At 37.4% G+C, this 144,179-nt stretch overlaps 4 protein-coding genes across 6 annotated transcripts; all 4 read left to right on the forward strand.

The window, feature by feature from the left end:
* Positions 1–38,594: 38,594 nt before the first annotated feature.
* Positions 38,595–69,418, forward strand: LOC132283975 (uncharacterized). 3 transcript variants are annotated; one of them, XM_059786033.1, is made up of 15 exons: positions 38,595–41,675; positions 41,760–41,888; positions 42,019–42,210; positions 42,321–42,379; positions 42,514–42,820; positions 43,024–43,147; positions 43,233–43,421; positions 48,151–48,270; positions 54,017–54,213; positions 54,330–54,545; positions 54,695–54,970; positions 55,105–55,252; positions 55,345–55,478; positions 68,411–68,497; positions 68,621–69,418. In XM_059786033.1, exons 1-15 carry the CDS (start codon positions 38,988–38,990, stop codon positions 68,705–68,707), a joined length of 4,953 nt encoding a protein of 1,650 aa, XP_059642016.1. In that variant the 5' UTR covers positions 38,595–38,987; the 3' UTR covers positions 68,708–69,418. The 3 variants fall into 3 exon arrangements, with proteins under 3 accessions (XP_059642016.1, XP_059642018.1, XP_059642017.1); XM_059786035.1 differs by having other exon boundaries at positions 48,157–48,270; XM_059786034.1 differs by having other exon boundaries at positions 42,327–42,379.
* Positions 69,419–71,692: 2,274 nt separating this feature from the next.
* On the forward strand, positions 71,693–72,871 carry LOC132285289 (ethylene-responsive transcription factor 5-like). The gene has a single exon (XM_059787459.1). It carries the CDS (start codon positions 71,932–71,934, stop codon positions 72,745–72,747), a length of 816 nt encoding a protein of 271 aa, XP_059643442.1. The 5' UTR covers positions 71,693–71,931; the 3' UTR covers positions 72,748–72,871.
* A 17,482-nt stretch (positions 72,872–90,353) lies between these two features.
* On the forward strand, positions 90,354–91,972 carry LOC132283659 (ethylene-responsive transcription factor 5-like). Its single transcript, XM_059785655.1, has one exon. It carries the CDS (start codon positions 90,554–90,556, stop codon positions 91,364–91,366), a length of 813 nt encoding a protein of 270 aa, XP_059641638.1. The 5' UTR covers positions 90,354–90,553; the 3' UTR covers positions 91,367–91,972.
* Positions 91,973–97,351: 5,379 nt separating this feature from the next.
* LOC132285378 (ethylene-responsive transcription factor 5-like) lies at positions 97,352–98,537 on the forward strand. Its single transcript, XM_059787557.1, has one exon. The coding sequence runs from the start codon at positions 97,470–97,472 to the stop codon at positions 98,283–98,285; it is 816 nt and encodes a 271-aa protein (XP_059643540.1). The 5' UTR covers positions 97,352–97,469; the 3' UTR covers positions 98,286–98,537.
* The last annotated feature ends 45,642 nt before the right edge of the window (positions 98,538–144,179 follow it).

Here is a 144,179-nt window from a genome sequence, read left to right on the forward strand (position 1 = left end):
TTTTTTCAACATATAAACTCATTCTTTGATCTATCATTGGATTACGTAATCAATTGTTTACAATATTCATAGCAAAAAATGCCCTATATAGTGACAGATGCTAAAAAACAAATCCAGAGTAAATTAATTACCGCAGATGTGACGGTGGTAGGGTAAGAAAACAAAAGAGAGAGACTCAACTACTTTACTTTTTTAATACCCATAAATATCAGTGGGGGCAAGAATTAGTAGTAGAGTTTTTTTAAAATTTGAATAGGGGCATTTTTAAAATTTGAATGGGGACATTTTAAAAATCTTAACAAAAATTATAGGTCATAGTGTAAATAAAATAAAAAAAAAACTCATTAGCCTAGTTTGAAATAAGATTAGACATATTTTGAAGGCCCACACTTATGATGCCAATGTGGCATAATGAATGTTGAGATTGACGACATGAGTTAACCTATTCAGCAGGAGTAATTGGAAAGATATGTTTTTTAACTTAGGGTACTCTATTGTAATTGTGGCATAATTTTGTTTTGAAAAATGATTTTGTAAATGTTTGAAGGAATGATTGTTGAATGTAAAAGTGATGTGAAAATATTTATGAATTTTGGAATTATTTTAAAAAAAAAAATTCAAGATTTTGAAAAAATCATAAACAGCTTTTGCAAAATCGTTACAAGTGTCGTCCTTGGTTGATGTTTAATGAACCTAATTGCCATGTTTTGGTGATGTGATTATTAGTATGTAATGTGCTTAAAAATTCCCAATTTTGGGCCCAAAAAGTGTTCCTAATGAATGATTAAAGCTATGCAATAAAACCATCATTGTTCCAACCTGTAACATTGTCAAAATTCAAATTTTGAGATAAAAGTACTTAGGATATGAAAGGGACGTAATGTTGAAAATGGTTTTATTTTGAAAAGGATGTTTTTAGAGACAAAATGGGGCCTTTTTGGAATTTCAACAATACTGTGGAATACAATATAGACATGAGAACGTAATGATGATAATCTATTTTTTTTTGTGATTTTCATAATACTAATGAACCTAGAATTATTATTTATGATTGAAAAACGTGGACTAAATAGTGACACGTTCACAATTTGGACAAAATTCGGATCAAATCCATGGTCAAAAGACCATTTTGGGATGATTAAAACATAATTTTCTTTTTTTTCTTTAAAAATCATTGAAACTTTATAAAAATAGTAAAAAAATTCAAAATTTTGAAATTTGTAATTGTGATCTTTTTTTTTCTTTTTCTTTTTTTATTTATTGTACTGGCGATTTTTCGGTAAAATGACAGTTTAAGAGAGATTTGTAGGGTTTCATGAGACTAAAAAATGAAATTCTATAATTGATGTTTTGCTTTAAAATACCATGAAAACTCTTTGAAAAAACATGATTTTGAATAATATGTAAAATTGATAATTTTGGATTTTATCAGAATTTCGTAGAATAATAATAGTCTCCTAAGATTATGTTTAGACCATGAAACCTAAAATACATGAAACTATGTGATTAAATAACCTAAAACATGCTATACTTTCTACCAAATTCATCGAAATAGTGGTTTAAGTCAGTTTTAACAGAATTTCGGCAAAGTTTCTCCTTAATTTATGCATTTTTTAAGCATATTATATTGATTAATTATGATATTTTACCAAAAACCATAGGCCAAATTGCACTAAACTCCATGAGCTTTCAAAAAGTGACAACTCCCGTGTAATACCCCGTAATTTTAATTTTAAAGAATGTATTTAAATTAATTTTGTGTTAGGTTAATTAATTTTATTTATTTGTGCATACTACATTATTATATTAAGTTCATTTAATTGTGCATGTAAATTAATTGTGTATGTTAAAATAGTAAATTTGTTCATGTAATTATGCATGTATTATTATTAATAATTTTATTTGTTGGTTATGCTTATATTAATCATTATTAGTTAAGTAAAGTATTATATTTGTGTTATATAGTATTATGATGATATAATGTATTATTTTATTAATAATAATAATTATATTAGTTTAATAATAATAATATAATAATAATAATTATAAAAGTTTATTAATAATAATAATAGTTATAATAATAAGAATATTAAATCAATGTAATGATGGAAAATTAAATATTAGGATAGAATTTCATTTACTATGGTAGAATGGTGGATCAAATATCTTGATTAAGATGGCATTGTCTTAAAGCCATATAGGTGGGAATGTTGAAAGTTAATGTTTAAGTTAGATATTTGTATTATATATATTATATAAATTAGTATATATTAGTTAGTTAGTTACAATTTGAAAGAAACTCACGTAAGTAGAAGAGCAAAATTCTAGTGAGCCATTGTAAAAGTGTGGAAAGGAAGAGAGAGAAAGAAAGGAGCTTGGACCGGTGTAGGGAATTTACCCGACTACGCGCAGACCGGCGGATTTATTTTAAATCCAAAAAGGCAAGTTATTATCTACTTTTCCCCTTTGAATCCATAAATTAATTGTTTAGATTATTTAAATAATTATAGAGCTTAGAGATCATGCTAGGAAATTATTAAATTAAATTTTTTTTATTTATTAAAGAAAGGAATTTTAATTATTAAAGGTGGTCAACAATTATTTTATGGCCTATGTAATCAAAATATAGCTAAAAATAATTATTATGGCCTTTGGGATTTTTTTTAGAATTTTTAGGAATTTTCCGGGGCTTTTCTGCAATTTCCGGCGAGCCTCCGGCAAGGATTCCGGCCACCGGCAGTGAAGAAGGTGACCGGAGTGATCCGGTGTGATGCGGCGCATGGTAGGTTAGTGCGCGCGCGCATCCTGGCCATTAGTAGAGTCTGATTGATCCGGTGCATCGCGGTCCATGTTACCGCGGTACACCCGGATCCATAAGCACAGGATTGAGTGATGAGAGGGTGAGCTGATTCAGTGTAGCGCACCCATAGTAGGATGATGCAACCGACCAACCAGCACACGCCGCGTCAGCAAGGTACCCTTAGTGCGCGCGTGGCAGCGCGTGCGCGCGCGTGGAACGCTCCAGACGCGCGTGGGAGCGCGTGCAGGCGCGTGGCTGATGCCAGACGCGCGTGGAGGCGCGTGGGAGAGTGGGGAAGGTTGGGCTGCGCGTGGGGAGGCTCTGGGAGGCGCGTGAGGGCGCGTGTGGGGTCCCTACAGCTGCTGGAAATTACCAGAATACCCCTAGGGCCTGTTTTGTAAATTCCAGAACCTTAAACTTGGATTTTTAGGTACTGTGTTGGTATTTACGGGTTTAACGGGCCACGAAATTATTATTTTAACACCCGTTACTTATTCTTATGACAGATTAATCTTTTCTAAGCATTTATTGGCTCGTTCACAGTACGGATACTAATGTGATTTATTTAACGACATTGTTAAATATAAATAGTGTTATTATCGTATTAAATGGTATCAAACATTACTGTTAAATTAAATAAGGCCATGGTTTTAGTCAGATAAATTATCCATGATATCTTATAGGATGTTTATACTGTTAATTGATATATAAACCATGATTATTATGCTGTGTGCATTTTAGGGAACAAATGGACTGTTTATTATGTCGCATTTATATTGTATGGATGTGTTGCCATATAGAACCATGTGAGCTGGCTAATAAGTTTAGACTCATTTATACCTTATGCATTCGTTGCGATAGACAGATGTGTGGCTGTCGGGGTATGTGGTTTAATATTATTGGCATGTGTTGCCTAATTGACATTCTCGGTATATTTATTAATATTGTTGGCATGTGTTGCCTAATTAATATGCTCAGTATATTCATCAGTACTTTGCGAGGTGTTATCACTGTGTAGTTCGTTATAGTCTGTGTTGTCAGTACCGTGCACCATGTATAATAGCTGATTTCCCGGGTAGGGAAAGGCGACACTTGACCACCTAGTGTGAGTCTAAGTGATCACCGTCTATTCTGGTTGAGGTCATGTTATACATCGGATAGTTCCCGTAGGATGTATACAGATATAGTACTCATCCGATTCATAATGATTAATTTATTTGATTCTCTGATTTGGGTCATAGTAGAGAGGACTTGCTCGTGGGGTTGACCCACCATTGTTGTTATTTCAGGATACGGTCAGTATCCGTTTCAAGGTTGAGGTTAGCAGTGGGGGACCACCATCCGAACTCATCTACTCTTACGATCTAGTGCAGGGTAGAAGTTTTATGTAATACTTCAGTTTCAGTTTTTATTTACTTTTGACGTTGAACTCTCAGGGTTATATTTAGGGATCCTTGACACAGGATTTCCAAGTTGTAATAAAGTACTGTATTAAATAAAGGATGGATGGATGTTGTATTATTTAGTGTTCCTTTCCTGTCTAAATTCTTTTATTATCATCATTTTGTATTCCATGCTTGTATATTGCCAATTGTTTTTGATATCCCTCGTTTTTCGTGTATAAGCCTGATCAACTTATGCGTGGAAAATGTGGGGGTGTTACATCCCGTGTGCTAATTTTGTTACCAAATAACTTCCATATGCTTTCAAAAGTTGCAAAGTGTCCCCTTCTGATGCATTTACTAATTATTTTGACAAAAAATATATTTTGCATAACCATCTTACCCTTTTAATTGAAATTAATTATGGTGTGGACCTATTACCTATTAAAAATAATTTATTTTGGCTTAAACTCGATTTTAATTGGAAACGGGGCATTAAAAATATAAACTTTGGATGAGATTTGGAATAGATTCCGCTAATAATTTTTTGCAGATCTCTAGACGAGCGCGTTTCTCTCCATAAGGAGATGAACGTGGTATATTTACTTTTTCAAATCCGTTTCCGGGTAAATGAGAAATTAGCTCCAAAATGTGGTGTTTTGATAAGCTTAAATAGGTATGCAAAATGTGGGAAGTGTTTGTCCCACATGGAAAAAATGTTGAAACTAATTGAAATTTAAATAAGCCAAATTTGGGCTTGGGCTTGAATCCAATTGTAAAGTCCAATTATTCTTTTTACTAAATAAAATCTTGGATTGGGCCTTTAATTCTGGGCTGGGCTTATTTAAATGGGTGGTTAATTTTTTAATTTAAATTAAAAGTTAGTTTTTTTTTTTTTTTTTTTTTTTTTTTCCAAAGGTTGCAGCTATTTCTAAAGGGTTGCATCTGTTTTTCAAAGAGTTGCATCTGTTTCTAAAGGGTTGCAACTCAAAATCAACAGACATAACTATTCATGTGAACCATTGCAACCTATTGGAGTGGATGTGCCTATTAGTGAACAAACACCATGTGAACCATTGCAACCTATTGGAGTGGATGTGTCTATTGGTGAACAGACACATATAAATGGATGTGTCCAATGATGAAGAGACACACCCAATCCGAAAAGGAACATTAATTAAAACTACTTTTTGGTTTTTTCTAAAGGGTTGCACCCAATCCGAAAAGGCACCTTGTTGCCTATAAATACCCCTATTTGGATCATTTGCAAATCATTCATTTTTCAATTTCTTTTATCTCCCTCTCTAGACTTGAACCCAACCCAAGTGGGTTCAAACCATAGGTTAAGTGGTCCGAACCACTTAGACCCTAATTCAATTTTATCGAGCCATATTAAGATTGGTCCGAACCATTTGGTTCGGATTGCACCCAATTCAGCATTTATATATAGTATATAGATGTATTTTTGAGTCAGAGAGAGTATTACACGGAGGAGGTTCGCCGTATCCACGAGTTTGTAGTGCTGCTACTGGTGGATGTAGACCGTTGTATCCTGGGAGATAGACGTTACTGAGTCCGTTAGCACCATAGCGGTGTGAATCTGTCTTAAGGACATAGTATCCAATACTAGCCTCGGTCCAGGTTCATTCTTTGTATATTATTATTATTTTATTGCTTTATTTTGCATATTTAATTAAATATAGAATTGCATAATTAATTAATGATTTCTTAGCATATTGTTAATTGTTAATTATCACATGACATATTAGTATAAGGTTTGTAATATCTTAAATATCACATGAAGCATATATCTTTCCAACAAATTCTAATTGATCGATGCAAGTTATTGTTAGGAAACTAGTACTATTATAAGTCTATATTAGAAAGTTGTTTTCTTTCCAACTATTATTTATTAATTACTTGGTTTAGGAAATATGTTATTTTTATTTTTCATATATAAGGATACTAATGTAATAGAATTGGGTTTTATGAATGAAAGTTAAGATTTTTGGTGGCAAATCCCAAATTTAAAGGATTATTGGTGGTTGATCTCCAATCAAAAGATCAATTCAGTGTTTCGAACCCAAACATTTGGTATCAAAGTTTTCGATCTAAGACCGCCCAATTTGTTTTTTTCTATTATTAACCTTCATTATATTCGATTCTAGTAGTATTCTCAATATAACAGTCAAGGAACTCAAAGAACAAGTTGCTACCTTTACTACTAAAATGGACGCGATGATGAATGGTAATTAAACTAGGATGGATACAATGATGCATGATAATCAAATAATGTTACGTGATAATCAAGCTAGTGTTAAACTAATTCACGTAGCGTTGCAGGCTCTAGCAGAAAGACAAGCAGCACAACCTATTCATGCTCATCCCCAACGTGATGATCAAATACTCTTGTATGGTGACAACTTTGATAAACCTGTAATGACCCAAACCCAGGGTCCCAATTGCTAACCGAGACTTAAACCGGCCCGGAACCACCCAAGGGTAAAATGGTCATTATGACCTGTACACTGCATTCGAGGTTAATATAAGATCGTAATGGTCATTTCTAAACATTTTGGCTCACTAAAGAATGAGGGAATCAACTCTGTTTTCTTAAAGGTGCATTTAGGGTTACGAGGGTAAATTGGTCTTTTCAGACTATGCAACACATTGGGGACTTTACGACTGTCATTTGGGTCATAACTAGTCACTTAGATTCAATTATAATTGAAAGAAAACAACTTTGTTCTAAGTCATCCGTTTTAGGGCTAAAGAGGGTAAAAACGACCTTTTGGACGATCATACTCATAACTGAACGCGACCATGGTGTTCCATACATCCTAGAGGCCATATAAGACCCACATGGTGAAGCTTGGTCCCATTAAAGGAGGTGAAAAAAAAAAAAAAAAACATTGGCCAAAGATTAATACCGAGTACTCGGACGACACCCACAGCGCCCCATCCCCTTGCGCGAGGCGTAAAGCTTGCCGTGCGAGCAGGGCATGCCAGCCGAGCGCTCGAGCTCCCTAAGAAAATGGGTTCTTGCCCCTTTCTGTCCCTAAAACCTGCTTCCGACCACCCCTTTGGTCATTTTAACCTTAAATGTCCTGTCCCAACTTACAACATGTATGAAATAACCATTCATTAACCTTAAACATCAACATAGACATTATATAATTAATTTCACATCTAAGTCATTCTGAGGACATGACTAATGCAAAAGAACCTTGATTCATCATTTATTCATCAAATTATATCATTTATGGCCTAAATAAATTCGAGTAGCTATTCAATACAAATTTGAGACAAAATAGATACATATATCATTACATTTCTCCAAAAGGTCAAATGTTGCATAATACAAAAGAGACTAAGTGTCTAGTCATCAAAAGAAGGTCCTTAACGTCATCATATATGAGGTTAGGTCATCTATTACTCCTTTCCCGATTCCTGAAAAATGATAATAAAAAGGTGGGCATAACGGCCCAGTAGGTAGTGCCTAAAACGCATTCCTTAATAATTCTGTGAATCACACACAAAGAATGGGGTATAAGAAAGGGGTGATGCATAATTTGGGGAAAATGTGTAAAACGATCACCATCACATAATCTACGTATAACCAATGAAATGCAATGCAATGTCAATGTCCAACCCCATTTCCGAAACTTTTACACAACGCTCTAACCGTCAAACCGTTAATGTAACCCGGCACGGGGTGACTACCCGCCGCCACAAGAGAAGGATTGGTTAACTATCCCTGACCTAAGGTGACTCCTTAGTGTTATTTGGGGCCTAGGTAACTCAACCACACATAGGGCAATCTCCCTATGTTCTCTTTAGGTTTCATTAACTCCACAGACAAAATGCAACTCCTTACCATCCGGTTTTCGCAAACTTTCATTTGAAAAACTCCAATTTTAAAATCAATTGCCTTTTTTTAAGAAAACAACTGTCCTATTACTCCCACAATGCCAATGCATGGATGTTCCTAGGATTCCAACATCATGCCAACATGAAAATTCATACATTAAACTACAATCATACTTACATACTTTGGAAATAATTGATACAACAATTCTCATACAATCAACCTCACAATCATGGCATTTTAGGCATGTAAATCATGAAGCAATGAACACATCAAAATAACGTCACAAAAATCCACATAAAACATGCAATTTAACACATCATAATCATATAGAACATGTATGTCATCAACCACAATTACAACTTTAACTATCATGCTTCATGTCTATAAACCCTAATAGTTAAGAATCAAATTCACAATTACACATGCCATAACACAAATACAAGAGAGATAACTCACTAAAACCATAGGTTGTGGGCTTTAAAAACCCCAACCTTAAGAAGAAGAACAAACCTAGGTTAAACCAAGTATACTTGGCTACCAAAAGGAAACTTATGCACACCAATGAGGAAAAGGAAGTAAGAAGAGCAAGTTTTCCTCTTGGAGCTTCAACAAAGACACACCACCATGAAAGACCCGAAATCTCGAAGTGGACAATAGGGGCTGTTCTTAGTATCAAATAAAAGTTCCCATCATGCACAATATTTTCCCCTTCCATGGCATAGTCAAAATCGTCCAAGAAGGTGCCCCAAAATTGAGTTTAAAGTGTATAAAAATGGTGGAAGAAAGAAGGAAGAAGAAGGAAAAGGTGAAGAGAGAGAGAGAAGGATGCCAAAGTGCAAAAACTTGTCCCTCACCACATGTGTATAATCAATGGTCAACCCCTTTGACTGGTAAAAAGTCCAAAATGCCCCTCTCACGAAATTAAACTCCGATCATGCCCAATTGAAGTAAAAGTCCACATCTACCATCACATATACACCAAATAACATATAAGGCATGTAAATGGGTCTAAGAAAAATACCGAACATACAAAAAAAGGGGATTGGGTCCCAAACGGGAAATGCTTAAATGCACCCAAATGTATTTCTAAGACTTCTAAACTCAAAGGAATAGCCTAAATGACTCTCGTGACCCTTGTGGCACGCAAAACGAGGTACAAAAAATAAAATAACCTGAAAAATAAAAAAATACCGAAAAATGGAAAAATTACGAGATGTCCCACAACCACTTCATCATGATGGTGACAATGGTCAACGATTTGGTCCGATTATTGAAGGTCAAACTCTCCGAATCGATTTTTAAAAATTCAACTGTACTAGTCCTAAAGGGTGGTTATTTCAAGATGAACAAATTTTTTTGGAACTTAATGGTATTTTAGAGGTACAAATGGTTCCAATGGCTATAATGCATCTTCAAGAATATGCTATTCCGTGGTACTGTTGGACTAAATAGTCTTAGGTATTGTAACTTGGTAGCAATTTTCTCGTGCAATATGTACTCGTTTTGGGTCTCAACACATTGATCCTTGTAGTTCACTAGTCAAATTATCTCAGACCGACACTATTTGCGAATTTATTACTGAGTTTGAGCGACTAGTTAATATGGTTCCAATTATGCTTGAGTCGCATCAGGTTAGTATTTTTCTTTATGGACTTTGGGCTGATATGAAGGTTGGTGTTCGTTTGCTTCGTCAGCTGAGTTTAACCAAAGTCTTTGAATTAACACTTTATCGAGAAAATGCAATTGCTGCAACAACAACACGTAATACGATAAGGTTTACTACTCGTTGATGAGCGCTGAAAAGTACGTATTTAAACCCCTTAAGCTTAGTCATTCTAGTACCTTTATCTATCTTATTTTACCGTTTTAGATTGATTTCGTATTATTTTCATTTTCAGGCACTTATCCCGAAAATAAGCTAACTCAGCCAAATAAAAGCAGAAATGAAGCAATTCTGGGATGAATCAAAGAAAGGAGCCAAGTGGAAGCGAAAGGAAGAAAAAAGTGGAATTCAATATCTTCGATCGATCTCAGATCAAAGTTCGATTGATCCAACATGATCGATTTCAGCACTTCAAGATGGATCAGAGCCATGATGACATTTTCAGAGATCTCAAAAGTTCGATCGATCCAACATCATTCTTCGATCGATCGAACTACCTTGTCCTTATCCAAATGATTGATCTTATCTAGTTGTACCACCCTATCAACCACTTTTATCCTTTTCCCAAAAATATTTTTGAAATATCTCAGATTTGTTTTTATCCAAAAAGCGCCACCATTGAGGATCAATCCAACTTTAGTTCGATAGATCTCAGCCATGTTCGATCGATCCAAGTCCAAGGTTCGATTGATCGAACTTCCTCCAGTGCGAAAAAGTTAAATTTCCAGCACACAAAAAGTTGTCCTTTATCCAACCATTGGGGAATATTTGTTGTACGACCCCAACTTATTTTGGGTGTCATTTGACCTACCTATATAAGGATAAGGATTACTTTTTACATCATGTCACATCATATCATATCATACCTTGTAGAACTCTTGGAGAGGAAGCTTAGAGGAGGAGGAGGCTAGCCCTTGAGGGTTGGAGAAGCACTACCATGAGTGGCTAGACATCCTCTTGGGGCTAGAGTTAGCCCCAAGCATGCTTTCTACATCTTGATTTTGTGTATTATTGAGGGATTAGTGTTGTAATACATGTTTTGACACTTTTATATATATAGATCTTATTTATTCAATGATTTATGTGGTTTAATGCTTCCAATTGATCATTTCATTCTATCCATATGTCTATGTATGCTAGAATAGATGTTCATGTGTTTGTCTCTATTTCTTATGTTATTGATGCATGTCTATGTGTATTAATGCCATAAATCTAGAAATTGTCAAAACATTGTGCTTAATGGAATGCTCTTGTAATTTTCTTGATGGTTCATGCTTATTTTTTGATGGATTGTGCCTCTCCCTTAGCTTAATTAGTTTAATTTCATGTCATTAGCTTAATTATAGTGTAGTGGTAGCATAGTTGTTAGATGGGAGGACAATCCATACTTGTTGTTTGATGTTCCATACTTTTGAATGCAAGTAGCATATGTCTCTAACCTTGTGGTGTATTTGGCTTGTGAGCTTAATGAAAAGATTAATGACTTGCTAGATATATTGTGCTTTTCACATACTATTTAGACAATATATATTTAATTGTTAGATATATTGTGTTTTTCACATGTTGCTTAGACAATATATACTTAATTGGTCACCCTTACTAATTGAATCAACCAACACACACACACACACATCAATATTGCAACACACATTTCCCTCATTAGTCACTTGTTAAGGGTGTAGAAAAGTATTGTTTGGTGGTGACCTCTAAACCCCAAGATCTCTCTCTTACTTACTTTTTATTGCATTCAATTATTTAGTTTAATTTACTCTATAGTTTAATCAACAATCCCTTGGGACGATCCCTACTCACCCTAACTATATTTTTAGTGAATGTAGTAGTGGCTTTTATAAATGTAAAACTTGGCCCTCGCCTTAATGCACACACTCTCTAAGCTTATGGCGTAGAGACGTCAAAGCCACCACCAAGTTTTTGGCGCCGTTGCCGAGGATTAGGCAACGTCGTATTTGTGGAATTCATTAGGAATTAGTACTCTTTTGATCGTGTCTTTACTTTGTTTTTATTTTTCTTTTGATTACTTATTGTGTTTGTTCATCTTTGACAAGGAGCATTGAGTTAGGAAGCAAACAAAAGAGCATTCAAGCAAATGAGCTAACCAAGAAAGGAAAAATGCTAAAAATTTTAAAAAATTGCTAAGCTAAGCTAAGCTATAAATTTGGAGTTGAAGTGCTAGGGGACCTTTGTGAGACTTTCTTTACTCAATCCCTTAGTTAAATCGTCGGCTCGCGTGGAGGCTTGTTTTTAAATTCTTAGATAAATCGTGAGCCCGCGTGGAGGCAATTTACTTTTCTTGCATATTGTTTGAGCATGGGAACATTGTATGTGGAGGAAGTTTGTTGATTGTTGAATTGTTGTGAAGGAGAAATGCTTGCTTGTTTTGTTGTGATTTGTGTGTCGTTTGTAGTCTTGTATAGACCTTGTCATATCATTCATTCTAGGCATTCACATGGAAAATCTAGAGGGTAATCTTGGCTACTTAGACCCACGTTTCATGCAAAACCCACCTCTTAATCAACATGGCCCCGGAGTTCAAGCTCCAATTCCTCCAATGGTCCTTCGTGATCATTATAATTTTCATGCATACCATGCACCTACTTGCATTGTGTTGCCTAATTTTGAGGCTAATCAATATGAAATCAAGCCCGAGACCATTCAAATGTGTCCACTCTTTTATGGCTTAGATGAAGAGGAACCATATAGGCATCTTAATGAATTTCTTGAACTATGTTCCACCGTGAGGTACATGGATGTCCCGGAGGAAGTTCTTAAATTACTTTTCTTCCCTTTCACGCTTAAAAATAAAGCAAAGCATTGGTTCAATACTTTAGGGGTAAATTCAATAACATCTTAGGCACAAATGCAAAATGAGTTTTTAAAAAAAATTTACCCCGTAAGTTTGACCAATGTAATGTGTGCTTTAATTAGAGAATTTTCTCAAAGGGAATGAGAGTTGTTGCATAAGGCTTGGGAGAGATTGAATGACTTGCTAAGAAAGTGTCCACATCATGGTATTCCAAAATGGCAAGTTGTCCAATACTTCTATGAAAGCCTATCCGAAATGCAAAAGGACATAGTTGATATCTCGTGTGGAGGTTCGTATTTTGGAAAACATGAAGATGACATTTGGCACCTTTTTGAAAAAATGAGTGAAAACTCTTTGCACAAAATTACATTTCTCGGCTTGATCATGGTTTTAATAAGAAGAAGAAAAGTGTAACAGTGTGTCAAATTGAAAGTTCAAGGGAAATTGTAGCCGAGGTTAAAACTATTTCTCAAAAACTTGATCAATTCTTGTTGAATCAAAAACCGGCTATCAATTCATCTCTTTTTCATCATACAACTCATCTTTATGAGCCTTGCATGACATGTTCAAGTGTTTTGCATACTACTTTCGATTGTCCCCATAGACATGTTGTTAATGAACACTTTGAATAAGTTAATGCTACATTTGCTCACCCTTATTCAAATGCATATGTTCCATTGTGGAATGAAAGCTCAAGCCCTTATCAAGCTAAAATTTTTCAAAGAAAATACATTCCACCTCATAAAAGAAATAGAGGTTCTCAAGGGTTTATTTCTTCTTCTTTCCATCATCAAAGAATAAATGACCTTTCACATCCTCAAATGTGTGATTCCCAAGTTGGCTTTCATTATCCTCAAGCACTTTCTAGTAATTCTACATTTGAAGATAAGGTTTTGATTGCCTTGGGTAGCTTAGAGATAGATACCAACTTGTTGCATTCCCACTCTCAATCTATATCAAAGCTTGAATCCTAAATTGGGACCATAGCTAATACATTGAATGAAAAAGAAATTGGGAAATTACCTAGTCAACCCGAGAGGAATCCAAAAGCCCAATTTTGTGTGGAAGCAAACCCTACATCGGGGTGTTCTTCCCAAGCTCAAGCGCAAGCCATCACCACCTTGAGAAGTGGTAAGCAAGTGGACAATAGGGTTGAACTACCAAAGGAAGATAGTGAATCGGTGCAACCTAAAGTTGTCACACATCCAATTCCCAATTCCACTCCTACTTCCTTGAATGAAAATGTTCCTAACCAGAATTCTCAATCTTCTCTATCATCCTCTCAATTACAAAGTCTTGTGAGCCAAAAGCTCCATTCCCTTATGCTTTAAAAGAAACTTCGCCTTATGGGAGGCAAGAAGGGAAAATACATGACATGATGGAAGTTTTTAAGCAAGTCAACATCAATCTCCCTCTTTTGGATGCCATTAAGCAAATTCCACCTTATACAAAATTCTTGAAAGGTCTTTACACATAAAAAAGGAAGAGCAAGGGACCAAGCCCTAAAAAAGTATTCCTCATAGAGCAAATGATCTCCATTCTTCAACAAAACACTCCACTTAAGTTCAAAGATCCCGGTGCTCCGACTATTTCTTGTGTAATTGGAACCCATGAAATTCGTAGAGCTCTTCTTGACTTAGGTGCAAGTGTTAATTTGATTCCTTACTCCGTATATGTCCAATTAGGGTTGAATGAATTGAAGCCAACCTCGGTGGTGCTTCAAATGGCTGATAGATCCGTCAAAACACCTAGGGGCATGGTTGAGGACATCCTTGTCAAAGTGGATAAATTCTACTTTCCAGTTGATTTTGTAGTTCTTGATACCGAATCGGTTGCTAATCCCACCAACCACATCCTAATCATCTTGGGAAGACCATTCCTTGCCACCGTAAATGCAACAATTAATTGTAGATCCGGGATTATGGACCTTTCTTTTGGCAATATGATGATCAAACTTAATGTTTTCCATGCAAGTAGACATCCCATAGATGAAGATGAGTGTTTCCTTGTTGATGTGTTAGATGAGGTTGTTGAGGAATCGATTCCAATGATGGTAATGAAACAACCAATTGAGGATAGTCTTTCATCTCTTTTATCTGATGATCCTCTTGCTTCTTGTCTTCTTGAAATGTATGGAAATTGTGGATTTGATGATGAAAAATCGATAAATGAAGTAAGCAATCTCATGGAATCTGTTGCAAGCTTAGATTTTCCATCTTGAAAAACTCTAATAGAACTTCTTCCTCCACTCTCTAGCACTCCACCGGTCTCATCTTTAGTTTCTCCACCAACTCTTGAGCTTAAAACTCTACCTTCCAATCTCAAGTATGCATTCTTAGGACCAAAAGAGACTCTTCCGGTTATTATTTCTTCAAGTCTTGAAAAAGACCAAGAAGATACTCCCTTAAGTGTGCTTAAAGAAAATAAGGAAGCCATAGGATGGAGTATGGCGGATCTTAAGGGAATTGACCCTTCTATTTGTATGCATCGCATACTTATAGAAAATGATGCAAAACCTTTTAGGGATGCCCAAAGGAGACTTAATCCAAACATAAAGGAGGTAGTTAAGAAGGAAGTTGTCAAACTCTTAGATGCCGGAATCATTTACCTAATCTCCGATAGCAAATGGGTGAGTCCAACTCAAGTAGTTCCAAAAAATCGGGGATTACCGTGGTTGAGAATGCAAAGGGAGGAAATCTCTAAGCGTACCTCCAATTTATGGCATGTATGCATTGATTACCGCAAATTGAATGTCGCCACTAGAAAGGATCACTTCCTCTTGCCATTCATTGATCAAATTCTAGAGAGATTGGCCGGGCAACAATATTATTGCTTCCTTGATGGCTATTCGGGGTACAATCAAGTAGCCCTTTGACCCATTAGACCAAGAGAAAACCACCTTTACATGTCCATTCGGCATATTTGCTTATAGACGGATGCCTTTTGGTTTGTGCAATGAACCCGCCACATTCCAAAGGTGTATGATGTCAATTTTCTCGGATATGGTGGAAGAGTATCTAGGGGTTTTCATGGATAATTTTTCTGTTTTTGGGTCTTCATTTAAAACATGCCTCAAAAATTTAGATCTAGTGCTTAAGAGATGTCGTGAAACCAACCTTGTACTTAGCTGGGAAAAGAGCTATTTCATGGTTCAAGAGGGTATTGTTTTAGGTCACGTTATCTCAAGGAGAGGAATAGAGGTAGATAAAATAAAGGTTGAGCTTATTTCTGAATTGCCTCCACCTTCAACGGTGAGAGAGGTTCGCTCATTTCTAGGTCATGCTGGCTTTTACCACCGTTTTATCAAAGACTTTAGCAAAATTGTTCGACCCTTGTGCAATCTTCTTGCCAAGGAAACTCCTTTTGTCTTTGACCAAGTATGCTTAGACGCTTTTCATAAATTGCGTGAATTATTATCATCTGCTCCTATCATGCAACCTCCCAATTGGTCATTGCCATTTGAAATTATATGTGATGCTTCTGATTATGCTATGGGAGTAGTTTTGGGACAAAGAATGGGTAAGCTTCCTTATGCCATCTATTATGCAAGTAAAACTTTCTCGGGAGCTCAATTGAATTACTCCACTACCGAGAAAGAATTACTTGCTGTAGTGTATGCTCTTGATAAATTTCGTTCCTATCTCTTAAGGTCCAAGGTTGTTGTTTATTCTGATCATGCCGCCTTGAGACATCTATTAACAAAAAGGGAAACAAAACCTAGGTTAATTAGATGGATTTTGCTTTTTCAAGAATTCGATTTCGAAATCAAGGACAAGAAAGGCACCGAAAAAGTGGTTGCCGATTATCTTTCTAGGTTATCGATAGAGCCTTTCCCTGGTCTACCAATTTGTGACTCTTTTCCGGATGAACAACTCTTTCAAGTTTCTAATGGAAAAATGCCTTGGTTTGCCGACATTGTGAATTATTTGGCAGTAGGCAAGCTACCAACTTTTTGGTCGAATAACGAAAAGAATTGTTTATTTGCCAACATCCGGAATTACTATTGGGAAGACCCTGTCTTGCACCGATATTGTCTGGATCAAATTGTAAGGAGATGCATTCCGGAGAGTGAAATTCCAAGTGTCCTAGTGTTTTGTCACACTCTTGCATGTGGTGGGCATTTTAGTGCAAAGAAGACTGCCTTGAAGGTTCTTTAAAGTGGGGTCTTTTGGCCCACTATTCATAGAGATGCCTACAATTTTTGCAAATCATGTGAGAGATGTCAAAAGATGGGGACAATGTCTAGAAGAGATGTGATGCCCTTGACCAATATACTTGTTGAGATCTTTGATATATGGGGTATTGATTTTATGGGTCCATTTCTTATGTCCTATGGTTTTTAATACATTCTTCTTGCCGTTGATTATATTTCCAAGTAGGTGGAAGCATATGCTACCAAAACAAATGACCACTCCGTGGTCATTCAATTCATTAAATCCAATATCTTTGCTCGTTTTGCTATGCCAAGGGTTATAATAAGTGATGGAGGAAAACATTTTTGCAATCACTTCCTGAGGCATTTATTTCTTAAATACTCCATCACTCATAATGTAGCCACTCCCTACCATCCTCAAACAAGTGGGCAAGTTGAAGTGTCTAACCGGGAAATTAAGCATATTCTTGAGAAAACGGTTAACACCACCCAGAAGGATTGGTCAAGGAAGTTAAATGATGCTTTGTGGGCTTATCGGACGGCATATAGGACTCCCATTGGCATGTCTCATTAGGCTTGTATATGGAAAGCCTTGTCATCTTCTAGTTGAGTTAGAACATAAAGCCTTGTGGGCGGTTAAAAAGCTCAATCTTGACCTTGATAAAGCCGGAGAGAATAGGTTACTTCAATTGAGTGAGTTAGAAGAATTGAGACACAATGCTTGTGATAATGCCAAACTCTATAAAGAAAGAACCAAAGCCTTTCATGATACGCATATTGTGAAAAAGTCTTTGGAACCCGGTCAAAAAGCTTGGCTTTTCAACTCTAGACTGAAACTTTTTCCTTGGAAATTGAGAACCAAATGGGAGGGTCCTTATGAAATTATCTCTGTTGCACCTCATAGGGCGGTTGAAATCAAAAATTTGAAGAAGGGAAACATTTTTAAAGTTAATGGACAGAGGTTGAAACCTTACATAGAGGGTCAAGTCTTTCAAAGACACTTGGAAGCTGCACATCTAGTTGACCTGGTGTATGAAAACATAGAAAATTGCATTAACAAGGGACCAAAAGCTTCTTTTGAACTTAATCCAACAAGTTCTTCAAAGAACCATTTGTTGGGTGGAGTTCAAACCATCTATCACCCCAATAAGGAGGGGATGCATAACAAGATCTTTGATCCAGGCTAAAAAAGCCCAACGTCTTGCTAGAGACGTTAAAAACTAGCAAAACATTTCGTAGGGTGTCAAAACCCTATTCCTCCCTTATTTCTATCTTAAATTTCATTTCTTGCGAAGTCTAACTACTTGTTTTTGGTTCATATGCATTGCTAGGAACTGTGATTAGGATTGCATGCACTTTTATGTTGTGATTGAGCATTTTGCATAAGTTCGATCGATCTCAAATGAGAGTTCGATCGATCGAACTTCCACCTGCATCCAACACTTAGAAAAATTTTGAGCTTGCATCAACCTGCATATTTCAGCGCTCTGTCTCTTCGATCGAAAACATTTCAAGATAGATCTGAAGTTTTTTGATCGATCCAACTTCATCACTCGATCGATCTGCAAGTCCCAACACTTAGCCAAATTTTTGAACCAAAAACCTGCATATTTTTGCTCTCTGTCTGGTCGATTGAGCATTTTGTTTAGATCGACCTCTGTTTTTCAATTCTCTATTTTGACTTTTGTTTGACTTTATTTGACTTTTTAATTTTCAAAAATCCAAAAATATTTATTTTATTTTATTTTATTTCATTTTATTTTTCAAAAAAATACAAAAAAGATTTTCTTTTATTTACTTAATTTTTCAAAAAAAAAAAAAAAAAAAAAAAAAAAGAAGAGAAAGATTTTTACTTTATTTATTTCAAAAATCCAAAAAGATTTTATTTCTTTATTTTATTTTTATTCTTATTTTTCAAAAATCCAAAAATATTTTCTATTTTTCAATTTTAATTTTTAATTTTAGTTTTTAATTTTTCAAAAATTTCAAAAATTCCAAAAACACTTTGAAGAGAGATCATCACAGTTCGATCGATCTGAAACCTCAGTTCGATCAATCGAACTGGATGGGTAAAGTTTTTAAAAAATAGAACCTGAGGGTCTCAAGATCGATTCATTAGATTGATCCAACCCTCCAAACCCTTATCCCTCATTCTCGTCACCACTATGCACCCATCTTCATCATCTTCTCCGGCGAATCTCCGACGAGATCCGGTGGGCGTTGACTTCTCTCTTCTCTCGGATTCCATCACCCCTTTCACATCTCATCCACTTCTCTCATATTTTAGGTGAGATCCGAGATCCACTTTGTGATTTAAGCTTCTATTTTATGTATTCGTACTTTACATGCTAGATCCATGATATTTGTTGATGATATCCTCCATTGATGGAGCTTGAAGCATGTTATATATATGTGTATATAGATTTGTATATATGTGTATATATTTTGAGTTTTGATTCGATTTATGGGAGTATGGGCTTTGTAAAGTGACTAAGATTGAGGAATTGTTGTGTTGATGGGCCCACGACATTATTCGTGTGGCCCCTGTGCTTCCAAAGTCACAGATCTGTGACCTTTCAATTTTCATCTTCGCACAGTTCGATCAATTGAACTTCTATCTCAGATCGATCTTAAGGGATCGATCGAACTCATCTTTTTCAGTTTCTCAGATTGATCGAAGTTTTGAGATCGATCTCACATTTTTTTTGTGATCGATCGAACTTTACATACCTCATACACACACTTCATTCATCATGTATTATGTTCATACTATCTCATATATGCCCACTGCCTGTGATATTCCACATTGGATGTATTTCATACTTACATTATTTAACATGCTTCATATCCTGTCACTTGCATAGATTCATGTCATCTATCTATTTTGTCTATCTCATTTGACATACATGTCTCTATTTTGTGCTTTCAATTCTTTATTCTAGCACTAACTCCCATTGTAAGTTTCATTTTCCTTTTTGTAGGATATGACTAAACAAAAGTATGTTCGGACACAGGAGCCTGCAGAGTCCTCCCAAGCTCAGACTGCCCATTCTTCTGATCCACCTGCATCTGAGGCTGTTGATCAAATAGCTAGACTTGAAGCACAAATACAGGTTTTGGAGGATACCCTACTTGCCATTAGAGCTGACATTGCTTCCTTCCGTGCAGAGATCATGGCTGCACTTGCTGACTTATCCAGGGAAATCTGCGAAGATCGCCCTGCTAGTCCTGCATCCTCCGCCTGAGTCTCCCTGTCTCTCTATCTTTTTATGCTCTATATCTATGTTGCTAGTCTGCTACATTATTATATTTGCAGTCAGTCTATCGGCTTTGATAATTTAATGTATCCAGTACTCTAGTTTCTTTATATATGCTTTTGTTATGGATGTCATGTGTTATATTCTTATATCTATATGTTTGACTCCATCAGGTACATTACAGTGACTTCAGTGAGAGAGTGCTACCCGATTTTCAGGACCACCCTTATACTTCTCTCACTGTTTTATTTCATTTACACTTACATGTCCACTGTGCACTGCTTATCCCTTTTTGTTATCTGATGAATTTATCCGAGTGACCAAATTTCAGGACCACAGTTAATCCCAAGTTTGGGGGGGTTATGCCACCTACTTTGGATACTTCAGTCCCAGCCATTCTTTGCCTTAATTGCATCGGTATACTCTTTCCTTTTGTTCTCTTTGCACATTGAGGACATTGTGTTGTTTAAGTTTGGGGGTAATGGTGTACTTTACAGTGTTAGCTTTAAACTTCAAAATTTTGAGCATGACTTGTGTATTTGAGAGATTTCTATAATTGATCCATATCTATCTATGATTTTAATCTTTTGAGGACTATATTGCTTAAAATTAAAAATTGCTTGACTTGAGAGTCCAATACTCTTTGTATGCCTTGTGGAAGCTATTTAGGAGTAAATTTTTCAAAAGATTGATATCTTACTTGTACTTGTGGTCCACATCATCTTGATTTTGTGATTGTTTTGAGATTCACTTTAGAATTCTACACTAGTACAGACGCACACTAGCATTCATTTGTGGGGTACATGCTTTGTTGATTATTGAATTGGTTATATCCCAATTGGGCTAGTAGTGCATTGAAAGCTTTCATTCTTGAAAAAGGTGGATAACAACCCCTTTTCACTAAGTAGCCGGGATTCTAGCCTCATCAAGAACTGAATTTCTCGCGCTGAAAGGTGGAGAGCCCAAACTCTAGGTTAATAATTCAAAAAAAAAAAAAAGTTGCAAAAGTAATAAAAAAAGTGAGGACTTCTCCCAAAAGGTGAGAAGTGGGAAATGATTAGATGGAGGTTGTTTTGATTTGTAGCCTAGTTGATTTGAGCTTGTAAGTCCGTAGGGGTGTTTGAACACCTAGTGCCCTAAAGTCGTCTGGTTTGGGAGTCATTGACCTAATGCTCGACCTCATGGATTCCTAGAAAGCTTAATAGATCAACACATTGCACCATGCTTCCATCTTTGATCCTATAAAATTAAATTAAATTAAAAAAAAAAAAAACGAGTAAAAAGAATAAGCGCACCTAGATGAATGAAGCTTTAATAAAAGGTTCACTTTTTGTCTTGATGATCGGTACTAAATTTGTGTGCTTGTTTGAGGGTAAGGATGTGATTAATTCTTTAATTGGCTCAGATAGCAACATATTTGATGTCGGTCCACTCGAAAGAATTCTAGAGTTGTTTTGATTTGCATGATCATTTTCTTGATGTGTGGATGACCATATTTGTTTGCTTGATGTTGAGATTTTGGGAGATTGCTTGGAATCGTTTGAAAAATTACATACTTAATGTAGTTTTCTCCTAATGCTTGTTTGCAATATGGGTGCCTCTTTAGAAAGAATGTGCTTAATGTTTGTGGGTATCACTTCTGGAAACCCTCAGGAGACTTCACTCGTCCACTAGGGGTAACCTAGGGGTTTAAAAGGCTTGTTGCATATGCTAAGTGCAATCGTGTTCCCTACGAAAGTGGCGTTATCAATTTATTATTTTCTAGTGCATAGTTGTTTAGTTATTCATTTCATTCCTTTACTTTCTAGTTCATTACTAGGGACTAGCAATATTTAAGTTTGGGGGTGTGATGAACGCTGAAAAGTGTGTATTTAAACCCCTTAACCTTAGGCATTCTAGTACCTTTATCTATCTTACTTTACCGTTTTAGATTGATTTCGTATTATTTCCATTTTCAGGCACTTATCCCAAAAATAAGCTAACTCAGCCAAATAAGAGCAGAAATGAAGTAATTCTGGGATGAATCAAAGAAAGGAGCCAAGTGGAAGCGAAAGGAAGAAAAAAGTGGAATTCAACATCTTCAATCGGTCTCAGATCAAAGTTCGATCAATCCAAAATGATCAATCTCAGCACTTCAAGATGGATCAGAGCGATGATGACATTTTCAAATATCTCAAAAGTTCGATCGATCCAACATCATTCTTCAATCGATCGAACTACCTTGTCCTTATCCAAATGATTGATTTTATCAAATTGTACCACCCTATCAACCACTTTTGTCCTTTTCCCAAAAATATCTTCAAATATCTCAGATTTGTTAAGATCGATCCAACTTCAGTTCAATAGATCTCAGCTATGTTCGATCGATCCAAGTCCAACGTTCGATCGATCGAACTTCCTCCAGTGCGAAAAAGTTAAATTTTTAGCTCACAAAAAGTTTTCCTTTATCCAACCATTGGGGAATATTTGTTGTACGACCCCAGCTTATTTTGGGTGTCATTTGACCTACCTATATAAGGATAAAGATTACTTTTTACATCATATCACATCATATCATATCATACCTTGTAGAACTCTTGGAGAGGAAGCTTAGAGGAGGAGGAGGCTAGAGCCACGATTGGAGACTCTTCATCAACCAAGGAGCAAATCTCTACCATGGAGTTAGCCCTTGAGGGTTGGAGAAGCACTACCATGAGTGGCTAGACATCCTCTTGGGGCTAGAGTTAGCCCCAAGCATGCTTTCTACATCTTGATTTTGTGTATTATTGAGGGATTAGTGTTGTAATACATGTTTTGACACTTTTATATATATAGATCTTGTTTATTCAATGATTTATGTGGTTTAATGCTTCCAATTGATCATTTCATTATATCCATATGTCTATGTAAGCTAAAATAGATGGTCATATGTTTGTCTCTATTTCTTGTGTTATTGATGCATGTCTATGTGTATTAATGCCATAAATCTAGAAATTATCAAAACATTGTGCTTAATGGAATGCTCTTGTAATTTTCTTGATGGTTCATTCTCATTTCTTGATGGATTGTGCCTCTCCCTTAGCTTAATTAGTTTAATTTCATGTCATTAGCTTAATTATAGTGTAGTGGTAGCATAGTTGTTAGATGGGAGGACAATCCGTACTTGTTGTTTGATGTTCCATACTTTTGAATGCAAGTAGCATATGTCTCTAACCTTGTGGTGTATTTGGCTTGTGAGCTTAATGAAAGGATTAATGACTTGCTAGATATATTGTGCTTTTCACATGCTATTTAGACAATATATACTTAATTGTTAGATATATTGTGTTTTTCACATGTTACTTAGACAATATATACTTAATTGTTAGATATATTGTGTTTTTCACATGTTACTTAGACAATATATACTTAATTGGTCACCCTTGCTAATTGAATCAACCAACACACACACACACACACATCAATATTGCAACACACATTTCCCTCATTAGTCACTTGTTAAGGGTGTAGAAAAGTATTGTTTGGTGGTGACCTCTAAACCCCAAGATCTCTCTCTTACTTACTTTTTATTGCATTCAATTATTTAGTTTAATTTGCTCTCTAGTTTAATCAACGAACCAACTATTTGTTTGATCACTCGACCTACTAACCCTAATAGTGATTCAACAACCAAATTCGACTCCAATCCCTTGGGACGATCCCTACTCACCCTAACTATATTTTTAGTGAAGGTAGTAGTGGCTTTTATAAATGTAAAACTTGGCCCTCGCCTTAATGCACACACTCTCTAAGCTTATGGCGTAGAGACGACGAAGCCACCGCCACTCGTCCATCTGATTCACAACCTTTTAACGTAACATTTGTACCTAAGTCTGTTATCAATTTGCCAACTTTAACTCCAAGTGTTAAGCGATTGTCATAGGTAGGAAAGACAAAAAAAAGTCTTAGTTTTAACAGTGTTGAAATATTAAAAACTGGGCATCGGTGTCAAAAACCTAAGTTATCTCTTTTGTAAGGTGAAATTGAGGTCAGAGTTATATAACTTAAAATTGAAGGTGTAGAAGTTAGATTCACTAAATTTTCAACTTCAGAAATTTTATTACATGCTCTTATAGGTTTAACTAGACCTGAAACTATACGCGTCAGTGGCACTCTAAAAAATTGATCGATTACTATCCTCATCTACTTGGGTTCCACCAACAATTTCCTCCATCATTTTATTGCTAAATAGTGTGGTTATTCAATTATTAGGGATATGACTTTATGAGTTATGTTAGTTAATCGTGCATTCTTAAATAGTCTAGGGAAGTATGGGAAAGTATTCTAATGTTCAACTCAACTTACCAGGCTATATTTTCTCCATCGAATTTTTCTTGTTGGATGTCTTTGGATGTTAGGTGGTTTTGGGAGCCCCATGGTTGCTATTGTTGAGCATAATTGCTTGGAATTTGCTAATTTGATCATAAAATTTAAGGTGACTAATCATTAGTTCACCTTGATGGGGAACGGTTCTCCTACTGAAATGATTATGGATAAGGGAGTGGTATATTGTCTATTATGGCGTGAGCGCTAGGGGATAGACTGACTCCCTTTTAGAATGATAGATGATAGGATGACTTTAGGGTTGGTGAACATTGGCTCGACGTGCGGAGAGACTCTTTTATAATTTGGTAAGTAACCTTAATTAATTTTTTGTAGATCGACTCCTTTGTTTGTAACTCATATCTTATAACGGTTCCAATTCTTGGAAACGAGAGGATCCAGCTAACAACAAGCGAGACGAGCCAATATGTTTAGTCCATTATTCTTGTTAGGTCGATAATTGATAAAGGACAGATAACCAACATGTGCAAACTCTAAGACCAACAAGAAATCAAGCAAGCAAAATGGTGTTGTCGTCGCACCAACGTCTAAAGATGTGTAAAATAGTGTGGCCAAGTTTTAAATTTATAAATACCACTACTACCTCTAACTAAAAATATAGTTAGGGTGAGTAGGGATCGTCCCAAGAGATTTTAGGCATGCTTGCAATGGAAACAATGTATAGGGTTAGTAGGTCGAGTGATCAAAAAGTGGTGTGATTGGTTGATTAAATTACAAACTAAACTAAACAAGTTCAATGTAGAATAAACAATTTAAATGAAATTTAGAAAAAACAAGAGAGTGAGGTCTTGGGGTTTAGAGGTCACCACTAAACATTACCATTCTAGACATTCAATGCATAATTGACGAGGGGAAACATGTGTTGCAGTTTGAGAGTGTGTGATTGATTGTTTTAACAAGCATGGATGATCAATTAAGCATATATTGTCTAAGCAACCTAGTGAATAGCACAATACATCAAACTAAGCCATTAATCCTTCCTTTAAGCTCACAATCCAAACACATCACATGGTTAGAGAATAATATTACTTGTATTCATAAGCATTGAACATCAAACAACAAACATGGATTGTCCTCCCATCTAACAACTAAAGCAACTACACTACAACTAAGTTAAGGGCATGAAAATTAAACTAAAGAAACTAAGGGAGAGGCACAATCGATCAAGACATGAGTATGACCATCAAATAAACCACAATAGTATTCTATTAAGCACTATACCTTGACAATCTCTAAATCCATAGCATCAACACACATTGACATGCATCAATAATACAAAAACTAGAAATAAACACATAAATATCTATTCTAGCATACATAAACATATGGATAGAATGAAATGATCAATTGAAAGTATTAAACCACACAAATCATTGAATAAACAAGATTCATATATAAAATAAGTGTCACAGCAAGATTACAACACAAATCCCCTCAAAATACAAAACATTAGAGTCTAGAAGGCATGCTTAGGGCTAACTCTAGCCCCAAGAAGATGTTTAGCCACTCATTGAAGTAGTCATCCAACCCTGAAGGGCTTTCTCCATGGTAGGAATAACCTCATTCTTGATGGAAACCCTAGAAGAATGGAAGAACTCCCAAGAATGTATCTCTAGCCTCTCCTCCTCTCTTTTCTTCCTCTCTAAGAATGTTTCTAAGTATATGAGATGATATTATGAGATCCAAGTTATGTGTAAAAATGGCTCAAAATCCTTATATAGGAGGCTCAAGTGTTACACCCAATGGTCTGGATTCGTGCACTAGGGTCTTTGCAATGATTGCACCATGAGACAACTTTTAATGAGCTGGAACTTTTTTTTTTTTCAGACTTAAGGAGGTTCGATCGATCGAACTATGTTGAGATCGATCGAACTTAGGTGAGATCCATCAAATGTTGCAGAGATCGATCATCCTTGGCGGCGCCTTTTTGAATAAAGACAAATCTCTGAGATATTTTGGGATATTTTGGGAAAGAGACAAAAGTGGTAGGTGGGGTGGTATGTGTGGATAAGATCGAATATTTTCGATCGATTTAAGAGAAGTTGGATCGATCGAACTTTGTGGAATCTTTTAGATAAGGACAAAGGCTTGGATCCATCTTGATGTGTCCAGATCAATGTTGCTTCGATCGATCGAAGTGATATTGAGATCGATCGAACATGCTAATTTTCACACTTTGCTTCATTCTACTTCCACTTTACTCCTTTCTTCCATCCAGCTTAAGTTAGCTTCTTTCATGCTTTTATTTGGTTGAATTAACTTATTTTTGGTATAAGTGCCTGAAAAGGGCAACAACATCAAATTAGTTTAAAACAGAAAAATAAGATAGATAAAGGTCCTAGAATACCTAAACTTAAGGGGTTTAATTGCGCACTTTTCAGCGCTCATCACAAAATGGGCAATAAAAAGACAACTAAGGAAATGAACAACAAGAAAAAATAGAACCTATAATGGATGAATGTTGTAATACCCCTATATTTTATAGGGATTATTTAATGGGATTAATTACTTTTATTTTATTTAAAATGATTTATTTGTTTTAATTTGGTGTTTTTGTTAATTATCATGTTTTAATTAAATTATATTTTGTGATTTTATTTAATGATTTGGCATGTGTTCTTGCTTGATTGGAATGCATTGATTGAGTGTGTTGCTTGGCTATATATGCTTACGTTTGTGTTAATTATTTTGTAATTATTTGATTTTGGTATTTCTTTTATTTATTTATTTAATTTTCAATTAATGGATTAAGGAGGTTTCAGCCAAATGAGGTGGCCTTGTATTTTGGTAGAGGGTTTTAATGGGCCAAGGATTATTATAGTTATGGGTATATGTATATATAGGTATATAAATGTATATATATACACGTATGGTATCGTTATTATGGGATTGATTATTATTATTATTATTATTATTATTATTATTATGTATAATTATTTGTTAGGAGGGTTTATATATATATTACATAATATATATGGTATATTTGAGTAGTTTGATTAGGGTAGGATTAGGAGGTATTTATATATATATATATATATATATATATATATATATATATATATATATATATATATTAATATACAGTGTTGTAGAGGATTTTTAGACGTGAAAATAAAAGAGAGAGAGGTAGCAGCCGAGAAAGAGAAAGAGTATTTGTCGAGAGAGAGAGAAGCAAGGCAGAGGAAGGAAGAAGGAGGCCAAGCAAGGAAGAAAAGGCCAGACCTGTGGAAGACGATGATGATAAGAGAAGAGCCAGAGATGTAGAACTAAAACGAGAAGCTTGCGACGTTGGTTTCTTTTTGAAACCTTCAAGCGAGTTCTTACTCTATTCTTCCTCTAAGAACTCATAAGTTTACACATTGGGTACCAGAATCTTAGAATTGATTTGCATGCTAATTCAGATAGACATAGGGTTAAGAACATGAAACGAATCTGGTTGTGTGTATGTGTTTTTATGTATTTACATGTGATGTGTATGATTAAGGTAAATTGATTGAATCATGTTAGTACATATTTATAATGCGATATGGACGCAAAATTTTGCTATAGACTATCCTATGATTATTTAGGACTGTTATTATATCTATCGGAGGAAAAACGAAAAAATTATAGAGGCTGAAAAGCTGCTACTGCGAGGAAGAAGAAGACCCCTACAAGACTCGATTGATGTCTGGTCTCTACACATTGACCGATTTGGACAACTTGGTCGATCAGTTAGGGTTACACATCGACCGAAACTCCTGATATTACCCTATCTGATTATGTTAAAATTTTATCTAGAATTGGTTTTACCACTCAGTGTTTATTGCCCTATTGTGTACCATACGTATGATATTAGGCCACGCACAACGTGTTAATTAAATATTTTATTCCAAATATTTTATACCATATTTGTTATAACTAAGTTTGGATAATGTTGAATAGATTACGTTTATATTAACGTGTTATTTGTTTTTGGAATTCTGGAATTGGAGATTACCACTTTGAGATAGTATCGTAGTAGTTGGTTGGTTTTATCACTAGGTGAAAATTGAATATTGTGTTATATTGGCTAATTGTGTAATGTACGTGTTATTTACTACCATGAGCATTATTAAATAAATAAATAAATAAATAAAACTAAATCAACTAATAAGTTGCTCATTGTTATTTATCATGTTTATATATGTTATGATATTGATGAAAATCATAGTAGGATGTCTTACTTAATTTATTTATGCTTATATTTTGCATGTGTGCCTATTATATAATTTATTTTGAATTAATATATGATGATGGTAATGGATTGTAAAACCATGTGGGCTGATTAATAAATGCAGTTTTCCTTGTACCTCAACCTTGTTGAGTGGTCTTGGTATGTGGTTAATTAGAGGCATGATTGAGATGTCAAGGCATATAAAGATGACTTATTTAATTAAATGAACGAAATACATACATTGGAAACATGTACAATTTGTTAATATATAGTATGGATAAAAACATACTCTTGGAGGCATGAATGAGTTGTCATTATATTTAAATTGGTAAAAAAGATAATATACGTACTTCTAGGTGTGGATAATGCATAATCTATAGAATAATTGTTATTTCTGTTTAATGTTGGAAACTTTGATAATAGAGTTCTAAGAAAGGATGTTACACTTATTATGATTGTGAGTGTACTATTAAATTGCTATATGTATAACTCTAGGCATAGAGAATTTGCCTTATCAGGTTGTTGTATGTGTATTATTATATATCATCTTATATTAAAGAATAAAACTTTAATAGACTAATTCTTGGTTAGAGATGGATTATTTATCGATTTTCAGAGGCTTTGTAGATGGAACTTGCTCGTGGGTTGACCCACCATTGTTTGTATTTTTCAAGTTCGTAGAAGTTCAAGTCTCAAGGTTGAGGATCTGCAACTTGGAGACTTTGTGTATCATTTACTATTCTTATTTATTTCAAAGTAAGATGTTATTTCATTAATAGACTTTAGTATTATTTCTTTGTAGATTTATCGGATATTAGATTATGGTTTAGAGGTCCTTACTTTACAAGATTTCCGAGTTGTAATTTTGGAGGATATATTTCATTATGAATTTTAACTAGAAGTTCATTAATGAAGGAATTTATTATTTATTAGATTTTCCTTCGGAGTTTTATTTATTCTTAGTTATTCATTTTGTAATTCGTACTTGTTAAATATTAATTGTTTTGATATTCCTTGGTGATTGAGTGTAGACTTGATCAACTCGTGTATCTGAAATCTGGGGGTATCACAAAGGTCTTACTCACTCTTATAGATAGGCTTACTTGTTTTAAATCTTTTTTAGATTGGATTAACTTTGATAAGGGCACTATTCATGCTAGTTATATGTTTCTATAGTTAGCTTCTAATTCTTCACTCCTTCTAGAATAATCATCTACGGTACCAATCGACATTGTTGTGCTATTTTATGAATTTTATGATTTTTTTAGTATACCTTCTACTTTTTCACCTGTCAAATATCATGATCATCAATTCCTTTTATTCTTTGGTCTTCACTGAGGAATGTGCGTCCTTGCTGGTATCCCCACTTTTAAAAGACTGGAATAGAAAAAGTTGTTAAAAAGTTACGGGAGGCATGCCTTCTTTTTTTTACCTCGAGTCCTTGATCATCTTTAATTGTGTTGGTTCTAAAAAATGATGGTTTATGGCGTATGTGTGTTGATTATTGCACGTTCAATAAAGTTACTGTCAATGATCGTTTTCCTATTCATGTGGTAGATGAATTACTTGATGAGTATATGGAACAACCTATTTTTCTAAGTTGGATATTTATTCTGGATATCATCAAACTTGGGTGCATGAAACAAATATACCCAAGACAGTGTTTCATAAACATGAGGGCCATTACGAATTTTTAGTCATGTCATTCGATTTTTTTAATGCTTATGTTGCGTTCTAAAGTTTAGTGAACTATTTCTTTCATTCTTATTTACGCAAATGTGTGTTTATTTTCTTTGATGATATTTTGATGTACGGTGTTTCTGTATCTAACTATCTTCACCACTTATCTATCATTTTTGGTATTCTGCGTACTAATCAGTTGTTTGTGAAGGAATCAAAAAGCTCATTTTCTTAAAGCTCTATTGAGTATCTTAGTCATGTTATTTCAGCTAAGGGTGTGTCGGTTGACAATGACAAAATTACTAATATCGTGGGTGTGTCGGTTGACAATGACAAAATTATTGCTTATTGACGGGTTTCTATGGTTTTTAGGTCTGACTGGTTATTATCTCAAATTTGTTAAAGACCATGACAAAATTAGTGCGCCTTTGACCCAATTGCTGAAGAAAGATTCTTTCATTTAGGCTGAAGCAGCCACTAATGCTTTTTCCAACTTAAAGTTAGCTTTAACCATAACACCAGTGTTGGCGCTTCCTAATTTCTAGTTTTCATCGAGTGTGATACTTCGGGCAATAGTTTAGTTGAAGTTCTCATGTAAGGCGGTTGTCCAATTAATTATTTCAACAAGGCTCTTTCTGGTAAAAAAAAATTGAATCTCTCCATTTATGATAAAGAGATGCTTGTTATTTTTTCTGCAAACCGTAAATGGTATTCTTGTTTATTGGGTCGTCACTTTAAAATGCATATGGATCATCGGAGTTTGAAATATTTTTTCAGAGCAATAGATTTCTTCTATTAAACAACAAAAATTGTTGATTAAGTTATTGGTATATGTACGAGATTGTATATCATCAAGGCGTTGACAACATGGTTATCGATGCTTTATCTCGTGTTTATGAGGTGTCGAGTCTTCTCGTTACTCGTCTCTTATTTTTTCTGGCATTGATAATATTGTTCATAAGTGTCACTTAAATGATTTGATATGTACTATTATCACTAGTTTTCAACACTATTCTTTGCCCAATAAGTACTATTCTTATGCGAATGGAATTCTTCGCTGTAAAGGCCACATTATGGTCGTTCCTTCTTCTCATTGGTGTTCTAAATTATTGCATGAGTTCAATGCCACTTCGAGGGGCAGTCATTCTGGGTTCTTACGCACTTAGAAACATTTACATCACAATTCTTATCGGCCTGGTATGAAACATTTACATCACAATTCTTATCGGCCTGGTATGAAAAGAAAAACCAAGTCTTTTAAAGCTCAATGTAATGTCTGTCAATACAATAAAACTGAAAATTTTTCACCACCTGGGCTTCTTAGCCCTTTGTCGATTCTTGATGATGTGTGGCTTGATTTATCTATAGATTTTATTGAAGGGTTGCCTCATTCGAATCGTAAAACTATAATTTTTGTAGTTATGAATCGTCTCGGTAAATATGCTCACTTTAGTGCTTTTTCTCATTCTTATACTGCCACTACTGTTGATAATATTTTTATAAGGGATATTGTTCATCTACATGGCCTGCCTCATAGAATTGTGAGTGATAGAGATCCCATATTTCTTAGTAATTTTTGGGAAGCCTTCTTCATTATGCAGGGTACGCAATTATGTCAGAGTTTAGCCTATCATCCTGAGATGGATGGCCAGACCGAGGTTATTAATCGCACTTCAGAGTGCTATCGTTGATGTTTTCATGCTCAACAACCTCACAATTGGTCTTATTGGTTGCCTTAAGCTGACTAGTGGTACACCACCACTTATCATTCTACAATTTAAATGATTCCTTTTGAAGCTATGTATAGCCAATCTTCTCCTTCAGTTTTAGCTTATCTTCTAAGTATTACTGTTGTTCATGCTATGGATTTGACATTACGGAATCAAGATCGCACTTTGGAACTTTTAAAGGATCATTTGTAATCTACTTAGACTTGTATGAAAGTTTATGTTGATGCTAATGGCACAAATCGTTGTTTTTAAACGATTGGGTTTTTTTGAGGTTGCAACCCTATCGATAATCCATTGCTGCATCTCAAAATTATTCCAAGTTCTCTTCACGTTTTTATGGGTTTTTCTGCATTATTGCAAAGATTGGTCTTTGTCTCTTATAAGTTGGACCTTCGGGCAGGGTGTTGCATACATCCAGTATTTCATGTCTCTACCTTGAAATTGAATGTGGGCTTCCATGTTACTGTCGAACCTCTCCTACCCTCTCTATTTAACGCAATTTAATGGGTGCCTGAGAAAATTTTGCATTACGAAATCTTCAAGAAGAACAATCACGTTATCACTCGTTGGCTCATTAAGTGGAAAAATTGTTATGTTGAGGAAGATACTTGGGAAGATTATGCAGATTTTTGTGCTCATTATTAAGACTTTTCAACTTGAGGACAAGTCGTGGTTGAAGAGGGTGGAATGTTAGGAAACTAGTACTATTATAAGTCTATTTAGGAAGTTATTTTCTTTATAATTATTACTCTCTATGTCCCAAAAAAAGATGTCCTACTTTTTTATTTGTCTGTCCCAAAATGAATGTCCTGATTCACAATTCAAAATAATATTTTTTTTCTAATATTCCTAATTTACCCTTGTCTTAAATTTCTAAAAACAATTAAAAATTACATGTGGACCCACCATAAAAAGGCCATGAGAGAAACCAACAATGAATTTCCCTCACCAAAACGCAACATACAAAACTAAGAGACCTAAACGAATCCCTAAAACAGCAAAACACAGTCCACACAAGGCATATACATAATATACAAATAAACAGAAAATCAATAACAGATAGAGCAGTGATATCTCACATCTTGAAGGCTTTTGTCCAATTAAACCAATTCCCAAAAAGATTGAGCCAGCTCAAGAAACCCCAGCTCTCGCAAGACACCAATTGCCCACCTCAATCAAAATCTAATCTCATTTCATGTTACTCATCTTTAGTTCAGTAGCCATCATTTTTTTTTTTTCCTTTTTATAGTTGGATGGGTAAGCTTTGAATAAATAAAAAAGAGAATATACAAGAAATCCGAATAAGGACAGGACAAGCCAAGGCTAAACAAGACAACCAAGGCTGTCATAAGAGCACAGAAGTGATCAACCAATAAAACAGACAACAAGAGCAATAACCAATACAAACATCCTAAACTTTAAACTTTTCCATCAACAAGGACCCTATTATCTCCCTCAACTAGCAGATAGTATCGCATACAGCAGAGAGCAGCAAAAACCCTGTAGAAGAAATCATTGCTGTACCAGTAATATAACAATGAAACATTGAACATATCCAAGAGGAATAAGACCAAGAGCAACACTTAGAACCCATGCACCAATTAGAACCCCAAGTACTAGCATCCAAACATCCCAATCCGAACAAGAAAGTGGATGCTAATCCATAATACACCATGATTGTCCCCTTACAAAAGAGCATCCCTGCAAAAATAGTTGATGAAGATCTGCCATTAATTTTTTTCCCTTAACTCATTACCCATCATTTATTTCATTCAAGAAATTGTGCTAAAAAGAACAAAAACCTTATGCCGTCAACATTATAAATTTTTTAAGTATATAGTTGCATATATGGAAATCTTAGTTGCCAATATCAGAAATAAAGTTGAGTTCATTTTTCTGTTTAATACTCCAATGGTTTAATAGTATAAGGTGAAATAGTTGGAGAGAGAAGTCAGACCACAAATAAAACTAAATATAGATGTTCATTGCCATTTACACAGGTGTACAATTGCAGAAGAAGCTTTCATCCACTATGAAACCCATGACATGGATAAAAATACCAATTAGCAAAAACTAAAATAAGCCTACAACACACACAAAAAAAAAAAAAGTCCCCATGGACCTAATTCTAACTATTAGTACCAACTCAAAATACAACAACAGTGATATATGTATGTTGTTCATCCAAAATATAGTAGCGATCTCATTAACATTAGAATTAAACCGAACACTATTTCTCTTTTAACTTTTCCTTGGTTTCAAGTGATTTCATGTAGCAATCTTCATTTTTTACACAAAAACATGTCAAAAACATTAACTTTAAATTTATTCTTTATCAAATTAAAAGTCTAAATAAATAAACATATAAAAGGAAAAAAAAAAAAAAACTCACCTTGTTATCAAAGGAATAATCCCTGTTGAAGATCAAGTTCATAACACAATTGAGAAAGAAGATTATTATCTCTCTCCAATTGATTTTTCTCTATATGTGGCAATTTGTAATTAATTATTTCCCCAATAGACCTTTATTGTTTCAATCATGCATCCTTGCAATGTTAAGAAAACATGATCGAGACTTTTTGTTGGCAATTCATTAAAAGCTTTTTCTACGGCAACAACTAACTCATCAACTGTAGTGGGAGCTTGTTGGTATTGAAGTGATTGAATTGCTCTAAAAAAACTTAAGATCAAGCCCATTCAAATTCGAACTATTTGGAGGTTGAAATGATAACCATTTATCAAACCCATCTTTGGTTGCAGCTTCAAGGAATTCCGCATCCGAGGGATTCCATATGAGGTTTTGCATTGTCTTGTTGAATAAAAATTGTTTCCCTCATACTGAAACTAGGCCATTTAGCTCGAATATCTGGTAAAACTTTCTCAATTAAATATGATCGAATTACACCTTTAGTTACTGACAACATTGGTTTCGTCTCTAACGTTCCAGCTACACGATTCTTGCTACTTCGTTTTGCAGGAACCTTGCATGTAAATGGATAAATTCCAATCTTTCCCGAAAACACTTCATTATGATACGTATCAAATCATGGCCTAGCAACAACAGCTAAAAACATAACATTTGTGATAAACCTTTTGCTTTTACAAGTACGTACGGGTTCATCTTCTTCCGAAAGAAGATATTATTTCTCTGATTTTTTCGACATATAAAGCCACTTTTCATTAATGTGGATACAGTTAAACATATTACAGAAAATTGGCCGATTATGAAGACTACATGGCTCAAGCATTGACAAAGAAAACACAAGCCTTACCTTTTTATTCTGTTCAGATAAATACGGCTTCAAGACATTCGAATTCGGTCTAATAAAACCCTCTTTGATTCTTTTATGGAGTGTTGATTTGGCAACCTGCATAGCAAACAATATAGGTCGAATGTTTCTTCGTTGCCGAAGAGGAATTTCTGATACTTTACTGAAGTTAATTTGTATCAGCTTGCTACTAACTCTCTTTGGCCTTTTATTGGTTACATCTACTACAAACCCATTTGAAAATTCTGACTTTGCCTGCTTCCAAATACGTCGAATGGTTCTTACAGAAACAGAAAAATACTTGCTGTCGCACTTATTGAGCCCCTTTTCAATTTTCCATTTTCACTTCCCTTGAGAAGAACAATAATAATTATTTGACGTTCTTCGTTAGTTAATTCCTTTTTAATTTTACACTGAATAGAGTCTGAATTTGGTAAGGTTTCCATTTTAAATTGGAAAGCTAGGTTGTTTAGAGAGTAAAGAAAGAGAATGGAAAAATGATAACCACGAGGGAAAGAGATAACAGAAGATAAGCATATGGATAATTATAGATAAGCATTGGGAAAGAGTAGCAGGGTATGGATTAGGAGTTCTTCGTTTAAGAGTAATGGGTCAGTTGAATTGAGTTACTTAAAAAATCCTCTTTATTTTGAATTTTTATACAACCGCATTTTTTTTTGAATTTAGTTAAAAATATTTACACAAGTGGCGCCAACATTTAAGAAGTTCCCTGTTAATGAAATTTTTTGTTTTGTTTGAAGTGGTCAAACCTTAGTCAATCCACTAATTGAAGACAAAATTTTAAAGGGTAAATTTGGAATTTCATTTCTTATCACAATAATAAAATGCATTCAAAATTAAAAAGTTATGTTCTCAAAAAGTGACATCCTTTTTGGGATAGAGGGAGTATTTATTTGGTTTAGGAAATATGTTATTTTTATTTTTTATGTATAAGAATTCTAATATAATGAAATTATGTTTTATGAATAAAAGTTAAGATTTTTAGTGGTTAATCCCTAATTCAAAGGATTATCGGTGATCGATCTCAAATCAAAATATCAATTTAGGTTTTAAAACCACTAACATATACACAATTTTGGATTAATTTTGCTCATTCTATTATGAATGCATATGAGTAATTCACATTTTCTTTTTCTTTTTTTCGGTAATTTTTTTTTTTTTTTTTTTGGGTATATTACATTTTCTTTTTCTTTCTCGTTGCAATGTAAAATTTTCATTTGTTAAGCTACATTCCTATAATAGCCTCTGACATCTATGCCATCGTGGTTCGTCGTGATGCATTCCACGATGATGAATGATGCCCATTTTTACTAAGCCTTTTCCTCTTTATTTAGATCTTCTTAGCCAAGCTATATCTAAGACAATAATTTTAGACACCTTGTTAAACCAATTTATGCTTGCAAGAACTCAACCTTAATTCTACTTGATTGATGCCAATTGTCAATTTATCTTTTTGGATTTGATTTTGGCTTTGCTTTTTAAGCTTTCTATTTTACTTTGGTTTCAAGAAATTTGTTGTTTGTGATATGAAAATGTAAATGTATTATATTAACAATTGATAAATGCACCCAATTTAAAATATAGAAAAATAGATAATAGGTTCACACCATAATTAATGTTCATTAGAAGGGGTAAAATGGTAATGCAAAAAATAAATTTTGTCAAAATAATCCATAAATGTGTGAAAGGAGGGCATTCTGCAGCTTTTGAGAGCAAAGGGGAATTATTTGGTGACAAAAATAATACAAGGGGTATTTTGTCACTTTTTGAGAGCACAAGTGGATTTAGTGCATTTAGCAAAAAATCATATTATTAATTAATAAATGCACACACATAAAAAAAATTCTTGAGGGTAAAAATCTTAGAGGGGTTCAAAAAACAATTGGTCAAGTAAGGGTAGTTGCACACGACTTGAATTTCATCACGGAAATGTTAATTTGATGGTTTAAGTACAAAATGTGAAGGTTTGAGAAACTATGGGCAATGTGGGCCCAAAAACCTAAATGTTCAGTTTCTTAACGTTTGGCCAATCAGATGAGCTTGTTAGACATTGATTTATACAATTGGATGATTATGACTCAAACTGGTATTTGAACCTTTTGAATGGGTTCAATAAGGGATTAAGACATTCCAATGTTGTCTGGAATCGAAAATTGGATTCTAAAAACTCTAAAAGAACCTTAATTTGCAATGGATTTCATAATTTAAGAGTGAAAATGATATGGAATGCTAATAAACTATTAAATTGTATTTTTGGGATAGATTTTGAATCATTTGTTAACCAAAATCATAATAATTTACTGGAAACTCGATCAGGAATCGATTTGAGAGTAATTTTCATGATCATATGGTGAAATTGATTTGAAATATGTTGAAGTGATAGATTGAATTAATTGTTATTTCGTCATAATGCCAAAATTATGTTTCACATGTAATTAGGCATTGCAAGGCTTTCATAAAATATTTGTATACCTAATTAAGCCACTATTATGACAAATTGTACTTACCATCATGTTAAGTATTGTTTAGTTTATCCATGATATATCAAAAGGTTAAAAACATTGTTATTCAAAATGCACAAAAAGAAAAATACTTTTAGCAATTTCGAAAGTCATATTGTTATGCTGCTAAAACTAAGTTGTAAACCAAGGTATTTCTAAAAACCAAAAAAAAAGAAAAAAAAATCTAAGTTTCTAAAAATAAAAAAACTCCAAAATAAAATCCACAAATTGTCAAAATCATGAAAAACCTAACATTAGTAAATTTTAAGGGGTAGGTTCATTAAAACCTACACAAAAGACAAAAAAAAATAAATTTAAAGTAGGTAAGTATAATTTATTTAAATTTAAAATTATTTGAAAAAATAAATTTTTTTTTTCAGGTAAATTAAGAAGAGGGAGAATCCGAACATGGACAAATGGGAGCTGGACACACTGCCTCAGTTGATTACTTGGGACCCATTAATATTTCATTTTTGTTTTTTCTTTTTAATTACTTTGATTTTGTAATAAAATAGTCATTTTTAATTAATTTATTTATTATTATCCCTGTAGATACCCCCAACTTGTAAAGAAAACGTCCAAGAAGAGCTTGACTTATTTATCTAGTAAAGATTTGATTTTATGCCACTTCTACCCTCTCGTCAGAGTTCCATTAGAAAGTTTGAATGAGTCTATAGAGAAATATAAGTCAACTATTTATTTCCTTCCCAATTTTACTATTTGGTAATAATAATTTCAAAGATTTATTATAATGTTTGCTTCATTTTCCTTCCTTGAGCAGGGGTAGAAGCCAAATGGACAGTGATGTTAACAAAGAGATAAAAAAAAGAGAAGATAAAAAAGCACATTAAGCATATATTTTAATTGGTGTAAAATTACCTCTCCTAATCCCTCTTCTCATCGAACACAAAAGTTTGGTGTCTCTCTCTCTCTCTAAAACTCCAAGAAGTAAACAGAGGTACATCCCCAACCTCACCCCCCCTTTCTACCTGTGGTTAGGTGTGTCAGAAAGAGAGAGACTGTATACATATACATAGATATATACATACACATATTTATATCACCGCCGATCGTCACCATTACCGGTCTTTCCTACTTTCTCCGATTGATTCAAACTCAAATCGCGCATTTTCTCTCTCCAGAATCCATTCGTTCCTCATTTCTTCATTGGAAGTAAGTCTATCTCTACTCTCTCTCTATATATACGTACTTATATATATATAGATACAAGCATATATATACATATGCATGCGAATTGTGTTGTTAAATTAATAAGCTGATGGGGCATAAGAAGCGAAACGTGACTCCTCGCTCGAAACCACCATCGGCGGCGGCTCCTCCTTCGCCGGTGGTTTCCGGCGGCGGGGATGGCTCCAATGGTGGTGCGAGTTCAGTCGAGACGGAGCAAAACCTAGACTCGAATTCGTCAATTGAACAAGTGCCGCAGAGTAAGATCGAAGTGTCAGTGGTCGAATCGGACGGTTCGTCTTACTCTGCAATCAAGCTGGAATGCGAGCGAGCCCTAACTTCGCTCCGGCGGGGGAACCACACAAAAGCCCTAAGGCTGATGAAGGAGATGTGTCTGCGACACGAGAACTCGGCTCACTCGGCTTTGATTCACCGAGTTCAGGGGACTGTGTGTGTAAAAGTTGCTTCAATCATCGATGATCCAAATGCCAAACAGCGGCATTTGAAGAACGCGATTGAGTCTGCGAAGAAAGCAGTCATGTTGTCGCCGAACTCTATCGAATTTTCGCATTTTTACGCGAATATGTTGTACGAGGCAGCGAATGATGGGAAGGAATACGAGGAGGTGGTGCAAGAGTGCGAACGGGCATTGGCAATTGAAAATCCTGTTGATCCGGCAAAGGAAAGCTTGCAGGATGAGAGCCAGCAGAAGATATTGACGGCCGATGCTCGGATTGGACATGTGCAGAATGAACTTAGGTCACTGATTCAGAAATCGAATATTGCTTCTATTTCAACTTGGATGAAGAATCTTGGGAATGGGGAGGAGAAGTTTAGGTTGATTCCAATAAGGAGGGTTACAGAGGACCCAATGGAGGTCAGATTGGTGCAAACAAGGCGGCCAAATGAGATCAAGAAGGCAACCAAGACGCCTGAAGAACGAAGGAAGGAGATTGAAGTTCGGGTGGCCGCTGCAAGGCTGTTGCAGCAGAAGTCAGAGTCGCCACAATCACAAAATGATGACAATAAGGCTTTAGATTCATTGTCCGGGCCTTCTCAAAGAATCGGTGAGCGAAGGAAGTCGGGAATGAGGAAAAATGCATCTTCGGCTGAGAGAAGGGATTGGGTTCGGTCATATTGGAATTCCATGAGTTTGGACATGAAGAAAGAATTGCTTGAAATTAAGCTTGCAGAACTTAAGGCCCACTTCGGTTTGTCGAAGGATGGTTTGGCGAATGAAGTCCTATCAGAGGCTGTATTGTTTGCTGAAGCTAATAAAACATGGAAGTTCTGGATGTGCTGCCGCTGCAATGAGAAATCTGCTGACTCCGAATCCCACATGCACCATGTTGTCCAGGAGCACATGGGGAACCTCTTGCCAAAATTGCAGTCTGTTTTGCCTCAAAGTATTGACAATGATTGGACTGAGATGCTTCTCAACTGTTCATGGAAACCATTGGATGTCACTGCTGCAGTTGAAATGCTTGAGAACCAATCAAATGTACAAGCTTCCGAGGTTGTTGATGAGTCATACCTGAGGAATGATACAGAGGCATGTAGGGTCTTCGATGCCAGTTATTGCTCTGAAGATGCATGGGATTCATCCCCTCGGAATGGGAAATTCAGGGATAGTTGCAACGTTAACACTGTGGAGAGCATAGATTATAATAAAAATTCTGACACTGAGTGGAGAGAATATGACGGCAGTCAGGGTTGCAAGGCATATTCCCTTTCCGATAATTGGCCATTGTCAGAGGACATTGAGCGTGCAAAGCTCCTTGAAAAAATCCATTCCCTATTCCAGGTTCTTATTAGACATAAGTACCTTGCTGCAAGTCATCTTAGCAAGATACTACATTTTGCAGTGGATGAGCTACAGGGTCTTGCCTCTGGTTCTCAGCTTTTCAACTATGGTTTGGACCAAACACCGGTATGCATATGCTTTTTGGGAGCTCCTGAACTCAAGAAAGTCTCCAAATTCTTGCAGGATATATATAATTCTGGTAGATATTCTGACAAAAGTGGTGTTGTTGATGATTCAAATAGTGGCACTATAGGTGCTGAAGTCACAGAGAAGATAATTCTTAGCGATGATGCATCGGTTCTCCTGTTGGATGAGCATTTCTTGTCAAGCAAACTCACTCCCACCATATGCCATGGCACTGTCACAGATGATGCAGCTGCAGCAACTTCAGCTTATGTTGGCTGTGAAAATGGGGTTATGCTTGACACCGATGCTTTATTGTCCTGGATATTTACAGGTCCCACAAGTGGGGAACAATTGGCAATGTGGACACGAGCTAGGGAAGAGAAAGCACATCAAGGGATGGAAATTCTACAAACGCTTGAGAAGGAATTTTACCACCTAAAGAGCATGTGTGAGAGAAAATGTGAGCTATTGGGCTATGAGGAAGCATTGCAGGCAGTGGAGGATCTCTGTCTTGAAGAAGGGAAGAAAAGGGATCATAACACAGAATTTGTCCGACGAAGTTATGAGTCTGTTTTACGGAAGCGGCGAGAAGAGCTCATCGAAAGTGACAATGATGTTATGTTTATTAGTAATAGGTTTGAGTTGGATGCAATATCAAATGTCCTAAAAGAAGCAGAAAATCTGAATGTAAATCAGTTTGAATTTGAGGAAAGTTACAGTGGTGTGGCTTCTCATCTATGTGACTTAGAATCTGGTGAAGATGATTGGAGAACTAAGGACTATTTGCATCAACTGGACTCTTGCATAGAAGTTGCAATCCGAAGACTGAAAGAACAGTGGTCTATAGAGGTTAGATCGTCTTTTCTATATGATCTTTTTACACAAAATCATGTTGCATCCTTTCCACTTCATCTCACTTGTTCAGTCATGCAGCTCAGCAAAATTGATGCAAAAATCATGCGAAATGTTACTGGGATGCAGCAGTTGGAATCAAGGCTAGAGCTTGTATCTGCCAATGATTATCGGTCAATTGTAGTGCCTCTAGTGAAGTCATTTATGCGGGTTTGATTTTGAACTTTTTGCCCTTTCTACAACGTTCTGAACTGATTGTGGAATTTTTTTTTCTTTCCATTTTTTGACAACCGTTTGTGGTCTTAAATTATCTTTTATTGGTTTTTATTTAATTTTTCAGGCACACTTGGAGGATCTGGCCGAGAAAGATGCCACAGAGAAATCTGATGCTGCAAGAGAAGCATTTTTGGCTGAACTTGCACTTGATTCTAAAAAGGGTGTTGGCGGAGGGAGTGATAGTTCGAGAAATATACAGGAAAAGACAAAGGATAAGAAAAAGAACAAAGAGTACAGAAAAATTAAGGATTCAAAGGTTTGAATTGTGTAGTTGAATACTTTTGTTTTGTTTTTTTTTTTTTTGGTTTCTGTTTTGCTTGGTTGCTGTTACGAAATGAAATATCAGGGACTAATAATTTCTTATAGTTGCAGGCTTCTAGTAATAATGAGCAACATATGCTTCAGCCGGAGACTGCTGAACGGATGTATGTCTCTTTCTCCCACAATGCACATCACATGCACTTTTCCAAGACTTTACTTCCACTATGAATGCATGCGCTCTATGTAGTCCATTTTAGTGTGTGTGTGTTTTTTTTTTTAAATGTTTGTCTTGCTGCAGCTCCTGCCCTTTTCCATATGATGCTGATAATCCCGAGTCCGAAATTGTTGAGAATGGTGATGCTCTACAACAGGAAGAGGAATTTAGACGTAGAATTGAGCTTGAAGCTGAAGAAAGAAAGCTTGAAGAAACTCTAGAGTATCAACGTCGAATAGAAAATGAGGCTAAACAGAAGCACCTAGCTGAGCAACATAAGAGAACTATAACAACAGTTTCTGAAAAGAAGGCAGTTGAACTGCCTGATTATTGCTTAAAGAATAGTGATGATGATCAAGATGTACAAGGGCAATTGAAACATTTTAAGCAGGTAGCATTCCTTGTACTGAGGTTCTCTTTTTTTGCTGGAATGATCTAAAGCTTAGGTGCTGTTCTCAAGTTATATTTCTAGGATAATTAGAATTTTGAATTTAGTATCCTGTTGGCTATCCTGAGAAGAGTGTCATGTTGCTTAAATTTCAAGAAAATATCTTTTGGATATTTAAGGAGACTTACAAACTTGCACTTTTCTAGGAATCTCTGATGCAGAAAAATGGATTCCCGGACATTTTAGATGGTGTGCCTGTGAACACTGCAGATAAAGCTGCACAAAGGACTTGTAGTACTAACAGTCACCATCACACAAAAGTTGCACAAGGTTAGCAGTTATGCCACACGGCTCAAATTTGGATGGTTTATTTCGATTTTTGGAAGCAGTTTCCATAATTTTTTCCCTCGTCCAGGCTTACCTAATGGAGGAATTTCAGAGGATGTTGTTTTGCCTTCTGATCGACGGACAGGAAGGAAAGGTAAACGTCAGAAGAGTTCCACCAAATTGCTCGATGGGAAGTATCAGACAATTGCTTCATCAGAAAAGGAAAATATTGAAGTTGGACAAGTTAGACTTAAGGACAGTCTTCATGGTGATGGCAGTAAGTTCCATAAGATTCCTGCTTTAGATTCATGTTCGCATTATTATTAAAACTGGGTTTGTAATTGGTGTATATTAGTGCTTTAAGTTTTTTTGCAGTTGCAATTGTTGAAACGGGTCTATGTAGTCTTTCAGAATATAACAGTACAATTAAAGTTCTAATAATCTGAGAAGTTTGCATTAGGTTTTAAATCAGAATGGGATAAACAGCAAATCATGCCAAAATCTAACATTAGCAGCATGCCCCACTGCATAAAAAGAGAATTCTCTGCGGCCTTTCATTATACTCTTCCATAAGTGCACTCCATGAGACATCCCAACCTGTCAAACCCCAAGCATCCTGTGAACTTTCATACTTCTTCTCCGCAGCCTCCACCAACCTTCTCAATGAAGCTGCTTTTCATGAGCAGTCCTCCATAATTACTTCCCTAGAGAAGCTTTGATTAAACACCCTTAGCTTCTTATTGGCCAAACAATAAACAAACTTAATTCCATCTCGCAAAGCAGTATTTAAACTACTTCCCTGTAGTAACGAGAGACGTGAATTGCATGGGCGACTTCACAAATTACTCATGTTAAGAATATAATGGGTAACAACAGTGCTATCATTCATATAAACATTAATCTTATTCAATATTTACCCTTTAACTTAACTTTCAATACCTATATTCCAGATAAGTATAGTTTCTCTTTATGCTATTACTATTCCTTAATATTTTATATTTATTTGATACCAAATTAATAACTTTTCCTACAGTACCTAATTGCATCCCAGACAATTTTTTCTTTGCCATTTTGTTAACGGCTATTTATGTGCTATTTATGTCCTACATCAATGTTTATTCCATCTTTACCTTTTACTTGTGCCATTACACTTTTCTCCTCACTTTTAACTCAAAAGATCTTTGATAACTGTTGTAACATAACATTTGTTCTTGAACTTTATTCTTAATACTTATTAGATTTGTAATTACAATTATGTTGTAACCACTAATTCTTTCTTACCCTTAATGTCATGATAATAATGATATTGCCATTGCTTTCTCTCAACAGTAATATTAATTGCTAATAACAACAATGCGATTAGTTTTACGTGCACATATAAATTTATTTCCAAGTTTACCCTTAATTTTCATTAGAAAATAATGATTATGTTGTTGGCTATCTGTTCTGTTTTCCTTATTTTTTGACGAGAATATTTTGTTTATATTCTTACTCTTAATATGATAATATCAATTGATAATATAATGATATTGTCATGACATTGCCAACATATATCTGTTTATTATATGATTGCCCTTAATAGCAATCTAACACATCATTGCCTATAGAAATTGCTTCCATTTGTGTTCTTACTACAGATTGATTATAAGAAATATTCCATTTTTCAATACTGATGCAATGTTAATGCCAACTTTTGGAAAAAGTGGAAACAAATTAAATTAATGTTCTTCATATTTTGGAACATTATTTTCTCATTATTGTGCTGTTAGCCTGTTAACAAAAAAATACTACGTGATCACTTCTCATTAAATATATGTGTTAATATTTTTTAGTTTTAGCAAGTTATTTTGTTTGTTACTGATTCCCTGCATTTTTTTTTTGATAAGTAAAGATTGTATAAAGAAGCGTTCAAAAGGGGAACGCATCCCTCAGAAAATACACAAGGCCTAATAGGGCCTCTAAACTCTCAGAGTCTCCAAAAAATCAACTATCTCCTCCATGGATTTACAATATCTCCCTATAACCCAACAAAAAAGAGTGCTAATAACAGAGAATTTCAACTCAGGAATCTCCTTTCGTTCGAAACCTCCTATTTCTTTCAAGCCATAAACACCACCAAATGCAAAGAGGCGTAACCCTCCAAAAATCACAGACTTGGGCCCCCACCATACAACCTCGCCAAGCCTCAATCAAATTTCTGGGGGATCTGGGCATAACCCACTGAACCCCAAACAATAGATGCCTTTTACTTGTATCAATAGATGTAAGACATCTGACTTGCATCTAAACTCCTGGGGCTAATACTAGAGCTGAAGCTCCAAGTTGATGGATTTAGTTTACTGTTCGTTCCTGTCACTGTTAGATGAGCTATTGGGTTCCTTACAGTTCTAGATGACCGTTTAGTTTTCAAAATGCCCCAATTGGATAATGGGTGTTTGGTGAATTGTTTAGACTGGTGTCTTTATTCCGGAGTAATCCTGTTTAGAGGTAGGGGATCTGCTTCCTCTATTACATTCTTGGGGAGCCAACTATTCTCATTTTTTCCCTTTCTGTTTTTCCTTTTTTTTGTTTTATTTTGTTATATATATATATATGTATATATATATATTTATTTATTTATTTATTTTTTTGTGTTTTTTGTTTACATACGTATGGTAAGTGCAACACAAAGCATGTGAATAAGAAAGAGACAATTTAGGAATTTCGCGTGGATCACACCTTGGACCTTCTTTTAGCTAAAATTGGGCTGAATTGGTTCTGTTTTAGTTTTAGGTATGCTTGCTGCTGGCATGGTTTATTAATATTTTACGAGTTTTCTTGGAGATACTTTTTCAATTTCTAGATTTGCATGAAATGAGATAAATAGTAGTTGTCTATGGGTTTTATTTTGGCCTTGTTTTGGGTTTTTAATTTATAGGACCAGAATGTTCTAACCATTCAAAGTTTGCAATTTCCTGTTTTGGAGTTCTACTCAGTAAATGTTCAAACCCAGTTACCCAGCAGCCTATTAACATAATCTTTCTATTCATTGGATTTGGGTTTTAGAGAATTCAAGATTCTTTGATGTCTGATGCAACCTTATTTAGGGGGTAATTCCTAAGAAATTCTAAATGGAAGTCCAAGATGGTTCTTCTCCTTACTTTAATTACTGTTATGTCACTGTCCATAGTCACAGAACAGCTGTTATATTATCTCCCAAATCCCATTTCCTTAATCAACGCTAACTCTTTCCACTGCATCTGAACCTTAACACCATAAGCCCTTAATTAATTGCTATTCAGAATTTCCGGCAAGATTTCTGTTTTCAGTTCCAGCAACCAATCAGTTATGAAACCAAGCCAGTCATGATCAATTCGTTTTCCCAGATCCTTTCTTCCACCTCGTAAATATGACTCTACAAGCTTTTCCATAGCCTTACCATTCATTAAATCCATTAGAGGCAGCAAATTTCTAAGTTTCTTAAAGCTGCATTGTATCATAACTTCAACACTATATTAGCAATTTGTTCAGCTCTCTGCTGTTTCGCATGTGCAGCCTTTAATCTAAATCCTTCTTGCAGACAAGATGTTATTGAGAAATTCTTTTTTGATAAGTAAGATATTATTGAGAAATTGAACATAATTGTCACCGAATTTTAGGTTGTTTATTTTTAAGGTATTCTTTTTCTCCTTAAGGATTCTCTGCTGGCTTTATTTTATTGTTCTTAGCAAATGATTATGGGTCTCTTGATTGCTCTAGTGAAGTTCTTTTTATGATTGTTGTAAACAAATTGCAGAATGAATTATGTTTTTGTTCATCCTTTTATATTTGGATTGGTGTTCCAACACTCATAATAATCATGTAAGTTTGCTTGAGTTATTCCTATGGCTTAGACAAACCTTTTTGTTAAAAAAATTCAGTGGGTGAACTTTTTTTCAGATCAGTTCCTATTTTTCCAATATATGGCTTTCGGATCTCCATGCAGGCTTTAGGGTTCCTTGATGCATTTTTCCTCTTTGGACTTCAGTTTGATTTTTTGTTAAATCCCTATAGGTTATGGCTGTGATTGAATCTTATATATTTACATGTATATTGCTTTTGGACATAAATAGATGAATCTGCAGTGGGGCAAAGAAGCCTGCTTTTGTAGGTTGAGACATTGTAGCTTCAAATTTGAATGAAAAAAATATCTTGCTAGACAGTTTTTTGACAGTGGTCTGATTTCTTCTCATCCGCTCTAAATTAGTTTTCCCTTGTCAAGTTGATCTTATTCCCAGCAACGACAAGCAGCTGGGTAATTTGCGGAAAATATTGCATCCTTATTTTGACTATGAAGGGGCGCAATCACCTTTTATGGTTATTTCTCTTATGTTGTGTTTAGTATCTTAAAAAAACACCAGGCTCCAGGCCTAGGGAAATGAGGAGGGTTGTGGTAGGTAATGATTAACGGATCATTATGAACATGAGTACTGAAAATATTCAAGGAGTTAACAGAAAATTTGACTCTAAATGAGTTGAGTGGGAGAAAAAAACGATTCATGTGGCAACCTAAGTAGTTGAGATTAAGGCTTTGTTGTGCTTGAGTTGGGACCTGTTTGAAGATATAATCTGTATCACACATATTAGTGATCTCTCAGACTGGTCTCATATATGTCAAGCCTGTCTTCTTCTAGATACATGCTAAAAGTTTTTTTTTTTGGGTTATTTTTACTCCGCATTATAAAACCAATATAATCATGGTTTACTCTGTATTAAATTTTGTTTATTGCCACACAAATTGGATCAGTTGATGATATAATCTGAATCAGAAGCTATCTGGGTTAGAACTTTGTCCTGATTCATTATATCATCAAGAGTTGATCATTACTGGTATCTACTGTCTGAAATGAATGCGATATAGTTTAGCATTTTTAGTAACTGTTACCACTTCATTTTAAGCTTTTAGAGAAGATGTATCTTAATTGCTTCTTTTTGTGGGGTAAGGAACTAATATGATCAAGGTTTACATTTTTTTTTTTTTTTTGGAGAATCAGAGAACCCACATTTCGGAGATGGTGGAACAAAGACACTGAGACAATTACACGTAGAGGAGGATGATGAGGAAAGGTTCCAAGCTGACCTTAAAAAAGCCGTGCGCCAAAGCCTTGGTAAATATCTTTACACCCGTTAATGCATTCTTCAATTTTTTTTAACGACTTCTTTAGGATTTTCTTTAGTTTGTCTATTTCAAATATCTGTAAGACAGCAGTAGCTCTAAAGTAATTATTTTATTTGGATGTCCTTTTATTCTTAATGCTTCAATAAATTAAATTTTTTTTTTCTTTTTCAAATGTTTCTGTATTTTGGGTGTATCTGTTTAAGCAATAAAGTAATACTCTCTCTGTCCCATATTAGTTGTCCAATTTCTTTCTATGGATGTCCCATTCGAATAGTCAAAGCAAAATATATCTATCTTTCCATAATTACCCTTTAAGATTTCAAAAATCTTACAATTTGATAATATACATATTTAAAAATAAAAGGACAGCTTAGTAATTTTAAAGGGGGACAAAGCATTAATTGTATGTCCCCTGAAAACTTATGATACCAAAGATGTACATCTAATATGGGATGGAGGGAGTACTCTGTATTGCTTATCTGTTTTTGGTGTTCTCATGCCCTTTACACGATTTGATTTACACAATTTTGATATTACATATCATGTGCATACATATATATATATATATATATATATTTGAGAGAGATATATTTTTCCTTACTATATAGATATCTACTAGAAAAGGCAATATAAAGGGGATGCAAATAACACATGAAGTATTTAAGAGATAACCACCTCTAAACATACCTATGAAGAAATAACTCCCCTCGTAAGTCGACAAGGAGACAACCTCAAATAAGCTGATAAAACCCGGTGATCACAAGTTGCAAGGCTTCCGTCGACTTTCACTAAGGAACTTCTCTCCCTTGGATGCCCGTTATTCCTCTCCTTCGATATGCACCAAATTAAACACGATGGAGCAACAACCAAAGCCCTTCCTCCTCCTGATGCAACTGCTGCTCTGATGATCTAGCAAATCGACAACGGTCCTCTTAGTTACCCATGCGATCCTAGTGCAGAGGGACCCTCCGCATCTACACTAACGCCACAATATGAGAGGCCAAAAGGAAATAGCTAAAGCTCTCAGCGCTTTTTTTTTTTTTTGACGAATGTAGTATCAATCCGACATGATTTTGACATTTCCTGTAAGATGTCTAGAATTTTAAAAATCTTGATGGTAAATTCTAGGTGAAATTGTCTTCCCTTTGACCTCTGGAAAGCATTGCTTGATGAATATGTTGCATGATTGGAATATTTTGAGATACTTTGTTGTTGCCAACAATGGAAACTGAAACCAAGCACATAGAACTCTGACCTAATGTTTATCACTTGATTGTGAAATAGTAGTTTATAAGTCATTCAAAAAGGGGATCACATCCCAAAAAACTACACATGGACCAAATAGGGCCTCTAACCACTCAACATGTCCACAAAATCCATTGACTCACCCTATTGATTCACAATTTCTCCCACCGAAGCCAAAAAAACTAAGTGCCAAGGATAGAGAACTGAAGCACCCCAATATGAGTTTCCTCTCCCTCGAAGGATATCCTATTTCTTTCTCTCCACGAGGACCACCATAAGCACAAGGGCACAACTCTCCAAGCATCACGAGCCTGAGCTTCAATTGAGCAGCCTCTTCAAGCATTGGACTCCTCGCAAAAAGAGGCATAATTCAATGGACCCTGAATAAACCTAGGAGCATAGCCCAACTGTCTCGAGTCACCGAGCAATGAAGGAGATTATCCACCGACTCCTTATCCCTCTTGCACATATAACACTTATTCACAAGAATCTGCCCCCTCCTCCTCAGGTTGTTCATCGTAAGGATCTGACCTAAAGCGACCATCTAAGCAAAAAAAGCCACCTTCAAGAGGGCCTTCATGCGCCACACAGCCTTCCATGGAAAGAAAGGAACTTAAGCACTCACCGGTCTCTCTGTAGGAGCGCACCCCGAACTGAAACTCCCCTGAAAAGAGGCCACCCATACCCACACATCCGTCCCCATGCCCTCCACCTTCTGACGATAAAGCACCGCCAGAAGATAAAAACTGTCTAATTCATCAATTGTTTCACGAAAGAGGACTCAAATATGATTTACTAGTCTTTTCAGGGGATTTAATTAGATTTTCCTACTTCCTGAAACATTGTTGCAAGACAATAAGGTAGAAGCTTGGGCTGTTAGGCATGGGAATCTGTGTTTGAGCATTAGGATAGCTAGTATGGCAGTAAAGCCGAAGGCTCGGGTTTTGTACCCAGTTACCCCTCCAGCATTTCAAAACGTTGGGGCCTACAGTTATTTATGGCCTCTTCGCCTTTGTTCTTAGAGTTCTGGAGCTAGGACAATCAAATATACATTGGTTAGTTGGGCATCTTTTGAAGAGATTTTGATTATGTAGTTTTTTCATAGAAGAAGTTTTCTGGCTCTCTTTCTTGTTTCCAGTAGCCTGCATTCTGGTTTGGGGCAGCTTACCACCCTACCATCTTGATTGTTTAAGTTTCTGTCTGCCTAAAAGAAAAAAGGGTAAATCTCAGAAATTGATGACCCTTGATTACTGGCGAATTTTTTATTTATGTGGCAAGATATTGGCCCATCCAGACTGGGACAAACACAAGCTAACTCATTAAAGCTGCATTTGAGAAAGAATGGCCATTCTTCCAAGCTGGTTTGGGTGGCATCTTGCGATACCTTTGATTGCTTTCTTAATGGTATTTTTATTTGGCTAAAGATAAGGAAAGAAATGATAAACAATGGCAATGACTCATGATTGGTGGACAAACCTTGTGTTCTATACAATTTGAACAGTACCCAAGCCAGATTGAATCAAACACAATGTTCATCTTAAAAGCTGGATGTGAAAAACTTGGTCAACTGTGTCATCAGTTTAACAGGTTCAACTAAGCACACTATCAATTACATGACAAGGAAATATGCTGGTTTATTTAGTTCATGTTGACTTTGTTGCATGGCGTAATTTGGAGGAAATAATAGTTCAAAGATAATATATATGTGTGTGTATATATATATGTATGCATATATATGTACCCACTAAACAGTTGGTACTCTCCATTGGCAGGTTCAACATTTGTTGATGGCCTTTTATATCTGCATGCATGTGTGTAAGCTTTCACCCTTAGAATTCAATTGTATATACTCGTACCAGTACAGTCAATCCTCTTATGATTGGTAAATAAACAATTTTGTCGTTATATCTTGACAAGAACTATCGACAACCTTAGAAGGAGACGTCACATTGCGGTCAACTGGTGCTACATGTGTAAGAAGTCAGGTGAATCCGTGAACCACCTTCTCCTTCATTGTTCGGTGGCAAGGGATGTTTGGTCTATGTTTTTGGTGGCTTTTGGTCTTCCATGGGTTTTTCCATTTTCCACGGTGGACATGTTAGAGACTTGGAAAGGGTGTATAGTGGAGAGCTGAGTTAGAGATGCTTGGAGGGCTACTCCCCTTTGTATTTGGTGGGGTCTGTGGCGTGAGAGGAATAGAAGATCCTTTGAGGGAAAGGAGTCTCCTATTTGGTCTCTTAAATACATTATTCTATCTTCCTTATTCTTTTGGGTGAATGGGCGGGTTTGTAACTCTATGGATTGTCTTTTGGATTTTGTGGACAGTCTAAAGTTATAGTGTCGTCCTGGATGGCTTTTGTTTCCTTGGGAGCGCTCCCTTTTTGAGCTCCTTTTATGAAATTGGTTGGTCTTATAAAAAAAAAACAAAAAAAAAAAAAAAAAATCTTGACAAGAACTTTGGCTAGGTTGAAACTTACTTGAAACATTTACGAACTTGAATTTCTAGAGTTGAATTCATTACAATACTTTTTCACTAAGAAGCACGGACACGGCGACACGGCAAATCCAAAAAAATTAGGACACGGACACGGACACGGCGACTAGTGTATATATATATATATTTTGAGTGTTACTATTTTTCATCAACCTCACAATGGAAAATATATACAAATCTTAACTCATAACTAATAAACTATAAAAGAACAATGTTCCATACTTACAGCAGTCAGCAAAGAAAGAACAGTTAGCAAAGAATGAATAAATTCCTATTTGATCACAGATTCACAAGTCACATGCAACAGCTGAAATTAAATCAAAGATGAAATCCTATTCATTTATAGGTCAATAAGTCACAGGCTCACACCAGCTGAAATTAAAGCAAGAATAAAGACAACAGAGAAGAAGAAGAAGAAGAAGAAGAAAGAAATTAGGAAAGAAATTAGTGTTTGTGAAAAAAGAAAAACACCACAGAAGAAGAAAGAAAGACGGGTTTGTGAAAAAAAAGAAGAGAAAAAGAGAAAAAGAAAAAGAAGAAGAAGAAGAAGAAAAAAAAAATCTGGGGTTTGTGAAAAATGAAAAAAAATAAAACAAAGGAGAAGAAAGAAACTGGGGTTAGTGAAAAAGGGGGGGAAAAAAAAAGGAGAGAGAGAAGAAAAAGAAAGAATCTGGGGTTTTGAAAAAGAAAAACGAAAGAAAAAAAAAAAAAAAAAAAAAATGGATGAAGAAGAAAGAAAGAATCTGGGTTTGTGAAAAAGGAAAATGAAAACAAAAAAAAAAAAAAATGAAGAAGAAAACAAAGAAACTAGGGTTTCTGAAGAAAAAGAAAGAAAAGAGGAAGGAGGAGGAAGAAAAGAGGAGGAAGAGGAGAGAGAGAGAGAGAGAGAGACTGACCTGGAGGCTGGAAGGAGTAGATTTGATCGACAGCAGGAAGTTGCAGAGCTTCGTCACTTTGAGAGAGCAACCCAGACGTCCTTTGAATCTCATCTTGTAATAGTGTACTGAGTAGCCTTAAATATCTAATTCTTTTGTTTAAAATTGCATATTAACCTTGACAGTTTAAAATTATTATGTTCTGACTACATAAGTAGATAAAAATTATTAAATAACTTCATATATTTATACTTTAACCCAACTTTCTTTCAAAAATTATCTTTTAGACCCCTAAAAATAAGACACGCGTGTCGGACACACACCCCTGGCGTGTCGGACGCGTGTCCGCGGAGTGTCCGTGCCGTGTCCGAAAATTTTAAAAAAATAAAAAATTCCAGACACGTTTTTTGGCATGTCCGACACGTGTCAGGGCGTGTCCGACGCGTGTCCGTGTCTGACACGTGTCGGACACGGATTCTTTGCCTATTTTGGAGTGTCCGTGCTTCCTAGCTTTTTCATTATGTGTCAAAGGGCATAACTGAGTGTATAAAATCAATTCAACTAAACAATGTTTTTTGCCAACTATCATGGTTAAGTAGCATGAATAATTTGGTCGCCATTCAGCTCTATCTAAGGCTGTTACCTCAGTCAGAACACGTGCTATTGCATCTTTCCTTACCATCTCGCTCCTATGCGTTTTAGTCTACTCCTCCTCAAGATTTACACTTAATGTGGAGCACATTACTATTCTTTATTGGTGTAGTTATTGTTCATGGTGATTTTAGTCAGGAGGTTTGGCTTATGCTGGTTGATTGGGCAGAAGCACAAGTGTATTTCATATTTCATATTTGTTGTGTACATGCTTACTATTTGTTTGATAAGTCTATACACGCTTAATATTAATTAACTGGTTTATCAAATGGCAATATGCCTCAACTGCAATCATCTTGTTATATAGTGTGTCCAGCCTGAAGTACAGTTCATGCCAATATGTTCAGTTTGGGTTCAACCCGACCCAAGCTGACTTTGTGCATTTACCAACAACTTGAGCAATGAATCACTTCCATTATTCCTTCAAGTCATAAAATGTACTCTGCCTTTATACTTATTTTGTTTCCCAGACACATTCAATGCACATCAGAAGTTGCCCTTGATCTCAAGTTCGTGGATGCAGCAAAAGATGTCGTCAGAAGTTGATCACTCGAGTATTTCATCTAATGAAGCCACACTTGAAAATTTGAAAGGAGCAGATGCATATGGCACGGGTCTGAAGAATGAAGTTGGTGAATACAATTGTTTCCTAAATGTTATCATACAGGTTTGTTTAAAAATGAGTAATTTTTTCATTTCGTAATTTATTTGAGCCCACTCCAGTTCTTATGTTTATTATTTTAATGCTTTCTTTGTAGCTGAATTTTGTACTTGTCATTTCAGTCCTTATGGCACTTAAGACGGTTTCGAGATGAATTCTTGAGGAGATCGACATCAGAGCATGTCCATGTAGGAGATCCTTGTGTTATCTGTGCACTATATGATATTTTTGCTGCCCTTAGCATGGCATCTACAGACACACGTAGAGAAGCTGTTGCTCCTACTTCTCTGAGAATTGCTTTAAGCAACCTGTACCCTAATAGTAATTTCTTCCAGGAGGTAAGTTCCCAAAAACAGTGTTGGATTCCACTGGCTTTGTTGTAAGTTTAAGTTGAATTTGTATTCTTATCATATGCTCTAAAACCACTTGTTAGTTACCGGATTTTATTAAAATGAAAAATTCTGATTAACATGGCATCAACTGACAGGCTCAGATGAATGATGCTTCTGAAGTATTGGGAGTAATATTTGATTGCCTTCATAAGTCGTTTACTTCTGGTTTGGGTGTTTCTGATACTAAATCAGTAGAAAGCAATTGCAAGGGCTCGTGGGATTGTGCAAACAATGCTTGTATAGCACATTCTCTTTTTGGAATGGATATTTTTGAACGGATGAATTGTTACGACTGTGGTGTGGAGTCCAGACATATGAAATACACTTCTTTCTTTCATAATATCAATGCCAGTGCTCTCCGGACAATGAAGGCATGTCTCGTCGGAAGAAAAAAAAATTATGGTTACTTAACGGTGTATTGATTATGAAGTTAAAGTATTCTGCTTTTGTTATGTTAGCTATTTCATTTTTATCTATTGACCTAGAATTCTTCTTTACTATTTAGGTTATGTGTGCAGAAAGCTCTTTCGATGAGCTTCTAAATCTTGTTGAGATGAATCACCAGCTAGCTTGTGATCCAGAGGCTGGTGGCTGTGGCAAGCTCAACCATATCCATCATATTCTTTCGACTACACCTCATGTTTTCACAGCAGGTGATTGAAGAGTTGTTGAGAGAATTGCACTCTGCTACTTAGTGGCACATTCTGAATGAATTTTTTAATAACACTTGGTTGTCATCTTGCAGTTCTGGGTTGGCAGAATACTTGTGAGAGCGCTGATGACATAGCAGCAACGTTGGCTGCCCTAGCTACTGAGATAGATATTGGTGTCCTTTATCGTGGTCTTGATCCGAAGAGCAGATATTGCTTAGTTTCTGTGGTATGTATATTTAATGACTATAAACATGTGGTTATAATCCATATTCTGGTATTAAAATCCTTAGGCGGTTGTAAGCGGTGGAGACTAAATATGGTTTGTTGTAGGAGTGAGTCATGACACAAAAGCATAAACCAAAAGAAATAGGTGTTAGAAAGAAGATTGATAACTGTCATAATAAAATAAAATCACATTTCCCATAATTTTTCAGTAGATGGCAACCGGTAAGATTTTATTTAGTATCTCCTCTGAAGTGATGGATTGACTGTTTTGGTACTTGCAGCATAAAATAAAACTGCAATGAACAAAGTTCACTACAGGAGAAATCGACCATGAAAAAGAACTCCAGATAGAGAAAAAGAAAGGAATTCTATTATAGATGAAAGACAAAAAGATTATTGTCAATGGCTATAGAAATTAACGACATTGAAGATATTGCAAAAGATACCAATGATACACTGTTAAAAATCACGGTCAGAGAACATCAAAGGAAGAACAGATTTGTCAAAGGCATCCACTAATTCGGAACTTAATTTGAAATCCATATTTCGATCTAGACGTTTTTGGAATGCCTCTGATAACCAACGAATGACAAGTGCTTTTCCTTGCGTAGATCCCATTTCAATGGAACTTGATTTATCGACCTACACTTGCTTTTAGTGCTATATCTAGAGTTACCCCATCCGTTGCTTAATGTAAACTCTCTTATTTGGTGATCATGTTACTTCTCAAAAATCATATTCTTGATCAATGGATGATGAATACATATTTTGATAAGTAAAATATATTCAAAAGACGCTCAAGCGGGGAACGCGCCCATATACAACCAAAGAAAGACAAATGACCTTTAAGCTCTCAAACTGTCCTCAAAATAAACTATATCCTCCATGGATTTACAAGAATACCCTAAAACCAATAAAAATAACATGGTCTAAATAAATGTTTATGACCCAAATAGGAACCTCCTCCTCTTCGAAGGATCTCCTATTTCTCTCCCTCCATAACCCCACCATAAACAAAAGGGCCTGGCTCTCCAAGTGTCTCGAGCGCTACCGCCTTTTATACACCGTTTCCAAGCCTCGAGCATGCTCCTCATAGAATCCGAAATCACCCAGAGCACCAAACATGAAAAAAAACATAGACCATACGTCTCTAGCCATTAGACAATGTAAGCGAAGATGGTCCACTGATTCTGCTTCTCTCTTGCATGTACAAGTCAGACGCCTCTTACGAAGGTTATCAATTGTCAAAATCTTGCCCAAAGCCTCAGTCCAACTAAAAAACGCCACCTTAAGGGTTTCTTTAGTGTGTCAGATAGCCTTCCAAGGGAATGGATTACCCCGAGTCTTCAAACTGGCCGGTAGAAAGACCTAACCTCGAAACTCCCATGACGTATGCCCTTCCTACTCCACTCAACAACCCCCCTTCTTTCCATCTGAATTTCCTAAGTTAGCCTCCCATTATCAAGGTGATAATAGTCGGCTACCAAAAACTGCTTGTTCACCGCAATACGATAAGTCTCGGGAAAGTGCATGCCAACAATCTATTACCATACCAAGCATCCTCCCAAAAGAGAATAGACCTCCCACTCCTTGAACCGAATATGCTTGGAAAATTCATTCAACCCCTTCCGAATGAGCTTCGAACGATGTTACATGGACTCGGGTTCGTGTGTCGGACACGGGTATGTATCCACGTGTCGGACGTGTAAAATCTCCAAACAGAAGGACACTCGGACACGGCTAAATATTCATTTTATTAATTATTTTATTTTATTTTCTAGAGTAGAGAGTAATGTTTTATTCTAATAAAATGTTCAATATAGGCATTAACTCATTTTAAAGTAATAATATAATATAATTGAATGATTGGATATGCTTTTTAAGTACATGTCCAGCCAAAAGTGACGGACATGTATTCCATACCCATGTTCGAGCAATAGGTGTCTGACACGGGTACTTCACTACTTTTGAAGAGTCCATGTAACATAGGCTTCCAAACCCCAACTCTAGCTGGATGATTCACCTCCTCTAAACACCACCCACTATCTTGCACTGAGTGACCTTCCATCAATGGAGGAAGAATACCACCTTTTTTGTTCAAAATATAGATTTGTCAAAGATATGACAACAATAAGACCATTCTGAGTGTGGTTCACTTTTGAGGTATGAGGCAATACCAAGGGGCTTAGATAGCTTGTTGCACGGCTATGGTGAGAAGCATTATCTTGCACAATAGTTCACGGCATTGCTTTTGCCGCATTTATAGTATGGTCTAGTTTTGCATCACAATCCTTTAGCCGTATGACACTGTGCATCATGACCACTACGATTATGGTATGATAAGGAACCATGCCATGGTAGTGCAGTTATGGTGTATCCCTAACCTTGGTGTGATTACGATCAAGTATTTGCACGTGTTATTATCATAGTTTTACAACTGTAATATATACATGCTCCAATTAAATATGAGATAATTCATTAACACTGCACTTTAATGCTCACCTCATAATTCAATTTTGCGTGCCTTATGGTTGTTGAGGTCTGAGATGGTTGTGTCCTAATCCTTGTCCACATTGTGATACTTGGGTTGTCATGGCTTATATATTAGGAGAGAGATAAGGCATAGTTTGAGCTATTTACGCTGTGTCCCCTGGTCCAGTTGGATGGGCATGGTGCACATAACACCTCTAATTGTGCCTCGACCAGAGTGTGCTGCTGGCTGTAATTTTAATTAAATGTCTTTTTCTTCGTTAGGTAATAATTTTAATTGATTGTCATTTGTATATTCTCCTATAAATAGCGTTAATTCTGCTAGGAAAAAACGTTAAAGAAAAGAACATATTTGAAAGGTTCCTCAAGGATTTAAGTAATTGCCTGAATATCCAGTCCCTCCAGGTTCTCCACCTTATTTTTATTCCAATCACGACCAGTCCATGGTTTTATTTGTCAGGTTATGGATCACCTTTAGTTGTTTCTGAACCCACACACGTATTTTGGCAAATCCACCTGTGGGAGGGTGGACTCATGACATGGTGAGAACTGATGAGGTCATTGACAACTTCACCACCACCGAATTGAAGCCAGTCAAACAGTTGATGCCATTACACGTAATGCCTTTGATCATGACATTATTTGAATTAAACAACTGCCTATCAACTAGCCTTCATCCTCTGGGAACCCTATTATCCGAGCACTGCTGGTCACTTATGAAACTTGATTTTTTTTTTTTGGGTAAAAAGTCTCCTCTCTAGACTCCAACAGTTCAGCGAACTCAGGAAACCAATGAAACCCACCTTGAAGCATACCAAAAAACCACTATAAAATAATACAAGATCAATTTGGCCTTGTGACATCTTTGCTGCCACAAACCTACGCTTGTTATCTTGAAAGACCTCACTTGTCGATTATATTCCTTTGCAGGCGCCAAGTTCAAATAACACACATAAATTTAACATCGCGACGACAATGTTATAGTGTTGCCTTTGGCGCCTTTTGTTTCTTTTGGGAGCGCTCCCCTTTTGAGCGCCTTTATTGAAATCTTACTTATCAATAAATAAATAAATAACATCCTGACAGCCGCGGTGTTGCTTCAGTCATGTCCGGAAACCACTAACATAGCTTTATGACGTTAAACCGATTTCATGCTCTTCAGTAAAGCAAAGTTTTCAGTCAAAACTAAGAGATTAAAAGGGTTCCAACAATGCCATTAGATGAATGTTTAAAAAATTTGGGGCCTGTTAATATTGTTTTCTATTATTGTTTCCATCATTGGTTTTCATTTTATGAGGAATGAAAATTTCAAAAAATGGTCACTGTCAGTTCATAGTCATTTTCCATTGGACTTATGTTTTTGAAATGCAAAAATTATTTTAAAACAGTTTTTTTTAAAGGGTTCATATTCACATAGCTTATAAAAATAGTGCTTATGTACTAGCACGACTAGAGAAACGTATGGAAGTGTAGTTTTGTAAACATATGGATGAATTAAAGAATACATGAGAGAAATTATTTATAGGAGCAAACTTTAATGGGCTCGGGAAAAAGATTGTTAATGGTGAACGAGGAGTTGGAGATAGGAATAGTTCTACAAAAGTAATGAACATTTGATAACCTTTAAAGTCAATTAAATATGACTTAGATTCCCCGGTTCCACTTCTGTATAAGGGACGCGTTCCCCTTTTGAACGCCTTTTTATGTTATTATTACTTATAAAAAAAAAAAAAAAAAGACTTATATTGATTTTTTTTTTCGGAAGGTAACTTAGATTGATTTTTTCTGACCAGACAGACTCACTTGCAAATATTTTAAGGTTATTATAGCCGAAAAGAAGAGGTTTTCATAATATTAAATGCATCAAGAGTTAGATTTAAGAATCTTAGTTAAAGATGATGAAATTAGAGAGAGATGGAAATTTTACTTCAAGAAAATTTTGAGTGAAAATCATATGGCAAGCATAGGTTTAGATAAATACGGTAATCTTAGGGAAATTAGTAGGGAAAAATTGTGGAATCAAGGTGTGCGAGGTGTAAAATACATTGGCTAAAATGAAATCAAGAAAAGTTTTAGGGCTTGATCTCATTTTTTTGATGTTTGGGATTTTTTAGTTGATGATGACATTTCTTGGATAACAAAATTGTTCAATAAGATGATATTAACTAAAAGAAAGGCTAATGTGTGGCGTAGAAGTAGTTTAGTACCCTTATATGGAAATGAAGGGGATATTAGAAGTTGTACAAATTATAAATTATCAAAAAAAAAAATTAGAAGTTGTACAAATTATAGTGGTATCTAATTAATGGGTGAAACTGTGAAACTTCAAGAAAGAACAATATTGTAGCATGAAACTACAATGCTGTAGTTTCATAGAAAGAACAATGATTGTTGCGTGAAATTACAATGCCGAACAATCAATTTTTATTTATTCCGAGGAGGTCAATAGTGGAAGCTATTTATCTAATGGGGAGATTAATTGAAAGATATAAAGAGAAGAAGAAAGATTCTTCTGCTTTTTATAATTTTGAAGAAAGCCTATAATAGGGTCCCTAAGGATGTAATATGGTGGATTTGTGTATCAGAAAAGAGTGGCAAATAGATAGATTGTTATGATAACTAACATGTATAATGAAACTATAACTATAGGAGGAATAATTGTAGGAGAAACAAGTGAATTTTTAATACTCTTAAGTTTACATCAAGGTAATAAACAAAAATATATAGGATGTGGCTTTATGGTGTGTGCTATTTGCAAATGATATTGTTTTAATTGATGAAACCAAGCATGGAGGAGTGCTAAATTGGAGGTCTAGGGAGAAGCTCTAGACTCAAGAAGGTTCAAGATAAATAAGAAATACATTATATGTATCGAATGTAACTTTATAACTTGAAATACAAGTGGGAACATGGTGTAGATCGAAGGTCAAGAGATACCAAATAGCAAATCTTTTTGTTACCTAGGTTTGATTATGCACAAAGAGGATTTGGAGCTGACGTTAATAATAGTATCAAAGCATGATTGGTTAAATAGAGGAGTGCTTCTTGTATACCGTTTAATTGGTGCATACCTCTAAAATGGAAAGGCAAAATTTAGTAAATAGCTATTAGGTCAGCCATATTTTATGGGATGAAATGTTGGACGATTAAAGAATAACATATAGATAAATGAGTATGGTGGAAGTGCAGATGTTGGGATAGTTGTGTGGCAAGACAAAAAAAGGGGATAAAACAACAAAACAACTGTTGGATCATTGAGGTAAACCAAATCGGAGATGAACTGAGTAAACTGGTTAAAAGGGTTTGTCCATGTGCACTACAGCCAATAATATTACCGGTTAAGAAATGTTGCATGGTTCTTATTGAGGGTAAGGGGCAGAGTAAAACTAATATGGGGTTGGGTCCGTTGGGATAGTCAATAAAAATACGATAGCAGAAGGTTTAATTGATATTATGTGCAACAAACAAAATTAAAGAAAATGGTAAGATAGACTAGAATCACTTCAATTGTCATTTGGAGCCTTCATTACCCTGTATCAAAAAAAATATCTGATGTTAAATGATGACACTTACTCTGTATCAATTACAACAAATTTATATGCACATATCCCGACAAGACTCTTACATCCACCCATTGCCACCCTCCACCGCCCCATCGACCACTATCTTCATTTTCTGAATCTCATTCTCTTCTCCATCTCCATCAACAACAAATAGCGCCCATTATTTTTCTCTTCTCTATCTCCATCTTTGTTTTCCTTCCTCGTTTTCTGTTCCATTTTCTCTTCTGTATTTCCATCTTTGTTCTCCATCCTCTCTTTCGACTCCCTTTTCTTGTCTCCCTCTCTTAAGTTTTCTCTCACCCAACATCAACTCCTAATCAACCACATTTGTTTTGACGTTCAGTGGTCAAATTGGCTTTGTTTTGATATAGTGCCATTTAAAATTCTCGCCTTTGGAAATCAACCAAATCTTCATCTCTGTTCTGGTGTTCAGTGGACATATAGTGGACATATTTGGTGTACTGTCATTTAAAATACCCAATTATCCATACACTTGCAAGATTCTCCTACAAATTGGTGTTGTGTTGATGTTCGGTGGACAAATTCCTGTCATCAATGTTCCACGCCATATTTGATGTTACTGGTTCTTTGGAGTTCATACCTTTTTCAAATTTTTTTTTTTAATTTTGAATTAAATTTGGATGATTGGGATGGGTTGCATTAGTAGGAAGAATGGAAGATCAGTTTGCGAAGTTGAGATTGGAGCCGTTTGAGGAGAAGAATGACGTGAAGGTGCCGAGTTATAAGGGGGACTGTGAACAGAGATGATTTTGAATTGAGCTTTTAGTCGTTTGGAAGAGATCCATTGAGCAAAATTGTCATCCAAATCAATATCTACAAGCAAAGAGCTGTATTTGAGCTCGAGAGGGATGGCTCCAGAGAGTGTATTGATGTGGAGGTGTAGGCTTTGGAGCTCAGAGATCTCTCTGGGTTGTGTTTTGGAGAGCCCAGTTGATAGGTGGAGAGATGGATCTTTAGAGAGAAAGGTTAGTCCATTGTGGGTAAGAGGTTGCAGGCGAGAGGAGTGCCATTTGTGATGACCCATTACAGTCCTCACAATTGGCAGAGGATTTCCATGAAGATAACATTTTGGGTTCTTTGTGTTACCTTCTAGTGACGGTTGGAATTTTTGCTCCCGAGAAGGTCAACATCTAAAGAAGTAGATAAAGATTGAGTGAGAGTTTGGACAAGTCAGAAACATTACGAATTGAGTTTATAGTGTGTATATACAAAAAGTACAAGTTGGTTTGGATGTTTAGCATGTATATATTGTGTATTTGGTTATTTCATGTTATACTTTAGGTTAAAGAGGCCTTTTCTGTTTATCAAGGGGTAAATAGTTTCACAAGTGGTCATCTGATGGTTCCAATGGCTATTTGATTGGGTGGTGGTAGATCACATGCGCCAAAGCTATAGAAATCTAATGGTATACAAAATATATAAGAAATCACCAGAAGGAAATGACCATGGCACCTGCCAAGAGCTGAACACATATCTAATATGTAGTTGAACTCGCCCCGCCCTGATAATAAATATGAATTACGAATACACCCTTATTATATATATATATATATATATATATATATATATATATATATATAGTTTAAACTTTAGGGTTTCCTCACTCTTCAGCTCTTATCTTCCTCTTCTAGAGAATACTCAAGTAGCCGCTACTCCCTCTCTCACTGGTCACCCCCCTCTCAGCTCGCCGGGAGCCTGCAATGCTGATCAACCTTCATAGCTACATTCCAGTGAAGGTACTATCTCGTTGTCTCTCTCTCGCTCTCTTTGTCTTTATTCTAGGAGAGAACTTTGATGCATCTCTTGCCCTCTCTTTCTATCTTGTTCCGACATTGTCTTTCAGGTCCTTTGAGAACTATCTAGTCTCTCTCTATCTCATCTGGGGCGGTACGGGTCCTGAATACCTTCTCGGGATAGGGATGATATTGTTACAAAAAAACCTGTCTCGGTGTCGGGATGGGGATGTGATGGATGAATTCCTAACGAGGCAGGGTCTGGTTTGGCCAAACCCGTCCCAAAACTGCCTACCTCTTTGCCATCCTTAGGAGCACGAGTGCGACCCAAGAACAAAAGCAAGGCTAAAAGGGCGTTCTATATAATAAGTGTATCCACAAAAGACATTATATCCCCCACTGATTCCGCGCCCAAAAAAAAAAGGTATAAACAATGGAGAACATAAGTGCCGATGTCGGTACCTCAACTCCATCAAAGGACCGTCTGTTCCGGTCACGCCACAGCCCCACCATAAACAAAGGGGCGCCACCCTCCAATCATCTCAGACTTGCATCCTCACTGCACACCCTCTCCAAGCCTCAAGCATGCTGTACGGACCTACGGTGACTGGCATAACCCAACAGACACTAAAAAGGGCAAAACGCATAGCCCAACTATCTTAGGCATTGGGGAAATGCAAGAGAAGATCACTAAATCTTCTTCTATCTTGTACATACTACACTGGTTGACCATAATCTGACACCTCCTCCTCAGATTATCAGCTGTCAAAATCCTCCCAATTACCACTTTCCAACCAAAAAAGACCACCTGGAGCAGTGCCTTGGTGCACCATATTGCCTTCCAAGGGAAAGAAGGCCCACAAATATCCATCATGCTCCTATAAAAAGAACACACCTCAAAAGTCCCATGAATAGACTCCATCCAGTACCGTACATCATGCCCTGCCCCTCATACTTCCTGATGGTACAGAATGGCCAGTAGCTCACCGATGTTGCCCCTCTCCCAATCCTGGAAGGGTCTCACATACTAAATATCCCAAAACAACCTTCCACCATCAAGGCAATTACAATCGGCCACCCACGCCTCATTGTCCACAACTATCCGATGGAGACCAGATAGATGGACGTTAGCAAACGGTCCCCACACCAGACATCCTTCCAGAAGTCGACCCCCTCCTGCTCCACACCCTAAAACAAATGCGTTTGAAGAATTCATCGCACCCTTTAGGATGGCCTTCCAAACACCCACCCCATCCGGCTGTCTGACCTCCAATGAACACCACCCACCCTTGCACTCTCCGTACTTGCTAAGAATGACCCTTCTCCACAACTTGGGTCTATCCATCCCGAACCTCCAAAACCACTTCCCCAGCAAGGGCTTGTTGAACAACTCCAAACTCCTTATGCCCAACTTGCCTAGTTGAATAGGCCTACAAACTTGTGAGGCCTTGGTGGGAGGGGATTATGGTGGCTGGGAACCCGAGCTTTATTCTTCCAAGAAAGCTCAGGGGTTTGAAGAATGAGATCAAAAGGTGGAATAAGGAGGTGTTTGGGAACCTTGAGTGGAGGAAGAATAGGGCTTTTGCGGAGATTGTTGAGATTGATCGTCGGGAGGGTTTGGGTGGCATTGATGAGGGTCAGAGAAGTAGGAGGGCTGCGTGCCAGGCGGAGATTGTTGAGATTGCCGTTTTGGAGGAGATCTCTTGGAGGCAGAAATCTAGAGCCGTATGGCTTAAGGAGGGTGACAAGAATACTAAGTTTTTTCATCGGATTGCCAATGCACATAGGAGAGGCAATCACATTGGGAGGATTACTATTGATGGAGAGGTTATGGTTACGGAGGAGGATGTTTGCAGGGGGATCTTATCTTTTTATTAGGGATTGTTTACGGAGCCATAATCGTCGAGACCTCGGCTTGATGGTCTTCCCTTTGATTCTATTTCTGAGCTTAATAGAGATGGGTTGGAGATTCCGTTGTCTGACGAGGAAGTGGTGAAGTCATTAAGGAGTTGCAATGGGGACAAAGCCCTGGGTCTGGATGGTTTTACTATGAGATTTCTCTTGGAAGGTCTTAGTAATTACAATGGAGACAAATCCTTGGGTCTGTAAGCTTGATGTTGAGAGAGCTTATGATCATGTTGGCTGGAAGTTCCTGTTGTATATGGAGAGAATGGGATTTGGGGATAAATGGAGGAGTTTGATTGAGTTCTACATCTCTTCAACGAGATTCTTGGTGATAGTTAATGGGTCCCCGACGGGTTTCTTCAGTAGCTCGCGAGGTTTGCGTCGGGGGGATCCTTTGTCTCCCTTCTTGTTCATCATTGTTATGGAAGGTCTTAGTAGGTTAATGGGGAGGGCTGTGGAGCTGGGTTTCATAAGGGGATTCAGGGTGGGCAGGGATGCTGCTCATCACTTGGAGATTTCCTACTTATTGTTTGCAGATGATACTTTGGTGTTTTGTGAGGCTAAGGTGTCCTAGCTACTTGAGGTTTGTGTTGATTTGTTTTCAGGCAGTTTCGGGTTTAAAAGTGAATGTGGGTAAGAGTGCTTTGATTCCAGTAGGGGAGGTGCAGGATATTGACGAGTTGGCTTCTGTTCTTGGATGTGGGATCAGTTATTTTCCGATTTCCTATTTGGGGTTACCTTTGGGGGTTTCTTCAAGGACTGTGGGTGCTTGGGATCCTGTGATTGAGAGGGTTGAGAGGAGACTTGCAGGGTGGAAGAAGCAATACTTATCGAAAGGTGGGAAGGTCGGTCTTTTGAAAAGCACGCGCTCAAGTCTTCCAACTTATTTCTTATCCCTCTTCTAGATTCCGTCCTTGGTTGCGGCTTCGATCAAGAGGCTTCAGAGAAACTTCTTATAGGGCGGCTTACGGGATGAGTTTAAGTATCACCTTGTCCGTTGGGAGCAAGTTTGTAGGCCGATTTCGTCCAGAGGTTTAGGGATCAGGAGGTTGGTGACCTTCAACAGGGCTCCTCTTCTTGATAAGTGGCTGTGGAGATTTAATCTTGAGCGCCACAGGCTCTGGAGGAAAGTTTCTTGTGCCGTTTTGGGGAAGAGAGGGGAGTGTGGTGCTCTTGTATGGTGAGGATTCCCGGAGGTGTGGGCGTCTAGAAATCTATTCCGAAATGATGGAATGAGTTTTCCAAACATATCAGATTCAGAGTTCAGGATGGTAGGGATATTCGTTTTTGGGATGACCTTTGGTGTGAAGATTGTACTCTAGCATGTTCATTTCCAAGATTGTTTAGGATTGCTGTTGATAGGCATGCCTCGGTCGCTGACTGCTATCGGCTTGATAGCGGGAGATTGACATGGGATGTGCATTTCTTGAGATCTTTTCAGGATTGGAAGTTGACGACGTTTATGGATTTTTGGAACGTTTATATTTTCTTGAGATTCGTCGCGTAGGTAGGGATTCTCTTGTTTGGGTGCCTTCTTCTCGGGGTAGTTTCGAAGGGAGATCCTTTTTTCGATGTCTTTCGGATTCTGTCAGGGCTACTTTTTCGTGAAAGGCAGTGCGGCGTTCCAAGGTGCCGCTCAATGTGGCGTTCTTTGCTTGGACAGTGGTGTGGGGCAAGATTTTGACGCTTGATAGTTTGAGGAGGCGAAAGCAAATGACAGTTAACTGGTGCTGCACGTGCAAGTGTAATGGAGAGTCGGTTGATCATCTTCTTTTGTACTATCCAGTAGCTTTTGATTGTTGGAACCTTTTGTTGGGTATCTTTGGGGTTTCGTGGGTTATGCCTAGATCTGCAAGAGGACTGATGGACACTTGGAGAGGGTGCTACGTGGGATCACAGGCTCGTGATTATTGGAGGATGGCGCCTTTGTGCTTATGGTGGTGTCTGTGGAGGGAGCGGAAAAATATATCATTTGAAGGAGAGGAATCTTCGATTGTTGTTCTTAAATTTTTCCTTATTAGTTCTCTATGTTGTTGGGGTTCGGGTAGACATTGTTCCTCCCCTAAGGAGACGATTGATTTTTTGAGTTCTTTGGGACCTTAGGGTTCCCTATTCCTCTTTTGTTGTATTCGGGACGCGTTCCCATTTTGAACGCTTTTTATGAATTGTCTTAATTATCAAAAAAAAAAAAAAAAAACCGTGGTATTTGAACGCATCTCCCAAGCCACCCCACAAGAAATTCCACTGCAGCTTCTTGATTCTCCTCATGACGGAGATGTGAACCTGTAAAAGGGAGACGTAATAGGTTGGAAGATTTGAAAGGGTACTCTTCATAAAACTCTCTTTTAAGAAAGATATTGCTTTTTGAATCAGGTAACCTCTTCTCGAACCGCTCCATCACCGGATCCCAAATAGAAACCCTCCTCGAGGATGTCCCCAACGGCAACCCCTTGTCTAATTTTAATTTAACAAAAAGCCACAAGTAAATGGATTTTTTTTGCATTTTTAACAGCACTATTATGGTGGTAAAATAATAGTTGTGCTAAATTTTATTATTCTTCTATTGGTCGAAAGAAAACCATCCTTGTAATTAGGATAACCTCGTTATATTCCTGCTATGTCATTTACTGAACTACATGCACTATATTCTGTTCTTGTCATATTGCATTTCGGAATATACGGAGTATAACATTTCTTTTTCTGTTTGCTAATACGACATAATTGTATTCCTGATCAACTTTATGTGGAGCTTTTGTCAGAACAAAATTAATGACAGTGGTTCCATCAAAATAGTCTAGCTTGTGTTGGCCTTTTTGTTCTATTTGCGCCTTTAACTTGGCCTCGAGTCACTCCTATAAATCAATTTTATACTTGCCTACGAAGCACTTGGCAACTACAACTGTAAACCCTTTCTTTTCACATTTTGTTTTTAGTCAGTTTCACTTCTAATTTCCTGCAGATATATTTACTTCTCTCTTTTTTGTTTTTTTACTTGTAATGTCTCAAGAATGGTAAAAGGCCCTATCCACTAATGGACTAAATGAATGTTTTCTAGTTATACATAGTAAATTTTGGGTCTTTTTACAGAATACAGATGGTTTAAGTACCCGTTGTCTTTTTGTTTGCTACACAAATTCCTGATCTCTGATGCTGAATATTAATGATTAGTTCTTGATATAGGACATGGATATACCTCATTACCTTTTCTTCTGGTCTTTTAGGTTTGCTACTATGGGCAGCATTACCATTGCTTTGCGCATAGTCATGATCATGAACGGTGGGTTATGTACGATGACAAAACTGTCAAGGTAAAGTTCATTTTGTAGTACAAGTTACAGTTAAGTTTTTTTTTTTTTTTTTTTTTTTTTTTTTTTTTTTTTTTTTTTTTTTTTTAAATAAAAATAGTCTTACAATTCATATTTGATGTCCAGGTAATTGGTGGTTGGGATGATGTTCTTACCATGTGTGAGAAAGGGCATTTGCAGCCTCAGGTTCTTTTCTATGAAGCTGTAAACTAGTTAAATTATACAGAATTCATCACATTATTCGATACAATGGGAGGTTCAAGATTAAACTTGGCAGAGTCACTTTCCGATCAGAATGTAGCATTGATGCTTGCGTCCGTAGAGTGCGGGTGAAACTTGCGATGTTCATTCAGAAGGTGATAAAGTTTTGATGTAAAATCCAGAGTTGTGAAATATAATCAAGAGTTAAAGTTATATAGTCAGTAGTCAAGAGTTGCTGTAGGAGAGACTGGTAATTTCAGGAAGAGATACATTTGGTAAAGTTTTTCGTTTTCTGAGATAAGATGATATGGAAGAGCCAAATTATGGGATTTGGTAGTTATTGACCTCAAAAAACTGCATCAGCAGAATCGGGATTCCGGCCATGGGGTTTTTTTTCCTCCAATTTCTTGGATCTTTCCAAATAAAGTGGTTTAGTTGAAGAAGAGCAGTAACCACCACCCGGTTGCCTGGCCATAAAAGAACCGAAGCGTGTGATTGATTACCGGGAGCCTACACCATTGTACACAGGGAATACTAGTTCTATAGATTCACATGCTAGACTGTTTTTCCATTATAAAAGAGGTTCTGTATAGATCAGTCCCCTTGGGTCCTGGTACTGCAACTTATAGCAAGTTCTTCCCCCTCTAGGTAGGTCAAGTGTTGTGAGAACTCTTATATCTTGACAACGTTAAATGAAAGAAATGAAAAGAAACTTTTTTTTTTTTTTTCTCTTTTTTAAGTTTTCTAACATATTATTATTGCTTTTGGAGAATTACTTGATATATATATATATATATTATATTTTTTTAACATTAAATAAAGCTTGTAAAAACTTGATGCCCATAAGTGGTGGGATCAAGTATAGATTGTGAAAGAATTAAAAAAAATAGGTTTGTGTGTAAAATGTTTAGTAGGTACAGAGAAGAATTCAGTGAGTACAGAGAAATTGTGATTTGACGATGCTTGAGATGGTGAATGCATTTAGGTCTTTTTGGATTTGCAGAAATTTGATTTTGCCTATGGCATTTTATTTGCTTTGTCAGATATCATATTGGTTTTGTAAAGGACACCCAAGCCTAAAATGAATCATGTGGACTTCCACATGAATGTATCTATTGATAACTTTCTATTTGTTTTGTTCTTTTGACTTGAGCTCCATACTCCGTATGAATTTACACACACACACACACACACACACACGTACGGGTTATGATCTGTTGCTCATAGATGAGCATGGAATTTATTCACTCCAGTTTGATGACAGTTGGATATATGATTGAAGTCTTAAGTCTGAAAATGGATGGTAGTTATAAAATAATGTTTCCAATCTATATGCATGTTGTTAAACTCCAGAGTGTGTGTTTAGTGATGAATTCTGAGTTGTTTTAAGAGGTCCCCTATAGTTTGACAAGAATAAATAAAAATAAAAACTCAGGCTGTGTTTGGTTGTATAGAATTGGAACATTGGAATTTGAGAAAAATATTTAAGAAAATTGAATCAAATTTTTTTTAAAATTCTACACATTCTAACTCTAATGCTCTAATTCTATGCAGTCAAACACACACCTTTAATACTTTTTTTGGACAGTAAATATTGTGTTTATAATCCTTAAAAACCAAAGCCATGTTTTCTTTTAAGTTGCAACCTTTTAAACTGATGATTTTTCTTTTTTCTTTTTTCTTTATTTTTATTTTTATTTTTATTTTATGAAAAGAAACACACTCAAACGCATTGCCCTTTGAGGGTTTGATATGAAGATCGTTTTGCTTTTTGATAAAGTCTGTAATCTGTTTGGTCTGTTTGTTTATAAATTCTTAAAAGCAAATGGAGGCCAATTTGGCTTTTGGTGCACTCAGAACGTGAAGAGCAATATAATTAGAGCCGAATGTCTCCCAATTCTGCGCACACATGCACTGAAAGCATTATTCAGCTGAATGCATTTGCAAACCGAATTCAAATCTCATTAGTAGAAGCATAGAATCTAATTTTAATCTTCAAAATAAGACAAATGTCCATTTAATATTTCAACATAAGTATTGCTACAAAAAATGGATCAGTTTTTCACTTACCTCTGTAAATAGAGTCCAACAAGAACTCTCGTCAGTTTTTTAAAAGAATACAATTTTCTCCATGTATATAACAATCATTAATTGTCACATCAAGTTAGTTGTGTAGTCGGATAAAAGTAATCGTGAACTATATCATTTTTCTTTCAATATATGCGCATGTGCTCTCTTTTAAACTTTTGTGGTGGACAAATTATACCACTAGTTTCAAAAGTATGAAAACAAGTAATTCTGTAAAAAAAAAAAATTAATAAAAAATAAATAAAAATATAAAAAATTTGTATAATTATAATAAATCTTCCAAAAAAATAGAACAAGTGTAAAAACTATTGAAGTTAGTAATCAAGAAAACAACTACTAATTCATCTTTTAATTTTTAAAAATACTAAATTTTGTCCAATACATATATATGGTTAATATTTACACATGAGGTTTTGAAGATGCATATTGTAAACAACTTTCTTTAACTTTAGTTCATCAATTTATTTTGAAAAATTCTCCATCTTAATGTTTGTATGGATGTTTCTATTTTGTTATTTAATTGACCTTTTAAACATCACTCAATTTTTAAGAAAAGAAAAAAAAAATAAAAAGCACTATTATTCTATTATAATGATTAAACTATTGTAATCAATATATTATTATACTATTATATTATATACAATGTCAAGTTGTTATGGTGAGAAAGTATATAATACGATTATTATTTTATACTATTTTATATCAAACAAACGTTATCCATTATTTAAATCTAGAGGACAGAACGTGACGAATAAAGCTATTAATTTTTGAACACCAACCAACTCTCTGCGATGACCCTTTGACTTCAGATATTCCAATGTAGAGGACGGTTAAAATTGAAGGAATAGGTACTCCTCATCCACAGGTGATCGCAACTTAGGGAGGAACTTTCCTTCTCAAATCCTACGACCACCCTCCGAACTTGCTATTTTGGGGAAGACACAATCCTCTCTCTTTCCCCTTCTCTCTCTATATATTCATTTCCACTCATTCTTCCACTCTCACACCTCTCCCACTTCAAACTTTCTCTCTCTAGATTTCTTCATCTGTTTTCTCTCTCTATACTCCATTTCTAAACAATATAGCTTCAGCTTGCTTACTCTCTACTGTTTCTCTCTCTACATTTGACATCGGAGAGAACTTTGACGATGGGGACTCACCAAGAAATCTCAGCTCTCGAATACATCAGACAACACCTCCTCGGCGAATTATCTCCTGTAGTCGAGAGTTCGAGCTTCGAAGAAGTTAATTCCAGTAATCTATTCGAATTTATCCCCAATTCCACCACTTCCGACCAAATTCAAAATGATTTCTTTGAATTCGAATCAAAACCTCAAATAATCGACCTCACGAGCCCAAAGTCGTTGAATTTGGACTGTCGATCGAATTCTGAGCGGAGATTCAACGACCGCAGGCCTTCGTTGAAGATCGATGTGGCTCCGGTGAAGAAACTTGAAGTTTTGGAATTAGCCGAGTCGACTCAGCCATCGACGCTACCTTTGGATACAGAGGAGGAGAGAGTACACTACAGAGGGGTCCGGCGAAGGCCGTGGGGCAAGTACGCGGCCGAGATCCGAGATCCGAACAAGCGCGGGTCTAGGGTTTGGCTCGGCACATTTGACACCGCCATTGAAGCCGCCAAAGCGTACGACAGAGCTGCATTCAAGCTGCGTGGAAGCAAATCTATTCTCAACTTTCCACTAGAGGTCGGAGGGAAGTCGTATGACACAGTCGCCGCCGTGAACGGCGGCCGGAAAAAAAAGAGAGACGTGGAGGCAGAGGCGGAGCAAAAGCCGTTGAAGAAGGAACGGTTACCGGAATCTGACAATCTTCATCCGTTAACGCCGTCTTCTATTTGGACGGTCTTCTGGGATGAAAATGTCAACGGTAGCCTTACCGTCCCTCTCTTATGGCCGTTATCTCCCCACCCGCCGTTTGGTTATCCTCAGCTTATGGTCATATGAACATCTTAAATATGGAGTGTATAGGCCATAAGATACTGGTTTTAAAAAAAATGGAGATATTATATGTTGATTCAATTTATTTATTTATTTATCATATACGTACTATTAAACTGGGTGATCTCTTGGATATTTTTAAAATATTAATTGTTTAGTGAAGTAAATTTACAGAAACAATCCAATTATGTGGAAGCAAATAAAGAACTTTGGCCATTGCAACATTTTATCACGCATTTCAACAATAAATAAATAATAAAATAAATAAATAAGCCTAATTAGACTGTCGGCAACTCTTTTCTCTCCGTTTATAGGAGCTCTCTTTTTATTTGAGTTTTTCCACTAGTTGGAGGTGTTTGTTCGGGTTCTTATGCTCCGTGTCCTTTGCTTGTTAATCTGTCTTTTCTTGCCTTTGTTCTTTCATCGTTGTCCATCTGGTTTCCCTTGTTTGACGGATTCGTTAGGGGCCAAGCTGTGATCTTTTCAATTTGGGTTGTGGATAGTGCTCTGGTGGTCGTCACTGGTTGTTGAGAAGGTTTGGATCGGCTATTTTTTGGCAGTGATCTGGTGGTTTCTTTGGGGGATACGGAATTTTTGGTGTCGGCGGATGGATAGGCGATTTACATATCGGTCTTGATCCATTTCTTGAACGCGCTCATTGATCTTCGGTATGTCTTATTTTGATAGATATTCTATATCGCGGGTTGTTATTGATAAAAGGGACTCTCATATGTTTGATTTAGTGGTGTATCATCCCTTTGCTTCTTCTTTCTTCCTCGATCTTGATGCGTTTCTTGATCTACATCTTTGGAGGGTTACTTGGTGTTGGAGGTTCATATATGGAGTTTGGAGGTGGCAATCATTTATAATTCCCTTAGGTTTATAATTTGAAGGCACCGGCCTAGGATGTGGGTGGTCTTATATTTTTTTGTTTGCTCCTTCATCATCATCTCTCTTTGTGGTGTGTGTATTGGTTGTCGAGTTGGATATGGGGGCCCTGTAGGCGTTTTCGGTGTCTCCACTGGACTGGTCTGGTCTGATTGTCGATCGGTCACATGGATTTCCGATTTGTTTAGTTGATCTGGTGTTGTTGTGGGAAATTTAGGTTGTCGGTCTCTGTGATCGGCGCTGGTGTTGTCGGTTCGCATAGTATTGACGTCATGGGTGATGCCCGGGGAGTTTCTGGTGGAAGATTTAGGATGGATAGTGGTGAGCCATGGGCACGTGTTTATTTCAAACTATAAACTAATGTCGACAATCGCTATTATGTTGGGTAAGTTAATTTTTGTTACTGTTAGTGTTTATTTGTATACGTGTGTGGTTGGGGTTTATCAGCGTGTGAAGTACGTTTCTTTCTTTGCTCCTAAAGATGGTAAACTCTTCGGAGCTGTGCGTGGTTGGATTTTTCATTGGTGTCAGTTGTCCTTGACTGACTTTGGGCTCTGGTGATGATTATCTTTTCTTGTGAATTGTGCCTTAATATGGTTATATATCATGTGCTCTTTTAGTTCTTTAAGTTTGAGTTATCTTACCATACTTTTCGTTGTTTTCTGTTTTTACGGTGGTGTGTGATTGTGTCCATTTGTGTACTTCGCCTGAGGGAGGAATGGAGCAAGGTGTCCTTGATTAATTCAGGAATTTGACATTGACTGTGGTTGAGAAGGAACCCATTCATTTATCAAAGGACAGCACTATGCAAGGTGATCAGGTTTGTCATGATAATTTATTTGCTAAAGTTTGGACTTCTAAAAACTATGACTCTTGTGGGGCAAATTTACTTTTGGTAAGTTATTTACTAAGTTGTGGCCGAATGACAAACATCAGGACCTCCTTCTGCAGAGGTTACAAGTGTTTAAAGTGGCGGCAAATTTATTTCAATTAATTATTCCAGATGCTCTTGTTCGCCATCATATTATTACTGGATGTCCTTGGTTGTTTGATGGTCACTTGGTGGTTATTAAGGAGTGGGAGGAGGGGCTGTTACTTTCTGAGGCTCTATTTCAGGTGTCTCCATTTTGGGTTTAGATCTCGGATGTTAAGGCGAATCTCCTTTATGAGAAGGTTGGACAATGGATTGCGGCTTCTTTGGGGAGTTGCTTAAAAGTGGAGTTACGAGATAAGGGTTTGTTTGATGATAAGGAGAAGGTTGTAGTGGATAGTCGAGTTTTACGACTTAAAGTGGAGTTGGATCTTACGCAACCCCTTCATCGTCATGTTGTGTTAACCAGTCCTACCGGCCTTGAATCTCAAGCTCAAGTCCGTTATGAAAAGTTACCTTCATTTTGTTATATGTTTGGCATTGTTTGGCATCATTGGAAGACATGTCCCGTAGAGCGGCCTCTTTTTTCTACAGGGTTAAAGGAGCATAGGGGTGGTTAGGGGTTGAAGGCTTTATAGGTAAGGATCTTTGGCACCCAGAGAATGAAGTGGGTGATTCACGGGGTGAGGGCTCAGGTAAAAAATGGTTTTATGTTGATGATACTGATTCGGATGGGTCTGAGGATCTGGGTATTCCCAAATTTTCTTCCATGTCCTGCCAGATTCAGGGGTGGCCTGTTGATTCCCGTGGTGTGTTTGGGAGTCCTTCATATAGCCAAGGGTTTCATCAAGTTCGTCCTTTTCCTTCTGTTGTAGTAGCTTTGTCGAGTGTTGGTGGCCCGACTTGAGTTGCAGGTGGGGATAGTCATGGGGAAGGATCTACAGGGGCTGTAGATACACAAACTTTGCAAGTTTTGGATACCCAAGGGAAAAGGGTGGTTGAAGACTTTAATCCTATTGGAGAGCATCTCCTTATGATGGAAGGGGGCTTGATTCATGGCTCCCCATCTCAAAGCCATGTGGCTTCGGTGTAGTATGAAGAGGTTGTAGCTTGTGCTGAGCTTACTTCTCCAATTAAAGGCAGGATATTGCCTTTGGAAAGGTGGGATCAAATGTCAAAGGAATAGAAGAAGGGGAAGACGAAGGCTTTGAAGTCTAAGGGAAATAGGTCTGATTCGTCTGCAATCTCTAATAGCCAAGGATCTTCTCCTATTCGTAGGGACCGTAAGCGTCGTCAGTCTATTTCAGGTGGGTCTGGTGCAGGAAGAGTTGAGGGAGATAAAAAAAAAAAATGTCATGGGGGATGGTGCAGTAAGTAAGACGGTAGATTTGTGTCCGTCAGGTGGTTTAGTGTACACGCCTTCAGCTTCATCTGGTAGGTCGAGGGCACAGGTAAATGAATCTTTTACATCGGACTCGTCCCAATCTTTTGCCACTAAACTTGCTTTGTTGGTTGGTGATGGTCCGTTCAATGCTCTAGAAACCGTTTAAGCTTAGGCTTTATCATGATGGATGTCATGTCCTAGCTTAGTGTTAGGTTTCTATGGGGTGGTGTTTTGGGATGTTTTGTGTTCTATGTGGTTCATGGTACTTTTCAGTGTTTGTTGTTTGCTCTTGTAATGGTTGGCTGTTTGTTTGCTAGGATTAAAAAAAAAAAAAAACACATTTTATCATGCAGCTTACAGTAAAACATTTTTTTTAAACATATTTATATGTTAATATGCCTTTTGTCAAGACATGAAAATGTAAAAGTGATGACAAAAATTAAATAAAGAATCATTTCTTTAATATACAATTCTTAAGTACTGACTTGACTGGCTGACCCAGTTGGCATCACGCCAGTCCTAATCTCGAGTACCACATCTCTTTTCCTTTCAAGAAAGACATTCTTTTTCGAATCATGTAAAATTTTGCATAAATAGTTAATACGGTAAATGGAAAATCTTTTGAAAAATTATAGTTTGGATTGAACATAGGGTTTCTTATACTTTTTTTAAAGCCTACTCTTCAACTATCATAAAGGTTATATGCGCGCGATCTATGTGGACTAACGAGCTACAGGTTGTGCAATCCCATATCACGTGGGAAGGTAAATTGCTTATATGAGCTAGTTTCATCTCCAAATGGTACATGATCTTTTAGGGTAAAACCCAATAACAAAACCGTACGAACTTGGGCATAAAACGGACAATATCATACCATAGGGTAAAACCTAATAACAAAATTGTACGAACTCGACCCCAAAATGAACAATATCATACCATGTGACGGAGTTGGTTATTACATTATAGGAGGGAAAATTTGGTGGTTTATAATATGCCATAATCAACAATTGGAGATGGCTTTAAAGGAGGTTGGAGATTGAAAATTCAATACTCCTCTTATTAAAGAGTCGAGACATTGGCAATCTCACGTGGTTAAACTAAATTAAAAGCAACACAACTCGGAGAAACCAAAAAAAAAAAAAAAAAATTAAGTGTTTATTGAAGAGATATGAAACATGCATAATAAACTAATCATGGTACAAGAATATTGTAGACACTAAAATTTTAGTGGGCTTATGTTTTGATAAACGGATCCATTAAATATGGGCCTAATGTTTAATTAAGTTATTTAATTGGCCCAAACTTGGTCCACTTAAATTATTTAATTAGCCCAGCCCAGATGGTTAAATAAAAAGATAATTATTCATAATAAAATATATTTGGAATAATTATTTTTAAAGATAATTATTATAATATAACCGGCCCGGCCCAATTATTATTTTATCCTTATCAGGAAATGACACATGTTATCATCCTATAGATCTAAGAAGCCTATAAATAGAGGCCTGAAGGAAGAAGAAAGGGGACACAAAGTCAGAAATCCAGAGGGTTCAGAATTCAGACACAAATTGAGAATTCAAAATCCACAAATTCAGAAATCCATAAGGTTCAGAAATTCAGAGACTCAGAAATCCATAGGGTCCAGAAATTCAGAGACATCAAATTCAGAATTCAGAAAACCAGAATTCCAGAGAGAAATCTCATCCCCAACATCCAAATCCAAAAGCGAACACCAAACATATCAAATTGTGCCGTTCTTCATCAAATTCCATGGTGATCAACAACAAGCACATCCAAAGACGTGTCGTTCTTCATCCAAATTCCTCGGTGATTCAAGATTAAGCTCGTGCAGCCCTTAGATCGAACCAACCAAATAGGAGATCGAATCAGAGGACCTTATTCTTTGGAATATTATTACAAAGGATTGTACTCCAAGTTTTATAATTTAATAAAATATTATTTTTGCCCCTATTTTGTTATCTTATTTGCAGATTACAAAATTTGTGTATACAAATTTCTGGTATGCTCGGTGGGACATCCTTTGCCTGTCATCTTTTTCTCTTACCATCAAGTTTCTTCTATATCAGATTCTATGGCTCCCCCTAAGTCTCAGACAGACAAGAAAGCTTAAAAGAGCATCGCTCCTGCAAAGGTCAACATCAAAGTCACCATGCAAAGTGGCACGAAGGCCAAATCAAGTGGTGGAAGTACCTTGGCAGGCCCTGTGACACGTAGCAAATCCCAGGCAATCGCGTCATCCAAACATCAGCAAGACTTGGTGCAAGCTAATCCTACAACGCTGGTGAACGTGAAAACTCAACATGTCAAGAACCTTGACGTTGTTCCAAAGGAAGTTCCGCCACCAGATTTACTTCATTCCATCTCTGATGCTCACTCTAGTGTCGGTTCACCCCCAGAGTCACCACGTCAGACTTCGGAGCAATCAATCACTTTAAGGAACGTTGACTCTCAAGGCCTATCATACTCAGATGTGGTCGCTGCAATGATGACTGGAGCTGGCACGGAGGAGGAACGACTAGTAACTATGTCTCATGCCATTGAGAACCTCACAAAGACTGTTGAAGAGAAGGATTTACAAATTGCTACACTGATGAACAAATTAGAAGTTCAGACCTTCGGTGAATGACTAGTACAATCTGGGCATCCTACAGCTTCCACAGCACCGCCATCTGGGAATCATGTAACTTTACACCACCACCGTCTGGGAATCCTACATCTTCTACAGCAGTGCCGACGGAGAATCCTAATTCTACCGTACAAGGTACTAGCATGGAGGACCCCAAAGAAACGCCGGTGACAGAACAGACGACTGGTCAAACCAATCATGCTTCGTTAGTCTTTTCATTATCTGTCGAACAATTGTAAGATATGATAACGAATACAATCCGAGCCCAATACGGAGGCATCTCACAGAGCACTCTCATGTACTCAAAGCCCTATATAAGGAGAATCGACAGTAGAGGATGCATGTAGGATACTAACCTCCGAAGATTCAGCAATTTGATGGAAAAGGCAACCCCAAGCAACACATTGCCCATTTTGTCGAGACTTGCAACAATGCCAGAACTGATGGGGATTTACTAGTTAAACAGTTTGTCCACTCCCTTAAAGGAAACGCGTTTAAGTGGCACACCGACCTAAAGTCAAAATCAATTAATAGTTGGGACCAAATGGAACGAGAATTCTTGAACAGGTTCTATAGCACTCGTCATACTGTTAGTATGATAGAATTGACTAACACAAAGCAATGGAAGGGTGAGCCTGTAATCGATTACATTAATCGGTGGCAAACACTCAGTCTTGACTGTAAGGACCAATTGTCAGAAATCTCTACTATGGAGATGTGTATGTAGGGAATGCATTGGGGGCATTCTTTACATTTTCCAAGGCGTAAAACCTCACACATTCGAAGAATTAGCTACGCGTGCCCATAACATGAAGATCAGTATAAAATCCCATGACGACAAAAGTCCAGCGACCATAGAACCACGCAAAGATAAGAAGGACTAGAAGAAAGGCGACAAGTCATCAAAGACCGCTGCTAAAGATTCCATGGCTATCTTGACTACCTCAATCAAGATATCTGTTAAAGATGACAAGAAGGATGCTAAAAAGCCTCGCCAGTTTAAGAGAGGGAAAGACAGCGTCCTACGCTAAAGGAGCTAGAGAAGAAGGAATACCCCTTCCCTGATTATGATGTCCCTGGTATATTGGAATGTTTACTCGAAAGTAAAATAATAGAACTCCCTGAATGTAAACGCCTGTAAGAGATGGGAAGTGTTAATGACTCGAAATACTGCAAATATTATCGTATTGTCAGTCATCCAATTGGGAAGTGTTTTATCCTCAAAGAGGTGGTGATGAATCTAGCAAAACAAGGAAAAATCTTGTTGGACACAGACGAAGTTGTAACATCAAATCATACTACTATTACTTTGACAACCTCTGTCGTGGGGAGTGCTTGTGCTTAATCTTCAAATTCTGAGGTATATTGCAGAACCATCCAGTTTGGCTCATTCGAAACAATCCCCATCTATTTTGGCCAAGGAAGTGTGCTTGACGTTTCAACATTTGGAAGAGTTTTTCCCGAGGATGATGAAGAAGGATGGACTCTGGTGATAAGAAAGAAATCACGGAAGCAACGAGCTAACATTTTTCAGACTAGTTATTCTGACAGGGGGCAAAGGAAGAAGAAACCTCAATACCACCATAGACAGTATGGCTATAATAGAAAATAGGTTAAGAAGGCACAGTCATCCAAACACGCCTCTATGAATAAAGGGATCCAGAAGCCCATTACTTTGCAAGAGTTCTTTCCAAGAGGATATCTAGATGACGAAGTTGTGACAACTTAAATGGTTTCAACTGAGAAAACAAGCCCTGATGATGAGAATAGCGAGGATCAAAATGAAGCCTAAACTATAGAGAACTATGCAAAGGATGCAGCCATCATTAAAAAGTCCGATGATAATGAAGTAGCCAGAGGTACGCTTGATTCATGTTATGCACCAATTATTTTCACTGACGAGGATCTTCAGTTGGGTTCAAAGCCGCATAATTGTCCTTTCTTCGTTTCTGGTTACATAAAAGAACAAAAAGTTACTCGGATTCTTGTTGATGGTAGATCAGCGATGAATCTCATGCCAAAATTTACAATGAAAAATCTCAGCATCACAGTCAACGAGTTATCTCGTAGCCGTCTTATTATTCAAGGTTTTAACCAAGGAGGGCAAAGAGCTATTGGTATGATTCGGGCAAAGCTAACTATTGGCGAGCTCTAAGCTGCAAACCTTATAACATGTTATTGATGCAAAGACGTCCTACAATTTGTTGTTAAGAAGGCCTTGGATACATAGTAATGGCGTCATTCCAAGGACTCTTCATCAGTGCTTCAAATTCTACAAGAATGGCGTACAAAAGATTGTGGCAAACCATAAACATTTACAGAAGCAGAGTCTCATTTTACCGATGCCAAGTTCTATATCGATCCTGATACATCTTTAAAAGTGCCTATCCTAAGCCATCCGTCTACACAAGAGGTTCAATCTACAAAAACAAAAGAAGCATTAGTGATCCATTAGATGTTTCAGTGACAGACATTGTAAAGGTAGCTAAAACGCGAGGGGTCTCAATAAAAGCACATCAGACGAAACCTATTTTACAGTATATTCCAAAATGTCAACGACAAGAAGGGCAACCACCTATTATCGAGATACTTGAAACCAAGGAATTTAAATTGAAGATATCACAAACCAAAGAAAAAAAAGATATGCAAAAGCTGTAAGGAGAGTTAACTCTTTCTCTTACCAAGATTCAAAAGTTTTTGCCTTCCAAGCCTCCATTAAAAGGGTTCGTGCGGCTTTCTCAATCTCTGGATGATCATAGATCACTTCCAAAACAAAGGAATAAGGAAGGATTCGATCCTAAAGCATAACAACTCATGGCTAAGTCGGTGTATGATTTTATAAATCCTGTAAGCCTTGGAAAATTGAATTCTGAGGTCACTGGTGAGAAAGTGCATGGCCTCAATGAGACACAGAAGAAATTAAAAGAACAAAGGCATAAGATCATTCCACCCAAGTCCGGTCTCAGTTTCGTAGCTTCTGAGCCACTTCAAATTCAAATCACAAAAAAGGATAAGAAGTCAAACACTTTATACATTGGGTTTGAAGAAGTTAACGATGAACAAGACCAACAGACTATGCATAAAAAATCAGTCTTCGATCGTATAGGAGCTCTATGTGATCGAATATCTATATTTAACAGGTTGTCAAGCCAAAGGTCAAATGTTTCAAATTCTTAAGTCAGCAGTTTGCCTCGTACCTCTGTTTTTAATAGAATGAGCTTTCATGACCAAGGAAGAAAATCTCCACAACCTTAATTTTGAATGTCAGTATTTTCTCGAATTGGTACTATTAATGATGCACTGCTAAGAAGTAGTAAGAGTGGAAAGTCAGAGAAAGCTAACATCGACATGGTGAACAATAATGAAGTTTGGAGCCTGGTGTCTTCGAGAATGAAACATAAGACAGAGATAGAGGTTACCAATGATGTTACACTAAAAGTTCAAAGGCAAACCATTGTATTCATTAATCAATCAGAAGAAGTGAATAGAACAGAAGGCATTGGTGAATCATCTTGTGTTACTTCATACCACATCACTGTTGAAGAGGAACCTGACTCTGAATAATCAGATAAAATCGAGAAAGCTCCACCAACACTAGAAGACGGGGTGCAGGCTATCGTTGATCAACTCAAGGAAATCAACTTAAGGACTGATGATCAACCCAGACCAGTTTTTGTTAGTGCATTACTTTCAATTATTGTTTAAGTACAAGGATGTCATTGCTTGGACATACAAAGAGATGCCCGATTTTGACCCTAAAATTGCAGTGCACAATCTTGCTGTCAAATATGGGACACATTCGATTACGCAGTTTCAACATTTATTCCGTCCAGAGCTAGTTCCGAGGATAAAGGAAGAACTCAATAAATTGATTGAAGTGGGGTTTATTCGTGAGGTCAAATATCCAACATGGATTTCGAGCATTGTTCTAGTGAAAAAGAAAAATGGACAGATTCGAATCTATGTGGACTTTTGTGATTTGAATGAGGCCTGCCCAAAAGATTATTTTCCTCTTCCCATCCCCGAGCTCACTGTAGATGTAACCACGGGGCATGAAGCTCTCTCTTTCATCGATTGTTACTCCGGATACAATCAGATAAGAATGACTCCGAGGGATGAGGAGTTAACTGCCTTTCGCACTCCTAAAGGCATATATTGCTACAAAGTTATGCCTTTCGAACTCAAAAATGTGGGAGCAACATACCAGCGCGCCATGCAAAGGATCTTTGATGATATATTCCACAAGATTGTTGAATGTTATGTTGATGACTAGGTAGTTAAGACGAAAGAGCGAATAAATCATTTACAAGATCTACGTACAGTTTTTAATCACCTCTGAAAATATCAGCTCAAGATGAATCCCCTGAAATGTGCATTTGGTGTGACTTCAGGGAAATTCCTGAGATACGTCGTACGTTATCGTGGTATTGAAGATTGATCCTAATAAAGTTGAGGCCATTCAAAAGATACCGCCACCAAAGAATTTACGCGAGCTTCGAAGTTTACAAGGTCAACTTGTGTTCATTCGTCGGTTCATCTCAAATTTGGATGGTCGTTGTCAGCCTTTTAACCGACTCATGAAGAAAGACGCCCCATTCAACTGGGACCAATCTTGCCAAAATGCTTTTGATAGCATCAAAATGTACCTTCTTAATTCTTCGGTATTAGGAGCACCTGTACCTGGAAAACCACTCATATTTTACATTGCTGCGCAAGAAGAATCACTGGGTGCCCTACTTGCTCAGAATAATGAAGAACATAAAGAGAAAGCCTTGTATTACTTAAGTCGCAGGCTCACTCCGACGGAGCGAAATTATCCTCCAATTGAAAAAATATGCCTCTCGCTTGTCTTCACCTCTAAGAAATTGAGGCATTATTTCTTGGCTCATACGATACATCTTATTACAAGAGCTGATCCTCTCAAATATGTCATGTCTAAACCAATCATTTCTGGACGCTTGGCGAGGTGGTCGATTTTATTCAATGAGTTTGAAATTAATTATGTGCCACGAAAAGCAGCGAAAGGACAAGTCCTAACAGATTTCTTAGCTGACCATCCTATTCTAACTGATTGGGAAATTTCTAGAGATTTTCCTAATGAAGAAGTCTTTCTTGTGGACATCTTCCCTCCATGGATGATGTTTTTTTGATGGGGCAGCACGATTAGATGGGGCTGGAGCAGGTGTAGTTTTTATCTCTCCAAAAAGACATGTCATTCCATACTCTTTTGCACTTGCTGAAAACTGCTCAAATAATGTAGCTGAATATCAAGCCCTGATCATTGGTCTTTAAATGGCGAATGAAATGAAGATCACGGATCTTGAAATATATGGAGACTCTAAGTTGGTGATCAACCAACTTCTTAAAGAATATGAGGTTAAGAAAGATGATCTAGTGCCATACCATCGTTATGCCTCTCATTTGTTGGAACGGTTTAATAGCGTCATGCTAGAGCACATTCCAAGGAAAGAAAATCGGATAGCTGATGCTTTGGCAAATTTAGTTACAACATTGGCTTTAACTGATAAGGACCTAGTTGATGTTCCTGTATGTCAACGATGGGTCTTGCCACAAGTCTTGGAAGATAAATTTGAAGAAAGTAATTTGGTTTCTTGTTGGACATAAGAGGAAGAAGACTGGAGGCTCCCTATCATTGATTATCTAGAACATGGAAAGCTTCCCAAAGACCTACGCCACAAGACTGAAATACGAAGATGAGCACCTCGTTTCATCTATATATATTTTTTTTTTGGAAGGTAACCTTGTTTCATCTATTACATCGATACGTTGTATAGGCGTTCATATGAAGGCCTTTTCCTTCGCTGCCTTGGAAATGACGAAGCAACCCATGCAATGAAGGATTGACATTCTGGGATTTGTGGAGCCCATCAATCTGGTCCAAAACTTCACTTTCACGTCAAAAGAATGGGTTATTATTGGCTCACCATGGTCAAAGATTGCTTGGAGTATATGAAAAGGTGTCAAGCCTGTCAATTCAATGCTAACTTCATACACCAACCACTGGAGCCGTTACACCCTACTGTGACGTCATGGCCATTCAATGCATAGGGATTAGATGTAGTTGGTCCTCTAGAAAAGTCTTCAAAGGGCCACTTGTATATCTTGGCTGCCACTAATTATTTTTCTAAATGGGCGGAAACTGCACCCTATAAACATGTGAAAAAGGAAATAGTGGTTGATTTCATCAAATCTAACTTTATTTATCGATATGGTGTCCCTCAATATATCATCACTGATAATGGGATGAATTTCAAAAATAGTTCGGTAACTGACCTTTCTGAGAAGTTTAGCTTCAAACAACGTAAATCTTCCATGTATAATGCCCCTACAAATGGTCTCGCAGAAACATTCAATAAAACTCTTTGTGAGTTATTGAAGAAAGTAGTCAACCAGACAAAGAGAGATTGGCATGAGTGAATGGAAGAAGCATTTTGGGCATACCGCACTACGCATTGTACACCTACTCAAGCAACTCCATATTCTCTTGTCTATAGCGTAGAAGCGGTTCTTCCATTAGAATAACAGATCCCTTCGTTAAGGATAGTCATACAAGAAGTCTTACAAGTGAAGAAAATAACATCTTACGTCTTTAAGAACTGGAAACATTGGATGGGAAGAGATTAGAAGCTCAACAACAACTAGAGTGCTATCAAGCTCTTCCTTCTAAAGTGTTCAATAAGAAAGTTAGACCTTGGTCATTTCAAGTTCGAGACTTAGTATTAGTTGTTCGTAGACCAATTACCATGAATCGCAAGGGAAATAAATTTGTATCCAAATGGGATGGACCATATGTTGTTTGCGAAGTTTATACTAACGGCGCATATCTCATTATTAATGAAGACGGAGTAAAAGTGGGACCCATTAATGGCAAGTTCCTGAAGCGCTACTACCCAAGAAAGCAATGCTCCTGATCGTATAAGCTTAAACTGCACTATACTCCTGGCCTACATGAGCTAAAACTATGTATGGTCCTAAAAAAAAAAAAAAAAAAAAAAAAAATCTTTGTATTACTCCTGGCCCGCAAGAGTATAAACTGTGAACGGCTGAACAAACAAACAATGACAATATCTTTGTTTAAAAAAAAAAAAAAATTGCTCATGAAGTGCGTAGCGTAAAATCAAAACATCTAAAATCGAGCTTATCTCCTTATTCTAATTACAGCCAAGGTTGGAGAGCTTACGGGGAGATATGTGGGACCACTCTAGCAAATGATGGTACAGAGGATCAGAGTGAAGCGGATTCGGTGCAAAGCGGCCAACAAGAGACGTTCTGACATCCAAAGTAGTTTCTTTATTTATGGTGTCGTACTCTCGCTCCAAAATCTTCACAGAAGATTTTTTTTGTTCCAACAGAACAGTGGGTCCTGATGAACTAGATGCGTTCCAAAGAAACAATGGGTCCCTACGGACTAGATGTGTTCCAAAGGAACATTGGGTCCTTACGGACTAATTCCGTTCCAAAGAGATAATGGGTCCTGATGGACTAGATGTGTTTCAAAGGAACAATGGGTCCTTACGAACTAGTTGCGTTCTAAAGGAACAATGGGTCTTGATGGACTAGATGCGTTCCAAAGGAACAATGGGTCCTGATGGACTAGATGCGTTCCAAAGGAACAATGAGTCCTTACAGACTAGTTACGCTCCAAAGGAACAATGGGTTCTGACGGACTAGATACGTTCCAAAGGAACAATGGGTCTTGACGGACTAGATGCGTCCCAAAGGAACAATGGGTCTTGATGGACTAGATGCGTCCCAAAGGAACAATGGGTCTTTATGGACTAGTTGCGTTCTAAAGGAACAATGGGTCCTTACGGACTAGTTGTGTTCCAAAGGAATAATGGGTCCTGACAAATTAGATGCGTTCCAAAGGAACAATGGGTCCTGATGGACTGGATACGTTCCAAAGGAACAATTGGTCCTTACGGACTAGACGCGTTTCAAAAGAACAATGGGTCCTGATGGATTAAATACGTTTCAAAAGAACAATAGGTCCTTACGGACTAGTTGCGTTCCAAATGAATAATAGATCCTGACGGACTAGAAGTGTACCAAAGGAACAATGGGTCCTGACGGACTAGATGCGTTCCAAATGAACAATGGGACCTCATGGACTAGTTACGTTCTAAAGGAACAATGCGTCCAGATGGACTAGAAGCGTATCAAAAGAACAATGGATCCTGATGGACTAGATGCGTTCTAAATGAACAATGGGACCTCACGGACTAGTTGCGTTCTAAAGGAACAATGGGTCCTGACGGACTTGATGCGTTCCAAAGGAACAATGGGTCCTGACGGACTAGATGCGTTCTAAAGGAACAATGGGTCCTTACGGACTAGTTATGTTCCAAAGGAACAATGGGTCCTGATGAACTAGATGCGTTCCAAAGGAACAATGGGTCTTGACGGACTAGTTGCGTTCTAAAGGAACAATGGGTCTTGACGGACTAGTTGCGTTCCAAAGGAACAATGGGTCCTAACGGACTAGATGCGTTCCAAAGGAACAATGGGTCCTGATGGATCAGATGCATTCCAAAGGAATAATGGGTTCTTATAGACTAGTTGCATTCTAAAGGAACAATGGGTCCTGAAGGACGAGATGCGTTCCAAAGGAACAATGGGTACTTACGAACTAGTTGCGTTCCATAGGAACAATGGGTCCTGACGGACTAGATGCGTTCAAAAGGAATAATAAATCCTTACGGACTAGTTGCGTTCCAAAGGAACAATGGGTCTTGAAGGACTAGATGCGTTCCAAAGGAATAATGGGTTCTTATGAACTAATTGCGTTCCATAGGAACAATGGGTCTTGACGGACTAGATGCGTTCAAAAGGAACAATAGGTCCTTACAGACTAGTTGCGTTCCATAAGAACAATGGGTCCTGACGAACTAGATGCGTTCAAAAGGAACAATAGGTCCTTACGGACTAGTTGCGTTCCAAAGGAATAATGGGTCATGATGGACTAGATGCGTTCCAAAGGAACAATGGGTCATGATGGACTAGTTGCATTTCTAAGAAACAATAGGTCCTGACGGACTAAATGCGTTCCAAAGGAACAATGGGTCCTTACGGATTAGATGCGTTCCAAATGAATAATAAAAAAGAAATAGAAAAAAAAAAGTGCGTGAAAAAAAAAAAAAATCGCATGAAACATAGAGAGAAAAAAAAAGTGCATGAAAAAAAAAAAGTGTGAAGAAAAAAAGAACAGAAAAAAAGTGCGTGAAAAAAAAAAAGTGCATTTAAAAAAAAAGGAAAAAAGAGAAGAAAAAGGGAAGAAAAAAAAAAAAGAAGGAAAAAAGATAGAAGAGCGCATGAAAAAAAAATAATAATAAAAGAGAAAAAAGAAAAAGGAAAGAGAAGGAAGGAAAAAAAAGTTTGTGGAAAAAAAAAAAAGAAGAGAGAAAAAAAGGAAAGAAAAAAAAAGTGCGTGAAAAGAAAAAAAACAGAGATAAAAAACGTGAAAATGAGGAAGGGGAAGAAAAAGAAAAAAATAAGAACAAGAAAAAAAAAAAGCGTGAAAAGGAAAGAGAGAAAGAAATTAAGAAAAAGAAAGAAAAAAGAAAAAATCATACCGATTATTTGTTCAAGCAGAGACCGCAATCCAACACAGTCTTCAGAGGTTGTAATCTGACAAGTCTTCAGAGAATATTGGAATTGATGTCAAACCCTATAATATTGGGGGTATAAATAGGCAATAAAATATTTCTTGTTTGTATTAGGATTTGTATAATTCATTTCAGATAGGAAAGTAAAATTCCAATCCAAAGTTGGATAGAAAAGCAAAAAAAGAAATCTTACAATCCAAAGTTGGAGAGGAACGAGAGAAAAAAAAGAAAAAGAAAAAAAAAGGAAAGTTGGATACTTCAAGTCCCATTTGAAAAATGAGACAAGTCCTGTCAAACTTGGGACTCGAAATGGGGGTAATTTGTAGACACTAAAATTTTAGTGGGCTTTGGTTTTGATAAATGGACCCATTAAATATGGGCCTAGTGTTTAATTAAGTTATTTTATTGGCTCAAACTTGGTCCACTTAAATTATTTAATTAGCCCAGCCCAGATGGTTAAATAAAAAGATAATTATTGCTAATAAAATATATTTAGAATAATTATTTTAAAGATAATTACCATAATATAATCGGCCTGCCCCAATTATTATTTTATCCTTATCAGGAGATGACATGTGTCATCATCCTATGGATCTAAGAAATCTATAAATAGAGGCCTGAAGGAAGAAGGAAGGGAACACAAAATCAGAAATCCAAAGGGTTCAGAAATTCAGACACAAATTCAGAATTCAAAATTTACAAATTCAAAAATCCAGAAGGTCCAGAAATCCAGAGGGTCCAGAAATTCAAAGACATCAAATTCGAGCTGACTTTCATAAATAGGAGATATATGAAAATTCTGCTAAACTCGGATTCCAAAATTCGAGCTGACTTCCAGCCCTGTTTTGATATAGTAAACATCATTTTCACGAAATTTTCATGAAATACAAATTTGTAGAATTTTGAATTTCCTTTCAACTCTAATGAAAATTGAGCCATTTTAACCCTCGAGTAACTAGATACAGACAAAGTACTAAAACGGGTTCAAGTTCTAAAATTTGGAGAAAGTTTCCTAGTTGGAGAGGGATTCTTTATTTTCTTCTTGTTTCCATTCTCATCAGCTTGTGGCCTTCTCTTGAGTTCTTTTCTAGGTCTAATTGGACTTGGATATTCATCATTGCTAGGCCAATGGTTGTGGTCTTTTAACCTCTTGGATATCGTCTTTTAAAACCCAAAGTCATTGGTTTTGACTAATATTATAACTAAGGTCCTAAAATAAAGAAAAAAACTAAAACAATATAAAATCACATATAAAACTATTACTAAGAGAATAAAATACGCAAATTAAAGGTTAAAATATATAACATTCAGCGCTTAACACTTTCCAATCACCGTATCATTTTAAGTTAATGGTAAATTTGAAAAAAATAAGATCCAACAAAAATTTTAAATCTTCGAAGGAAACACTACAAGTGTAGAAACTATTGAAGCTACTAATTAAAAGAAACTACTAATTCATCTTTTAATTTTTTAAAAGACAAAATTTTGTCCATACAAATATATGGTTAATATTTACACAAGAGGATTTGAAAATGTATATTATAAACAACTTTCTTTAACTTTAATTCATTAAAATAAATTAATGATGAACCAACAGGCCTGTGGCTTTGCGATATAAGGCTCCTACTTCCCAAAGGAAAATTAGGGGTTCGAACCTCAAGTGTGTGTAAGTCCCAACTAAGAAAATAAAAAAATAAAAAAATAAAAAAATAAATAAATTGATGAACTAATGTTAAAAAAAGTTGTTTAAATAAATAAATTCAAGAAAAAAAAAAAAAAATACCCTGCACACGTGGTTTCATGGTTATAAAACTATTATACTATTAGAATAATTATATAATATAAATAACACTATTATACTATTATAATAGTATATTGTTATACTACTATATACTAGTTTATCCAAACGTGCCACGGTGCTACTGTTTGGAATATCTTCAAAATACATTGTATATCAACATTATCCATTATTTATATCAAGGAAACAGAACGTGACGAATAAAGCTAGTATTAATTTTGAACACCAACCGTCTGCGATGACCCTTGACTTCAGATATTCAAATCTAGAGTATTATCCAACGGTCAAAATTAAAGGATAGCTACTCCTCATCCACAGGTGATCGCAACTTAGGGAGGAACTTTCCTTCTCACATCCTACGACCACCCTCCGAACTTGCTATTTTTGGGAAGACACAATCCTCTCTCTTTCCCCTTCTCTCTCTATATATTCATTTCCACTCATTCTTCCACTCTCACACCTCTCTCCCACTTCAACTTTCTCTCTCTAGATTTCTTTTCTCTCCCTACACTCCATTTCGGAACAATCCAGCTTCAGCTTGCTTACTCTACTGTTTCTCTCTCTACATTTGTTATCGGAAACTTGGATAACTTTGACAATGGCCACTCACGAGGAAATCTCAGCTCTCCAATTCATCAGACAACACCTCCTAGGTGAATTATCTCCCGTGAGTTCGAGCTTCGTCTCCGACGAAGTTAGCACCAGTGATCTATTCGAATTTATCCCAAATTCCATCACTTTCGAGCAAATTCAAAATGATTTCTTTGGATTCGAATCAAAACCTCAAATAATCGATCTCACCAGCCCAACGTCGTTGAATTTGGACTGTCAATCGAATTCTGAGCAGAGATTCAACGACCGCAGGTCTTCGTTGAAGATCGATGTGGCTCCGGTGAAGAAACTTGAAGTTTTGGAATTAGCCGAGTCGACTCAGCCATCGACGCTACCTTTGGATACAGAGGAGGAGAGAGTAAACTACAGAGGAGTCCGGCGAAGTCCGTGGGGCACGTACTCGGCGGAGATCCGAGATCCGAACCGGCGCGGGTCTAGGGTTTGGCTCGGCACATTCAACACCGCTATTGAAGCCGCCAAAGCGTACGACAGAGCCGCATTCAAGCTACGTGGAAGCAAATCTATTCTCAACTTTCCACTCGAGGTCGGAGGGAAGTCGTATGACCCAGTCGCCGCCGTGGACGGCGGCCGGAAAAGACAGAGAGACGTGGAGGCAGAGGTGGAGCAAAAGCCGTTCAAGAAGGAACGGTTGCCGGAATCTGACAATCGTCATCCGTTAACGCCGTCTTCTATTTGGACGGCCTTCTGGGATGAAAATGTCAACTGTAGCCTAACCGTCCCGCTCTTATCGCCGTTATCTCCCCACCCGCCGTTTGGTTATCCTCAGCTTGTCATATGAACATCTTAAATATGGAGTTTATACAAAGACGGGCCATAAGATACTGGTTTTTCAAAAAAAATGGAGATATTAAATGTTGATTCAATTTATTTATTTTCTCAAAATCATATACGTACTAATAAACTGGGTGATCTCTTGGATATTTTTAAAATATTAATTGTTTAGAGAAGTAAATTTACTCATACAATCTAATTATGTGGCAGCTAATGAAGAACTTTGCCCATTACAACATTTTATCATGCATTTCAACCAAAAAAAAAACAATAAAAAACATTTTATCATGCAGCTTACAGTAAAACATTTTTTTGAACATGTTTATATGTTAATATGCCTTTTGTCAAGACATGAAAATGTAAAAGTGATGACAAAAATTAAATAAAGAATTATTTCTTTAATATACAATTTTTAAGTACTGACTTGACCAGGTGTACCTGGCTGGCATCACGCTAATGCTTTCAAGAACCAGTGCTCTCGAGAATCACATATCTTTTCTTTCAAGAAAGGCTTTCTTTTTCCAATCGTGTAAAATTTTGCATAAATATTTAATACGATCTATGGGAAGCCACTAGTCTTTTGAAAAATTATAGTTTGGACTGAACATAGGGTTTCTTAAACTCATTTGAAGCGTACTCTTCAACTATCATAAAGGTTATATGTGCGCGATATATGTAGACCGGCGAGCTACAAGTTGTGCAATCCCATATCACGTGGGAAATGTGAAGATAAATTGCTTATATGAGCTAGTTTAATCTCCAAATGGTACACGATCTTTTAGGGTAAAACCCAATAACAAAACCATATGAATTCGGGCTCAAAACGGACAATATCATACAATTGAGTAAAACCCAATAACAAAAATGTACGAACTCTGACCCAAAACGGACAATATCATACCATGTGACGGAGTGGACTATTACAATATAGGAGTGAAAATTTGGTGGTTTATAATATGCCATAATCAACAATTGAAAATGGCTTCAAAGGAGGTTGGAAATTGAAAATTCAATACTCCTCTTATTAAAAAATTGAGACATTGGCAATCCCACGTGGGTTGAACTAAATCAAAAGCAACACAACTCAGAGAAACCAAAAAAAAAAAAACTTAAGTGTTTATTGGAGAGATATGAAACATGCATAATAAATTAATCATGGCTACAAGCATATATTAATTCAAGTAGAAGATAACATAAAATTAAAGCTAAGCATGAACTATCTTCGATTAACATAAACTATCTACCTAACTACTCTACTCTAGGGTGTAGTATGGTCTATATTTTCTAAGCATAATCCATCAAAACCTTAATGTTATATTCAATGAAAACCATTGTATAACCATCCCATTTACAACTACAAGAAGTAAATGAGTAATGTTCAATCACAAGATTAAATACCTAAGACAAGATAGAAAATACTTTGCAATTGGATAAAAATTTTGAAAACGATTTCTATTGAAAAGTTAAATAAAATCATCTAGGTTATACAATCATGCATGAAAAATATCATTCTCTAATAAATAAATACAATCAAACCTAGAGCGCTAAGCAAGGGCTACATCACAGCCTTAGTGAAACTTTTAGTCACTCATGACTGGAATGAACTTCTTCATGGTTAGGAAGAACATCCTCGCCACCATAGGTCGATCCCTTCTTTCTTCTTTATTCTTCTCCTCTGATTTCACGCTCTAGTTATTGTGTTTATCCTCCTACTAATGGTGTAGAGAACTCTCTTTAAATAAGAGAAAAATAGCCCCAAAGTTCCCTTTTCCAAATAGGAGATATATGGAAATTCTGCCAAACTCGGAATCTAAAATTCATGCTGACTTCCAGCTCAGTTTTGACATAGTAAACATCATTTTCACAAAAATTTTGTGAACTACAAAATTATAAATCTTCGAATTTCCTTTCAATCTAAGCAAAAATTGAGCCATTTTAACCTTCGAGGAAATAGATACAAACAGAATACTAAAATGGATTTAAGTTCCCAATTTTGGAGAAAGTTTCCTAGTTGGAGAGGGATTCTTCCTTTTTTTCTTGTTTTCATTCTCATCAGCTTGTGACCTTCTCTTGAGCTCTTTTCTAAGCTAATTGGACTTGGATCTTCATCATTGCCTTGGCCAATAGATGTGGTCTTCTAACCTCTTATATATTGTCTTTTAAAGCCCAAAATCATTAGTTTTGACTGATATTATAACTAAGACCCTGAAATAAAGAAAAACACCAAAACAATATAAAATCACAGATAAAACTATTAGTAAGAGAATAAAATACGCAAATTAAAGGCTAAAATGTATAACATTCATCGCCTAACATTTTCCTATCACCGTATCATTTTGAGTTAAGGGAAAATTTGGAAAAAATAAGATCCAACAAAAATTTTAAATCTTCCAAGGAAACACTACAAGTGTAGAACCTATTGAAGGTAGTAATTAAATAAAAAAATTACTACTAATTCATCTTTTAATTTTTAAAAAGACAAAATTTTGTCCGATACAAATATATGGTTAAAATAAATTGCTGAATTAAAGTTAAATTTATTTAAAATAAATTGTTGAACTAAAGTTAAAGAAAGTTGTTTAAATAAATAAATTCAAGAAAACAAAAAACAAAAAACAAAAAACAAAAAGATACCTGCACACATGGTGTCATGGTCATAGCATAAATAAAACTATTATACTATTAGAATAATTAGATAATATAAAGAGAAAAGTGCAAAAAACTCACCTGAACTATTGAGAAATCAACAAATCCCCAAACTACTAAAGTTGCAACTAATCCCCTACACTATGCATTTTTATTGCAAATTACCCCATCCAGCAAGGCTTCAGTTGGTTCTTATTGTTCACATGGCACACCCTATGATTTAATGACCATAATGACCTTATGAGCATGAAAAGACACTAACACCCCTTATTGTTCATCTTTTTCGTCCTCTACTCTTTTTTCTTCTTTTTCTGGTACGTGCCTATTTTGAAACTTTTTCTTCTCTTTCTTTTCTGTTTGGCGAAGGGTTGAGGATGGATTTTTTTTTTTTTTGGGTAATGAATGTTGCGATATAGGCCAATGGGTGTTGATTTGGGGCTGTTGGAAGGTTCTTGTGAGGGTGAAGCAATGGTGAGCATAAGGTTCTAATGGGTGCAGTAAAACATTCTACAACAAATTCTCATACCTCTCAATCGTCAATACTCACCATTATATATACATACCCAAAATCCTCAGAATCCTAACCCAATTTCATAAAAATACTAAATAATCTCCCAAATCAACTTCATACCTCTCAATCGCTCTCAATATCTGAACCCGGTGATGATAGATCCACCATTGACGGGCACCATGTCAACCTTGGTCAAATTATTTGTTTCCTTTGGGTTTTGTATCTCCATTGCCACTGTAAACCCATTTAGAAAACAACAACACACAACCTTATATCCACACACATACATAATGTAAGGATGTGTTTGGGACTAAGAGTTTTTTAAAGATGTGTATTCAATTTATATTCAATCATACATCATCGGACCCAATTGAACCCACAATCGGAGAGATTGAATTTTCTGGTTGTCATCAATTGACCACAAAGATACGGAAAGAAGAAAATCCTAAAAAGAAACCCTATATCAATAACACAACCCACATATCCTTTACAAATTCTCACCACAGACCACACCTCGGACACCACGTTCGTCATGCGTATGAACGCGCTATAAGGACGGCAAAGAATCAAAGGGCGTTGGGACTCTCCGATGATCGCAGCTTTTCCAGTGGGCTCTATCACAGGCCACAGCTGAGCTCTCCACCATCTGAGCCGCCGCAGTCAAGCTCGTCTCCCATTGCTGCGTCAGTCACACCATCGCGAATAACCATCAGTTTCGTCCTCGCTACCTTACTCGCCGCAATTCCTCATCACAGCCGACCACTGCCGCTGCCACCACTTCAGCTAGCGAGCTCACCGCCGCAGTTCTTCCACGGCCGATTCAATCCATCATCCACTGAATTGCTTTCTCTCCTCATCTTTCCCTTCTTCTGTCTATATATATATATATGGCTTTCCCGGCACCCTCGTCTTGAACTGATGGGGTTAAATGCAACAATTTATTAGTTCAAGCGGATTTGTTATAGTTAAAGGGGGTTTGTTGCAAAACCCCAATAATTGAAGGGGGTTTATTGCACTCTTCTCCAGTATAAATAACACTAATATATTATTCAAAATACATTGTATGTCTACATTATCCATTATTTATATCAAGAAAACAGAAAATGACGAATAAAGCTAGTATTAATTTTGAACACCAATAGGGCTGCAAATGAGCCGAGCCGAGCCGAGCTTTAGGCTGTTCGGGCTCGGCTCGTTTGTTTATGGGATCAGCTCGGGCTCGGGCTCGGCTCGTGACGAGCTCAAAAATTTGGGCTCGGGCTCGGGCTCGTCTTGATTTTAAAAGCTCGGGCTCAGCTTGGGCTCGGCTCGTTTAACAAAAAAAAATAAAAATAAAATTCAAAATTAATTAGTATTCTACAGGCCACAATACCTTTTTCCATTACTTTATCAATTATCACGTAAGCAAAAAGAAAAAGGGCAAAAAAAAAAAAAAAAGGTGCAATAGTGCAAGCTTTTATGTTTCAAGAACAAATTAAGGGTTAATTTCGAAAAAAAAAAAAAAAGGACAAAATTGAGCATGAGTGCATTATGCATTTTCTATGAAAAAACAACACATCAAAAAATTATAAATTCCCATGATAATAATATCTATAGAACCATTGAAACATTGTATATATTAAGTAGAAAAAGAAATCACAGAGGAAATAAGTTGGAGATAAATTAATTTAGTTACCTGTGGCCATTGAGCATTAATCTCTATAAATTTAGAAGAAGCAGAATAAAAGACTAAACAAAATTGTCTGCAATTGCCTAAAGAATGTTTTGAGGTTATCCAGATCCATGGAATTAAAGTGAAAATAAAGTTTTGCCAAAAAATTAATTGATGCAGTACCTAATTGATGGCGAGGATAGATGATGGCCAACGATGATGACGAGGATGGAAGGACAGCGGCACAGACGATGACATGACAGATGATGCGTTCAGATCTGAGAGAGAGAGTTATGGCGATTGAGTTGATTAGAGAGAGACAAAGAAGTAGTTGTGTAGATGGAAGGGTTGTTGTTGCCGGTGGAGTTGATTCGTAACTCGTGAGTGAGTGATAGAGAGAGAGTGACTGACGATGTTGTGGAGAAGAGGCAGATCTGAATGGTGGGGTGTAGTTTTAGGGTTTTTTGATATCTTACAAAATCAACGGATGAGATGGGTTCTATTTTAATGGGTGAGACGAAATCTTATTTGGGCTATGGATCTATGGTGGATTTTCTTTGGGCTAGTAAGTTATAATGCTTGGGCTATATTAATGAAAAATATGAGCTGGGCCAAACTTAAAAATAATATGGACTAAACATTTTAAATGTACAATAAAAACAAATGGCCCTGATATATATATATAATGGGTCTGATATATATAACGAGCCTGATACGAGTTTTGTTCACGAGCCTTAACGAGCCCATGTTCACGAGCCTATGCGAGCCGAGCCCAACGTTGCTCAGGCTCGGCTCGTTTAGTAAACGAGCCTAGAAATTAGGCTCGAGCTCGGCTCATTTGCTTAATGAACGAGCCCGAGCCGAGCCATTAACGAGCCAAGCCCGAGCTGTTCATGAACAGCTCGGTTCATTTGCAGCCCTAAACACCAACCGTCTGCGATGACCCTTGACTTCAGATATTCAAATCTAGAGTATTATCCAACGGTCAAAAATTAAAGGAATACCTACTCCTCATCCACAGGTGATCGAAACTTAGGGAGGAACTTTCCTTCTCGCATCCTACGACCACCCAGCGAACTTGCTATTTTGGGGAAGACACAATCCTCTCTCTTTCCCTTTCTCTCTCTATATATACATTTCCACTCTTTCTTCCACTCTCACACCTCTCTCCCACTTCAAACTTTCTCTCTCTAGATTTCTTTTCTCTCCCTACACTCCATTTCGGAACAATCCAGCTTCAGCTTGCTTACTCTACTGTTTCTCTCTCTACATTTGTTATCGGAAACTTGGATAACTTTGACAATGGCCACTCACGAGGAAATCTCAGCTCTCCAATTCATTAGACAACACCTCCTAGGTGAATTATCTCCCGTGAGTTCGAGCTTCGTCTCCGATGAAGTGAGCACCAGTGATCTATTCGAATTTATCCCAAATTCCATCACTTTCGAGCAAATTCAAAATGATTTCTTTGGATTCGAATCAAAACCTCAAATAATCGATCTCACCAGCCCAACGTCGTTGAATTTGGACTGTCAATCGAATTCTGAGCAGAGATTCAACGACCGCAGGCCTTCGTTGAAGATCGATGTGGCTCCGGTAAAGAAACTTGAAGTTTTGGAATTAGCCGAGTCGACTCAGCCATCGACGCTACCTTTGGATACAGAGGAGGAGAGAGTAAACTACAGAGGAGTCTGGCGAAGGCCGTGGGGCAAGTACGCGGCGGAGATCCGAGATCCGAACCGGCGCAGGTCTAGGGTTTGGCTCGGCACATTCAACACCGCCATTGAAGCCGCCAAAGCGTACGATAGAGCCGCATTCAAGCTGCGTGGAATCAAAGCTATTCTCAACTTTCCACTCGAGGTCGGAGGGAAGTCGCATGACACATTCGCCGCCGTGGACGGCGGCCGGAAAAGACAGAGAGACGTGGAGGCAGAGGCGGAGCAAAAGCCGTTGAAGAAGGAACGGTTGCCGGAATTTGACAATCCTCATCCGTTAACGCCGTCGTCTATTTGTAATGCCTTCTGGGATGAAAACATCAATGGTAGCCTTACCGTCCCTCTCTTATCGCCGTTATCTCCCCACCCGCCGTTTGGTTATCCTCAGCTCATAGTCATATGATAGTATGAACATCTGAAATATGGAGTGTATATAAAGGGAGGGGGCATAAGATACTGGTTTTTCAAAAAATGGAGATATTTAAATGTTGATTCAGTTTATTTATTTTCTCATAATCATAGAATAAACCGGTTGATTTCTTGGAACCACTTCTCTTTTCTTGCGGGAAAGACATTCGATACTGTGTAAAATCAAGATAACAAATAGTGTTTTTTTTTTTTTTTTTTTTTTTTTTTTTTTTTTGGCTTCGCAATAGAATGCCCTGGCATCTAGGGCTGCAACTTGGGTGGGTTAGCCCAACCCAGCCCAACCCCAACCAGGAATTTTGAAATTTGGACATACAATTCACAAATCGGGTTCATGTTCAGATTGGGTTTTGTCAAAACCCATACATATTCGGGTTAGGCTCGGGCTCCACCCGAACCCAACCCATAACCCAAAATTAAAATTTTTTTTCCTCCTTTCTCTCTCATCTCTCTTCTTTCTCTTTGCGCTGTCTGGTCGTGGTTGTCTGATCCTGAGCTGGCCTTGATGTGATGTTGCTTCTTCTTTTCGGCGATAACGCCTGCCTCCTCGCCGAAGATCTGGGTTTCCTCTTACTCGCTCCTGCGATTTCGCCAGAGGACGGCCGTCTATTTGAGACCTTCGCAGGGGACCTCTCGACTCTCTGGTTCACTTCTCCGTCGTCATCTCCTTTATCAGTCACCGTCATCGTCGAGAAACTCTTGCTGAAACTGTACAAGTCTGAAACCTCAAAAACCTCAGCCATTGGTTGGATCTTGGCTTCATCGACTTTAGGCAGCTTGTTGTTGGTAGGTTCGATCTGTGTAGAAATGGGTGGTTTCGGAATGGGTGTCTCGGAGAGCACTTCTTTGAATGTTTCTTCTTCAGGTGGCGGCGGAGGAGGAGCTCTGGAGTTGGCATCAGATTCCGGCGAGTGGTGGTGGTGATTTGGAGGAACCACATCTGGGTTTTAAAATAAATAAATAAAATTAACACTGAGATCTGAAAATATATGGGTTTTGAACTTCTGATTCTTGCAGACAGATCTGAAAATGTATAGGTTTTGAACTTCTGATTCTTGTAGATTTTGTAGTTTGTAGTTGCAGAGAGAGAGAGAGAGAGTTGAGAATGAGGCCTGCGATTGGGGAGGCTGAAATGATTTGCCCTAAACTTTTGTTACTTTTTAATAATAATATAATCAAATATATATATATAATATATATATATTTATTTATATAATATATATAAATTTTCCAAAAAAAAAATATTATTTTAAAAAACTCAACCCGTCAACCCGACCCGACATTTCGGGAATATTCGGGCTGGGTTTGACCATAACCCATGTTGAATACATTTCGGGCTGACCCAACCCAACCCGATTCGGGTTGAGGTTGGGTTGGGTCTGGGCTGGGCCAGTCCAACTTGCAGCCCTAGCGGCATTTACAAGCAGAAACAGGATAACCACACAAAAATACACAATCAATCAAAAACATAAAAAAGTGAGACCCCATAAAACAACAGAAACAACATATCAGTGGGACGTGTCAACCCTAAGTTGAAAATCACCAACTAAAAAAGCTAGCTATGTAGCAAAAGACTACGATGGAGATGAGTCCGAGGGAACATAATCGCCGGTATGCACACCAAGTGGAATATTACCCGCAACTTCAAAGGAAAACTGATCTGTGATCAAACATTCCTTAAAAGAAGCCACTGAGACCTTAGGTTTCTTTCCATCAATCAAAGAGGCGCCCGGAACCAACATAGGATTACTAGTGCGACGCTTACAACTATTCCGTGCAGAAATTGAGCTCTGGCCGTTAGAGGAATCCGACGAAGCTAAAGAACGACCTTTACGAGACATCGCCGGACCTTTACTTTTCCTACCACCTTTAGAGATTTGATCCCACCGGGACAAAGGCAACACTCGTCGTTGGGCGTGAGAAACGGATGGCACACACTGAACAGGCTCCTCCCCATGGACTAAAGCCACAAAACTCTAAGATGGGGAGCCATGAACATCATTATTGGTCGACCCATTCACACCCGCCCCTTCCGGAACACAATCATCAGAGTGACCCGATCCCACAATCGCCTGGACACCCAACAGAAACCCCTCAAAGGGAGACTTGGAACATACACCGAAAGCAACACCAACCCCTTCCCTATCCTCCACCCCCACATTTGACAATACCTTTTCCACAACTTGAATAGTATCAGAAGGAACCTGACTACTAGGCTCATGCACAGTGAGGTCGCCCAAAACCCCATCGAAATCATCACCCTCCACATAGAGCCAATTCTTGCCGGAACTCACAGCCAAAGAATCAGTACGATCACTATCGGGATTCCAGATATCCTTCCCCAAGTAACCCTCCACCCCTAACCATGGCCCATACTCCAGCAATGCCACATGGGGCTGAGAAGCTCCAACCGAACAATTCTGCCAGTCATGCCCAATAAGACCACAAGCATAACACAAGGACGTGAGTTTTTCATACCGGACTGGAATCCAGAACTCTGTATCCTATGGACCAAGCAACCGCACGTTCCAATGAAGCGATTTAGAAATATCCAACTCCACTTTGAGACGGAGAACTCGACTATCAACCAACAACGTCTCCTTACTCTCCATCACACCCTTGTCCCGCAACTCTACCTTCAAACATCGGCCAAATGAATCAGTGATGTGCCGACCAACCATTTTAGATAGGTAATTCGCTGGAACATCACAAAGTTGAAGCCAAAATAGAGAAATCTGAAACGCCGACTCGAACAGTAAAAGACCGTCAGCCCACTCTTTAAGGACCAACAAATGTCTATCAAACAACCAGGGGTAGCTATGCAAGATCCGGAGACAAACCGAGCTGTCCGGAATAACAAGTTGAAAAAAATTCCATGCAATCTTGTAAACAACGAGACGGGAAGACAGAGTTTCAGACTGGCGCTCCTTTGGCCATAAATTTTGAAACATCTGACCAAACGTATACTTAGCACCAGCAAGTTTAATAGTCTTCATAGCCCAGACCTTGCCAAACAAGTTATTGAAACACAACGACACCCCTTGAGCTGTATCCTCAGCTGATAACTAAACCGGCAGCTTCTCCACGCTCGTAAGAGTTAAGCCATTCATTTGAGAAATCAAAGAAGTTACCATCAACCTAAGACAAGCAAAAGAAAAAACAGGACCACGAAAAAAGACCCCCAACTTACGCCGACACTGTAAGATAGAAACCAGACACCCAAGAAAGAAGCATAGACGACCGAGAGAATATAAAACAAAAAGAGAAGAACCTATAAGCCTATAGAATTCGGTTAACCCTTGGACGACAAGTATCATATCCCAACCATAAATAAAAAGGAGGAAGAGATGAAGTACAACTGCACACAAACATGCATGAAAGGAAACCACAATTTGAAGAGACCCGTACAAAGACCCACGTGAAGCATTAGAACAAGGAATGAGCGTATAGAAGATAACAGCAACACGTGGCGACTAAAGAAACCAAACACAAAGGAGTAAACCGTAAGAAGTAAGCTCATTTGCATCCCCTGACGCAGACCCACGGGAATGAGCCCCACGTGAAAATGACCGGCCAGGGCCTACCATAACCGGGCCCAACCACACAAGACCCACCAGAGCCCGAGCCAGACCAACCGGAAACACCCCCACAATCGGAGCCGACAACGAACTCCGACCACTATCCAGCACAGATCCAAGGAAAAAACTCGCCTCAGCCAACGCTGCAGAGAACCCATCCACACAAAGACAAAGAACCGAAGAAACCACCATAACCACAAGAAGAACACCTCACGATCAAAGTGAAAACGGAAACGCGAATAGCCAGGGTCAAACATCACGTTCACCGCACAACAAACTCAAGAACAACGGCAACAAGAAAGAAAAATCAGGCTCTGATGACACAGAGAAACTTAGCACACCTGAGAACTCTCATGAGGAGAGAAACAAAACGAGAGAGAGAGAGAGAGAGAGTTAGACCCCTAAGATAACAAATAGTTTGCTAAGAAGACTAACAAATGAATGTAAGTCATATTCGAAGGAATGTGATTTATGCGGGAGCAATGGATTCCAAGGGTCGGTGTGAAGTGCATAATGGATCGATGAAGATTAGAAGGGGCCACATGTTATGCTTTTGGGAAGGAATGTCAACAATCGTAATATTTTTTACAAAGACAGAATGGAATCCAGTTTTGAGATCTATAAGAGTAGAGGATCAAAAGCAGCAAGGAAGAAGTCTTGGCAATTACAAGAGCACCAACCTTTATCCTAGAACCAAGAAGAGATCGAATGTGTTTGGTTGTATGGAATTGGAGTCCTGAAATTTGAGAAAAACAATTAAGAAAATTGAACTAAAATTTTCTCAAATTTCATCAATTCTAATTCTAAGGCTCTAATTCCATGAACATATTTCTTTTAAGTTGAAACTTTAAAAGAAATTTGTGAAATTGATTTGGTAATTCCATGAACACACCCTTAATACTTTTTTTTGGAAGTAAATATTGTGTTTTTAATCCTTACAAACCAAAGCCATATTTTGTTTTAAGTTGAAATGTAATACCCCGTATTTTTTTGAAGTGATTATTTAAATTAATATTATAATGTGTAAGTTTATTCATCTTTTAATGTTAGATTATTAAATTAATTATTTGTGCGTGAAATGTTGATTATGTGCACTACGTATTATAATGCTAATTTTTATACTTTATTTATTTGTGTTTTATAATAATATAAAGTAAGAATAATAAATAATAAAATAATATTTTATCATGCTCTGTATATTACGTTTTTATGTGCTCTACCTATCCTAAGGTTAGTATTTATATTTTATGGATTATGTTTTATAAAAAAAATTAGAATATAAGAATAATAATAATATAATAATAATTAGAATATAATAAGAATATAATAATATTGTAGAAATAATAATAATAATATTATTAAGCCAAAGTCATGATGTATGTTTGAAATGAAACTTTCATTTATGTGAAATAGAGGACTTTGGGGCATTAGGCTTAATGGATTATAGGTGAGAGGATGGGGAGGTTAAGGAAGTAATGATAAGTAGATATTTGTAATATTTAAATTATATAAATTAGTTATATATAGAAGTTAGCTATCTTTGGGTTGAGGATTCACGGAGGAAGAAGAGAAATAAGTAATTGTGAGTTACTTGATAAGAGTGAAAGGAAGAGAGAGAAAGAAGGGAGCCTGTACCGGTGTAGGCGATTTTACCCGATTACGCGCAACCGGCGGATTTATTTTAAATCCTAAAGGCAAGTTATTATCTACTTTTCCCCTTTGAATTAATAAATTAATTGTTTAGTTTATTTATATGCATAGAGACCAGGTTAGGAGGTTAATAAATTATTAATTTTAGTTTATTAAATTAATGAAATTTTAATTTTATGGGATGGTATATATTTATTTATTATCCTATGAAATTATTAAAGGCTGAAAATAATTAAATAAGTCTTTAGGGATTTTTTTAGAATTTTCTAGATTTTTCCGGGGCTTTTCTGCAATTTCCGGCGAGGTTTCCGGCCACCGGATGTGCTGGAGATGACCGGAGTGATCCGGTGTGATGCGGCGTACTTTAGGGTAGCGTGCGCGCGCATCCTGGGCCTTAGATGAATCTGATTGATCCGGTGCATCGCGGTCCATGTTACCGCGGTACACCCGGATCATTGACCCTTAGATTAGGTGAGATGAGATGAAGTGATCCTGTGTAGCGCACCCACAACAAGTTAATATAGCCAACCAACCAGGAGGTGCCACGTTTGCAGGAGACTTAAACGCGCGCGTGGGAGAGCGTGCGCGCGCGTGGCTAATGCCAGACGCGCGTGGAGGCACGTGGGAGAGTGGGGAAGGTTGGGCTGCGCGTGGGGGATCTTAGGGCGGCGCGTGCGGGCGCGTGAAGGGCCCTTTCAGCTACTGAAAATTACCAGAATACCCCTAGGGCCATTTTTGTAAATTCCAGAACCTTAAACTTGGATTTTTAGGGCCTGTGTTGGTAGTTACGGGTTTAACGGGCCACGAAATTATTATTTTATTACTCGTTAATTATTATTATGGCCGATTAATCTGTTCTAATCATTTATTGGCGCGTTCCAGTACGGATATGACTGTGATTCATTTAACGACATTGTTAAATATAGATGGTGTTATTATTTTATTAAATGGTATTAATCATTGCTTTTAAATTAAATAATGCTATGGTTTTAGTCATATAAATTATCCATTTTATATTATGGGATGTTTATACTGTTAATCATATATAAACCATGATTATTATGCTGTGTGCATTTCAGAGAATAAATGGACTGTTTAAATTATGTCACATTTATATTATATGGATGTGTTGCCCTATAGAACTATGTGAGCTGGCTAATAAGTTGAGACTCATTTATACCTTATGCATTCGTTGCGATAGACAGATGTGTGGCTGTCAGGGTATGTGGTTTAATATTATTGGCATGTATTGCCTAATTGACATACTCAGTATATTCATTCATATTATTGGCATGTGTTGCCTATTTGATATGCTCAGTATATTCATTAGTATATTGAGATGTGTTATCACTGTGTAGTTCTTTACAGTCTGTGTTGTCAGTACCGTGCACCATGTATAATAGCTGATTTCCCGGGTAGGGAAAGGCGACACTTAACCACCTAGCGTGAGTCTAAGTGATCACCGTCTATTCTGGTTGAGGTCATGTTATACATTGGATAGTTCCATTAGGATGTATACAGATATAGTACTCATCCGGATATAAATGATTAATTTATTGGATTCTCTGATTTGGGTCATAGTAGAGAGGACTTGCTCGTGGGGTTGACCCACCATTGTTGTTATTTCAGGATACGGTCAGTACCCGTTCCAAGGTTGAGGCTAGCAGTGTGGGACCACCATCCGAATTCATCCACTCTTACGATCCAGTTCAAGGTAGAAGTTTTATGTATTACTTCAGTTTCAGTTCAGGGTAGACGTTGAACTCTCAGGATTTATATTTAGGGATCCTTGACATAGGATTTCCAAGTTGTAACGGAGTACTGTATTAAATAAAGGATGGATGGATGTTTTATTATTTAGTGTTCCTTTCATGTCTAAATTATTTTATTATTATCATTTTGTATTCCATGCTTGTATATTGCCAATTGTTTTTGATATCCCTCGTTTTTCGTGTACAAGCCTGATCAACTTATGCGTGGAAAATGTTGGGGGTGTCACATGAAACCTTTAAACTGATTTTTATTTATTTATTTATTTATGAAAAGAAACACACTCAAACGTATTTGCCCTTTGAGGGTTTGATATGAAGATAATTTTGCTTTTTTGATAAAATCTGTAATTCGTTTGGTCTGCTTGTTTATAAATTCTTAAAAGCATATGGAGCCCAATTTGGCTTGGTGCACTCAGAACGTGAAGAGCAATGTAATTAGAGCCGAATTTCTTTGCTCAATTCTGCGCACACATGGACTGAAAGCATTCTTCAGCTGAATGCTTTTGCAAACGGAATTCAAATCTCATTAGTAGAAGCCTAATAACACATGTTTATTTAGAATCTAATTCTAATCCTCAAAATAAGGCAAATGTCGATCTAGTATTTCAACACAAGTACCTTACAAAAATCTATTGGTTTTCACTTACATGTAAATAGAGTCCAACAAAAACTCTGGTCAATTTTTTTAAGAGAATATAATTTTGTAAATGTATATGACAATCATTAATTGTCATATCAAATCAGTTGTATAATTGAGGTAAAAATAATCATCAATTATATCATTTTTCCTTTCAAATTACACTCGTGTGCTCTCTTTTAAACTTTTGTGTTAGACAAATTATTCCACTAGTATCAAAAGAAATTGCTCAAGTGTTTCTGCCAAAAAAAAAACAAAAAAAAAAAAAAAAAAGGGGTAGAAACTATTGAAGCTATTAATAAAGATCACAACTACTTCATTTTTAAATTTTTTAAAAGACAAAATTTTGTCCAATACATATATATGGTTAATATTTACACGAGGATTTGAAGATGCATATTATTGTAAACAACTTTCTTTAACTTTAGTTCATCAATTTGTTTTGAAAAATACTTCATCTTAATGTTTTTATGGATGTTTCTATTTTTGCTATTTAATTGATCATTTAAACATTACTCAATTTTTAAGAGAGAGAGAAAAAAAAAAAAAAAAATACCCTGCATACCCATGGTGTCGTGGTCATAGTATAACACTATTATACTATTATAATGATTATACTATTATATTATATACAATGTCAAGGTGTTATGGTGAGACTATAATACGATTATCATTTTATAATATTTTATAGGGAAAAGTGCAAAAAACCCCCCTGAATTATTAGTAAACATGCAAACAACCCCTGAACTACAAATAATGCATAAAACCCCCTGAACTTGTCAAATTTGTTGCAGATTGCCCCCTCCGGCGATTGGCTGTTGAATCTTACCGGTAAATGACCATGTGCAGTCACGTGACACATAATTTAAAATTAAATGACCATGGTGCCCTTTAAACATGAAAGGGCAATAATGCCCATTTTTTAGTTGTTAGATCCGAACACCGAAACAGCTTAAATAACAAATGACCCCAAACAACACCTTACCTTGATTCCCACTCTCTTTATATAAATATATATACACACACACACACAAACACAGAGAGAGATGATATATATATATATATATATATGTATCGTCTCTATATGTATACATATTTTGTTCAATTGTTCTGGGTTCAAAAGGGTGTCGGATATGTCGCCGAAGCCCTACGTCTACGTCTGTGCAGTGTTCGGCCGCATGTTAAAACCAATTCACCGGAACCCACATCTAATTTGTTGTTCTTGATCTGGGCGTAAGTTCAGAACCAATCACGCTTGAAATTCATACCACCGAAGCCACCAAACTTGCCAATGGAAGCAAAATTAGCAGAGTTCAACTTCTTCTTATGTGCCTTGTACTAAAGGATACCATATACCTAATTTACAGACCAACATTGTACTGTTCACAAACCAACAAGTTTCTAATGACAGGGCCAGTGCACCTTCTTGAACTCCATGGGCTTTGTTTTGAAATTCACACTGGTATCCCACAATGATTTGGCAGAATGAACCTTAGCCCTTTCCTGAAAATGTTCTGTATGTGTTTGATTATTTGTCTTGACTGTGTGGACAATGACCATTAGTGGGTGCAAAAGCTGCGTGAAATAATGCAAGCAAATGTGGGTATTAATCACTTTCTACATCCAAGTTTGCCATAGTGTCCTTCCCAAGTCTTAATGGTTCAGAAAATTGGAGCGCAAGCTTTTCAAGGGAAGGCTTGTTAGATAGAATATCTCTCAAACTCAAACTACAAACAAAGGCAGTTGATTTTTGAGCATCTGTACCGTAGCAAAAAAAAACAAAAAAAACAAAAAAACAAAGATCATTATTCTTCATCTTCCTCCCCTGTTACCCTCTACCATCTCTCCCTCGTCTTCTCTCTAAAACGCATCAACACTACTTAAAATAATGGGGATACACCACTTGCATAAATTGACTCGTTGCCACTCAACCCAAATCTATCTCTCTTCTTTCTGTGCATACATATATATGTGTATATATATATATATATACACATACATATATATATATATATATTCTCCACAGCCAACCGATTCTTGCCCGTCGTCCATCTCCACCAACCTCGCTAGTCAGAGCTCCACCATCCGAGCTCTCTACCATAGTCTTCACCGGCCGATTTCTCCACAGCCGAGCCGAGCACGAATAGAGATCAAAATTCGCAAAACCCATTGCACAAATTACTAGAATTACCAAGATTTGAATCAATAGTTTCACTCAAAAGCTATAATCCATTATCATGTGACTTGAGAAGCAGACTAAGAGATCAAAAGGGCCAAATGGGTTGGGGAAGATTGACGATAAGGGTTTGAATTTTGGGGGATCTTGGGATTCGTTCTCGGATGATGATGATGTGATGAAGATTTGGATGTCAGAGGCGTTGCGGAGTTCTTGGAGGAATTGACGACAGTGGCTGCATGGGGCGGCAGAGATGGCTATGTAGAGGAGGCGGGGCTCACCGTGGTTAAGAGGTGGTGGCAGCGGGTGTGGTTGAGGAGAAGTGGTGGCGGCGACTATGGTTCAGATGTGGTGGCGGTATAAGGAGGGAGATGATGGCTGCGACGGTGGTGGGTATGAGAGGAGAGGGATGGGGAAGGAAGGTTTCTGTGGATGCTAGCCTGTTCTTTTTTTTCTTTTTTCTTTTTTTCTTTTTCTGAAGAGAAGGTTGGCATATTTTGATTGGTTTGTAGCATAACTCTCAAAACGACGTAGTTTTAAATAAGGGTAAATTTGTCTTTTAATGCTTCCGCCCAAGTCCCTACCGGAATGCAATAAATCAATAGTTTAAGGGGTTTCTTGCTATAAAATCATAGTTCAGGGAGGTTTTTTGTAGTTCAAGGGGGTTAGTTGCAAAACCCCAATAGTTGAGGGAGGGTTTTTTGCACTTTTCCCTATTTTATATCAAACAAACCTTGTCCATTATTTAAATCTAGGAAACAGAACGTGACGAATAAAGCTATTAATTTTTTGAACACCAACAAACTGTCTGCGATGACCCTTTGACATCAAATATTTAAATCTAGAGGATCATCCAATGATCAAAATTGAAGGAATACCTACTCCTCATCCACAAGTGATTACAACTTAGGGAGGAACTTTCCTTCCCACATCCTACGACACCCCTCCGAACTTTCTATTTTGGAGAAAACACGATCCTCTCTCTTTCCCTCTCTCTGTCTATATATACATTTCCACTCATTCTTCCACTCTCACACCTCTCTCCCACTTCAAACTTTCTCTCTCTAGATTTCTTCATATGTTTTCTCTCTCTCTATACTCCATTTCTAATAGCTTCAGCTTGCTTACTCTCTACTGTTTCTCAAGCCATGTTTCCACAAAAACGGTAATAGAAGAGGCTTAATTAAAAAGGTGATTTCCCGACACGACGCTTGCAATTCAACACAAATGATGTCAAAACCGTTTCTTCGATCACTCTCGGGCACAAAACCTGAAATCCGAAAGAAAATACACAATTGAATTAAAACTTCACATTTTCCTCTAATAATGGACTTAATTAATGCAAGAAGGGGCGCTTGAATATGCAATATTTGGCGCTTATCACACCTCCAAACTTACATTTTGCTAGTCCCTTAGCAAAACAAAAAAAATAGAATCTAGCAAAAATGACAACATGCAACAATCATTAAGCAAGAAATTTATCAATGAAGCTCAAATGTAACATGGAATGACAAAAAAATTGGAGGAAGGTCTATTAAACAGACTACCTTGCATATATGAAGCCTTAATAATCAAAATGGCAAAAATGAGTTCAATCATAAATGCATCAATCATTAAGCTCTGTATAAAAACTTCAATTATCATCTCTTGACTAACATGGACTCCAACTTCAATGATGGTGGGCCGAATTCCCAATATGCGGCTTTAACCCTCTTTTTCCAATCCCAAGAACACATTTTCACATCTTTAAATCTCCTTCAAAATGAGGTCCCCATGGCATAGTTTATTCATAATGCAACTTTTGTTGCTTATTGAGAACTCTATTGTTCAACACAAAAGAAAGCATACAATTGGTTGTGCAATGCCAAAATCCCTTAAGCTTTCTAACCAACCCATGTAACAAGCGTTAGGCCAACAACTCCCAAACCAGATGGCTTTAGGGTGCTAAGTGTAGAAACACTCCTAGGGCTTAATAACTCGAGCTGGAAAGGCTACGAACTTCGACGAACTAAATTTATTTATTTTTGAATAACCGTGCAATGTCTAGGTTCTTTAAGCTTTCTAACCAACCCATGTAACAAGTGTTAGGCCAGCAACTCCCAAACCAGATGGCTTTAGGGCGCTAAGTGTAGAAACACTCCTAGGGCTTAATAACTCGAGCTGGAAAGGCTACGAACTTCGACTGGTCATTGATTGCTTTTTCTTTTTCTTTTTCTCTTTCTTTTTCTCTTTCTTTTTTTATTTTTATGCCAAGGGTATTCATTCATTAAGGTCATTAATTCAGATCATTGAGTCCCGATCAAAGTCAATTTGGATTGCATGCCTTACGATTAGGTTTCCGGTGTGCAAATGTGTAATGTGAAGCATAAAAGAGTATGAAATCCGATAAGAATTTAATTGAAGTCTTTATAAAAACCAACTATGAATCAACATGCTTATTTCAAAAGTTTCCTTATTTTCAAAAATTATCTTAGCTTCTATACACAAAGTATTAAGTACATGCTTCAACCTTCAACAAGTTCCATGGTTACACTCTAATTGTTTTCAACAACATGATTTTATTAACTTATGAGGATAAAAAAAAAAAAAAAAAGGAGCAAAAATCATACGAATGAAAGCACATGCACCCCCAAACTTGAATGCCACATTGTCCTTAATGTGAGAAGACAAAGGATAAGAGAATTAGGAAAAAAAAAAAAAAAAGAGGGAGAGTGCAAAGAACAATAGTACCAAGTTGAGAAGGAATAGAGTGGCGGTGCAAGAATAGGCCACTTTGTGAATTCCAAGAGCATACCCCCAAACTTGAAATCAAAAACCTGTCAAAAGCATCTATACAGAGCAAGAATTAATTGAATCCAAAAATTACTAACTATAACTGCAATTTATTTTTAAAGCTAAAATCCATGCAAATGAATAAAAGAGATGCAGTTAAAAGTTTAAAAGAACGGGAAAAGAAATGCCAAATGCGGCCCAATAGAAGTCTAAAAGTAGTACTACTGCAAAAAGGGAAATAAAACGAGAAACATGAAATCAATCCTCCATTGGCGCGGAGGAAGAAGTACCAGGTGCGCCTGGCGCCCGGTCAATCAATGACTGGAGCATAGCCTGCAAAATCTCTTGATTCTCCTGGGTTTTCTGGACGGCGCCCTTAATGGCGTCAAAGCGTAAATCAAATGCATCAAATCGAGCATTCATGGCGAGATAGTCAGCGCGAGTCATGACATCCGGCGGCAAGGCAAAAGTGGCGGCTGGAGAAGTGGGGGCGTCAGGAGGAGTAGGAGCAGGAGCCATAGGGGGGCCGGAGCACCCCAATCCAGCGCATCACCAATGCGGGCCTGACGGGACGTCTGAAGTTGAGCTGTGCTGGACTTCCAGACCCCGAGGGTGAAGTGCAACACATTTTTTTCTTTCTGTTCACCACGGGGAGCTCGGAACCCCATATTTTTGAGCAACCTTATAATAAGGTATAGAAATGGGAATGTCCAGGTTGTGGTGGTGCGCGACCGAATCAAAATTAATTCCTTATAGATTTTAAGCAATTGGTCCTAGACAAGTTGTGGGACACAAAACCAACACTCCGTTTCAGCGTAGTAGAGGGTTTTAAAAAATTCCTCCTTTCGCTCGGAATGGCCTGGCACGGGTAGGACGTTCTTGGCCAGGACCGAATCGAGAAACCATAGCCGGCAAGGTAAGAAAGATTTATTGGTGCTTGTGGTTCTGCTTCTGGTGAATTGACCATGACAAATTTCTCCCACAATGTCCGCTAAAGTAGGCTGATCGGGACCTTCGACATAAAGGGGGAGGCCCGCCTCATCCACTGGGGAAATCAAGGGGCAATCCATAGCCATAGCAAGGTCATCGAGGTCAAATTCATAATCATAGTCATCAATGGTGGTTTTGATTTTGTCCGGTTCCTCACATGAGTGGACCATGTTGGCATAGAACAGCCGGACCACACGCGGGAAGTACGAATGAGCGTGTGGTTTGAAAATAGAGGATAGGCCACGAGCCCTCAATTCACGGACGGACCATGCGGTCTCCACATTGCTCTCCAAAGTAGGTGTAATGTCAAAACGAGCTTTAGTTTCAACTGGCCATTCAACCCAATTTGGGGGCAGAGGAGCATTAGAAGGGCCCTCGGATGACCTAGCACGCTTGGAAATAACCCTAGGAGCCATAGGAATGAAGAAATTTGGTTCAAGACTTTTAGCGAACACCTGGTGTGCAACACAATTGGGAAGAGAGCAAAATGTTGGTTAGAGACTGAAAAACCCAAAAATTTTGTACCTAAAAGCAACCATGCACAACTCCAACAAATTCACCAACCGTCACCACATCAATCCCATCTGCCATAGATCACAAAATCAAAGAAGTAAAAGAAAAAGAAGAAAGACTTACCCAATGTGGAGGAACCAAGGCTTTGCAAGCTTGAATGATGGATGAAGAGGATTGGATTTGCTATTGGATGATGATGATGGAGAGTGGAGATGGGAAGAGGAATATTCGGAGAGAGAGACAGATGAGTGTAGGGTTGGAGGGGTGTAGGGCGAGAGTAGAGAGGGGGGGAAAGTTTAAAAGAACCAAAATGGGCTTTCAAGCCCATTTTATTGCCAGCGGAGGGGATCCGCGGGCCCTCGCGGTGCGACGAATGTGCCTGCAATGTTTCGCGGGGCCCGCGGAGGCTCGGCGGAGCCTCGCGGTTGTGCTGAGTGTACTGGCCTGATTCGTGGGCGCCCGCGGTGGCGCGGCGGGTGCTCGCTGGAGCTCTTGAATTGATGCCTTGGGCATCAAACACAACTTCTCAAGGCCGTGAGTGAATCAGGTGAGCTTTTAACATGAATTGGGGTATGACGGAGATCTAGATCACCATATAAAGCGACATGGAGCGAATGAATTCACAAGCTATGGCCAAGAGAAGCAGAGATAATAAAAGCTCTGAATGAAACGGAGAACATGCTCAATGACTTCAAATATTTCCCGAAGTGGAACAAAGATTTGGATATAATGAATAAAACCAAATGAAATTGCCGGAATGCCCGAGGAACCAATTCAGGAAACATGCACAATCTTGGTCGACTTCACCACTTCCCGGGGAAGTCTAGTTACGGGGCATGAAGAAGATGGAAGCTAAGAATTCAGAAGAATTGCTTCTTATGAATGCTAAATTTAATGTCGATAGCTAGACGAACCAGGCTTAGCATGGTGCACTAGTCCTCATAAATTGGGTCCGTCAATAGGACTTTCTCAACTTTTCGAATAGGGACTATGCCATTAACATAAGGCTTAAGGCGTTGGCCGTTAACCTTGAAGAGAGATCCATTAGTAGGATCTTGAAGCTCAACCGCTCCATGAGGAAAGACAGAATTGATGAGGTATGGACCATCCCACCTTGACCGGAGTTTACCAAGAAAGAGTTTCAAGCGGGATTTGAAGAGCCAAACTTTTTATCCCGGGGCAAAAGACTTATTGACAATGTGTTTGTCATGGAATGCTTTGGCCTTTGCCTTATAGATTTTGGCACTTTCATACGCATCATTACGTATTTCCTCAAGTTCATTTAATTGCAAAGCACGATTAGAGCCGGCCTGTTTGAGATCAAAGTTGAGCCTTTTTATGGACCAAAAAGCACGGTGCTCTAATTCTACCGGGAGATGACAAGTTTTTCCAAAGACAAGCTGATATGGCGACATGCCAATGGGCGTCGTGACCAATCTTTGCGGTCCGGTCGAACCGTTTTTTCCAAGATGTGCTTAATCTCCTGATTAGATACTTCCACTTGACCACTCATTTGAGGATGGTAGAGTGTAGCAACCTTATGAATGACAGAGTACTTAGAAAGGACGGATTTAAGATAACGATTTCTGAAATGTGATCCGCTGTCGCTGATGATTGCTCGGGGCGTACCAAAATGACTAAAGATGTTAGATTGAATGAACTTGATCACGACTTTATGATCACTGGTTCTGGTAGCTGCGGCTTCCACCCATTTGGAGACATAATCCACCGCTACAAGGATGTACTCGTTGCCATGAGAAGGTGGAAAGGGTCCCATGAAGTCGATTCCCCACACATCAAAAATTTTAGTTATTAAGATGGGAGTGAGAGGCATCATGTCTCTTAGGGACATGGATCCGAGCCTTTGGCATCTTTCACATGCTTTACAGAAATTGTATGCATCGCGAAACAGGGAGGGCCAATAGAATCCACTTTGAAGAACTTTGTGAGCGGTCTTTTTGGCACTGAAATGGCCTCCACAAGCAAGAGTATAACAGAAATTGAGGATGCTTATGGTATCAGTTTCAGGAATGCATCGCCGGATGATTTAGTCCGGGCAATACTTGAATAGTTCCGAATCTTCCCAAAAGAAATGCTTGACTTGGGAGAAGAACCGGTCCTTCTCTTGTTTGGACCAATGAGTTAGAATTTTACCTACCGCAAGGTAGTTGACAATATCCGCAAACCATGGAAGATTTGCATGAGAAATCTGGAAGAGTTGTTCATCCAGAAAGGAATCACGGACGACGGCGGAATCTGAAGATTTTTCAATGAATAAGCGAGAGAGATGATCGGCGACAACATTGTCTGCCCCTTTTTTATCCCGAATTTCAATGTCAAACTCTTGAAGTAAGAGTATCCATCGAACCAAGTGGGGTTTGGTCTCTTTCTTTGCTAATAAGTGCTGAAGGGGGGCATGATCCGAGAAGACTATGACCTTGGAACCTAGAAGATAGGATCGAAATTTATCCAAGGCATAAACTACAGCTAGCAACTCTTTTTCGGTAGTAGTGTAATTTAATTGAGCATCAGAAAAAGTTCGACTAGCATAATAAATGACGTATGGGAGCTTGTCCACACATTGGCCCAAAACTGCGCCTAATGCATAGTCAGATGCATCACACATGATCTCAAAAGGTAGAGACCAATTGGGCGGTTTCATTATTAAGGCAGATGAGAGGAGAGTACAAAGTTTAATGAAAGCTTCCATGCACGCTTCATCAAAATTGAATGGAACATCCTTGGCTAAGAGATTACACAAGGGTCGAGAAATTTTACTAAAGTCCTTGATGAAGTGACGATAAAATCCGGCATGGCCAAGAAAGGAACGGATTTGACGGACGGAATTCGGAGGAGGAAGATTAGAGATTAACTCAACTTTTGCCTTGTCCACCTCAATTCCCCGTTTCGAAATGACATGTCCTAGAACAATGCCTTCTTGGACCATGTAGTGGCTTTTCTCCCAACTTAGAATAAGATTTGTCTCCTTACACCTTTGGAGCACAAGGGATAAATTATTGAGACAAGAATCAACAGAGGAGCCAAAAATGGAAAAATCGTCCATAAAAACTTCCAAGAATTTTTCAACCATATTGGAAAATATGGACATCATGCACATTTGAAACGTTGCCAGAGCATTGCATAGCCCAAAAGGCATGCGACGATATGCAAAGGTTCCAAAGGGACATGTGAATGTTGTTTTCTCTTGATCTTGGGGGGCGATTGCCACTTGGTTATAGCCGGAATAACCGTCAAGAGAACAATAGTAGCTTTGGCCGGCTAGCCTTTCTAGGATTTAATCAATAAATGGGAGTGGAAAATGATCTTTCCTAGTTGACGAATTGAGCCTCCGGTAGTCAATGCACACACGCCACCCGGTGGTGGTTCGTTGGGCATGAGCTCACCCGCTGAATTTTCAACAACAGTGAGACCGGATTTCTTTGGAATAACTTGTGTGGGAATAACTTGTGTGGGACTTACCCACTTGCTATCAGAAATGGGGTAGATGATTCCCGCATCTAGCAATTTTATCACTTCCTTCATTACCACTTCCTTCATTTTAGGATTTAACCGGCGCTGAACCTCTCTAGTAGGCTTTGCATCCTCCTCCATATGAATGCGGTGCATACAAATGGAGGGGTCAATTCCTTTCAAGTCAGCCACTGCCCAACCAATAGCTTCTTTGTGCTCTTGTAGCACCGCTAAAAGGTTGGTTTCTTGGTCCTTTAGAAGGTTCGATGCAATGATGACCGGGAGAGTTTGATTTGACCCAAGGAATACATACTTGAGATAGGCCGGGAGCGACTTAAGCTCAAGTTGTGGTGGAGATTTCAGAGATGGAACCGGAGGAGTGGTGGAGAGCTGAGGAAATGGCTCTTTTGGAATTTTCCAAGGGGGAATATCCATGATAGCAGCAACATCAAGCAGAGAATTAACTTCTTCGATAGATTGATCAATGTCAAAGTTTGAGAAGTCGAAATGAAACATGCAAGTTTCAAGAGGGTCCTTGCTTAGAATGAAGGGGAAAGATTCTTCGACCACTTCATCAATGACATCAACAAGGAAACAATCATCCTCATTGGAAGGATGTTGAGTTGCATGAAAGATATGGAGTTTGACTTGCATGTTTCCAAAAGCAATGCCCATCACCCCGGTTCGGCAATTAATTGATGCATTAGCCGTAGCTAATAATGGCCTACCAAGGATCATGGGAATGTGCTTTTTTGGATCGTGGACCGGTTCCGTGTCAAGAACCACAAAGTCTACCGGGAAGTAGAATTTGTCCACTTGGATGATAACATCCTCAAGCAAATTCCGCTTTTGGATGCAATTAAGCAAATTCCGGCTTATGCCAAATTTTTTAAAGATCTTTGCACCCAAAAGAGGAAGAACAAAAACCAAGCACCAAGAAAACTGTCAACCTTCTTCCATATTTGGTATATGTCAAATTGGGCTTAGGAGACTTGAAACCGACGTCGGTAGTTTTGCAACTTGCAGACTGATCCATCAAAAAGCCCTGGGGTATCATTGAGGATGTTTTGATTAAGATTGATAAGTTCTTTTTCCCGTTGATTTTGTTGTCATAGACACAGAATCGATTCTGAATCCCAAGAGCCAAATTCCCGTTATCCTTGGCCGTCCCTTCTTGGCAACCGCAAATGCCAACATAAATTGTAGGACGGGGATAATGAAAATCTCATTTGGGCATATAAAAGTGAAGTTGAACATCTTTAATCCGACCCCGAATTCCATAGACAAGCATGAAAAAGTGTGTGTTGTTGAAAAATGCATTACCAATGAATTTGATAAAGTTGAGTCTCTACTTGATATTGAACATTCCCATGGTTTGCTTACCAAAAAGTATTCAAAGAAAATTGTCTCAAAAGCAAGGTTTGAAAGGGCGTGGAAGCCTAAAAGTTGCATAAACCAAGGACCATCAATGTCTTTTGAATCAAATCCAACGATTTCTCTAGAGAACCATTTGTTAGATGGGGTTCAAACTGTTTGTCACCCCGCTAAGGAGGGGATGCATAACAAGATATTTGATCCGGGCTAAAAGAGCCCAACGTCTTGCTAGAGACATTAAAGATTAGCAAATGTTTCGTAGGGTTTACAACTCTATTCCTCCCTCATTTCTATTTTACCTTTGCATTTCTTGCATCGTCTAGATATATTCTGGGTTTATACACATTGCTAGGAACTATGATTGAGAATGCATACACTTCCATTCTGAAAATAGATATTTTGCACTTATTCGATCGATCGAACATTCATTCCTGCATCAAACCTGCATATTTCACCTCTGTGTATCGAGCAAACTTCAGTTCAGATCGATCTGAGTACTCCAAGATCGATCGAAATTTCCCTCAGATCAATCTGCAGTTCCACACTTAGAAAAATTTTGAACCCTGCATAAAACAGCTCTCTGTTTGATCGTTCGAACATGCCTGTAGGTTTTTACCTGTTCGATCGATCGAAGCATTTTTCAGATCGATCTTGGAGTGATCGATCTGTATTTCGTTGTTAACTTTGACTTTGACTACATTTTTTATTTTTAATGTTTATTTTATTTTATTTTATTTTCAAAAACCTCAAAAAAAGATTTTATTTTTATTTTATTTTATTTTTATTTTTATTCAAAAATATTTTAATTTTAAATATTTCTAAAAAATATATATATTTTTTGAATTTTAAATTTTAAAATATTTAAAATTTTAAAATTTCTAAAAATATGTTTTACAAGGTTAGATCGATCTAAGTTCTTTTCAGATCGGTCTATGTTCGATCGATCGAAGATATTTCCAAATCGATCGAACATGTCGTAGGCAATTTTTTAAAATAGAAACCTTAGGGTCATTTGATCGATTTACACATCGATCTCAACCCTCATCGCCTCCTACCGCTGCAACCCACCTTCCTAACCTCCTGCGAGCCTCCGGCAACCTTCCACAAGCTTCGAAACTTCATCTCTCATCTCAGATCTCATATCTCTCTCTCGGACCACTTCTCTCTTTGAGTTTTGGTAAGTTTGAGTTGTATTTTTGGATTTCAAGCTTCAATCACATGTTTAGTGTTTTCCATGCATAGATCTAAGTTTCCTTGATGATTTCTTGCCATTTTTGATCTTCGAAGCATGTGTATATATATGTATATATATATGTGTATATATTTTTATATATTTTCGTTTCCGATTTGATTTTGGAGTCCCCAAGTGACCATTTTTGTGTTGTTGAGCTGTATGGGGACCCACAAGCTTGCTTGGGCGGCCCCCGTGTCATCCGCGTCATAGATCTGTGACTTTTGAATTTCTCAGAGTAGTTCGATCGATCGGAGATTTCTCATATTGATCTGAGAAAGATCGATCGAACTTAATCCTGATCGATCTGAGAGAGATCGATCTTAATTTTCTTGATCAATTGAACTTCACAGATTTGCATATATGCACTTCACACACCATCCATGGTGTTCATGCTTGTTTTTTTTTTTTATGCTCAACTGGCTGCATTATCTCTTGCATAGATTCATGTCCATTACTTTGAGTTGTCTATCTTACTTGACAAACATGTTTCTATATGTTGTGCTTTAATTCCTTATTATCTGATTGCTGACTTTGCAAGTGTTTTGTTCTTTTGCAGGCCATAGCACGGGTTAAGACAATAGCCCGTCAACAGTGTCCGAGGAGGGTATGACAAAGTGTAGAAGAGCCCGTAGAGCCCTCTCATGCTCAGATTCCAGTTCCAGAGTAGGCTGAGCAGTTACAAGAGTATGTGGAGCCAACTCCGGCTCAGTCTAACCGCTCTACCTCTACCGCTTCTTCATCTTCATCCCATTCTGATGAGGATGAGTATATATCTTCTCCTTCTCCACCACTGGCACAGCCTGGCCAGGTCCGAGACAGACCTATCTGGAAGTTCAGATGCCTTTTCGTATCCCATGAGTCAGTATTTGATATATCTTTCTTCTCCCGGTCAGTCTTGATCCGGGTAGCTTTCGATGACATAGAGCGGCGCGGCATTTTAGCCATTTTGGCACCAGTTACTTCTCCAGTTTTCCCACAGCTTGTTCAGATGTTCTTCTAGAACCTCCGGCTGGCCCCGGGTAATCCGTCAAAGCTGCAAGCTACTATCGATGGATATCCTATCCGCATCACCGTCAACACATTAGCCACATCTTCTCAGTGCCCCCATGTCTGCCCTCCAAGACTTGATTATCCTGTTCTGTGAAGGCCTTCTGATGCAAACATGGTTGTTGCCCTTATTGGCCATTACGCAGCTGGCGAGACTTTCGCCACCAGGACTTATCTGCCCAACGACCTATTATTTTTCGATTCGGTCTTGTACCGAAATGTATCTTGAGGCGATCTGACTTTCCGGTAGCCCTATATGCTTTCTACATCGGGCAGTGGTTCTCTATTCCGGTACTCTACTAGAGTGTCATAATAAAGCTAAATACAGACTATATCAGCATTGCAAAGCCCAAATATGGCTAAGTATCTCTCATTTACTCATCTCATCACACAGATTCTGCGAGACCAGCACTACCCTTTCCAACCACAGGAGAGTTTCGAGTTCGGGGCTTGCCACTATGGCAAGAAAGACTGGAACAAAAGCTACAATGCTCTTATTAAGAACCTGGAGGAGGACGCTATCCTAGCAGTAGAGGAGGCTGCAGAGGCTGAGGAGGCGGAGATGGCGGCAGCAGCAGCAGAGCACGATCTAGCAGACCCACCAGCAGCAGCAGAGCATGATCTAGCAGACCCACCAGCAGCTGCGGTACATATGGAGATAGATCTGGAGCGAGAGCCAGCACAGGAGTCACCACATCACTCTCAGGCAGGGTCACCACTACATATCCCGGAGCCTAGTCAGAATGAACATCCTTCTTCTAACCCAGTTATACCTGACACTCCAGCACAGACACCCGGACTAGGAGAGCGTATACAGACCTTGGAGGATGTCGTTGTTTCTCTTCGGTTCGATGTGGCTTCCCTCAGCACTGATGTGGAATCTCTCCGCTCAGATGTTACAACTGCGCTGCGAGATATATACAGAGATATCTGGGGATCACACCTCACTCGCCCGACCTCCTCTGCCTGATCTCTCTATCTCTCTACTTTCATTTATATATCTGTGATATTACTGTTACATTGCTACTATTTTGATTTTTTTGCGGCCAGTCTGTTGGCCCTGATACTATGATGTACTATATACTGTTCGTTATTTCTTTTTATGCATGATATTTTTGGATATCTGAATTTTATATTGATATATCTGTCTGTGATTGACTCCATTTATCAGGTGCATCCCAGTGATTTCAGTGAGAGAGTGTTGCCCAAAATTTTTTAGGACTATTCTTTTTCCTCTCTCTTTAGTTCATTTCTTATCCCATTTACACTTGCATGTCCACTGTGCACTGTTATTATCCCTTTTGTTATCTGATGAGTTTTATCCAAGTGCCATCTTTCAGGACTACAGTTAATCCCAAGTTTGGGGGGGTTATGCAACCCATTGTACATATTTGTGTCCCGGCCATTTTTTGCCTTAGTTGCACTGGTATACTCTTTCCTTTTGTTCTCTTTGCACATTGTGGACACTGTGCCATTTTAGTTTGGGGGTAATGAGTGTTAATTGTAGTATTTGCTTTCAATTCAAAATTTTAAGCATGACTTATGTATTTTGAGGGATTTTCTATGATTTGCCCATAACTAGCTATGATTTTGATCTATTGAGGACTATATTGCTTAAAATTTAAAAATTGCTTGACTTGAGAGTCCAATACTCCTTGTATGCCTAGTGGATGCCATTTAGGAGTAAATTTTTTGAAAGATTGATATCTTGCTTGCACTTGTGGTCCACATCATCCTGATTTTGTGATTGTTTTGAGATTCACTCTAGGTTTCTACACTAGCACAGGCGCACACTAGCTTTCATTTGTGGGGTACATGCTTTGTTGATTATTGAATTGGTTATATCCCAATTGGGCTAGTAGTGCATTAAAAGCTTTCATTCTTGATAAAGGTGGACAACAAACCCTTTTCATTGAGTAGCCGGGATTCTGGCCTCATCAAGCACTGAATTTATCGCGCCGAAAGGTGGAGGACCCAAATTTTAGGTCAGTAATTGAACTTGCAATAAAAAAAATTAAAAAATAAATAAATAAATAAATAAGAAGAAAGTTGCAAAAGTAATAAAAAGTGAGAACTTCTCCCAAAATGTGAAAAGTGGGAAATGATTAGATGGAAGTTGTTTTGATTTGTAGCCTAGTTGATTTCAGCTTGTAAGTTCTTAGGGGTGTTTCAACACCTAATGCCCTAAAGCCGTCTGGTTTGGGAGTCATTGACCTAACGCTCAATCTCATGGATCGCTAGAAAGCTTAATAGATCAACACATTGCACCATACTTCCATCTTTGATCCTTAGGATTAAAAAAAAAATCAAGTGAAAAGAATAAGCGCACCTCGAACAATAAAGCTTTAATAAAAGGTCCACTCTTTGTTTTGATGATCAGTACTAGATTTGTGTGCTAGTTTGAGGGTAAGCATGTGATCATTTCTTTAGTTGGCTAAGATAGCAACATATTTGATGTCGGTCCACTCAAAAAGGATTCTAGAGTTGTTTTGATTTGCATGATCATTTTCTTAATGTGTGGAGGACCATACTTGTTTGCTTGATGTTGAGATTTTGGGAGATTGCTTGGAAATGTTTGAAAAATTGCATACTTGAGGTAGTTTTCTCCCAATGCTTGTTTGCAATATTGGTGCCTCTTTAGTAATAATGAGCTTAATGTTTATGGGTATCATTTCTGGAAACTCTCACGAGACTTCACTCATCTACTACGGGTAACTTAGGGGTTTAAAAGGCTTGTTACATATGCTAAATGCAACCGTGTTCCCTACGAAAGTGGCACTATCCATTTATTGTTTTATAGTTCATAGTTGTATAGTCGTTCATTTCATTCCTTTACTTCGTAGTTCATTGCTAGGGACTAACAATATTTAAGTTTGGGGGTGTGATGAGCACTGAAAAGTGCACAATTAAATCCCTTAAGCTTAGGTATTCTAGGACCTTTATCTATCTTACTTTCCCGTTTTAGACTAATTTCATGTTATTGCCCTTTTCAGGCACTTATTCCAAAAATAAGTTAATTCAGCCAAATAAGAGCATTAATGAAGCTAACCTAAGCTGGATGGAAGAAAGGAGCAAAGTGGAAGCAGAATGAAGCAAAGTATGGAAATCAGCATGTTCGATCGATCTCAGAAATTCTTCGATCGATCGAAGCAACATCGAGCTGGACACATCAAGATGGATCCAAGCCTTTGTTCTTATCCAAAAGAATCCACCAAGTTTGATTGATCCAACTTCTCTTCAATCGATCGAAAATATTCAATCTTATCCACACCTACCACCTCACCTACCACTTTTGTCTCTTTCCCAAAATATCTCAGAGATTTGTCTTTATTAAAAACGGCGTCGCCAAGGGTGGATCGATCTCTGCAACATTCGATGGATCTCACCTCAGTTCGATTGATCTCTATATAGTTTGATCGATCGAACCCTCTCGAGTGCGAAAAAAAAAAAGTTCCAGCTCATTAAAAGTTGTCTCATGGTGCAATCATTGGAGGAGCCCTTGTGCACGAGTCCAGACCATTGGGTGTGACACTTGACCCTCCTGTATAAGGATTTTGAGCCATTTTTACACATAGTTTGGAGGATCTCATATATCATATCATATACTTAGAAACATTCTTAAAAAGGAAAAAAGAGAGGAGGAGAGGCTAGAGACACATTTTTGGGAGTTCTTCCATTCTTCTAGGGTTTCCATCAAGAAGGAGGACATTCCTACCATGAAGATAGCCCTTGAGGGTTGGATGACTACTTCAATGAATGGCTAAACATCTTCTTGGGGCTAGAGTTAGCCCTAAGCATGTCTTCTAGACTCTAATGCTTTGTATTTTGAGGGAATTTGTGTTGTAATCTTATCTTGACACTTATTTTATATATGAATCTTATTTATTCAATGATTTATGTGGTTTAATGCTTCCAATTGATCATTTCATTCTATCCATATGTCTATGTAAGTTAGAATAAATGTTCATGTGTTTATCTCTAGTTTTTGTGTTATTAATGCATGTCTATGTGTGTTGATCCTATGGATCTAGAGATTGTCAAGGCATAGTGCTTAATAGAATACTATTGTGGTTTATTTGATGGTTCATACTCATGTCTTAATGGATTGTGCCTCTCCCTTAGTTTCTTTAGTTAATTTTCATGCCCTTAGCTTAGTTGTAGTGTAGTTTCCTTAGTTGTTAGATGGGAGGACAATCCATACTTGTTGTTTGATGTTCTATACTTATGAATGCAAGTAATATTATTCTTTAACCATGTGATGTGTTTGGATTGTGAGCTTAAAGGAAGGATTAATGGCTTAGTTTAATGTATTGTGCTATTCACTAGGTTGCTTAGACAATATATGTTTAATTGGTCATCCATGCTTGTTGAAACAATCAATCACACACTCTCAAATTATAACACATGTTTCCCCTCATTAATTATACATTGAATGTCTAGAATAGTGATATTTAGTGGTAACCTCTAGACCCCAAGACCTCACTATCTTGTTTTCTCTAAATTTCATTTAATTTGTTTATTCTACATTGAACTTGTTTAGTTTAATTTGTAGTCTAATCAACCAAACACACCACCTTTTGATCACTCGACCTACTAACCCTATACATTGTTTCCATTATAAGCACGCCTAAAAATCTCTTGAGACGATCCCTACTCACCCTAGCTATATTTTTAGTTAGAGGTAGTAGTGGCTTTTACAAATTTAAAACATGGCCACATTGCACACTCACACTCTTTTACACACCTTCAAACGTTGGTGCAACGGCAGCACCATTGCTAAAGGATACAGGCAAAATGAAGGCTTAGATTATTTTGATACATATTCACCAGTAACACGAATAACGTCCATTATATTATTACTTGCTATTGTAGCATTGCAAAATTTAGAAATACATCAAATGGATGTTAAGATTACATTCTTGAATGGTGAATTAGAGGAGGAAATTTATATGGAACAGCTTGAAGGTTTTAAAGTTCCAGGGAAAGAAAAGAAGGTATGCAAGCTTGCAAAATCCTTATATGGATTAAAACAAGCACCTAAACAATGGCATGAAAAATTTGACAAAGTGATATTGTCAAATAGTTTAAAAATCAATGAGTATGATAAATGTGTTTATGTAAAAAACACTCAAAATGGATATATCATTGTGTGCCTATATATGGATGATATGCTGATAATGGGTAGTGATGATGTTATAATTAAAACTACTAAAAAGATGTTGACCAAAAATTTTGATATGAAAGATTTAAGCATAGCTAATGTCATACTAGGAATCAAGATTTCTAGAACATCAGATGGTCTATTATTATCTCAATCTCACTATATTGAGAAAATATTAGAAAAGTTTAATAAATAAGATAGTAGTCTTGTAAAGACTCTTGTTGATGTAAATATTCATTCAAAAAACACTAGTCCTAGCATATCACAACTTAAGTATTCTAACACTATAGAAAGCTTAATGTATTTGATGAATTGCACACGACCAGACATAGCATACTCAATTAATAACTTGAGAAGATCTATAAGCAATCCAGGAAAGAACCATTGGATTGCAATAAACAAGGTTCTAAGGTATGTAAGATATACCATAAGTTATGGATTGCATTATTCAAGATATCCAGTGGTACTTGAAGGATACAGTGATGCTAATTGGATATCATACGAAGGATTCTAAATCCACAACTGGCTATGTCTTTACTATTGGAAGACGTGTCATATCTTAAAAATCTTCAAAACAAACTTGTATTGCCAAATTCACTATGGAATTTGAATTTATTGCTTTGAATAAAGCTGGAAAAGAAGCTGACTGGCTTCGTAATTTCTTAGAAGATATTTTAAATTGGCTTAAACCTGTGCCTGTTATATATATGCATTGTAAAAGTCAATCAGCAATTGGAAGGGCACAAAGTAATATGTATAACGATAAGCCTCGACATATACGTCGAAGACATAATACCGTTATACAATTGCTCTCAAGTGGGATAATCTCAATAGATTATATCAGGTCAAAAGATAATTTAGCGGATCCATTTACAAAAGGTTTGACAAGAGAGTAAGTGTATAGTTCATCGAGGGGAAAGGGATTAAAGCCAAAAACTAATGAGTCATCTTAATGGAAATCCAACCTAGTTGACTGGAGATCCCAAGATCTAGGTTTAAAGGGATAACAGAAATCCTGAATGACCCATCAGAAGCACTGGGAAGATTTAATCTTTTACCCATTTCTATGATGAGATAGTGCTACCTACAACGATGATTAGGATAAGCTATGCTTTTAATGACTCTTATATCTTGAAAATTCAAGTTGGGTATGGTAAGATACTCTTAATAAGAGGTCACCTATATGAATGTGAAGTGGAGCCGCTTCTTTGAGAACTTTGAAGGCTAAGTTTTCTGGAGCACTCATGAAATACTAGGAATGGTTCAGAGCTATATAAACACAACAGAGATAACCGACTTTGTGTGGGAAGGAACTGTGAGTTTGCTATTGTCTTGGTAATGACTCTTATATCTTGAAAATTCAAGTGGGGTATGGTAAGATACTCTTAATAAGAAGTCACCTATATGAATGTGAAGTGGGGCCATTTCTCTGAGAACTTCAAAGGCTAAGTTTTACGGAGCACTCATGAAATACCAAGAGTGGTTCAGGGCCATATGAACACAACCGTAAGAACTGACTTTGTGTGGGAAGGAACTATGTGTTTGCTATTGTCTTCCAGCACAAAGTCGGTTCTCACGGTTGTATTCATATGGCCCTGAACCACTCCTGGTATTTCACGAGTGCTCATGAAAACTTAACCTTTGAAGTTCTCAGAGAAGCGGCCCCATTTCATATTCATATAGGTGACCTTTTATTAAAAGTATCTTACCATACTCCACTTGAATTTTCAGGATATAAGAGTCATTAAAAGTATAGCCTATCCTAATCCTCGCTGTAGGTAGCACTGTTTCATCATAGAAATGGGTAAAAGATTAAATCTTCCCAGTGCTTCTGATGGGTCATTCAGAATTTTTGTTGTCCCTTTAAACCTAGATCTTAGGATCACCAGTCAACTAGGCTGGATTTCCATTAAGATGGCTTTAATCCCATTCCCCTCAATGAACTATACACTTACTCTCTTGTTAAACCTTTTGTAAATGGATTCGCTAAATTATCTTTTGACCTGATATAATCTATTAAGATTATCCCACTTGAGAGCAATTGTATAACAGTAATATGTCTTCGACGTATATGTCGAGGCTTATCGTTATAAATATTACTTTGTGCCCTTCCAATTGTTGATTGACTATCATAATGTATACATATAACGGGCACAGGTTTAAACCAAATTTGGAATATCTTCTAAGAAATTACGAAGCCACTCAGCTTTTTTTCCAGTTTTATCCAAAGCAATAAATTCAGATTCCATAGTAGATCTAGCAATACAAGTTTGTTTTGAAGATTTTTAAGATATGACGCCTCCTCCAATAGTAATGACATAACCAGTTGTGGATTTAGAATTCTTCGTATGATATCCAATTAGCATCACTGTATCCTTCAAGTACCACTAGATATCTTGAATAATGTAATCCATAACTTATGGTATATCTTACATACCTTAGAACTGTGATACCCCTCGATTCTAGAGCCACGGGTGATCAAGTCTGAGCACAGATCCGAGAGATACCAAGCAATTAATATTTAAACAAGCAAGATTACAAAAAGAATTAAGAAATAAATAATAAAAACTAAAAGAATTCTAAATAAAAACCTTAAAAATTATATAATCCAAAACTTCCAAAACCTTCAATATTATTACAACTCAGGAATCCATTTAGTGGACCCCTAATAATAATCCAGCTGGAAAATAAACAACTGAACTCTAAGAAAGCCAAAACTAAAACATAAGTAATAATCCTACGTAGTCGGAGGAGTGAGTGACTGTCTCTGCTCAGCACAAACGATCTCTAGGATTGGAACTATCGAACACCTGAAAAATAAGAGTGGGTCAGGCCCACGAGCAAGTTCTACTCTACTACAATCCAAACGGACACCCGATACGCATGTACATCCTAAACAACTCAACAATCACTATATAGTCCATAAATATATATATATTTACACTAAGGGACTCTCACTGAACTACTAGGCAGTCTCAAATTGACTAGTAGGCATCATGCAAAATGCACCTGAGGTGGGCATGAGTACCTAGACCTAACAAGGTATACCATAACTGTCATAGCCAGTTATGCATCACACTGCATATACGCTCCCTAACCATCCATCATGAGACTCAAGCTTATATCGAGGTATCATAATTTTATATTTAAAATCCATCCAACCCAAAGTAGTGCGGCACAACTGTTCGTTGCCTTGACATAACATATATAAGTAGGATTTAACACTATAATTAATCCATTCACTTATTCCAAAGTAGGTAGGATTTAGTTTTTTTAACTAATTCGTCCCTAGTATGCCACCGTCCCATACCAGTGCATACAATCCACAAAATTCATATAATTATTTCAGAGTAGGTAGGATTTAGTATTTTGAACTAATCCGTCCTTAGTATGCCACTATCCCATACCGGTACATACAATCCACAAATCCAATAAATTGATGAATTAAATAATAACTCTAAACATCAATTAAATCCAAACAATTGACAATACAGATAATTAATGTAAACATCAATTGAGCTATCATAAGCATAATAACAATATATAAATTAACATACTTATTTGATACCCCTGATATATGATTAAACTGTATAACCATTCACAGAAAAATTGCTAAAAATAAAATCAAGCAATTTAATTCATCCATGTCCAAAACAATATGCAAAATTTATTTTAAAAAATATATTGTTCAAGCTATAAACCCTAGGTGGTTTATTATGCATTATCAAGCCCTCTGGAATTTTAATATGACCTTAGACATCATTTAAACCCCCCATTATAGCTCCTAATTCATCCTGGAGCGTCAAAACCATAACTTAGTAGCCAATACTTTGCCAAAAATCAACAAAAGGGGGAAGAGCCGCCTCCCCTTTGAATGGAGCCGCCTCCCCCCTTAGGGGAGCCACCTCCTTGCTTGCTAGAGCCGGCTCCCCCTTGTGGGGAGCCGCTTCTTTGAGAGGGGAGACGCCTCCCTTCAAAAGGAAGCCAGCTCTCTTCCTGTTTTCATCCACTTCGTTTTCTCCGGCGACTTCCAGTTCCTCTGTCCTCTATTACTAAGGTTCCTAGGTGTCTGAACTAGGTCCTAGAGTATTCCAGAAACATATTTAAATCCATTATACATGATTACCATAAATTAAAACTAAAAGACGTACAAGAAAATTCAAAATTAAGCAACAATAATTTCAATAACAAACCTACTGTTTTAATCGAATCTAACACGCACAAAAGTTTAGTTTAATAATTATTTACTCCTAGAATTGAATAGGCATGTAAAGAACATGAGTCAAAGGGAGAGAGTTAGATATAAAACTTGCCTTCAGGTTTTAGTTTGAAACCTTACACCGTCGTCTCTGAGTTTTCCGACGACCGCCCACCACCGTTAAACCTTCTACTACTCTAGATCAAACCCATAAGCAATCCCTTCCTTCCTCCTTGGTTCGACCTTTAATTATGTCCGAAACCCAAACTGGTTCATTCTGTTTTTCTCTCAAATCCCTATCTGTTTGTGAATAGGGTTTTTGCTATTTTTAAAACCCTAAGCAGACGTACTATGTTATATAGATATAGGTGTACACAACCCAAATTTTAATTATACTTCGAGAAGGAAAAGAAAAGAAAATCCAATAAAAATAACTAAGTCGGCTATCTCGTGAAAATATAAAACCCTAATATTATATTATACATTATATAATGAATAATAATATGGTGTGTCGCTGCACCAACGTCTAAAAATATGCAAAATAGTGTGAATGTGCAATGTGGCCAAGTTTTAAATTTATAAAAGTCACTACTACCTCTAACTAAAAATATAGCTAAGGTGAGTAGGGATAGTTCCAATGGATTATAGGCGTGCTTGCAATGGAAACAATGTATAGGATTAGTAGGTCGAATGAGCAAAAGATGGTTTATTTGGTTGATTAAACCACAATGCAATTGAAATTAAAGCAAGTAAAAGGTAACAATTTAGAATGTAGGTAAAAGATATAAAGGAGAGGACTTGGGATACTAGAGCTCACCATTAAGCTTAACTTCACTAGACACTAGCAATTGTATATCAATGGAGGAAATTGAATCGTAACTTGTGCGTGTGTGTGACATTAATTGAAACTAGGCATGGATGGCAAATAAGTATAGATTGTCTAGCCAATTTAAATGAAAAGCACAACCTATCAAATGAGACCAAAATCCATTGAATGAAACCACAATTTATACACACATAACTATCTAGAAACATACACCATTTGCATTCATAAGTATGGAACACCAAGGAACAAGAAGAGATTGTCCACCTATCTATGAATCTAAGGTAACTACACTACATCTACACTAAAGACATAGAAATTAAACTAAGCAAGCTAAAGGTGTGGCATAATCCATCAAGAAACAAGTGTGAACCGTCAAATAAATTACAAGAGTGTTCAATTAAGTATTTGTTTTGACCATCTTTAGATTAACTTCATCCATACACATAGACATGCATAAACTCCACTAAATCTAGAGAAAAGCACATGAATCATCCATTCTAGCATACATAGACATATAGTTAGAAGTAGATAATCAATTGAAAGCATTAATCCATACACATCAAGTAGAAACCACAAATATGTATATAAATCCAAGATCAAAACATTTATTACAAGCAAATCCCCAAAAATATACCAAACACTAGGTCTAGGAAGCAAACTTAGGGGTTACTCTAGCCCCAAGTAGATGTCTAGCCACTCATTGAAGTAGTCATCCAACCCTCAAGGGCTATCTCAATGGTAGCATGACCTCCTTCTTGATGGAAACCCTAGAAGAATGGAAGAACTCCCAAAGATGTGTAAAAGCTCTCTAGTCTCTAGCCTCCTCTCCAAGATATGAGATATGATATGTGTATTGAAGATATGTTCAATCTTCCAAAACTATGTGTAAAAATGGCTCAAAATCCTTATATAGGAGGCTCAAGTGTCACACCCAATGGTCTGGATTCGTGCACTAGGGTTCTTGCAATGATTGCACCACGAGCAAATTTTAATGAGCTGAAACTTATTTTAATTCAGACTTGAGGAGGTTCGATCGATCGAACTATGTTGAGATCGATCGAACATTGGTGAGATCAATCGAACGCTGCAGAGATCGATCATCTTTGGCGGTGCCTTTTTAAATAAAGACAAATCTCTGAGATATTTTGGGATATTTTAGGAAAGAGACAAGGTGGTAGGTGGGGTGGTAGGTGTGGATAAGATCGAATATTTTTGATTGATTGATGATAAGTTGGATCGATCGAACATGGTGGAATCTTTTGTATAAAGACAAAGGCTTAAATCCATCTTGAAGTGTCCAGATCGATGTTGCTCTGATCGATCGAAGAAATATAGAGATTGATCGAACTTGCTGTTTTTTCCACACTTTGCTTCATTTTGCATCCACTTTGCTCCTTTCTTCCATTCAGCTTGGGATTGCTTCTTTTAAGCTCTTATTTGGCTAAATTAACTTATTTTTGGGATAAGTACCTAAAAAGGGCAATAACATGAAATTAGTCTAAGACGGAAAAATAAGATAGATAAAGGTCCTAGAATACCTAAGCTTAAGGGGTTTAATTGCGCACTTTTCAGCACTCATCACACCCCCAAACTTAAATATCGCTAGTCCCTAGCAATGAACTACAAAGTAAAGGAATGAAATGAATGACTATACAACTATGAACTAGAAAGCAATAAATGGAAAACGCCACTTTCGTAGGAACACGATTGCATTTAGCATATGCAAAAAACCTTTTAAGCCCCTAGTGGACGAGTGAAGTCTCGTGAGGGTTTCCAGAAATGATACCCACAAACATTAAGTTCATTCCCACAAAAGAGGCACCAATACTGCAAACAAGCATTAGGAGAAAACTACCTCAAGTATGCAAATTTTCAACCATTTCCAAGCAATCTCCCAAAAATTTCAACACCAAGCAAACAAATATGGTCCTCCACACATCAAGAAAATGATCATGCAAATCAAAACAACTCTAGAATCCTTTTTGAGTGGACCGGCATCAAATATGTTGCTATCTAAGCCAACTAAAGAAATGATCACATCCTTACCCTCCAGCAAGCATACAAATCTAATATTGATCAACAAGACAAAGAGTAGACCTTTTATTAAAACTTTATTGATCTAGGTACGCTTATTCTTTCCACTCAATTTTTTTATTTTATTTTATCCCTAAGGATCAAAGATAGAAGCATAGTACAATGTGTTGATCTATTAAGCTCTCTAGTGATCCATGCGGTCGAGCGTTAGGTTAATGACTCCCAAACCGGATGGCTTTAGGGCACTAGGTGTTCAAACACCCCTAAGAACTTACAAGTTCAAATCAACAAGGCTACAAATTAAACCAACCTCCATCTAATCATTTCCCACTTATCACCTTTTGGGAGAAGTCCTCACTTTTTTTATTACTTTTACAACTTTTCTTTTTCTTTTTTTCTTTTTTTTTTTTTTTTTTTTTTTTTTTTTTTTTTTTTTTAGTAAAAAGTTCAATTATTAACCTAGAGTTTGGGCCCTCCACCTTTCGGCGTGAGAAATTCAGTGCTTGATGAGGCTAGAATCCCGGCTAGTCAATAAAAAGGGTTTGTTATCCATCTTTATCAAAATGAAAGCTTTCAATGCACTACTAGCCCAATTGGGATATAACCAATTCAATAATCAACAAAGTATGTACCCCACAAATGCACGCTAGTGTGCGTCTATGCTAGTGTAGAATCCTAGAGTGAATCTCAAAATAATCACAAAATCAGGATGATGTGGACCACAAGTGCAAACAAGATATCAACTTTTCGAAAAAATTTACTCCTAAATGGCATCCACAAGCCATACAAGGAGTATTGGACTTTCAAGTCAAGCAATTTTTAAATTTTAAGCAATATAGTCTTCAAAAGATCAAAATCATAGTTAGTTATGGGCTAATCATAAAAAATCCTTAAATACACAAGTCATGCTTAAAAAAAAATTTGAATTGAAAACAAACACTACAATTAACACCTATTACCCCCAAACTTAAATGGCACAGTGTCCTCAATGTGCAAAAAGAACAAAAGGAAAGAGTATACCAATGCAACTAAGGCAAAGAACGGCCGGGATACAAATATCCAAAGTAGGTGGTATAACCCCCCCTCCCCCAAACTTGGAATTAACTACGGTCCTGAAAAGATGGCACTTGGATAAAATTCATCAGATAACAAAAGGGATAATAATAGTGCACAGTGGACATACAAGTGTAAATGAGATAAGAAATGAACTAAGGAGAGAGGAGAAAGGATGGTCCTGAAAAAATTTGGGCAGCACTCTCTCTCACTGAAGTCACTGGGATACACCTGATAATGGAATCAGTCACAGACAAATATATTAATATAAAGATATGACATCCAAAAGATAACATGTATAGAAAGAAAATAATAAACAATATATAGTACATCACAGTGTCTGGGCTGACAGACTGGCCGCAAAAATATCATATCAGTATCAGAAAGAACAGTCAATATTACAGATATATATCAGATAAATGAGAGATAAAAAGATCAGGTAGAGGATGTAGGGCGAGTGGGGCGTGATCCCTGAATATCTCTGGATATGTCACGCAGCGCAGCTAAGACATCTATACGGAGAGTAGAAATATCTACTCTGAGGGAGACTACTGCATCCTCCAATGCTTGGACACGCTCTCCAAGGCCAAGTGTCGGAACTGGAGCCTCAAGTATGACTGGATCATGAAACTATGGTACATCCTGAGTCTGCTCCTAGGAATTAAGTGGCAACCCAACTGGAGAGTGATGTGGTAGCTCCTTTGCTGGAGGCTGCTGCTCCAAGTCTATCTCCATATGTACTGTAGCCACCGGTGCGTCTGCTAGTTCGTCTGCTGCTACTGCTACTGCTACTGCCATCTCCGCCTCCTCAGCCTCTGCAGCCTCCTCTGCTGCTAAGACGGCATCCTCCTCCAAGCTCTTGATGAAAGCATTGTAGCTCTTATTCCAGTTTTTCTTATCGTAGTAGCAAGCCCCTGACTCAGAATGCTCCTATGGATGGAAAGGGTAGCGCTGGTCCTAGAGGATCTGAGTAATAAGATAAGCAAAGGGGAGATACTTAGCCCACTTGGGATTGGCTTTGCTCATATAAACTGTGTATAGCTTCATCATGACACTCCAGTAGAGTGCCAGAATGGAGAACCAGTGCTATGTGTAGAATGCATAAAAGGCTGCCAGAAAATTAGAACGCTTCTAGATCTTATGCCCCGTCAAAAACACATTTTGAGGCAAGACCGAATTGAAAAGCCATAGGTCGTCGAGTAGATAAGTCCGGGTGGCGAAAGTCTCGCCAGCTGCACAGTGGCCAATAAGGGCAACGGCTATGTCTGCATCAGAAGGCCTCCTCAGGATAGGATAATCAAGACTAGGAGGGCAGACATGGGGGCACCGAGAAGATGTGGCCAAAATGTCAACTGTGATGATGATAGAATGGCCATCAATAGTAGTCCACAGCTCTGACAGATTACCCGGGGCCGGTCGGAGGTTCTACAAGAACATCCGAATAAGCCGCGGGAAAACTGGATAAGTAACTGGCGCCAGAATGGCTAAAATGTCGTGCCGCTCAATATCGTCGAAAGCTGCCCGGGTCAAGACCGACTGGGAAAAGAAAGCTATATCAAATACGGACTCATGGGACACTGAAAGACGTCTGAACTTCCAAGTCAGTCTCAAACCTGGCCAGGATATGCCGGTGGTGGAGAAAAAGAAGATATATGCTCATCCTCATCAGAATGGGATGAAGATGCAGAAGCGGTAGAGGCAGAGCGGTCAGATTGAGCCAGAACTGGCTTCTCATACTCCTGTAACTACTTATGTTGCTCAGCCTACTTTGGATCCTGGGCATGAGAAGGCTCTGCGGGCTCCTCTACACGTTGTCGTACCCTCCTCTCATACTGTCGACTGGCGACTATCTTAACTCGTGCTATGACCTGCAAAATAGAAAAGAAACACTTGTAAAATAAGTCAGTAACAGATAATAGAGAATTGAAGCACATTATATAGAAACATTTATGTCAAATAAGATAGACAACTCAGAGTAATTGACATGAATTTATGTAAGTGATGACGCAGCCTAGTAAACAGTGACTAAGTGAAGCATGCTAAATAGTATAAGTATGAAATGCCTCCAATGTGGAAAACATAGGCATTGGGCATCAAGAAACTAGCATGAACACTATGGATGGTGTGTGAAGTGTGCATATGCAAATCTGTGAAGTTCGATCGATCAGGAAAATATGAGATCGATCTTTCTCAAATCGATTAGGACTAAGTTCGATCGATCTTTCTATGATCGATCTGAGAAAACTTCAATCGATCGAACTGCAGTAAGAAATTTGAAAAGTTACAGATCTGTGACGTGGATGACACGGGGGGTACCCAAGCAAGCTTGTGGGTCCCCCTACACCTCAACAACACAAAAATGGTCACTTAAATAGGCACGTGACCCCCAAAATCGGATTTAAAATGAAAATATATACAAATATATATATATATATATATATAGACATATGCTTCAAAGATCAAAAATGGAAAGAATTCATCATGAAAACTTGGATCTAATGATGGAAATATCAAAAACATATAGGTTGAAGCTCGAAAATGGAATTAAATCTTAGAACTCACCAAGCCGAATGAGAGAAGTGGAGATGAAGGAGATGAGATCAGATCGAGAGGTGGCGATGAGATTTCGAAGCTCGGGAAACACGCCGAAGGTTGGGAAGATGGGTTACAATGGTGGGAGGCGATGAGGGTTGAGATTGATGTGTAAATCGATCAAATGACCTTAGGGTTTCTATTTTTAAAAACGATTCCCAATATGTTCAATCGATTATGAAAAATCTCAGATCGATCGAACATAGATCGATCTTCAAGAACATAAATCGATCTAAGCTCAAAACGACATAGTATTTTTGAAATTTTTTTTTTTTAAATTTTTTAAAAAATATTTTTGGATTTTTGAAAATAAAAATAAAAAATAAAATGAAAATGTTTTTGGATTTTTTTTTATTTTTTTTATTTTTAATTTCAATCTGAGTGTTCCAAGATCGATTGAAGTATCTTCTAGATCGATCTTGGAATGATCGATTGAAGTGTGCATATTTTTTTAAATAATTTATTTTATAATTTTAAAATAAAAAAAAAGGAAAAATATTTTTGTATTATATATATATATATTATCAATAAATCAAAATTCAAAAAGGGCAATCAAATTCAAAGTCAAAGTCAATAAATAGACACAGATCGATCATTCCAAGATCGATCTGGAAGATACTTCGATCTATCGAATAGGTGAAAACCTGCAGACAAGTTCGATCGATACACAGAGAGGCCTTTTTCATGCGTTTTAGAAATTTTTCTAAGTATAGAATGAAGATTAATCTGAGGAAAATTTCGATCGATCTTGGAGCACTCAGATTGATCTGAACTGAAGTTCGCTTGATAAACAGAGAGCTGAAATATGCAAGAAATTCTCGATCGATGGGACTGAGAGATGATTGGATGCAGGAATGGATGTTCGATCGATCGAACCTCTTTTAAGATCGATCGAACAAGTGCAAAATGCCTATTTTTAGAATGGAAGTGCATGCATTCTCAATCATAGTTCCTAGCAATGTGTATAAACCTAGAATATATCTAGACGACGCAATAAATGAAAGGTAAAATAGAAATGAGGGAGGAATAGGGTTGTAAACCCTATGAAGCATTGCTAGTCTTTAACGTCTCTAGCAAGATGTTGGGCTCTTTTAGCCCGGAGCAAATATCTTGTTATGCATCCCCTCCTTGACGGGGTGAATAGATTTTTGAATCCCACCCAACAAATAGTTCTCTAGAGAACTTGTTGGATTGGATTCAAAAGACATTGATGGTTCTTGGTCTATGCAACTCTTGGGCTTTCATACCCTTGGAACACTTGGTTTCACAACAAGTTTCCTTAAATTCTTGTTTGAAGATGAACTCTTAGAACTTCCACTTCCAAGCAAAGACTCAATTTTATCAAGTTCATTTTCAAGACATCTTTCTACAACACACACTTCTTAATGATTTTCTATCGAATTCGGGGTTGGATTAAAAATGTTCAACTTCACCTTCATATGGCCAAATGAGATTTTCATTATCCCTGTCCTACAATTGATGTTGGCATTTGCGGTTGCCAAGAAGGGACGGCCAAGGATAACGGGAATTTGGCTCTTGGGATTCGGAACCGGTTCCGTGTCTATGACAACGAAATCAACGGGGAAGAAGAACTTATCAATCTTAATCAAAACATCCTCAATGATACCCCGGGCTTTTTGATGGATCGGTCGGTGATAAGCGCCGAATATTGCATATTCAAGCGCCCTTAATTGCATTATTTAAGTCCATTATTTGTTTAATTATGTAGATTACCTTCATATGCACGTTTTTGCATATTTTCAGGTTCATTGGCCAAAAAGAAGCAAGAAGGATGCTTTGTGGAGTTTTGAACATCAAAGGTCACAATGCTGAATTTCTGGCAGCAGTGGATACTGGACTTTGCTCGCCATTTTGACCTTGAAAACTCGAGAACTGGATTTCCCTCATAACATGACATATTTAGAGCTCTGAATCAGCTTTCCAAATCTTCAAGCGGTTCATCATTCGGAGTTCAGAGCAGAGAGTTATGATCTTCTTATCATAGGTGCTCAGAACTGCCTGGCAGCAATGAATTTTTGCCTTGCTCTTCAATTTCGACCAATCATCCTTGAGAATTGGATCTCCACCCAAACATCAACTTTTTAGAGCTCTGAATTAGCTTTCCAAATCTTCAAATGGTTCATCATTTGGAGTTCAGAGCGCAAAGTTATGGCCGTTTTACCAAAGTAGGTCCGGGCGGAGCAAACCAAGCATAAGGCATTCTGCCCAATTTTCGAGTGCTCGAGGCCTTATTTCGAGTGCTCGAAATTAGGGCAGATTGCTTCACGAGATCAGCAGTGGAGTTAGGACTTTGCTCGCCATTTTGACCCAGAAGCCTCGAGAACTGGACTTCCATCATAACATGAAAGATTTAGAACTCTGAATTAGCTTTCTAAATCTTCAAACGGTTCATCATTCGGAGCTCGGAGCAGAGAGTTATGGCCTTGTTACCAGAGGTACGCAGAACTGCCTGGCAGCACTGAAGTACTGCCTTTCTCCCCATTTTCGACCAACCAGACTTGAGATTTGGGTCTTCATCAAAACATGAAGTTTTTAAAGCTCTGAATCAGCTCTCCAAATCTTTAAACGGTTTGTCATTCGGAGTTCGGAACACAAAGTTATGGCCATTTCATCAAAGTAGGTCTGGGCGGAGCAAATGAAGCATGGAGCTTTTTACACTGAATTCGAGTGCTCGAGGCCCTATTTCGAGCACTCAAAATTTGGGCAGTTTGCTCCACGAAACAGCCCACTTGTGCTCTGAAATTTCCAACTTTGGATTTCCCTATTAATGAGGTGGTTAGGGATGTTTTTGGAGGAGAGAGAGAGCCTAGTTTGGTGGTAGATAAGAGGGATAAGAGCCACACATTTCATGAGTTTCATTCTACAAGATTAGAGGAGAGAGAAGAGAGCAAAGGTAGAGAGTTCTTCAAGCTTGAAGAAGGGAGCACGAAAATGGAGGAGGTCTTCAAGCTTCTTCCTTCTTCCATTGCTCCTATGGGTAACTAAATCTTCTCTAGGGAGGTGATGAAGCCTCCCCTTTTGATCATGTTCTAGATTAGGCTATACTTTTGGGAACTATAATGTATAATGTATGGTAGCTTCATAGTCTAAGAGCATATTCCTTCTTGTAATGAATTTTAATGTGTAAATGGTTGATGTAAGTTCATTGTCATATCTTTGATGATTCTTGGATCAATCTTATTGCTTTTATTTTCATAGTGACAATGAAAATATAGACTATGAATGTTTTTCAAGGCATGTTGATTTTGAAACTTGATATTCCATTACTTAGGTACCTCCTTTGATGGTTTATACTTGATTCCTACCTTCATGTGCTTCACCATTTGATTGAAAGCTTGATGGTCTTTTGCTTGAGATAGTGTATTTGATTCTACACCTTAGTTTAAGTAGTTCAACTATGGTAGCTATTGATGGATCATTCTTGTTTTGATTAAGTGAACTTCTTGATGATTATTAAGCAACGGAGTTGCTTCATATTTCTTGACCATTGCATATATGCTATTTATCCCCAAATTTAGACCTAATTTAGCATGTACTTAGGGTGTAGTGTGGATTCATCTCCCTAGTCTTTTCTACTTGTATCTCACTTCTTCAATTTCATTGCAATCTATTGTTTTATGCATTTTAATTTCTTAGTTTAGTGACAAACACACAAACCCTCTATGAACACCCCTTATCACTCCAAAATGACTCTAGACACTTAGGTTGTCATAGATTAGCGTAGTCCCAGTGGTTCGACTTACCCGACCAATAGCCCTATTTTACAATGATTCGTGCTATTGCGAAGGTTGATGTTTAATTGACCAACCGATCAATTTTTGGCGCCGTTGCGGGGGACTGCAAACGGTTTAGCAACCAAAGTTTAGGGTTAAATTTAGTGAATACTGTGTTTTGTGAATATTTCTTGTGTGTTTTAACCATCTTTGTGTTGTAAGTGAGATCCTAGGGACTCGAAGCTCGCCGTGGGAATACTAGCAAATTGTGAGTCTAGAGGACCCCAGGTAAGTCTCAAGACTTCTAGTTTCGAATTGTGGATATTGTGCATGTGTTAAGCTTAGAAGTAGATAAATTGCAAGCCCTTGTCGAGGCTATTTCAATTGTGTATTTTCAATTCCAAGCATCGGTCCTTGTCGTGGCCATTTTAATTTTTGTCTTGATAATTGAGGAGAAAAGGAATATCATTGTATGTGGAGTTGATGATAAAGAATTGTTGTATTGATTATGTTGTGTGTTGTTGATGTTTAACTCCTAGATGGAGAATAATTATCTCCCAACTAAATTCTACACACCACATGCGTTTTGTGCTTTTTGCTCTAGTAATTCACATCATACAAGAGATTGTCTTCCAACGAGACAATTCTCGGATTTTTATCTAAACCAACCAATGCAAATTTCTCTGAACCGGGTAGTGATCCATACTTCAATGGTTATGACTCGGGTATGGGAGATCACCAAAATTTCTTGTGGCATGACATGGAAAATTCAACCCCACAATCTCATATGCAACCTTTTCAACCCAATGATCATTATTTCTAGCCCTCTTCTCCTTTTCCACCGTCTCCATTGGATGAGCTAATTGTTGCTAACAAACAAATGATGGAGTCTATGCACACGCAAATGATGGACTCCAACAATCAACTATTGGCCTCCCTTGCTAGCATGCAATCCACAGTAGAGTCTATCAATCAAGTGGTACCATATCACCAGTCCCAAGTTAGTGCAATGATAGATGACCAAATATCTCAAATTCAACAAAGGATTAATGCTAAAAATCATGAAGAGGAGGAAACATTTTCATTTGAATTTATGGCCAATCCAAAAGAAAATTCTATGAATGATGAGATTACTCCTAGTAACTTTCATCATGAGAATGAACAAGTGGTTATTACATGTGAAAATGATGAAATAGTGGTTGAAGATCAAATTGTTGCCACTCATAAAATGGAAGAATTTGTGGTTAAAAATGAGGAAAAAGATGATGAGATTGCATCCTTTAAAACTCCAGAACAACCCCTAAATAATCCTTTGCTTGATGCACCTCCTTCAATGGAGGATCCTCTAAAAGCTTGTTTGGCTCATTTCAATTGTGAGGATTTTAATGTTGACAATTCCATTTCGGAGGTGAATTCTTTGCTTAATATTCGTCCACCTATTCATTCTCTTCCTTGGTCAACATCAAATGTATCTCTTTCTTGGGAGCTTGCATCTCATCCCATTCCCTCACTTGAGTTGTCTAAAGTTGTTGAGCCCGAACCGCCGGATTAGTGTGAGGAGGATGTTGAAATTTTGAAGGATAAGTTGTCGAGCATTCCTGTGCACAATATGACCCTTCAAAAGCCTTTGTTAGGTGCACTCTCACCTACTCTATCTTCCTATACTCCAAATCAGCCCCATAGTCCAAAGTTCTTCATTGAGGATGAAGAGTGGATTGAGGTTTTTCCATTACCTCTTTCCAACTTTTGTCTTCAAGCTTTTTTTCTTCCGCTTCCAAACGAACTTTCTTACTTAGGGAAGCTTGAATCTCTAGAGAGACATGGTATAGGGTAAGGAGGACTAACCTGATCTCGGTGTGTCTAGCTATCGACATTAAATTTAGCAAAGCAAGGGAAGAAATTCTTTCGATGTTCAAGCTTCCCTCTCCCAATAAAATTACCTGAGCCTTGAGTTTTCTGGAAATTCGCTAAGGAAAGCCAAATATTTGACCTCCTCCGGAAGTGTCTCTAATTGTGTTCCAAACTTCACATTAGGCTTTCCTAGACCTTCTGAAACTTTTTCTTTCACTCCTAGAAATTTTCAGCTCTATCCGGCAATTTCATTGGCTTTGGAATGCTACTCATGTGCATAAACTCTCATTTTTATTGCATTCTTAAAATAAAAAAAAAAAAAAAAATTCTCAAAAATTTTCAATGAATCGTGTGAGGTTGCAAAAGCTTAAAGTGATGTGGAATGGTTTGAAAATTTTCCCAAATTGTTGCAAAGTTTGAAAATTTCCATGCATTGGAGATGTTAAGAAGAAGGAAGAAGCTCCATCCATGCATTGGATTGAGGTTGACAAGTTTTTTTTTTTAAAAAAAATAATTCCATGCATTAGAGAAAAGTTGCCAAGTTTAAAAATTTTCTACATTCATCCAAGCATTGGTGCACAATTGCAAAGTTTGAAGAATTTTCAAAAAATTAATCCATGCATTGGATTGACATTGCAAGTTTTAAAAATTTTCCATGAATTGTGTGATGTTGCATTGAAGAGATATTCAAAAATTCCAAAATTTTCAAATTCATTCAAAGTCTGGAAATTTTCCAAAGATAATGCAATTTGAAAATTTTCTTCAGTTCATTCAAGCATTATGAGACAATTTGAAAATTTTCAGAAATTCTTCCATTCCATGGGAATGACATGCAAAATTTTTTGTTTCCAAGTCGCCAACTTGCAAAATTCCTGGAATGATGTTGCAAATGCATCAAAATGCATGAAAATGCATGCAATAGTGCTCACTGTCTCCCATGGAATGAGATTTCAAATGCAAATGCATGGAATTTCCATGCATGGACTCCATTTTGATCAGCTTCCATTTCCATGTTGCTCACATTCCATATTCCATTGCAACAAATTCAACTTCCATGGTGCTCACTGTCTTGCATGTTTTCCCTTTCACTCCTTGCTTCAGTCCTCACAGCCGAGCTCACCCCCTAGCCTACTAAGCCATTTTCGAGCACTCTAAATTCTAGTTTGAGTGCTCGAATTTCATGCACCAACCCACCCAACTCACTGCTCTCCGTTCGAGCACTCGCCGAGCCTATTTGGAGTGCTCGAACTCCACCTTCTTTCTCTCAATAGCCAACCCCAACACACCCATCTCACAACCTTCCCTTATCTTCTTCATCCCACATCAACTAACAACACAAACTGAGCCTCACAACAACCAATCTTCCCTCTCCTCCACAAACCCACCATCACCTTCATTCACCCCATGCCCACCATGCTTTCACCACCCAAACCATGCACACCACTACACAACACTCCACCCTCAGCACAACCACCCCCTCAACACCAAGCACACACCACCCCCAAGCAACCAACTCCCATAACCCACAAACCTTCCCCACCCTCTCGGCATCTCTGCAGCCCATCTTCTCAACACCAAACCAACTTCCTTCCCTGCATCAACCTCCATTCCCCAAACCAACCACTCTCGGCATATCTCTCTGCAACCCAAAACACCAACCCCACAACCTCATCTCCATAAACCATGCATGCATTTCAACACCACCCCATCAACCACAAACCAACCTCTCGCAGCCAACCATGCAAACCAACTTCTCTCTCTTCCACCATCCTTCCTCTCAACCCCAACATCAACCAACCAAACCCACAACCCAACACCACCATGCTCGGGCACCCCTCCTGCATGCACACATCTCTCGGCATCTTCCACCATTTGTCTTCCTACAGAAATTAATAGTACTAATAATAATAATAATAATACTAAATAAATAAATAAATTTTTTGGCATTATTTTGTTTTGTATTTTACGCTTGTGGCTAATGTCAGCATTTGTCTTTTATTTGGATTTTTTATCTTGCACTAAAATTTAGGTTAGTGTTTTAATTTCTGTTTTGGTTTTTCTTACGAGACCTATGCTTTTACCTGTGTACATTAGTTGTGTTTTGATAGGTCTTCATATCCAAGTTTGGGGGACGCCGTTGCGCACTCACATGGCTGAACATCTACGTCGTCGTCACTCCACTTGGTATTATTGTTCCTTTCCCCCCTTTTTGCTCTTATTTTGATTTACTTGTCTTCTCACATTGAGGACAATGTGACATTCAAGTTTGGGGGTGCATTTATGCATTTTTGGTTTCATAATTTTTGCTAAGCAATGATAGTATAACTTGACACTTGTCGGAGATGAAGCATATGTTTAATACCTTGTGTATAAAAGCAATTGACATTTTTGAAAATAAAGAAAAATTTGAGTTGAAATGATCATGTAGATTCAAATTAGTCTGTATAAATGTCTCAATTAAATTCTCGCTGGATTTGACACTCTTTTAAGCTTCACAATGCACAGATGTACATTGGAAACTTAACTGTGAGGCATGCAACTTGATCGACCTTGACCTTAGCCTAGTTAATTTGATTTGATGAACCTGATAGATGAATTTCTTTGGCATGATTTAAGTTGGACCTAATGTAAAAAAAAAAAAAAAAAAAAAAAAAAAAAAAAAAAAACTGAGAAAGAAAGAAAAAAAAATGATGACCAGTTGACGTTCGTAACCTTTCCAACTCGAGCTATTAAGCCCTAGGAGTGTCTCTACACTTAGCACCCTAAAGCCATCTGGTTTGGGAGTTGTTGGCCTAACGCTTGCTACAAGGGTTGGTTAGAAAGCTTAAAGGACTTTAACATTGCACGGTCAGTCCAAAAAATTGTAATAAACATGGTTCGCTAGAGTTCGTAGCCTTTCCAACTTGAGCTATTAAGCCCTTTGGAGTGTCTCTACACTTAACACCCTAAAACCATCTGGTTTGGGAGTTGTTGGCCTAACGCTTGCTACATAGGTTGGTTAGAAAGTTTAAGGGACTTCAGCATTGCACAACCATCTTATGTTTCACTTCTGAGTAACAATAAATTGTCAACAAGCAACAAAAGTTGTCTTGTAAATAAAATCATGCCTTAGGGACCTCATTTAAAGGGGAATTCAATGATTTGAAAACTTGTGCTTTGGAATTGGAAAAGAAAGTAAAAGCCGCATGTTGAGAATCCAATTCACTTT

Source organism: Cornus florida, unplaced genomic scaffold (assembly GCF_030987335.1).
Source record: "Cornus florida cultivar Cherokee Brave unplaced genomic scaffold, ASM3098733v1 CherokeeBrave_3.0.0_Hap2_Chr11, whole genome shotgun sequence".
Lineage (NCBI taxonomy): Eukaryota > Viridiplantae > Streptophyta > Magnoliopsida > Cornales > Cornaceae > Cornus > Cornus florida.

What these genes read in the sequence shown, in the direction of transcription:
- LOC132283975 (XM_059786033.1), top strand. Translation starts at nt 38,988, where the DNA reads ATGGGGCATAAGAAGCGAAACGTGACTCCTCGCTCGAAACCACCATCG. An exon ending in GTGCTCTCCGGACAATGAAG is followed by an intron (nt 54,971 to 55,104) that starts GCATGTCTCGTC and finishes TTTACTATTTAG; the next exon opens with GTTATGTGTGCAGAAAGCTC. An exon ending in ACGATGACAAAACTGTCAAG is followed by an intron (nt 68,498 to 68,620) that starts GTAAAGTTCATT and finishes TTTGATGTCCAG; the next exon opens with GTAATTGGTGGTTGGGATGA.
- LOC132285289 (XM_059787459.1), top strand. Translation starts at nt 71,932, where the DNA reads ATGGGGACTCACCAAGAAATCTCAGCTCTCGAATACATCAGACAACAC.
- LOC132283659 (XM_059785655.1), top strand. Translation starts at nt 90,554, where the DNA reads ATGGCCACTCACGAGGAAATCTCAGCTCTCCAATTCATCAGACAACAC.
- LOC132285378 (XM_059787557.1), top strand. Translation starts at nt 97,470, where the DNA reads ATGGCCACTCACGAGGAAATCTCAGCTCTCCAATTCATTAGACAACAC.